Here is a 111,313-nt window from a genome sequence, read left to right as displayed (position 1 = left end):
GTAAGTGCCAAAAATGTGATTGCCGATAGGAGTAAAGGATTCGGTGCTCGTGTCTTCCGGTCTTTTCCTGTTTATCTTATTGTAGTTGTGGTTGAAGGTGATTTTGGCAATTAAAACCGTTTCAGCCCAACGCTTTCTAGTTTCCCGACACTAATCGATATTATTCTTCGATACAGCGTAGTTTTAACAGTCTCCCAGCAGTGTGTCAATGAACCGAAAATATCAGATGTTCGTGGAGTATATACCGCAGCACAGATAGGATGGGACCTAGGCATGTGCCTCCAGTGGTCTGGGAGTTGCAGATGTTGATTACTGGGGGTGGACTATACAAGAAAAATTCAGTGAGGCACAGTTACTTAAATGGAAGTGAGTAGATCTAAGGGTCAGAATGCCATCACGGTTGTAGGTATGTTGTGGGGGCTACCTTGTTGACATGTTACTCACAGTATCAAACTTCATTACAAAAATGTACCTGTCCTATTAATCTGCCTTCGAGCGTCTCCTGGTACGTGAGAATTATGGACAAGTAATTGGAGTTGCGTATATTTACAATAAGAATATAATATTTAAGCTAATAGATTATATCAGTCATTTTCAAAATATGTGCCCAGTTCCTGACAAAAGTGATTCCTTTCAGTTTCATTAATGATCTGTGGAATATACGCGTAAAGATTTTCTTTTGCTGGTTCCTGTAGGTGTATACTTAATCCTCAATAGAAGTAAATTCAGTGTAGGAAAAAGAGAATAGAAATTTATGACACTGCTAACATAAACTTTTATTTAGCAACAAGTATGGCACTAGCAGACTACTTCCTTGAATTTGGATTTTTCTACTTCAGGATGTTCTTCAACGACCTTCCAGATTCGCTCGAGCAGCTCAGCGCTAGGTTTCTTCTCAGTTGTGAAGATTTGAGCCATTTCTGCAACAAATAATATTATTTATTCGATTGGCAGCAATGATTAACCTTCTCATACTATCAATAAAATAAGGATATTTACTTTGTTTGCGGATGTGCTAGATCATCTACAGAGCGGTGGATATAATACAGTCCTTCCGAAAATTATTTTACGTGTTTCTGTCAAAACGTTATCAAAACTGCTAATAAATCCCATGCCAGCAAGCCAGATGACGACGGCATTTTGTCACGATAATTTGGCTGTCGTTAGGTGAATGTTTTAGACTGGTGAATGCTAGTGCTTGTCACTAACTTTATACCAAAAATTAGAGCAGAGAGACATGCGCATAGGAAACGACTATATGAGCGCCCTGCGTTGCTTTTAGCGCCCTCTTCGAATATTTTTCCATCCGTGGCGTATACGCACATGCATAACAGTGATGCTATATGCACGCCCTCTGCTGAAATACGGACTCGTCACTTTTAAGTATGTGCCTGCGAGCCAGAGATGGAGAAATATTGGAAGAGGGCCGTCACTCAACAAATGGCACTTATGTAATGACTGCCTAAGAGCGTACGTCTCCACGCCTATTTTTGGTATAAATACAGGCACTAGCAATCTCCAGCCGAAATGTAGTGGCAAGATGTCGACTTCACTCCGTTGCAAACCAGGAACATCCTGGAATACTTTTTAAGCACAGAAAACTTCAAAATCACGCCAGCTAAGAGATTATTATAAAATTATTCTAAACGTTTCAGAACACCATATAACTTTAGAAAAGTTGAGCAAAACGAACGGAGCTAGGTGGCGCAGGGGCTTGCACCCTGTACTCGCATTCTGGAGGACGATGGTTCAAACTCGCGTCCGGCCCTACAGATTTAGGTTTTCCGTGATTTCCCTGGATCACTTCAGGCAAATGCCGGGATGGTTCCTTTGAAAGGGCACGGCCGATTTCCTTCCCACCCTTCCCTAATCCGATGGGACAGATGACGTCGCTGTTTGGTCCCGTTCCCCAAACCAACCAACCAACAAAACGAGAATGCTGGTCAGGTGTGCCAAAGGACATTAAAACATCATCTTGTCGGAATATTTCAAACACGATCTTCATCTCTATACTTAGGAGTGCCGTATTGTGCATAACCTAAAGCTTCCGAACTTACCTGCACGTGACTGACTCTGCTGTAGGTTTCTCAGTGAAGTGGTATCGGAACATCGGAGTCCGCAGTTTTTCGTTTCATCGGACTAAAATTTGAATTATGCACTAGAAAATCCTGATCACTGCATTGAACATTAGTTGCATAGCGTCAAGCTGCTGTTTAGTAAGAAACTTAAAGCCAGTTACATTATACGCTGTCTTCTTTTGACATGGCAAAAATTACGTATACTAGTGTCTGATGTTGCTGTTCACAGTAAATACTCATGCATTATGGTTCGTCTATAAACGTAGAAATATATCAAATTGAAAGAGAAGGTACCAGGTAAAGATTACAGTTCAGAAAATATGAAATGACGTGTTGATGAATTGGAGTTACGCATAAAACATTATAAAGTACGAACATTTCATAAGACAAAGAATGTAACTTTCAAAAGTATTTTACGTGCATCAGGGCAGAAAGAGGACACGACATAGACGTATTCTGGTCATGAGAAATGAATTTCACCCAGGAACGTGACAATGACTCTGTTTTACTGGCAGTGACAGTCAAACGAAGAAAGACGCCTGACGTACCGCAAAACCTAATCTGAGAACTTGAAGTACTGCCTTACATCGCATAAATTACGAAAATGTTCTTCTCCACACTTAGAGACCATACAGATAAGGATAGGAAAATAATACACAGCTCGCGAAGATGGATACGAGCAGTCATTATTCTCATGTTCCCATCCAGGAATGAAATGGGAAGACACCACAAGTATATGATACAAAAACAGCTACACTACGCCACGGCCTTGAAAGTGATATGCAGAGTGTAGCTGTGGATGAAGATGATATAAATAGAAATAGTACATCTTTTTTCTTACTATATGTGGGAAGATGTCAAGTCTGATGCTGCCTTGTTCATTTGCATATTTATTACTTATCCACAGAACAGTCAACAAATTTGATTCATTCTGTACTACGGTCGAACAATTTTAGGTGTCATTACTCTCATTCGAAGAAAAAGGTAACGATAAAATAACTTATGAAAGTGTTAAGTACAATGTCATATTTCCAATCGCATACATTCATTACTACATCAATTGTTATTACTATCATTACAGTCTGACTAATATATCTATTATTACCTTTTTTCAGCTCATATACTACAGGATGGTTACAATAAAACTCGAACTAGTGTAGACGGGAAACGTTTACCGTAAGGACACAAAACTTTCTGGGAATGACGTTCAGAGTGTGCGCTGTAGATTTGCGTTGTTAAGTAGCGTCAGTGTCATGATTTGCCGTTAGGCGCCTGTACTGGTATCGCGACGTAGATGAAGCACATGCATCGATGCGCATTACAGTTATTGCAGACAGTAAACATGCATCTTGACAAGTCGAGCAGGACTTTGCTCTTAATAGTTAGTTGTTTTATCAAAACAACAGCCGTAGTGCTGCTTCTCTTAGCGAGTATCGACGCACTAAAGGAATACGGAGAGGTCCTTTTTCTGCAACGTGGTTGCAAAACATGATTTGAAAGTTCCAACTAACTGGCAATTTGGGAACTGCTCCCGTTAGAGGTCGCCGACCAACTGCATCACGAATTGTTAAAAATTTACGTTCGCCATGACTGAAGATCCTGGACGAAATATGCGATCTTCAAACAGTGTATGAGATCCATAATGAGATTTTCACTCTGCAGCGGACTAGGCGCTGGTATGAAACTTCCCGGCGGATTAAAACTTTGTGCCGGACCGAGACTCGAACCGAGTTCGAGTTCGAGTCTCGGTCCGGCACAGAGTTTTAATCCTCCAGGAAGTTTCAGTGTATGTGTCACGATAGCTGAAGGTTCCATAGCCCAACTTTCGAAAGGTGCTTCGAACAGTTGTGAAATGACTAATGCAGCCCCAGGCTTTCGCGGATGCAGATGGTTATCACAATGAGCAACGTTTGTAACAAACTTGGTTTGAAAACAATTTACTACTTGTAAATAGTAATGTCAACAAAAAATGCAATAATGAAGGAGATTTTATGATTAATCTGAACTATGCCTCTCTGAGGCATGTTACTGCATCGATTAAAGAAATTGCACTTTGGATTAGTTTCGGTATTTACTGTAACTTTTGATTGAAGTCGAATTAATTTATGCCTAATTTGAATTGAGATGGTCCTAATATCTAACAATAGATACCTCTATATTTAAAGTAATTTCTGTCCTGTATTCTGCCTGCTACTCGCAGCATCTCATTATATTTATTTTCAACGAAATATTTGCCCTAAACGTATACGTCTGACAAATGATGCAGAGCAGCGTGCATATGCAAAGCAACTGGCTTATAGACAGGTAATTGTCGTACCTCGTTTCAGACTTACACATTCTCCAAAGATAACGGCAATGGGCTGACCAAGTTTTGCATATCTCAGTAAGTGTGTAACGTATAGACTCACCATGTCCCAAATAGCAGAAGTGATCAATGAATATGTCCTTGTCTCCGTACACCACGTTGTACTCCCCACTAAACTCTTTGTCCCCTGAAATGACAACCGAGAACAGAATATTAGTACTGAGATCCACTTGAAAACTAATATTAACATATGATTATAACAACAGTTTCTCATACTATTTTACTTTTTACTTAAATCACAATGCATTTCTGTGAAAGTTATTTATGATATACGTGTAAAGTACTTCGGAGAATAATTTTTTCCGGGACAGTATCGAAAGTTGAGCTTGAGACTGACAGAATCATTACACTTTTCCTTTGTCTGCATAACAAGTAAGTTCATCTCTGCAGTGTACGTTACTTGTATCGTCTCTGTTTTTCGATGTAAGTATTTATAGCACTTACAAATGACATGGTTGTTGTATGGTGCGGTTGTGAATACGTAATACTTGAACTTTTTGTATGAAGATCTGAGCAAACTGATACAATATATTAAACTTTCAATATAACTACTCTGGTATGACAATACAGTGAGGCATATCCACATTTGGCTTATCTCAAACTTTGGAGAAACTGCAGTTAGAATAAATCTACTTGCAATACTTATATATGAGGAATGCAAGAGCGAATTCAATAGAAGAGAAGCTCTGGTCTATCACTGTTCATATTTAGTAGCTCCATAGGTCGGGAGTATAACAAGGATACGCTTTAGTAAATAAATTTATAAGTTCTGGTGTAACGTAGGATTATAAACTTTGAGTAATGTCATTAATTGTGAGAAAATTTTGTTTTTCAAGTTCAAGAAGATGTAGTCTGTTTGATTATCGTCTCTTCTCTCCGTGAGTAACAATAAACTTTTTTTGCACTATAAATAATGAGTGTTCATTTCTGCGTTACAACAATCGTTACAGTAGCAACAAATTATATTTTTTGTGTGTAACATTTAACGTATTAAGAATAGCATTTTAACACATACTTACATTTACCCTCGTAAACTTTGATCATTCGATTTCCTTTGAATTCTACTTTAGCTGACACAGGAAAACTGAAAAAAAAGATAATGACGGCATTATCATGTTGCATTTCCATGAAGCCATATTTTTTAAAAGATATGAATGAGCGTATTAGTGTGGTCTCAAAAGCATAGATCCAATACAAAGACATACTAAAAAGTGTAATTTAACAATACATTTACACAAAAGGCATCCGTGCATTCCCAGTGTACATTTAATGAAAGTACATGGCAGTGCGATTACCGGCACTATATAAGGAAACCATATCACAGAGTCGAAGGAAATGGACGGAAAGCAGTAGCTGAGAAGGGAGAGAGAATGGGCTGTACTTTACCCTCCATGTTATCCTATCTGCACCCAGAGCAAAATATTCAGGAAATCAAGGAAAATTTTGAAAGAAAATTGAAGTTGAGGGAGAAGGAATTAAAGGTTTTAAGGTTGCTCATGACACTGTTATTTTGTCAGAGGTGGCAAACATCTTAGAATAGCAAATGAGCGGAAGGAGTTGCGTCTTGAAAAATTAACATCAACAAATGTGGTAGTAGAAAGTAGCCGAATATCAGAAAATACTGGAGGAATTAGATTAGGAAGTGACACGCTACGTAACACATCAGATGATATTTGAGTAGAAAAGTAACTGACGGTATAAAATGCAGAATGTCAGTAATAATAATAGCATCTGTAAAAAGGTAAATAATGTTAACATCCAATTTAAGTATGAGGAAATCTTTTTCGGAGGTATCTGTATGTAGAGCAGCCCAGTATGCAAGTGAACTGTGGACGATAAACACTTCAGTGAAGAAGAGAACAGACGCTTTTGAAATATCGAGCTGCAGAATAGTCCTGAGAGATTAGGTGGTGAGATAAGGTTGGTAATGAAAGGATGCTGAAAGAGAAATATATGGCATAAATAATTTTTTCAAGGACTTTCAAATGCCATAAAATAGTATATCGCTCCATAAAAAAGTACTTGCTTCAATATACCAGCTGGTACAATAGTTAGGATTGTTAAACATGCAGCAGAACTACGCGCCCCTTTGCATACTATCACATACCGCAAACATCGTTTCGATATCTCGAATAGCTGTTTCGGTTACGCGACTCACCCAGTGTAGTAACAAGGGACCCCTTGAGTGCGAGCTCGCAAAGGGCGAATTCGACGACCGACATATTTTCTACCATGCAATCACAGTAATGGCTATTAACGGAAACAAGCGGCGGGACTGGAGGTATGCAATGGTGAGCACAGTATGAAGCTGCGGCATTTGAACTGCTTAGTCAATTCGTAAATCACAACAGTGCTACAGCGCTAGTGGTGTTGATACAAAGCAGAGAAATGGCAACGATAAGCAAGGCAAACATTTAAATATATCTACAACAACAGTTGACGAAGTTGGTATCTCGTGAGGAAGGAATTCAAGAAATTTCTCAGAGTGAGAAAGAAGAGGCACATGAAATATTAGCGAGTCGTTGGAGTATGTGGTGTCATTTACGCTCGATTGTGCGGGCAATGTACACGAGGAGTACAGTAATGATGATCACGTGCTTCACAAGTGAAAGTGGTGTTGAAATAGGTGTCATCCTTGGCGGGCATGGATCCACAGCTCCCTTCTCCTGGGAAATGTAGTAAAGGACAATCGTTGTCCAAGAAGCGGGTACTAAACGTAATTGTGTACATGGAAGATCATCCGCAGCGTCGTAAAAACAATTTACGAACCGATTTCAAGTATTGCATAAGAAAAACTACCGATATTCAAGGAAGCACAGGGCGCACTTGTTGCAAAAACTGCTGTTTGTACGTTTTAAGGACGCTCAATACATTTTAAAGTATTTGTTTGACAGGGACCTACGACGTGATGCAAGTCAAATTGCAAGCGACATAGGTTAAAGTGATTCCAAGGGAAGCAGTGGATGACTTCATAACTTCAAACAGTGCTACAGAATTGGAAGACTTAAGACAACGAAATTTCAAACAAAGAATGACCATCATGACGCACAGCAAACTGCGGAAACAGCCTGAAAATTGGTAGACGAGATCAACAAACTTATCCCATCGAACAGTATGGAATTTGCTTTCAAATCCAACCAATCGAGATTTCAAGAAGAAATGCGTATGAAAGTAACGTTGGAAATCTGAGGTACCAAAAGAGTTCTTTCATGGTCAACTAATGTCAATGCCTTAACATATTCTTTTAAAATTATAATGGCTGATAATCTGCACGTAAATCGGCTCGAAAGTTATTTGCTGTGTGCGAGAAGGTGGATGTTGTGCCCCCAAGATCCATTCTTACGTGCGTGATCTTACAATGGCAATAGGGAATGTTTACGTTCCACAAGCAAGAGTGGCGAAATTGGCCTAAAAGAACTACAACTATGGTATGAGCACCGCTTTTGGCCAATAGCTGGTCAAAATTACTTTTGCTTGATTCATAGTCTGCGTATAAAAATCGTATTCCTTTAGGGCAAACTGTCCCTCCCAACAAGTGTGCGACATTGCATTTCATACCACCTGGAAACACTGGACAAATTCACGTTGTGTATGTTTGTTTCTTCCATGACTATAAATCATATTATCGTACTACCTGTAGCTACGCCTTAAAAGATATCCAGTGCCACTAAAGGCTCCACGACAGACTGTTTTGCATTCGGCTGCGTGTCATCACATTCCATCATTTTTATAACCCCATTACACCAACATGATTCTTTATGCAGGCTTTAAGAGTGGTTACTTAGCTCAACATTCTATATGGTTAGGATCTCCCTAGGAAAAAAAAAGTTCGTATTCGATCTTGATGGTGCGAAGCTTTGTGGTCACTGTGATGCACCATTTTTCATTCGGTGTTCATGGTCAAAGTTAATGGTTTGTTTTGAACATTTTGACGATATTGACGATGCCCTTTTTGTGATCTCTGCACCTCCCGCACACTCATTTTCTAGCTCGCTCCTAAACAGTTGCAAATGAGCCTTACTAACGATTGAACTTGCGATCACACACTGAGGGGGTTTCCTCGTAAGAAATGGTGTAACAGGTGGCGTATTCTGATGGTGCCTCAACCGTGGCGTTGTGACTACTGCGTACTTACTCAGGCTGCCTGGTGAAGCTGCCGTTGATGTTGAGTTCGTACGGATTCTCTCCAGGCGATTGCGTGAGGACGTAGCAGCCCAGCCGCTGGATGTCCGGCGCCTCGTACTGGAACTGCACGTACCGGTCCATCCTCGCCTGCAGAGGAGTCGACCCGTCACAAGGAGTCCACAAACACCCTCACACAGCTTGCAACGGGAGGTCGTTCCTTACAGAACTGTGTTACTTCAACTTCGTTAGACAAATGTTCACATTGCATTCACTTCACTTACATGTTGGAAACTGATTGTTTCTACGAGATGTCTTAATTTGCATTTCTCACCGTTGTCTGCCTTTTATGTGCAAATCATATCTTCTAAATCATTGCTAGATTAATTTAATCCTCAGGTTAAATCCATAAATACCTGACTCCCCCACATGCCAAACTACGAATACACAGGGTGAACCAGAACTCCCACGACAAACTTCAGAAATTGTTAAGGGACACCTTCTGAGTAGTTAGAAATCAGTATCTGGAAAGCAGGGTCTGCGGCTCATTACAAATTTATTGTATTTCTTTTGGTTTCTTGCCCCAGTTAGCTTTGTATCTGTGTTGCACTGAAAATAACGGGCAACAGAATAGTGCACAAAAGTGCAGATGTGTGACGCAGTGAATTCGTTGACTTATGTGACTTCGACTTGACGGGGTATACTTAGCGATCGATGTTATGAACCACACTGTAGCGCACTATGGACGACAATGGATTGGTCCTGTTCCATGGCGTGCTTGGACACCTGAAATGACACGAATTTACTTCTGGGGTCATGTGAAGAGCGTAGTTTACGAGACCCAATTGATATTCGCACGGACTTGGTTTCTAGGATTATCGCAGCCGTGGCAGTAGTACGGCAAACTCCTGGAATTCTTGAGCGTGTAAGATAGTGAGTGGTGCCTCGCCGTACACTCTGCAGTGATTGTACTGGTCGAAATTCTGAACAATAGCTGTAAATGAAGAGTTCTGTATTTGTTACATGCTGTACAGCACACTAACAGGACAGACTGTGGTAAAAGTGCTGCTGCTACGGTCGCAGGTTTGAACCCTGGGTCGGGCATGGATGTGTGTGCTGTCCTTAGATTAGCTAGGTTTAAGTAGTTTCAAGTCTAGGGGACTGATGACCTCAGATGTTAAGTCCCATACTGCTTAGAGCCATTTCGAACCATTTTTTATTGGGAGTGTTTCTGATTGCGACATGATTTATGCGAAGGCAGTCTCAGTGCGAGTAGGGAACAGTAGGAGGCCAGGAGAGTTTAAGGTTTTCGCTTCCGTATAGTTCACTCTTCTAAATTAAGAAGCTGGACCTGTGATGCCTTGCGTTTTGGTTCACTCCACCGCCACCTAATGTGACCCACTGTGAGGTTGGCCTCTACCACACTTTACAAACAAGACTTATTGAAAATATATTTCGCTAGTATTCATATTATACGGCATTTGGACCATTACATTCTTTTTAAGCAATTATGAAGTGTTACATCTAAAAATAATTCATTCGTTTTATCTCAATATTCACCACATCGGTCTACCATTGTGTAAAATTTTTGAGCTTTTTTTCAGTGTATTTTCTCTATCACTGTCAGGAATGTCCATAATGTGAGACGAGGAAATATGTACCAATTGAACAAGGCTTTTATAAATATCGTAGCTGTATAACGCTGTTGAAGGCTTAAAAAGGTCTTTGTAATCAGAAGAGACAAACTCTTTAAAGCCACCTTCTTTGAAAGTTTCAAAAAAAGTTATACTTAAAACATTTGTGAGACGGAACTTCTGGATGTGTAATAGTGAATGTTGAATATTTCGGTCATAAGGCCGGCAGCATGAGGTATGCAACTGTTACTAAATACAGGCTGTCTCATCAAGAACAGTCAATATTCAGACATATGACAGGAACCATCATTCGATGCAAGAAACTCCTAGTAAACACGGGCTCTAAAAGGGACACATGGAGAGATATGAGTACTTTTTCTTCTTCGATAGTATGAAGAAGAACAAAAAGGTGTAGTAAACGTGCCGTCCGAATAGCATACCGTAAGAGCTACAAAAATGGTTCAAATGGCTCTGAGCACTATGGGACTTAACAGCTGAGCTCATCAGTCCCCTAGAACTTTACTTAAAACTAACATCACACACATCCATGCCCGAGGCAGGATTCTAACCTGCGACCGTAGCGGTCGCGCGGTTCCAGACTGAAGCGTCTAGAACCGCTCGGCCACAACGGCCGGCGTAAGAGCTACAAGCAATTGTTGATCTTTGCTAGTGTGAAATACGTCTCTTCATACCATCTCCTCTCAACTGTGTGGAAAGATGCGAGACTGTACAAGAAGAGATTTTTTTCACAATATCGGAGACGAGGAAGTGCTCAGAACTCTGAAGGTATGTATTACTAGACCTTTTTCTTCGAATGATCGTTCTTTAACTGTCCCTGAAAACTGATCGTTCCTCCTACGACACCCTATATAAAAAAAAGTTTACTGCGTCAGTTACGTGTTTATTTTACCAATATGAGTTTAGGTTGCTCACGCCGTGGTCATCAGGCGGAGAACTGTGATAGTGTGTAGCAGAGAGACGACGTTTAACAATAACAGACCAAGTGTAAAGTAGGATACGTTTCGCCGTTGAAGGAAAGTGAAACCTAAAGGATGCTGCCTCCTGTTACTTGTTTCACAACATGTTATGTTTACGCGTTGCTTCACAGAAAGTTGTTACGCTTGTAGTGGGAAAACAAACAAGTGACTGGCGCAGTAAATTGTTTTATTCACATAGTTGTGGGTGGTGTTATTTAGTGGCAGCAGACAAGGAGCAACTCACGGTTGGGATGTTGAGCTGCTCTTCGGAGGCAGGCGGCAGCAAACAGCTGGGTACCCCCACCACGGCGGCCACGCACAGTAACGGCACCAAAGCGAGGAGCGCAGCCATCTGCAGGCAGACAGTAGTCACGCAGAGCAGTTATTCGATGAGTAACGACCGGGCTACTGTGTCATCGCAGTTATTCAATACACAGTGTACGGTGTCTGGTGATTTTGTACGAGGGGCGTTCAGTACGTAATGCAACACTTTGTTTCTCTGAAAACAGGTTAATTTTGTAAACTTTTTTTTTTAAATTACCGTTGCCAGTCACAAACTTTCTTAACTATTGTATTATTTATTTAATTTGCTACATGTTTCGAGGGAATACCTCAACTTCAGGCTAAACGCCAATACAAAAACAATTTCACGATAAGATTATATGATGTTACTTAGTTTTTTCGTAAATTCAGTGGTTATCTTTATGAAAAGACTATGTAACATCAGTATAATCTTATCGCGAAACTGCTTTTGTAATTCCATTTAGCCTGAAGATGAGGTATTCCGTCGAAACATGTAGCAAAATAAATAAATTATACAATAGTTAACAAAGTTTCTGATTGGTAGCCGTAGTTTTAAAAAAAACCTTTACATGTTTCTTGAGACAGTCATGGTCGAAAAATAGTCAAAATGACTTCAAATTCCAGGTTGATTTTCTTTAAGATTCCAATACACCATGGTATTCCTCACTCTTTCGGCTAAAAAAACCATATTCTTCAAAACGATCTCCGTTCAATGCGACGGACTATGCCACCTTACTCGGAGGGTTGTATGCCCCCACTATTGGTCGGCGTTGGAACCGACTTCTTCCTGTACAAATAACCTCCCCGTTAACCATGTACTGCGTCCTTCGTGGAGACAAACAGATGGGAGTCGGGAGGTGTGAGATTCTGAGATCCGGGATGTAGGGTGGATGATGAAGAACAACCCAGTGGAGTTTGTCAGCTCCTGTCGGGTGCGCACTTGCATTTTTGTGGCGAGGAGCACATTGAAATCGTTTTTTCAATGTCGTAAGGGTAGCACAATACCCTTCGGAGTTGATCGTTGCACCGAGAGGGAGAACATCAAACAGAATAGCCCCTTCAGAGTTCCAGAAGACGCTCACCATGATTTTACCGGTTGGCGGTGCAGCTCTGAACTTTTTCATCGGAGGAGGCGCCGTGATTAATTCGCTGGATTGCCGTTTTATTTCCAGCGTGAAGTGATGAACCAATGCGTCATCGCTCTTGACGAAGCTCGACAATAAACTGTCAAAATCAGCCTCATAACGCGCAAGCCTTTGCTCTTTATGGTCTTCTATTAGGCTGCGAGCAACCAGCGGACACATACTTTTGAGTAGGTCAACTTATGTACGAGTGTGTCTACCAACAAAGATGTCCAGTTGAGCAGCGAAGTGTTCGATTGTGATCCGTCGGTCACCTCGAATGAGGCTGTCTGCACGTTCCAATACTGCAAGAGTCGCATCTGTGCGAGGCAGGGCCAGCACGCGGGATATCGTAAAGGTTTGTGCGACCTTGTTGCGATGATGACACACGCCTCGCCCAACGATTCACCGCGCTTTTGTTCACTGCTAAGTCTCCGTAGACGTTCGGTAAGCGCCTATGAATTTCTGTGGTACTCTGGTTTTCCACAAAAAGAAATTCAATCACAGCTCTCTGCCTGGACACACCTCCACTAGGGACGCCATTTTGAAAGCTACCTGTAGCGCCACCACCCAGGGGAACTTTGTAAAGATATAGGGGCTGAAGCGGAATTATTCCATGGTGTCCCACAAAAAATTCCACATTTTTCAACGTAGTTGATCGAGTAACATTTCTTGCATCACTTACTGGACGCCCTTCGGATAGTGTGGTGATAAAATAGGGTGTTACCAGATGTTGTTTGTAGCGAAATTGCGTTACATCGGGAACTGATAAATTTATCTTAAGTGTAAACACAAATTTAGTTTATATACAAGAACTTAAAAGTATAAATGCGGTATACAAAATTGAAACACAGAACGTGAATAGCCATTATTTTCGTTTGTGGTCCAATTTCAAGAATATGTTTATTCTTGAATTTTGAGCAGAAACTAAAATTATTGAACCAGGAGTACAAGTTGTCAGTGGAAGAAACATGACGATATCTCAGATCCAATACACTGTACTTGTTACCTCTTCGCTGTGAAATACGGATTTTTATCGCGATTGTGAAACCTTTAGAGACAAACGAGATGCATCTGCTAGATTGATACCTGAGGCATGAGCACTGTTTCGTCCTTTTTTTTTTCCTCCTCTACTCTCGTCCTCACCCTTACGAGTGATAATATCATTTGAAGCAACTGTGGTTGAAGTTGCTCCAAGGTTTTCAGTGTTGCACATCATTAGAGTCCACCTCAAACCCCCCATAACCTGTATGTATATCACCAATATGGAGTATCGCTAATCATTAATCACAAAAACTTTGTGTTCAACGCTTAGTTAGATTGTGATTATATATACATGTCACCCCATCACACCACATACACGCGTAAGCTTTAAAGGTGTTACATGTGTCGTAGCTCAAATATATCACCTAATATAAGGTGATACTGCAACAGTGGTCACACAAATAGTCAGTAGATGTAGTTATTGATGTAATTAAAACAGAATATATTGAAACGTACCTACTTCACTCCATCGGAGTTTATATGACCTAATAACATTCTTCCTCGCTGTTCGTATCAACTAAGGTGTGACACAAATTTGGATGTAAGCTTTCGAATGAACGCCACAGGTGAAAATAGGACAGACTGATGGTTCGGTATGCTATTGAGGTATTTAGCCAAGTTACCAGCGTCACGACGCTATACAAGAAGTTCTTTAGAAGTACCCTAGGACGCTGACGCATACGTGTGCACTGGCACTCTACTTCAAAGGAGCCAGTTCAGTTACTAATGTTGGCAGTAAGCTTCATCTGGAATATTTCGTTGGCAAAAAACCGGAGATGAAGTTCCGTTCTGGATTAAAGACATCTTCGCAGCGTATCAAAGAGAGAATACATGTCGCGATGTTCATGGTGACAAATCCGTCTGTTGGGAAAACTAGTATCGGCGGCACCCATGAAGCTGTTCGAGTTGAGTACTGCGTTCAGCCTTATAGTTCGTCTAAAATAATCATAAAAAACACAAATACTACACTTAGTAATATCGAAGTATGCAACACTGGACTCGCATTCCGAAGGACGACGGTTTAATCCCGCGTCGGGCCATCCTCATTTGGGTTCTCCGTGATTTCCCTAAATTTCTCCGCAAATGCCGGGATGGTTCCTTTGAAAGGACCTCGCTGCTTGGTCTCTTCCCCCAAACAATCTCCCTCCCCCCCCCCCCCCCCACCTCCATGTATGCAGTAAATAGTAGCAAGTTATCTCACACTTTCACTTGGTCACTCAGGATTTGTATGAGATTGTATGAACATCAGTTTCAATTCACAAGAATTGTACTGGTTCTGGAGACAAAAGGGGAGTTGTTATTCAGACGCCACCTCATCTACAATTTCGTGTTGGTTGATCATAGTAAAATGAACAGCTCAGAGTGGTTTGGCATGTAGTTCATATGTCATGTCTGGAAGTATTGCAGTTGTTATAAGAACATATTAGAGCTTTAGTTTAACTGACCTTTTTTTTGTTATGTCGGCTGACATAGAAACTTGAAGGTACACACACAAAGAACTTAGTGTCGAATAAATACAATAGCCTAAAGACAGCGTTAATTATAAGTTAGTTTTCCCATATTTCGTGAAAACTAACTTATACAGCCAGCTTGCAGAGCAACGGAACAGACTCCGAGCGTTAAGTGAGCTACTGTGTGCTGTAGTGTCATCAAAAGAACACTGTTCGTTCTTAACGGAAGTTGCTTCTCCCATATAGTTCGGGGATATATTATACCACCTCACACTATTTTCTCCCACAAATTATTTATTAGTATCACCTAATGACACTGAAAAAGGGACTCAATAATATTAATAGCATATTTTGCAGCAGGTACGAAAACAAAAATTGGAGTGCGTTGTAGTGATGCTACACAGTTACTTATCATCCGCGTCCACAATTCTTCAGAATATACACTACTTGTCCATAACGCGTGAAAGTTTGTTCGCAGAATTCATGTCGAACACAAGAATTGTATGACCCTCGGTGGCTTAGAGGACAAGAGGTAAAAGTGTAGATGTTCAACATCAGTCATTTCACGAACTTTTTCTGTCCTTTACCACTTACAAAAATATCTGGCAGTGGACTGTACATGTTAAAAATACAACTTTGGCTTGGGATCTACACTCCTGGAAATTGAAATAAGAACACCGTGAATTCATTGTCCCAGGAAGGGGAAACTTTATTGACACATTCCTGGGGTCAGATACATCACATGATCACACTGACAGAACCACAGGCACATAGACACAGGCAACAGAGCATGCACAATGTCGGCACTAGTACAGTGTATATCCACCTTTCGCAGCAATGCAGGCTGCTATTCTCCCATGGAGACGATCGTAGAGATGCTGGATGTAGTCCTGTGGAACGGCTTGCCATGCCATTTCCACCTGGCGCCTCAGTTGGACCAGCGTGCATGCTGGACGTGCAGACCGCGTGAGACGACGCTTCATCCAGTCCCAAACATGCTCAATGGGGGACAGATCCGGAGATCTTGCTGGCCAGGGTAGTTGACTTACACCTTCTAGAGCACGTTGGGTGGCACGGGATACATGCGGACGTGCATTGTCCTGTTGGAACAGCAAGTTCCCTTGCCGGTCTAGGAATGGTAGAACGATGGGTTCGATGACGGTTTGGATGTACCGTGCACTATTCAGTGTCCCCTCGACGATCACCAGTGGTGTACGGCCAGTGTAGGAGATCGCTCCCCACACCATGATGCCGGGTGTTGGCCCTGTGTGCCTCGGTCGTATGCAGTCCTGATTGTGGCGCTCACCTGCACGGCGCCAAACACGCATACGACCATCATTGGCACCAAGGCAGAAGCGACTCTCATCGCTGAAGACGACACGTCTCCATTCGTCCCTCCATTCACGCCTGTCGCGACACCACTGGAGGCGGGCTGCACGATGTTGGGGCGTGAGCGGAAGACGGCCTAACGGTGTGTGAGACCGTAGCCCAGCTTCATGGAGACGGTTGCGAATGGTCCTCGCCGATATCCCAGGAGCAACAGTGTCCCTAATTTGCTGGGAAGTGGCGGTGCGGTCCCCTACGGCACTGCGTAGGATCCTACGGTCTTGGCGTGCATCCGTGCGTCGCTGCGGTCCGGTTCCAGGTCGACGGGCACGTGCACCTTCCGCAGACCACTGGCGACAACATCGATGTACTGTGGAGACCTCACGCCCCACGTGTTGAGCAATTCGGCGGTACGTCCACCCGGCCTCCCGCATGCCCACTATACGCCCTCGCTCAAAGTCCGTCAACTGCACATACGGTTCACGTCCACGCTGTCGCGGCATGCTACCAGTGTTAAAGACTGCGATGGAGCTCCGTATGCCACGGCAAACTGGCTGACACTGACGGCGGCTTTGCACAAATGCTGCGCAGCTAGCGCCATTCGACGGCCAACACCGCGGTTCCTGGTGTGTCCGCTGTGCCGTGCGTGTGATCATTGCTTGTACAGCCCTCTCGCAGTGTCCGGAGCAAGTATGGTGGGTCTGACACACCAGTGTCAATGTGTTCTTTTTTCCATTTCCAGGAGTGTACGTTAAACTGTAGTTTTCTACATAACAGCCTGAGGAAATCAGGCGAGACATCAGAGGAAGGCGGGCATTCCATCTCCAATACTACCTTGGTTAATGAAGATTATGGTGTTGAGCCGGCCGCTGTGGCCCTGCAGTACTAGGCGCTTCAGTCCGGAACCGCGCTGCTGCTAAGGTCGCAGGTTCGAATCCTGCCTCGGGCATGGATATTTGTGATGTCCTTAGGTTCGTTCGGTTTAAGTGCTCAGAGGCGTTTGAACCATTTTTGACTATGGTGTTGATACCAACCTTAGGAGTGAGGAACGACTTTTGTATATACACACAGACACACAGAAAGAACTCTTAAAATAAGTCTATCTGACAAATCGCGTATAGGTGGAAATGCGCTTTCGAGTCCCGCCTGTTCTGGCACACATTTTCACTTGTCACCGTTGAATTAATTTCCGTGCCCAACTGATAACCAGATGCTACCAATAGCGGAGAACAAAACGTAACATTGTGCCAAAATCGTATAGAAATTCTCAAAAATGGCGAATATTTTCCTCAAAACATAAAATTAAGAATGTTATTTGTATGCTCTGATAACATTGATTATCTACTATAGAGTATCTCGATTATATGAAATCGCAGTAAACTGACTAACGGCGAAACCTGAATGTTTGATAATAGACATCAGAAAAGTTATTGTACAGGGTTTAGAGCAGAACTTCTCAACTTTTCTGAGACCATTACCCCCAAGAGTAAACCTGTCTTCGTTAGTACCCACGACCCTCAGCGCGCCCCCACGATCATTAATATTACTGTCTAAATAACCTTTAAAATGAATACCATTTTCTTCGAACACTTGGCATTTTTATAATGAGTAAAGGTAAATGATAGTTAGTTTTTGTTGTTACGTTATATTAAACCACGAACTAATGACTCAGTGGGGCAATTGTTACTGTTTGATTTTAAAAACATTTTTGAATGCATGATGAAGTAATTCTTCTTGTATAATGCGTGCCTATAACTTCTTTTCATGAGAGAAAGCTAACTATCCTCGCTGGACAAGCTGCTTGTCACAAAGTTTGCTTCATCTGCATCAGCCCATTCCTTAGCAACATCTGTTTCATTCATATCCTGCATTAAAATATGTAAATAGTGCTTAGGCTTACTGTTGATTGTTGGTCTCCTTACATCTGAAATGGCAGAAGTTGGAGGACATGAGGCTGTGAACACTTTGTAACTGGCCACTGGCATTTATAATAATAATCCACAATGAATTTTCACTCTGCAGCGGAGTGTGCGCTGATATGAAACTTCATCGCAGATGAAAACTGTGTTCCGGACCGAGACTCCAACTCCGAAGCTTTCGTGGGCAGGTGCTCTACTGATTGAGCTACCCAAGCACGACACGCGACCCGTCCTCACAGCTTTACTTCCGCCGGTACCTCTTCTCCTACCTTCCCAAATTAACAAAATTCCTCCTGCGAACCTTGCAAGACTAGCACTCCTGGAAGGAAGGATATTGCGGAGACATCGCCTAGCCACACCCTGGAGGATGTTTCCAGAATAAATTTTCACTAAGCTGCGATGTGATGATATGATATTTTCAGGGAGATTGAAATTCTGTGGCAGACGGAGACTCGAACTCGGTACCTTTGCCTTTCGCGGGAAAGTGCTCTACCAAGTGAGTATTAACCTGCCAGGAAGTTTCATGTCAGCTCCCTCTCCGCTACAGGGTGAAAAATCATTGTGGAATATCCCCCAGGCTGCCGCTAGGCCGTGTCTCCGCAATATCCTTTCCTCCAGGAGTGCTGGTCTTGCAAGGTTCGCAGGAAATTTTGTAAACTTGTGGTTAGATCTTATGGGACCAAAACGCTTAGGTCATCGGTCCCTAAGATTACACACTACTTAATCTAACTTAAACTAACTAACTGTATGGACAGCACACACACACCCATGCCCGAGGGTGGACTCGAACCTCTGACGGGGGCAGCCTCGCGGACCGTGACAAGTCGCCTGAGACCTCGCGGCTACGCCGCGCGGCAGTTCGCTGGAGAAATACTGTTAAGTTGGGAACGTAGGAGACGAGGTACTGGCAGAAGTAATGCTGTGAGGATGGGTTGCATGTCGTGCGTGGATAGCTCAGCCGGTGGAGTATTTGTTCCCGAAAGCTAAAGGTCCCGAATTTGAGCCTCGCTCCGGCACAGAGTTTTAACCTGCAAGGAACTTTTTATATCAGTGCACACTCCGTTGCAGAGTGAAAATTTATGGTGGACTATTATTATTAGTGCCATTGGTCGGTTACAAAACATTCAATGACTCAAGTCTACCAATTTCTGCCGGTTCAGAAGTTGGTTGGTTGGACCAAACAGCGAGGCACATCGGATTAGGGAAGGAAAGCTGATCTTGTCCTTCCTAATGAACCATACAGGCATTTGCCTGAAGTGATTAAGGGAAATCACGGGAAACCTAAATCAGGATAGCGGGACACGGGTTGTAAGTAGGCTGTTTAGGTTTTTATGTTGGTAATGTCACGTAGCGCTCTATATAAGTAGGCTGTTTAGGTTTTTATGTTGGTAACGCCACGTAGCGCTCTGTATGAAAATCACTGACTGTGCTGTGTGCAGTCTGTGGCTGGTTTGCATTGTAGGAATATTTGCTATTGTAGTGTTGGGCAGTTGGATGTGAACAAAGAGTAGCGCTGCGCAGTTGGAGGTGAGCCGCCAGCAGTGGTGGATGTGGGGACAGAGATGGCAGAATTTTGAGAGCGGACGATCTGGATGTGTGTCCGGCAGAAAGAGTAAATTTGTAATATTGGATATCATGAAGTGATATATATTGACGACTTTTGAATATTATTAAGGTAAATACATTGTTCGTTCTCTAACAAAATCTTTCATTTGCTAACTATGCCTATCAGTAGTTAGTGCCTTCAGTAGTTAGAATCTTTTATTTAGCTGGCAGTAATGGCGCTCGCTGTATTGCAGTAGTTCGAGTAACGAATATTTTTGTGAGGTAAGTGGTTCATGAAAGGTATAGGTTATTGTTAGTCAGGGCCATTCTTTTGTAGGGATTTTTGGAAGTCAGATTGCGTTGCGCTAAAAATATCGTGTGTCAGTTTAGTGTTGATCAGAATAAGTACAGAGAGTAATTTCTGAGTACGTTCAGTTTTGCTCAGCTGTTTGAAAATCAAATAACATAGAGCTTTATCAGCACAATAATTCATTAATTTTTCAAAGGTGATGTTTCGGGGTTTGAACCGTCATCCTTCAGAATGCGAGTCCAGTGTGCTAACCACTGCATAAACTCATTCGGTCCAGTTCAGAAGTAAGAAGACCCAAGTATTGTGTACACATTTTAATGCAGGATGTGAATGAAACAAATGTCGCTAAGGAGAGCGCTGGTGCAGATGAAGTATACTTTGTGACAAGTAGCTCCTATAATATGGACAGTTAGCTTTCTGTTCCGAAAAGATGTTGTAGGTAGCACGCGTAGTATACCGAGAATTACTTCATCATCTTTAAAGGAGTGCTAGTCTTGCAAGGTTCACAGGAGGAATTCTGTGAAGATGGGAAGGTAGGGGGCGAGGTTACGGCAGAAGTGCAGCTGTCAGGAGGGACTGTGCGTCGTGCTTGCGTAGCTCAGTAGGGGCGGTAGTCGGCGTGCGTGGACAGCGGACCCCTGGCGTGTGTTGTGCGCAGCCGTCTGCTGCGCTCCACTCGGCGAGTCAAAGTGCCTGTTGCAGTAGTTAGCTGCGTTATTTGAGGCTCTTGATGGATTCGTATTAGAAGGCGAGATGTATTAGCCTAATAGAAATTTGAAATTTATGTTTAACCGGAAAGTTCAGAGACCGAATTCGTTCGAAATTGAGACATGGCTAGAGAAATTTGCGAAAGTTTCGTTTGAGGAAAATATACGTAGGTATTCTGTGGTGTCACCGCCAGACACCACACTTGCTAGGTGGTAGCCTTTAAATCGGCCGCGGTCCGTTAGTATACTTCGGACCCGCGTGTCGCCACTATCAGTGATTGCAGACCGAGCGCCGCCACACGGCAGGTCTAGAGAGACGGCCTAGCACTCGCCCAGTTGTACAGCCGACTTTGCTAGTGATGGTTCACTGACAAATTACGCTCTCATTTGCCGAGACGATAGTTAGCATAGCCTTCAGCTACGTCATTTGCTACGACCTAGCAAGGCGCCATTATCATTTGCTATTAATCTTGTGATGCATGTACCGTCAGACCGATGTTCACCAATTATGGATTAAAGTTAAGTATTCCAGCAGCTATGTACCTTTTTTGCTAGTCTCAATTACTTATCCTGTTCCAGACCTCACGCCATCATGCGTGAGCTTAAACGCGTGCCTTTCGGCTTTCTCTGATAGTGGCTTGGCTGTCTTGCAAAGTCACAACATATTCACCTTTCAGTTGTGAGCAGCATTGTGCGAGTAAAGCTTAAAAATACAGATCTGTCTCACAAAATTGTAAAATCTAGTGGCGAAACGTTCAAGTATAAACATCATGGGGTTCGCAGGAGAGCTTCTGTAATGTTTGGAAGGTAGGAGACGAGGTACTAGCAGAAGTGAAGCTTTGAGGACGGGACGTGAGTCGTGCTTGGGTAGCTCAGTTGGTAGCCAGCACGGTAGCTCAGCGTGTTCGGTGAGAGGGTAATGTGCCCTCTGTAATAAAAGAACTGAGTCAACAGATCAACAACGAACTTAACTGGATGTCTTACGACGTCCGCCCCGTGCGGATGCAACGAACTAAAGCGAACAAAATTAAAAAAAAAAAAAAAGTTGGTAGAGCGCTTGCCCGCGAAAGGCAAAGGTCCCGAGTTCGAGTCTCGGTCCGGCACACAGTTTTAATCTGCCAGGAAGTTTCATCATGGGGGTAGTATTGGTGACGTTTGTGTTACGCATGTTGGATTAGAAATAAGGACTGTTCGTACCTTTTAAGCTACCTTTTGAAATCGCCGCTGAGCAGATCAATTCAGTGACAGCTCCTTACATAAGAATAATCAGTAATTTTCCAGCAAAATTGGTCTTTTGCTCAAAAGTTTCGAGTCTAGAATGGTTCAGGCAATTGCGAGTAGATTTACACAAGCACATACGTTCGTACGTAAATATTTGCGATTATCGTGCTATTGTAATATATGATGGGAAGTCAAGAACCTGCGCGTTTTTTTTTTTGCGGCGGTACAGGTCATGTGCGCTCATGTAACTCGGAGTGGCCCAGCTAACTGCTGACGTAGCTCTTAGACTCTCGGCCATGTTAACGTTGCTTTTAATTTAAAAGCTTCAGCCACTGGACAAATCCATTAGCGTCACGCTCCTGAATTTACCTAGGATCACGCTGTTGGCAGCAGTGACTGCTCAGTCTGTGTCGCCTGGCCACCAAGAGCTGTTGCATAGCGATTTGATGCACGGATCTAGTTATACGGCTCCTTCGGTGTATAGCGTTTTTACGACTATGACGTGTAGGGCCTCAAGATGGCATCAATGTAATGCCGAAACTGGTAGCACATAAAAAGTTCATAAAATAAATTTCTACGATTGGTAAATTATTGCATCAAGAAAAATTTGCATTCGATATAAAAGTTAAGAAAATGGAGAGAGAATATGGTCCGATAAAAAATATTTCGAACAAGAAATGTACACCTAGAAAAACAATACAAAAACACTATACCACACTTGTACAGCTGGAATATTTATATGGATGTGAATGCCTAACAGTGAACTATAAGCTGTAAAGATGGTGATTCATGAAATAAGGATTATCAGAAAAATAATGAGTGCAATAAAAACTAAAGATGGCTGGAAAATGAGTAGTAGTGAGCAGCTCTACAAAATTGTTGCTAATATTTCAGAGGTATTGTCTAAAAGAAGATTAATCTTTCTTTGAATATCTCTACGGAATGAATCAGAACAGACTAGCGAAACAAACATTTACATATTCATTGAAGAAGGAATCAGTAATAACATTGATTACAGAAATCAGGAAAATAAATAGAAAGAAATTATATAAAAAATCGGAAACAACAAACATGAATATGTTTCAGAATAAAATACTAATGTTAGAACGCTTTCAATGCAGAGGAAATAAAAAATGAGGGTGACCATGAACAGAAGAAAGGAAATGACTACATAGGGAAAAGGAAATTAGTCATGAGAAAATAGGAAAAGCACAACAAGAAAACAACAAGAATGGAAGTTGTTACGTGATTCTAGCTGTCCAATGTAAAAAATTTTAAAAAATTTGTAATACAATGTAAGCCATACAGCAATTTAGTAACCATTACACAGTTATTTTTGTGCTCTCAGTCTGTTTCTTTGTTGTTGCGAAGAGAATAATTAAGCAGTTTCTGGCGTACTGCGGCCACTAAGTACGACTTACACATGGTATTTTCATGATGTATCAAAGCGTATGTGACGTAAATGTCCCAATTTTACTGTCACAGATTCATGGTACAAAGTATGTGTGTAGTGGATGGACTACATGAGCAAAAAGGCAACTCCTATAATTAGTTCAATAGCCCTAGGAAATAGTGACATTTGTAATGATGTTCTAAAAATAATTTAGCTTGAAATGGAATTCAATATTTTTTGTTATACTTCTCCAAAAAATTTAATTTTATCCTTCAGAGCGTAATTACACCACCCCCAATTTGGGAACCACTGGTTTAGAGGATAGCTGTTTACAGAATTCGAGGAAATACTTGTCACCGATAAATCCAGAAATATTAAAGCTCATTGTAAAATCTGGGAGACCAATATTTTGCAAGAGTTCTTCTCTTATGTCCACACAAAAAACGAAAACAAACTTTGAATCTAGTGAAATTATAGTGATTGAATACGGTATGGCTTTGGCAACAAACCTAAATGCATGTATTTTACTCATACGCGTCTAAGTTTGTAACCTTGTACGCTTATGGCAAGTTTGAACAAAATTCTTTTAGGTATTTATGAGCTTCATCGTAGAACACTAACCAACTTCAAAGACGAGGCATCGATCGACTTGGGAACGGTCCTTGTCAGTCGCCCTAGCACCTGCGACCTAATATCGAAAACACTTTATTCTTATCCAAATTCATGTGACATTGCCATCGAAGTAGCTGTCAGATAACATCTACAAGGAAAAATACTTACTGTTAGCGATTCACAGTTGCTGGTCTACGTCTGGCTGTCAGAAGGCGTCGCCACCAATTTATATACCATTAGCAGGGAGAGGGGAGGCAGTTATCCCCTGCCCGAGACCCAATCGTGCTGGGAGAACACTAAACTATCTGTTGATACAACGGCTACAAACGTGCTATAAGCCGCGAACAAGTGATAGGTGTACCTCACATGTATATTTTATATAACGAATAGAAAAGTAAGCACTCATCATTCTAAAGAAAATATCTGTATTAGTGAGTAGTTTTTCGTCTTATGTGAACCAATTGACGAAAATAGCCAGACATCACTATAAAGAAAATAACTGTATTTATCAGTAGTTTTTCGTCTTCATTGATGCAACGTACCAAAATACTAGTTGATCACAACTGAATATATTACATTAGTACTGATATAGAAGTACCAATACCTCGCTGTTGAATTAAAAGTTATATGAAATTTACAGTAAGTATTACAATTTTAATTACAAAATTCATCCTCAGTAGCTTCATCCCCATCCATCCTCTCTTCCCTTGGGGTAAACAACAAAACACATAATCAATAAATATCTAAAAGTTGCTAGTGGGAAGTGGCTTGGCGGGCGTGGTTAAATTACATAAAGGTTTCAAATTTCATTACACACTTTTTCAAATGCAAAATACAACAGCCTGAAAACATGCTACAACATTTTTTTCCTCTGTCAGCCACAATTAAAATCAATTGCCAAACAGCTATTAGACACAATTTCATGTATACACAACATCAACTAAAAGTTAATAGTTTCGATCTTTAACGCTAAAATCTGAAAACATGTAGCTATATAAAATAATTAAGGTCTTTAAAAACTGTAGGCCATGAAACCAGTCTGCAAATGCCAGATATGCTCCGTTGCCTTCACTTTGATCTCCACATAAAAAAATAAATAAATTAATAAATAAAAAAAGTAAAAAAAATTGGCTACTGCCCAAATACTGTCCTGGCTTCAGTGACATTTAGTCTCCTTAATGATCCATACGTAGTTTACGCATTTCAACATTTAGACGGAAGTTCGAAAATGAACTAGAGTTAATACAATGCATTAACATGTAGATCGCAAAGAACTTATCAGTTAAACCCCTGTAACATGACTGCTTACAACTACAACTTCCAGTGCGTCCACACTCCTTTAAAAACAGCTGAAATCGTGCTCAACGGCAAACGTATTCAGCAAACACGGTGGGCGTGACGAAGATATACACATTACAACCATGCAGATTTTACTACTGTCTCTTACGATATGTCCAGAAAGGAAACCAAAAGCTATGAATGACCGGTAGCAGCGAACTCCAAGACCATAATACCTCGTGATCGATAGCAAGGACACATCAAACTTCCAACGACAGTTGCCAGTCTCCGTTGTTCGGAACGGAGTTCACGAGACAGACCTCAGTTAAAGAGAGGAACGTACAGTCTCAGCTCAGTACCTTGTAATTTGTAGCCAGAGAACATACGACATGCCACACAGTCCCCAAGGAACAAGCCACAACAAGCACCGGCTGCCACAACGCGTGAGTCCAGTTACTACTTCCATGAATGGTCTAACCTCTAGCTTCTTCATTTTTACACACTGGCGGCTCTTATCAACTGCGATACAAAAATGTGTTCCTGCCGCACTTGCCGACCTCAAAATCAAGTAGAATAATCCTCAGCAGCAAAATCTCCCCTTCCGCAAACTTACGTCCACAGCCAATAATACAGCCGTTGAGCCCCGCAAGACTTAAACGCTCGCCACTACCGTATGCGAGAGCCGTTCCCGTATGCGGCCCTTGCGTGCTATCAATTCCCCGTAGACGACGTGCTACCCACTTCAGCTCTGACCATATAACCAACAACAGATATGAAAATTGCGGGGGGACAGGGAAAAGGTAATAAATTAATTGAGGAGTGTTTCGCATTAGTTACAGGGTTATTACAAATGATTGAAGCGATTTCACAGATCTACAATATCTTTATTATTTGAGATATTTTCACAATGCTTTGCACACACATACAAAAACTCAAAAAGTTTTTTTTAGCAGTCACAAAAGTTCTATATGTGCCCCTTTAGTGATTCGGCAGGCATCAAGCCGATAATCAAGTTCCTCCCACACTCGGCGCAGCATGTCCTCATCAATGAGTTCGAAAGCATCGTTGATGCGAGCTCGCAGTTCTGGCACGTTTCTTGGTAGAGGAGGTTTAAACACTGAATCTTTCACATAACCCCACAGAAAGAAATCGCATGGGGTTAAGTCGGGAGAGCGTGGAGGCCATGACACGAATTGCTGATCATGATCTCCACCACGACCGATCCATCGGTTTTCCAATCTCCTGTTTAAGAAATGCCGAACATCATGATGGAAGTGCGGTGGAGCACCATCCTGTTGAAAGATGAAGTCGGCGCTGTCGGTCTCCAGTTGTGGCATGAGCCAATTTTCCAGCATGTTTAGATACATGTGTCCAGTAACTTTTTTTTTCGCAGAAGAAAAAGGGGCCGTAAACTTTAAACCGTGAGATTGCACAAAACACGTTAACTTTTGGTGAATTGCGAATTTGCTGCACGAATCCTTGAGGATTCTCTACCGCCCAGATTCGCACATTGTGTTTGTTCACTTCACCATTAAGAAAAAATGTTGCTTCATCACTGAAAACAAGTTTCGCACTGAACGCATCCTCTTCCATGAGCTGTTGCAAGCGCGCCGAAAATTCAAAGCGTTTGACTTTGTCATCGGGTGTCAGGGCTTCTAGCAATTGTAAACGGTAAGGCTTCTGCTTTAGCCTTTTCCGTAAGATTTTCCAAACCGTCGGTTGTGGTACGTTTAGCTCCCTGCTTGCTTTATTCGTCGACTTCCGCGGGCTACGCGTGAAACTTGCCCGAACGCGTTCAACCGTTTCTTCGCTCACTGCAGGCCGACCCGTTGATTTTCCCTTACAGAGGCATCCAGAAGCTTTAAACTGCGCATACCATCGCCGAATGGAGTTAGCAGTTGGTGGTTATTTGTTGAACTTCGTCCTGAAGTGTCGTTGCACTGTTATGACTGACTGATGTGAGTGCATTTCAAGCACGACATACGCTTTCTCGGCTCCTGTCGCCATTTTGTCTCACTGCGCTCTCGAGCGCTCTGGCGGCAGAAACCTGAAAGCGGCTTCAGCCGAACAAAACATTATGAGTTTTTCTACGTATCTGTAGTGTGTCGTGACCATATGTCAATGAATGGAGCTACAGTGAATTTATGAAATCGCTTCAATCATTTGTAATAGCCCTGTACTTAGATTTGAAAATTCCAGTTTCATCACATTATAGGTTTCATTACGTTTGACTGTGAGATATAGTGAAAATAATTTCGCATGTTATTTCAATTTCTCTCAGTTGAATCTATGAAGAGTTTAATTAATGCATAAAAGTGTTGACCCCCTTTCTATTTTGTCAGCAGGAAGAAATTTATCCACTATGTGCAAAAGGCTTCGAGATAAGACACAAGTGTGGAAGGAATATATAGATGTCGGTATAGAGCCTGTTAGATGTAGACGCTAGTGCTGTCTTAAAAAGCGAAGAACCGACTCGGAAAAAGATGTTTGTGTCATATCTATTGAATAGCTCCTGCACTGTTCGTTGAAAAACAAGTGGAGAGATGAGAACATTTTGTAGCAGGCAATAGTGGAAATCGTCACATAACTGACTCATGTAGGGATGTTGCTGTTTTAAACAGACAAGACAACGTTATGTAACCTTGACGGGAGGGAATGTGGAAAGCTCCTCGTCTTAATGATGGCAGTTGAAGGTCGTCTGCCTTCCCACCGAGGACTCTGTCGTGACAAACATCCAACAGTGCCGATAAGTGGAGGAGGTTTCCTACATCCCAAAGACATTCACAGCATTCCTTTGTTCCAGCGGGAACGTCTTCTGACAGCTGGTGATTATAAACAGGCCTTTGTATTCTCTGCATCTGAGGACATCTAAGGAACTGGTCACGCAATGTGTGCAGTTTTATGACAGAAAATGACACAATGAATATATCTTTCTGGGTTACAAGCGTATTAGAGCATACTGATACAATTTTACAATCATAAATTTATTAATGCAATGAGCTTGTTTATCACATGGAAAGGCTGGTGATAATCTAAATTCCAAAGCAGATGTGTGAAAGTATTTTTTTTTAATGAAGGTTTATGTTCCCACTAAGTTTTTACACCTACAGGATCTTTCGAGTGAGGTTTGGATAAAACACCGAAGAAGGTGGCGCAGCGGTTGAGATCCTAGACTAGAAGTGTGAAGAAACTGGAATCCCCAACTAGTCAGTCCTTTGGTTTTGTAACAGCACCAGTCCATCAAAAGGCTAGATGCCACAACGATGTTACCTATTACAAGGATCATTATGCAGTCCGTAGATCGACGCCAAGCTGTGCCGAATGAGGAGCGTGTGCGCCAGTAGCTGCTCTAAGTTTGTTGACAGGCACAATAAAGTTTCTCCCATACCTCCACAGCAGTCATTACACACCAGACCGCTACAGTTTCCTTCAAACATCTTCAGACACTACGCCGGCACTACCCACTAATAAGTAATCCGCAATGAAGAACAGGATCATGGATATGTCCCGTGACATCGAGGTCATTAGTAACAGAGGACAAGCTCGGATTGTTCCAAGGATAGGAACCAACCCGACATTTGACTAGAGCGATTTAGGGAAATCGCGGAAAACCTAGAGCTGAGCCGTTGTCCTCCCGAATACGAGTCCAGCATATTAGCCGCTGCGCCACCTTGTTCGGTATTATGGAAAAGCTTTCAAAAAATAATTCGAGCTATTATCAGTTTCACTCTGCAACGTTGTTCCATCCGCAACTACCTCAAATGGCCCTCTTTCCCGACGAACAATGATATTTATTCCTAAGGCATTGTCATTGGTAATTCTTTCTGTTTTAACATCTTTTCTTTCAGAAAATGTGGAGGATATGAAAGTATTTTAATATTTTCGCCGTTGACAGGATGTTCCACTAAAGGCATACTCAGTTTTGAGTGTCTGTCTGGCGCTACCATGCAGAGACACGCATTCGGAACTTGGGAAAAAATACTATCTACCGAGTGGCGCTTTTATAGAAGGCTGCGAGTGATAGAATGGAGCAGTGTGTGTTTATAGTGAATCTGTTTCACGAAAATCAAATCAAAACACCATCTTTTGAATTCCAAGAATGTCTGAAGTAACTAAATGTGTCTTCTTGTACATCATAGACGTTGTTTTGAAACATTACTATACAACTCAAGTGATTTTACTGGTTGTTACATTATTTGTGTGTAGTGGGACACATATACCCCAGGAAACTTCACAGAATGTAGAAAACATTGGGATGTAGTACGTCAAAACCATCTTCATATTTTATGTCGACAATTGTGTGTGATATATCATGTTTTTCATAGTCAGAAAAATAAACGTTTGTTGGTACTGTTTGTTATTCTATTTTCCGTAATTGCCACATTGATAAATTCATTCTAAAATTAAAAATTTAGCCCCGAAAATCCTAGTTTCACACGAAAACACGAGTCTAGTTAGGTTCATGCGATACATAATTTAATATTTTTGTAGCCGACCTTGTTTTGTACTTTATTTGTATTTACCACAAAGCAAGACAGGTTCTGACCTTCATTTCTCAAATATATACTAAATAAATTTTAACCATGATAAGATTAACACATGCATATGCTAAATATATTTAATACTGTAGGAGCGATGTTTGTAGGGAATGTTGGTCATCAGTCTACATGATTCAACAGTAGGAATAGCGACTAAATGATCAGAGGGGACACCTGTCTTGCATAAAGGTGAAATTGTGTCTTTCCTTCAAGAAACGTTATCAGTGTGACCTGTGAATGTTTGCCTGTGAATGTACAGGAGTACTAACTTGGTTCAAATGGCTCTGAGCACTATGGGACTTAACAGCTGAGGTCATCAGTCCCCTAGAACTTAGAACTACTTAAACCTAATTAACCTAAGGACATCACACACATCTATACCCGAGGCAGGATTCGAACCTGCGACCGTAGCGGTCACGCGGTTCCAGACTGAAGCGCCTAGAACCGCTCGGCCACCGCGGCCGGCGAGTAATAACTCCAACGTGCAGCCATCGATTGGCGATTCGTCCTAGGATACTCCCTAATTTTTGGAACGGCTCCAGTCCCTCTGGTAATGCTTTGTGTCAGCGGAAAAAATCAAGCTGTACCTTGATTCGGATTCCATATTAAACTGCAATTCTCCCTGTAGCAACAAACGCAGTGAGTAGACGCGGTTTTCCATTGTTACCCCGTCAACTGGTGCAAAAAGGCAAGTACATTATTCACTTTCAGAAACTTTCTACTAATCTCGTAATCTGCCATACTGTCTGCAGAATGTTTTTTGTTCAGCAACCAAACAGAAAGAGTGAATGAGGTCAAACTTTCTACACTTAGGCCGTAAAAATATTGTTATTAAGGGATTGAAATTAGTGCAGTAGTAGGTTTCGGCACACCGTTTGCGTTAAACGTAATGGATTTCACGAAGCACAAACAGTTCCGAACAAATGTTCTATTTGGAAAAATTTTCTTCGTTAACGCCCTCACTAGTTTCTGTTTCGGTGTAAGCCGCTAGCAGTTGGAAAATTACCGACCGCTACGCTGCTGTTTTCCCAACTGCCTATCTCGACAGAAGACGAGGCACTTCACTACGTACAGTAATCGCTACTAACCTGTGCAGAGAGTATAGTTGTGGTGTTTACCTTTGTTTTGAGAGCTTAGATTCAGAATATTATAAAGTTACGTGGAAGCACGTGCTTGAACTCGGATTGCCATTAACCACCAGCCTAAAAGCTTAGGTCAGTGTCCAGACATATCACAACGCTTTAAAATTTTAGTCACACTCGTCTCATAATCAGTTAAAATCGAGGGCAGTTCCTCAGCTTCCGCCGTAGTATCACGATATAAAATGCACTCTGCTAAAATATGGCATGCAGAGATTTGCAAGCCATAAACATCACAAAATTGGGGATTCTCTCGCCGTAGTACAAAGCCATGTGTAAGAGGGCCGTGCCCAATTCTAAGAGCTGTGAGGGTCTCTTCATCCCGCCTGAGCAGCCGGCATTGGGCAGGATAGTTGACTTCATCAGCCACAGCTTATTTTCCGTTACCGCCAGCCATTCCTCATCCCGCATCTGCATGACCTTCCTATATAGCACAGAAACGACAGCCTGCAAGGAAATAGGTCACTGTGAAACAATGTGCCCTCTGCAGGCCTCCTTGGTAGCGTGATCGGCCTGTTCATTTCTCGTATCCCCATATGTTCTGGTACTCAGCAGGATGACACCTACTTTCCCTGCCGTTGGAGCACGTATACTTGGTCATATATCAGCTTGGCCAACTTCTCAAATGGGTGCAGATTCTGTAACGATTGTAAGACAGTAAGGGGATCGGAACAGATGAGAAACCGTTTGCCCTGAATACGTTGCATCTGCTCCAGAGCCTTTAGGGTCGCGTGGAGCTCCCCTGAGAAAATGGTATACTTGTCAGTAAGACGAATCCTGCTAACATGGTTGGGGAACGCGACAGAGCAGCCAAGACAATTCTTTTGTTTGGAGCCATCAGTGCACAGTACTGTGAAACCGTGATGCACATCTAAAATGTCAAAAAACACAGATTGGAATTTAAAATCTGGCGTATTATCTTTCTTAACATTGCTCAGTCTGGGGATCTTGAGGAGACAAGGGGGTAACCTGCCCCAACTGCAATGAAAAACATTAATACCGGTCACGTCCATCTCTAAAAAGCAGCCGGCCTTTGTGGCCGAGCGGTTCTAGGCGCTACAGTCTGGAACCGCGCGGCCGGTACGGTCGCAGGTTCGAATCCAGCCCCGGGCATGGATGTGTGTGATGTCCTTAGGTTGGTTAGGGTTGAGTAGTTCTAAGTTCTAGGGGACTGATGACCTCAGAAGTTAAGTCCCATAGTGCTCAGAGCCATTTCAACCATTTTCTAAAAAACAATCACGTGCGCGAATCCCACAGGGCCCTCGTTGCCCGTTGCAACTTACGAAAAAGCATTTCCATTGGAGGCCGGGAAACTGTATGGTATGCTGATGTGTGTGGCGTGGACAGTGTTTTATATTCCTGGTCCGTCTTAAGTATCCATCGCCAGATGTGAAGTGGCAGTTATCTATTCTTTGCACATAGGCTTGGTATTGGGATATCTCTGATTGGCCCCACGGCCAACCGAATCCCTTCAGGGTGTACCACGTCCAACATCCATAAATAAGATGGTCTCACAGAGCCATACACCATATGCCCACAACCACATCTTTAAGTAAGAGGGTCCGGCAAACCCATGTAATGGTTCAAATGACTCCGAGTACTATGGGACTTATCATCTGCGGTCATCAGTCCCATAGAACTTAAATCTACGTGAACCTAACTAACCTAAGGACATCACAGACATGCATGCCCGAGGCAGGATTCGAAGCTGCGACCGTAGCGGTCACGCGGTTCCAGACTGTAGCGTCTAGAACCGCTCGGCCACATCGGCCGGCAAACCAACGTACCGTGCACCCATAATCTACCCGAGATCACACAAATTCCCTGTAAAACTGGGCAGGCAACTCTGGATAAGACATTTTAAAATACTTAAGAGCCTTAAGGGACCGTTTTTTTCAGGTCCTTTAGATGTGGCAACCAGGTAAATTTACAGTCAAATATGAAGCCCAGAAACCTCACTGTGTCTTTAAAATTACGATCTGTGTTAAAATGGAACGAGAAAGGTTAAAAAGTGTGGTGTCACCACAAGGCACCACACTTGCTAGGTTGTAGGCTTCAAATCGGCCGCGGTCCGTCAGTACACATCGGTCCCGCGAGTCGCCACTGTCGACGCTAGCAGACCGAGCGCCGCCACTCGGCTGGTCTTACAAGCTAGCACCTGCGCAGCTCTACAGCCGACTTTAATAGGCGTGGTTAACTTGTTGTAGTTTCAGAGATCTCATTTGCAGAGACGCTAGTTAGCATAGCCTTCTGCTAAGTCAGTAGCTACTACCTAGCCAGGCGTCACATACAGTTTATTAATTGACAATTGATCTATATTTGTGAAGCAATCAGAATTGTATAGAAGTATTCGCAGTTCAGTCTATAACTGCACTTGTAAATATTATTGTACAAAGTCAAGACCGACGTTCACCGCTGGTGCTGAATTAAAGCTAAGTATTTAATTGTATTCTTGTCTACTATTACGGATGATTTACGTTGGGATAAATTTATTTTATTTTTTGTTAGATGTTTCCGTTAAATAGCTGAATAAATTGTAATTAAGAATAATTTAATTAAGCAGAGTACAGAAGATAAAGTCAAAGAGATGTTGATTGGGTGGACATTGTCGTAATGTAACGTCATTGCGTTGTTCGGTTGTTAAAACAAGTCGTTTGTGTTCCGTTCTGCTGTTCGGTCGTGCGCATATCTGAAAGGGATTAATTCGAGGACTAGAATAAACTGTCACATAATAGTTACGATTCGATGTTCCAACAAAAGGGGTTAACGTCAGTGTTAATTTGAATTGTGGGTGACAGGATTAGTTTTGACAGATACTTGAAAACGGACGCAACGAAAGTTGTTCGCATATCATCCTTGAACTTGACTTTTTATTTAATAAATGATTGCGGGCTCATTAAAAGCTGTTATCTCATGATTAGGATCAATCCCTCTTTCCTCCTAGATGGTGATCAATAATTAACATTTACGTCATAAGACAAAGGATTATTAATAAAAGTGATGTTAAATGACAATTACATGTTATTCCGTTAGTGTGGAACAGACTTAATATCTCTGAAATAACATTGATACATAATTTGTGTTAAATACTAAACTGAGATAGGAAGTAAATTGAAATTAGTGAACATTTGATACTGAGACTATAGAAGCAGAAGCGATTAAGGTTTCTCTTCTCTAAAATGGCAAAATAGGTACGAACATTAACTCAATAGTCGACATTATGTATTGCAAAGACATTAGCATTTCATACTTATTTTGACGACGCGCTGTTAAACAAGGGAACATTGAGTCTCTGTACGAGTAATAAATTAAATCTAAAAACATAATTAATAACGATGAACTCCGCTTTAACAAACTGTATTGCGTGTCGTTATCGGGCAATAACTGCTCAACCCTGGAGACGTGTGTGGTGAAATTAGAAGTCGGGCATATAAAACAAACTTAAAAATCCATGCAAAGTACAGTGTAGTCGGCACAACACGACGTGGGCAGTTATACTACTAACTTTCTAATCACCTAAGATGTCCCAGATACATCGCGTCAAGTATAGTTCATTGATCCTCACGTCAGCCTACGTGACCAACGCGTGTAACTATGGCCATACCTCTTGATCAGAATAAGAGTAAAATTACGTGACTCAGCCGGGTCACTCCTTTTCCACGAGGCTCATAGTTCCACCTCATGCACATCAAAAAGAATACACGCAGACTCCTTGAATGAAAACTTAAAATCACCCTTCTGCGCCCATTCATCCAAACGTCGAACAGTTAGTTGCCACTGATATGTTGTCGCTGAAAGGCTTGAAGAAGAGCAAAACACAGAGAGTTAATCCAAAAAACAAAGGACACTGGACTGGACTTTTTCACCAATGACGTAACGCCATTAATACCTATGGCAAAGACTGCCACACTTAAAACACTATCTTGAGGGGCACCACACTCCTTCTCAAACTGATAAGACAGGGCGTGACCGACTCAGTATCGAAAATACTCTGGCGAGAGAAAGGACCGGATAAAATTGGGAAGACATCTACGGAAACCTCATTTGTGAATCTGCTCGAGGATAAGATGCCACCAAGTAGTAATGTAGGCCTTGACGATGTCAAAAAATATACATAGACGGTGACGCCGGTTCAGGTAAGCCTGTTGTATGCCCACCTCCAGGACGGCCAGGTTATCAAAGGTGGAGCCACACTGAAAGTGACTAAGGAGTTGCCTGGATTCTAATTTCCGGGCAAGGCGATGGTGCCAGGTGGCAACCTATATGATCTATGCACTGTGACTGCAACGTCAAATCAATCGCCACTTTGCATTATTCTGTAACTAATAGGAGCAGTAATGACAAGTAGCAGCATGGATGTGAACAAATTTGCGGTTCATCGCGCTATGTTAACAGAGATGAGTAAGGAATGAGCAATGAGAATGTACTGCATTGTGTTAAGCGCAAATAATTTTTTTGGTTAGAGTTTCATGCGGAATTGTACTCAGGGTGCCGGTGGCGGAAAGCCAGCGGTGCGTCAGCCCAAAGGTCCAATTTTACAATCACCAGCACTTCATGAGGTGGTGGTACCGCCAGGGCAGTCTTCAATGACAAGGTTTTGATGCAACGCGACATATAGGTAGCATTTCCGGCAGAATTTTTGGAGAGGCACAAACTTTTGAAGTAGGTTTCTGAAGCAGTGATGTAGAAACATGTAGAAAATGCGGGAGGCTGTAGGGACCTACGGATCTTTTTGGCCTCACCATAAGTGATACGCTTTATTGTTTTTATTTCCTGTACTTTGTGCTCCTCTAGAAAGATTCTGCAGTCCCTCCTCCAAACAGGGTGGTTTCCAGAGCAGTTGTTACATTTGGCAGGTGACGAGCAACCAACTCCTTCATGAGCGACCTTACCACAGCTGCCACACGTCGCTTCTCCTTTACGCTCTGCCATGATAGATGGCATTTAAAACAGCGCATTGGGTTTGGGACATGCGGTCGTACGTTTAGGTGAAGAAAGCCTGCCTTGACGTGCTCTGGAAGTTTGGGCGTGTTGAAGGTAAGAATAAAAGAGTCGGGTTTCACCAGGCCTCCATCCACCATTTTCATAACGTTCTGAACATCAATAATTCCCTCCGGAGAGCAGGCGCTCTTCAGTTCTTCGATAGGAATATCAACTAGATCACTACATCACACAATATCTTTGGCAAAGTTGAAGGCTCTGTGGGACTCTGCCTCGATGGCATATTCCTCCAGCCACTTAGCACTCTGTAAGTTAATAGGTTGTTGCGAACTGCATGTTTCAACCAACAGCGGGCTATTTCGCAACCGCTGTACAGATTTTAGAGTCCTGGCAAAACTTTCTAAGCCTTTCTGGATGTAGAAAGGGAAAACTTTATCAAAATTTCCTTCTACTCTTTTTATTATTAAAAACATATTCTGATTTTCAGCCTGTGTTCTGTTACTCTTTACTGCGTTTTCCTTATTTACTCACGCATCTGGAGGGCTGGCTACCTGAGCCCTCTTACTAGGTTGGGTGTTAATGCCTTCCAGTGGCCCACCATCTGCGCTGGGAGGAGGAAAAGAAAATTTCGGACGATCTATCCTGGTCCCACGAGCAGCTATGGAAATAATGGCCCACTCAGAGACAGCCCCGCGTGCCTGAGTAAGCCTTGTACAACTGTGGTGCGGCAGGTTCCCCAGAGGTTGTCCGCTAACGACTGACGGCTGTTCCACCTCAACTGCCGTGCATCTCATCACCGCGCATTGTACCTTGAGATTATATATATATATATATATATATATATATATATATATATATATAGAGAGAGAGAGAGAGAGAGAGAGAGAGAGAGAGGTTTATTCCATCCTCGCGATCCGGGCGCCAATACAGGGCCTTACGGACAATCAATCTTCCCACGCAATATCAATGAGTGGAGCAGGGTTGGGGGGCTCGGTTAGTGCTATGAAACGTACCCTCCGCCACACGCCATTATGGGGCTTGCGGAGTATGACGTAGATGGAGATGTAGGTAACACTGAGTTCCCAAGAAATTGTAACAGGTAGTCCCATACATCGACACTTCATATTAACTTAGAGATAAGCCTCAATTTTCAGCTGTAGAAAACTTTTAAACATTTCATCACTTACCTGAATTTAAGACTCTCACATGACACAGCACTTGAACTCGTGTACAGAAAGGCTAAATAGGTATTAAAAATACTTGGAGACCAAAAAATTATATACAGACAGGATACGTTTACTCTCACAGTGTCTGTGAGACGGATGATCTGCTCTCCAGAATTCGGCAGAAGAACTGCACTATCAGGTACGACAATTTACCGGAAGGAAACTGCTTTGCTACCAGCGGTTAATTCAAAACTCACATGTAACAGGTTGCCAGCTCTGACCTCAGTATCTACAATGTGAATTAAAAGTCATGCACATGAAAATTAATGTCTCTGTAAATGGGAATTGCGAGTAATTTGTTCAATCAGTCACCACAAGATAGTTACCAACAATAAACGGAGAGAATGTAACGTCTGCAGCATTGAGCAGTTCATTACCTGGTAAGCATCCTGTTTTGTCAAGAGGAACGAACTCCCATTGCTGAACAGTATTTTCACTGTGATTCGTAAGTATTTGTTGTAGACATATTTCGTGGAAGACAGCTAAATGTTGCAGTCGTGAACAGTTTAACAGAACTGAAATTAATTGATCATTCCTGGGAGTGCTGATCAGTTGTAGACAAGAAAAGAGCCAGAAGACCAGCCATTTTCAGTCAGTTCATTTCTCGCTGAAATTGATTCTATGTTGCTGTAGATAGGTAACAGAAATCTCTCTTGTTATCGAGGGATTTAGATTTTTTCGTAACGTGAGATGGTTCCTTTTTGTGCTCTATTGTCTTGCACACTGAAACGATCTCCATGTGTGTCATATTTTCCTGTCAACAGAAATGGGTATGTGCTTCTCAGACGTGTTGGAGGCCTGTGCAATCTCCAAACGAGTCATATTTCATTGTGTTGACACAAATTCTCGTGTGCTTCCTAATGTGGCTGCACCCTCGACCCAGTAATACCAATAACATACCAATGTGCGTTTTGCATTACTCCAGAATAAATATTAACGTATTGTGGAAAATAATATAGAAAACTTTGTGTTTATTTAAAATTTCATACAAAGATAGATTTGCCATAGAAGAGTGCAGCTTAGCCTGTGAGTTTCCTCAATAATGCAAATAAGCGAGCTGTGTGTGTTTTGTACTGAGATAGTGAAATCTTTACCTATTTTGATAAATAACACAGACAATAAACACTGCTTTAGTTTGGTGAATTCTCTGACTTTAAGTTCGTGATCAAAGGTAGAACATTATTTTTTTGGATTCTTGTCCGTCGTTGTCTTTGACATAAGCAAACCAAGCAGCCACCCTATTTATCTAAGAACTTATAAAACTAATGTGTGGCGCTTGGTGCTTTTGGAAGTTGTACTAGCATTATTGTGGTTTAATTGATACACTGCTTTAAATATCTCTCTTAAACACATAATTTTTTAACGATTTGTTGTGCTAAATTGTCGGAAAATATGATGATCGTGGATGAACGTGCTGTACATCTCGGTGCTGTGTGGTAGTGGTGAGTGTTGTACCTTGGGGCACGTATCAGATGTTCGCCCATAGCCAGCCCGGTAACAGGCGTTAAATATATTTTCTTGCTCTGGAAAAATGTAATGTTCACAACTGTAAGAAACCGTTCCAAGGTACAAACTGCTGAAATACCCAGGAACAAATGTCCTATTCAAATTTTAAGGTGCTTTCAATGCTGTATTCAATAGTTATGCGTCATTAATCTACGAGTACTACACACCAATAATCAGTAAGTAAAATGAAATTAAGAAGAAATATTTTCGAAAACCAGTTTCAAGTTAAAAACATATTGATTCAGAAGCTATTTGAGGCCAACAAAAATTTCCATTTTCACCACAGAGAAAATTGTTACACTATTGTAAAAAGAATCAATTAATTTGTAAATACCATGTGCTTCGTTACAGAACACCTTCTTCTCCTTACAAGTGTAGAATGGTGCACGACCGATGAAGTGTGGCTGAATCGTTCACACATTATGATACTAAATTTTAAAATGTACAGTATTTTACTCACCACAGAACTTTGTAACTGAAGAACTAACACCATCCTCCAAGAAATTTTAATTTATTACGCAGAACATAAATATGTAGAAGTCGCAATATTTACAAGCACTGAACAAAATGCCTCTTTAGAGCTATGGCGCTCTCTAGTGGGTATTCTTTCATGAGATTTTAAAATCAGTCACTGGATTGAAACACCGACAGGAAACGCGACGGGTTGCTAGGTACACTATCTTCCAGGCACAAAAATCTCTCCTAGTAGAAAGGAGATACAGTATGAATAATTTTTAACCCCTTCAGGCCCTATGGCTACAATTACGTACATTAAATTACGTTAAGTGATGAGGGCGGAGTGGAAAGTGAAAAGCTGGCGTTGCAGTTTGCTTGTGTGTACGTGTTTAGACGTTTACTTGAATTTTGAGAAACTTTCTCCTTCTTAAAAAAATCAGTGCCAAAGGTCACAGATCGTCGCATAAACCATTGTAAGCATCACATGTTGCACCGGTGCAGAAGAAATTCTCTTGGTTTAGAATATCTAGAAAAAAGCTACAGTTAGTGAGTGTATATAAACGGAAGATAGTAAACTGTTAGCAAACTTGCAAAACGCAAAAATTAAACCGATTTTTTAACTTGCAAAATGAATACTGCTGGAAATCTGACTTCAAGAGAATTTTTATTCCAATGGAAAATTTATACATTTTACGTAAAAATAGTAAAAAAGTGTTTCTCTGATACCAAGATAGCCAGAACGTTAACTCACGGAGAAAATGCATCTAACAGCTTTCATTAAATTTGTCGACAAGGTTATCCATTTGCTTGAGTTTTCAATACGGTAACAGATAAGAATGTATTATGATTTGTTAAATTACAATTTGCCGGCCGAAGTGGCCGTGCGGTTAAAGGCGCTGCAGTCTGAAACCGCAAGACCGCTACGGTCGCAGGTTCGAATCCTGCCTCGGGCATGGATGTTTGTGATGTCCTTAGGTTAGTTAGGTTTAACTAGTTCTAAGTTCTAGGGGACTAATAACCTCAGCAGTTGAGTCCCATAGTGCTCAGAGCCATTAAATTACAATTTATGTTTTCTTCCAGAGCAGAGAAATATGAAAATACCAAAACAGTGTGAAGACTAATTTCTCTGGTTCTATATACTTCTCAGCGCCTGTATTTTGCAACAAGAGTTAAATACAGTGGATAAATTATGAAATCACATTTTTTAACCAGCGGTTATCAAGTAGTGAATCCAACATTTTCTTATCTTAACCTTCGTCGCTTTACTTCCCAGTCATTTACTTTTAACGGTACTTCTACGTTTTCATAAAAGTATACGAAATGATTTCTATAAGCTTCATTTTATGTAGGAACACTCCTAGTCAAGGTAAAAACAATCCAAAAATTCCTTTCTGGGAATTACTTGTACATTCATTTTATTAACTACGGCTAACGCAGATTTCACTTGATTATTTTCAGCTGTATTATTGTTTCTGCCTAGATATGACAGTTTCAGTTATCAAGTGATTACGGTTGAAGTACTTTTGCTGGATTCATTCATTGTGATCCACTTTATTCATCATTCTAAGACAGCCTGACCAGCAAACTCGTCGTCTGTACCATTGAAACATTTTGTTTGTGTATTTTTTTCAAGTGATGTTTTATTGTACCGTATATTTGGGTGTTCTGCTGTCTGAAGCACTGGTTTCCACACTGATCGTCTAGGACGTTTCGCATTTATCCCTTTGGGCCTCCTTCGACAGCTTGATGGACAATGTATAAAGGGTTTCTACTTTACCTTATTCAGTTACATTTTGCAAATATCCCACTAACATTTTCTGTTCCCTTAATTGCCTATGGTGTAGAACTATGTCATGATCTTAATTCGTATTGATTCCTAAGTATACTTCCCATTCAAATACTCAGCAGCTAAATCATTCTCTAACGATCACATAATGTAATTGACATATAGGCCTACTCATGTATGCTGGTCTATTCTTGTCTACCTTCTTTTCTTTTAGGTGTACTTCGTGACAAATAGATAAAATGAGTTTGAGAACTCCACCAGTCTCCACTCTTCCTGGTTTCCATATACTGATTGATATTCTCCTTCAATTCCGCTTTTTTTAACTGTCTACATGCCAGTAGACATGACTTAAGAATACCAGATGTTCGAAGACAGTATGCAGAAGCAGAGACTGAACGAAATCTTGTGGTGTTTCTGCAGTGGTATGGGAAAGATATGTACGTTGAATACGTGGAGTGGGTCACACAATAAAAATGAAATAAGGTAGAGTCAGTTAACTGAATTTGAGGAGATCTGGAGTTCGCCTAAAAGATCGTAGTGACATATGCTGTTGCAGGCGTATTCTGGACGTCGCCATAGTTGACCTTATTTCACATTATATCCCGTTCTCTAACAAAAATGTACCTGTCATCAATCTGTTGCCGTAAGGTTCCTGATATGTGCCGATATTACGAGAAAGTAAACAGAGTTTTGATTATTATCAATATAGTTTTCCAGTTTGTGGGTTGTGACAGTCATTTCGAAACAGCGTATTTCCTATTCCTTGCATAAGCGATGTATTCAGTATTTATTCATTTCTTTTATTTACTGGTGTCAAATAATGAAACTTTCAATATTATTAATAATCTATAAAATAATCTGTGTAACGTATGTGTAAAGATTGGGTTTAGTTGGGTCCTGTACGTGTTCAGTTATCACTCAATAGAAGGAAGCTCATTGGAAGGAAACACAGATTAGAAATCTTAGAAACAGCTTCCTCAAACTTCCATTTGTCAACAAGTAAAGTATTAGCAGATTGCTTCCTTGAATTTGGATTTTTCCACTTCAGGATGTTCGTCAACAACCTTCCAGATTCGTTGGAGCACCTCAGCGCTGGGTTTCTTGTCAGTTGTGAAGATCTGGGCCATTTCTGCAAAAGAAAAGTTATTTATACGTAATGGGAGCTATCCATCTCACATTTCTATAAAACTAAGTACATGTACTTTGCTTGTATATATACTACATTCGCAACAAAGTAGTGAATATAAAACAGTTGATCCGAAACGCAGTTTCACATTTTCTGTCAGAGCGTTATCTACACAGCTAAGAGATCACTAGAGAGTTATTGGAAACTATACAGAACGCCAGAAAACGTTGCTCTACTACAGAATAGTGCAACAACCTAGGAACGCTGCTTAGTTGTGAAAATGGTCTAGTCAGACTATTAGCAAACACGTTCTGCAACTTTATACTCAAAAGCTTAATTGTGTGCAAATCGTAAAGCTTCCGAATTACACCTTCACGTGATTAAGTTGGCCAGTGGTCTTTCAATGAACTGGTATTGGAACATATGAGTCCCCAATTTTTCACTTTTACGGAAGGTGCCTGATTTAGTCTCTGCAGATAAGGGAATTGTCAGAATTCCGATATTTCGCGCCAGAAAATCGTCATTTCTAAAATGAACAAATGTTCCATATTGTCAAGTGGGTATTTGGTGCGTAAATTTAGCAGTAATAGTGTCAGTAACTTTCCATCTGAAACTTCATGGCAGATTAAAACTGTGTGCCGAACCGAGACTCGAACTCGGGACCTTTGCCTGTCGCGGCAAGTGCTCTACCAACTGAGCTACCCAAGCACGACTCAGGACCCGTCTTCAGAGCTTTATTTCCGCCAGTACCTCGTCTCCTACCTTCCAAACTTCACAGAAGCTCTCCTGCGAAACTTGCAGAACTTGCACTCCCGGAAGAAAGGATATTGCAGAGACATGGATCTGTCACAGTTTGGGGGATGTTTTCAGAATGGGATTTTCACTCTGCAGCGGAGTGTGCGTTGAATTTAAACTTCCTGGCAGATTAAAACTGTGTGTCGGGCCGGAACTCGAACCTTTGCCTTTCGTGGGCAAGTGCTCTACCAACTGAGCTACCCAAGCACGACTCAGGACCCGTCGTCACAGCTTTACTTCCGCCAGTACCTCGTCTCCTACCTTCCAAATTCACAGAAGCTCTCCTGCGAAACTTGAAGAACTTGCACTCCCGGAAGAAAGGATATTGCGGAGACATGGCTCTGTCACAGTTTGAGGGATGTTTTCAGAATGGGATTTTCGCTCTGCAGCGGAGTGTGCGTTGATATGAAACTTCCTAGTAGATTAAAACTGCGTGCTGGCCCGAGATCTGAACTCGGAACCTTTGCCTTTCGCGGGCAAGTGCTCTACCAACTAAGCTACCCAAGCACGACTCACGACCCGTCCTTCACAGAAGCTCTCCTGCGAAACTATCTGAAGTAGCATTCCTGGATGAAAGGATATTGCGGAGACATGGTTTTGCCACAACCTGGAGGTGCTTCCAGAGTGAAGAAGAGCTTCTGTGAAATTTGCAAGGTAGGACACGATATACTGATGGAAGTAAAGCTGTGAAGACGGGTCGTGAGTCGGGGGCTAGGGTAGCTCAGTTGGTAGAGCACTTGCTCGCGAAATGCAAAGGTTCCGAGTTCAGATCTCGGTCTGGCGCACAATCTTAATCCGCCAGAACGTTTCATATCAGCGTACACTCCGCTGCAGAGTAAAATTCTCATTCTGGAGCTTTCCATGTAATTACAAATTTCCCATTTGTGGAATATGATGTTGTGGAATAGTGAAAGGACTGTCCTGGATAGTCTGGTCTGGCGTTCTGTGACGAAATTTCATTATGACAAGTAGTTTCTTTCTGGTGTATCGCCCAACCTCTGCTTTGCCAATTACAACAGACATTGTTGTGTAGTGTTTCTGTCAGAACGTATTTTCTGTAAAAAAATTTTGTTGTTGTTATAATGTTCTGTACGAAGTCCTGGATTTGTACATTGATCATTGTATTTTCTAACATTGCATTGCTCCTACGAACAGACGAAAATGTTGAAGATGAGACTCGGTGTGTCTCTTCCATCATGCAGCTTTGTGATGTATGTCTGTATTGGAAACCGTGTGAGGTGTATGGTGTAATGGTTTACAGAGAAGAGGCAAATTTAACAGGAGCAGGAGGTGCATGAGATCCTCTTCTTTACATCCTGACTGAGGTTGCCCCAAATTATTTAGCACAAATGTCAGGACAGTTCGTTTTCATGGGGCATCTCTTTTCCTTACTGGTGTTTGCCCATTCTAAGCTGTTGCTTCGTGCCTGGTGAGCGTCGACGATATGTACATCCTTAATTAGCCCTCTTTCCTTTCTTCTGAAGGGGAGAAGGCAAACAGGGCACAGGATACGTCCTGCACTTCAGTGACGGCTCGCCTGGGCCTAAGAGCCTTGTTGGACTTTGGAGAGGGGCCTGAAGCTTGTTGTCGGTCAGCAGGTAACAGGGATATGCTCGAGCTCCATCCAGCTGTCGTAAGTAGTTACTAGCTATTGGAATATGGAGTGTAATTCGCGTAGAGATGCCACAAGTGACACCTGAGAAATTGCTTTATATTCTCGAATGATTTTAGACGGAATATTTTTTGAAAATATCTGTGTACATCGTCAAAGAGCGAGGAATATTTCTAGGGAACAATTCAACTTCTATGACTCAATCGCCATATGACAGATCAAAAGAAAGAACACGCCTGAAGCGGATGTTTTACGTAAGTCCTTAGGACTGTCAGTTTTCTCTGATTCTTGGCGGTTCTCGTGTGTAGCTTCTGACGTTAAAGAGTACGTCTACAGTGAGAGGTTTCTGATTCAGAGGTGCCAAGGAAGACTTGCTTTGTCGGTCACTCTAGACTTGGTTCGAGACGTCGGTCGGCTCTAAGTTCACGCTAGACCGGTCACAACCAGCGGCTTCCTGCAGTCGCCGACCTCGCTCGCACGCAGCGTGATCGCCGTGCGTGCGCCGACAGACAATGGCAGCGCCTACCAGGTAATTAGTTGCGCTAACGCTCTGTGGGAAAAAACCGTGTGCCATTATTCAGCTCTGCCTCCGCTCCCGCCCAACCCCTACTAATAAATGGACGTAATCCAGAAATGTGAGCTGGAGACTACTACAGACAGCCTGACAGTCACTCGAAGGACGACGTCCGGAAAGCTTCAAGGTCCCGCTTAGGAAACTTCATCTACTGTCTTTCCTGGCAGAAGCTTAAAACATTTTTCAACTTCACACGTTGTGATCACGCTGATAAGGATGGGGAAATAATACATAGCCCGTAAAGAGTCATACCACCAGCCATGAGGAACATGCTTACGTCCGTGAATGAAATGGGAACTAACCTTTATATATGAAACGATGAGAGATACACTCTTCTAAAAGAATTAACATTTATTTGCAATAGATGTTGATAGATATATAGTTATTAACAGAAATTGAATATGTTACTTTGAAATCTTTGCATGTGTAGGAAGATGGCTAATCTTTTGCTCTCTTGCTCTTCTGCATACTTTTTGCGTTTCCCCAGGTCAGTCAACTTCTTCACTAGATTTGATTCCTTCTGAACTCGACCATACATTTTCTAGATACCACTTTTCGCATTAGAAGAAAACGTGGCAACAAAATTACTTAACGAAGTGTTAGTAAAAACGACATTTTATTGCTACGACGTACCCTTTCTCCGTCATCTTCTTCTTCTTCGTTTTGGGCTACTGAGGACCACGGAACTTTTATCTAGTGTTCGGTGAAGATTTTCTTCTCTTCTTCTTTCAGTGCTCCACTTTCTGGTTGTGAGTCAGATTTATCTCGTATGTCTACTGTTACAAGTAGTATGCGAAACCATTTCATACATGCTGGCCGCTGATGAATCGTGTATACGGTTAGAGTTAACCCCCTCAGCGTCAGCTAATGCCTGAAGCCATATAAGAAATAACATCGAGAGGATGGTAGTAGTAATCCATTTTATTACGTAAGTGGACGGCCGAAGTCCCTCAATCCTTCTATGAAAAGAATGGACATACGAAAATCACCATTGTAGCTGTTCTTCAAATTAGACGAATTTCGTGGATATAAAGTAATTACAGTATGCCTTTGCAACATTGCTACATGTGCACTCGTCATCCTCACACTACGAAGAATCTAAAATTCACTCCGCTAAATACATAACTTTAAGCAAAGCTCTTGATGGAAGTTCCATTAATTAAGTTCATTGTTTGTAATTTGATGTATTTCCTATAAAAATTTACGTCAGGCAGACAATGTAGAGCAATCTGCATTTACAAAACAAGTGGACTGTATACAGATAAAAATCAATCTCTATTTGATATTTACACTTGCCCTAAATATAGCGCAAATGGAAAGGCAGAGTTTTTGAGATATCGGAATGCATATAACATGTAGGCTCACCATTTCCCAAATAGCAGAAGTGATCAATGAATATATCCTTGTCTCCGTACACCACATTGTAGTCCCCAGTAAACTCCTTGTCCCCTGAAATGAAAACGGCGAAAAGCATATATGTTTTGTGATATACTTGAAGTCTAATTGTAACACATACTTAGCAATAGCTCATAGTATTATTTTACTTTTTATTTAAATTGGAATTAATTTTTGCGTCAGTTATATTGATACTGACGTGTAAGATATCTTGGAGAAATTTAGAATTTTCGTTGTTTTTCAGAATAACCCGGAAAATAAGTTAGGCATAGATTTGTTCTCTAGACCAAGTATGTTCTCCTTTGCAATGTATTCTGCTTGTATCGTTTCTGTTTCTAATGTCAGTCTTTGTACCGCTGGTGACCAGTTGTTTCCTATGTGGTTGTGAATGAGTAATATTGTAACTTGAGTAATATTGTGGCTTTTAGACTATATGAATACGCGAGGAACCTGGTGAAACATATTATCCTTCACTTTATTATGTGTGATCTAGTATTACGATATCCACGTTTGGCATGTATGAGACTTTGGAGAAACTATACTTGAAATATTTCACGATAGAGCTCCACTGGAGGAATGCAGTAAGAGTGACACTGATAGAATGGAGGCACTGAACTACCATTGTATATATTTAGTAACACCATGTACCGATTTACATTGCAGGGTATTTTTGTAGAACGAAACGTGAAAATTCTGGTGTACTGTAAAAGTTTAGACTTTGTAAAACTTCATAAAGTTCGAGGAAGCTTTGTTGCTGGTATTCGAGAAGATGTAGACTATTTGTATATGTGTAATAACTGACATTTCCCAGCGTAAATAATAATATATGTTTTGATGTTCTTTACGTCTAACTTAAGCGCAAGAGAAACAAAATTTTCCGCGTAATCTTTAATGTAATATGAATAATATTTTAACACATACTTACATTTACCATCATATACCTTTATCATTCGGTTTCCTTTGAATACTGCATTACCTGACACAGGGAAACTGAAAAAAAGGTAAATAAGGCATTATTTTTTCTATTTCAATGAAGCAATACGTATTTGAAAAACATTTAAAATTATTAATGAGAATAGTGCTTTGATCTCTACAGCATTGTTCGGACAGCGAATTTTATCCACAGTGGATGTTGTCGAACTCCGTGACTGTGCCTTTATAGGGTGTAAAAAAAGTTCCCGCTACCAGTCGCAATAAAAGACTGGTTCATTTACTCAAAACACAGTTGTGCGCTCCAAATATACAGACTGAAAATGTTCTTAATTATCGATAAGCGAGTCTGTCACGCGTGAAAGTCTTTGTTGAAGCTGTTCTTAGCCTACTCACATCCAGACTTACAGGATCTTCAAAAAAATGGTTCAAATGGCTCTGAGCACTATGGGACTTAACATCTACGGTCATCAGTCCCCTAGAACTTAGAACTACTTAAACCTAACTAACCTAAGGACATCACACAACACCCAGTCATCACGAGGCAGAGAAAATCCCTGACCCCGCCGGGAATCGAACCCGGGAACCCGGGCGTGGGAAGCGAGAACGCTACCGCACGACCACGAGCTGCGGACGTACAGGAGCTTCACCCTTTGTCATCTTACGTTAAGTTTCCTCACTTTTTCTGCTGCATTTTACGCTATTTCAAATGCTGGAAGGTTATCATTTGAATCTCAGTTCCTGCTCATTCGAGTGAAATTTTTCTCTTCAGTTATTTTTCGTCCTAACCAGCGTGACCACTCCATCTAGCATTTAGTTGTCTACACCTACATCATACTCTGCAATCCACCAAATTGTGTGTGGCGGAGAATACTTCTCGTACTACCACCTGATCCCTCCAATCCTGATCTAATCGCGAAGAAGAGTGATTGCCGCTAAGTCTCTGTATTGGCCCTAATTTCTCGAATTTTCTCTTCGTGGTCATTACGCGAGGGGAGAAAGTAATGTATCGTACGACGATTCCTTGAAAGCGCTTTTTTCGGAATTTCAGTAGTAAAAATTTCCATAAAGAGCAACGCCTCTGTTGTATCGAGTGACAGTGGAGTTCGTTAAGCAACTCGGTAACGGTCTCGCACTGACTTAACAATCCTGCGACGAAAGGAGCCGCACTTCGTTGGATCTTTTGTCAACTGTACCTGGGAAGGATTACATACTGATGAACGATACTCTAGAATCGCTTAAGCAAGCGCCTTACAAGGTACTTTCTTCGTGGGCGAGTTACATTTTCTTAAGGTTCTTTCTATGAATCTGCCTTCCATCTGCTTTTCCTATTATTTGCTTTATGTGGTCGCTCTGGATAGTTAGACCTAGTTATTGTCTACGAGTTCCTTAATTCCAAGTAGGGGATAATGCGATCATTCATTAACAGTGGTTTGTTTGCATTGTAAACAGTGTCATAAGCTACGCTGATGAAAAAAAAAATCGCAATACCAAGAACGGATTTTGCGACTTAAACGAAAGATGGTAGACGTGTTTCTGTATCTGAAGGATGGGGCTGTTCAAATTTCGCGCCAGTGGTAGAAGACTGGCGGTAGTAGCGCAAATCAGGCTTGCTCTAAATAGACACTGTTACAATTATGAGTGTTAATTAGTTTTGAGATCGGACGTGATGAGTTGATGATAGTTAAAAATGTCTTGAAGGAAACAAACCGCAATTATCAATGGAACTTAACATCTGAGGTCATTAGTCCCCTAGAACTTATAACCACTTAAACCCAACTAAACGAAGGACATCACACATGCCCGAGTCAGGATTCGAACCTGCGACCGTGGCGGTCACGCGGTTCCAGACTGAAGCGCCTAGAACAGCTCGGCCACACCGGCCAGCCGGTAGCAAAACAACTATTGAAATGAAATGTAGGCTCTCAGTAACTATACAATCGTTAGTGAAAAAGATAAATTTATTAGTATAGAATTTAAATCTTAGGAAATCTTTTCTGGAAGTATTCATCTGCAGTGTAGTGCCGTGAACGTAAATGAAACATCGACGATAAATAGTCCAGATGAAAAGAGAATAGTTTTTCAAATATGCTGCTACAGAAGAATGCTGAAGATTATATGGGTAGATAAGGTGACTGCCAAAGATATTAGGAAAAAAAAATGTCATGGCACAAATTTTTCAACAGTTTGCAGATGCTGTAAAAAATATTTAAAGCCATTTAAAGTAAATTTACTTGCCTCAATATCGATGTGGTATTCTAGACACAATTATGGAACAAAATCAGGTGGCCCTCTGTGTACTACCATTTGCCAAGACACTCTTTTCGATATTGCGAAATGATTTGTGGTAGTCTAGATTTTTCATAATTATTTCGATACTTACGATTGCTGACGCGCTGCAATGCTGAAAGTTCTTAAATGAAAAAACCTCTTTCGTATTGCTAGAAGAGTCCCACATTTTACAGAAACGATGAAGTAGGTGTCGCGTTTTGGCCGTGCCCCCTGCGTGGCGTGGTGTCCATCGTGCACTTACTCAGGTTGCCTGCTGAAACTGCCGTTGATGTTGATTTCGTACGGATTCTCGCCGGGCGTCTGCGTGAGGGCGAAGCATCCGAGCCTCTGGTAGTCTGGCGCCTCATACTGGAACAGCACGTACCAGTTCTTCCTCTCCTGCGGAGGAACGGAGCCGTCACAAATAGATCTATAGTTCTCAGACACCGTTAGGCTATCCGACGCAAACTTCCATATGTTGTCAACCACGTGGCTGCAACGTGTATGGGTACATCCAGTATATACACTCCTGGAAATTGAAATAAGAACACCGTGAATTCATTGTCCCAGGAAGGGGAAACTTTATCGACACATTCCTGGGGTCAGATACATCACATGATCACACTGACAGAACCACAGGCACATAGACACAGGCAACAGAGCATGCACAATGTCGGCACTAGTACAGTGTATATCCACCTTTCGCAGCAATGCAGGCTGCTATTCTCCCATGGAGACGATCGTAGAGATGCTGGATGTAGTCCTGTGGAACGGCTTGCCATGCCATTTCCACCTGGCGCCTCAGTTGGACCAGCGTTCGTGCTGGACGTGCAGACCGCGTGAGACGACGCTTCATCCAGTCCCAAACATGCTCAATGGGGGACAGATCCGGAGATCTTGCTGGCCAGGGTAGTTGACTTACACCTTCTAGAGCACGTTGGGTGGCACGGGATACATGCGGACGTGCATTGTCCTGTTGGAACAGCAATTTCCCTTGTCAGTCTAGGAATGGTAGAACGATGGGTTCGATGGCGGTTTCGATGTACCGTGCACTATTTAGTGTCCCCTCGACGATCACCAGTGGCGTACAGCCAGTGTAGGAGATCGCTCCCCACACCATGATGCCGGGTGTTGGCCCTGTGTGCCTCGGTCGTATGCAGTCCTGATTGTGGCGCTCACCTGCACGGCGCCAAACACGCATACGACCATCATTGGCACCAAGGCAGAAGCGACTCTCATCGCTGAAGACGACACGTCTCCATTCATCCCTCCATTCACGCCTGTCGCGACACCACTGGAAGCGGGCTGCACGATGTTGGGGCGTGAGCGGAAGACGGCCTAACGGTGTGCGGGACCGTAGCCCAGCTTCATGGAGACGGTTGCGAATGGTCCTCGCCGATACCCCAGGAGCAACAGTGTCCCTAATTTGCTGGGAAGTGGCGGTGCGGTCCCCTACGGCACTGCGTAGGATCCTACGGTCTTGGCGTGCATCCGTGCGTCGCTGCGGTCCGGTCCCAGGTCGACGGGCACGTGCACCTTCCGCCGACCACTGGCGACAACAGCGATGTACTGTGGAGACCTCACGCCCCACGTGTTGAGCAACTCGGCGGTACGTCCACCCGGCCTCCCGCATGCCCACTATACGCCCTCGCTCAAAGTCCGTCAACTGCACATACGGTTCACGTCCACGCTGTCGCGGCATGCTACCAGTGTTAAAGACTGCGATGGAGCTCCGTATGCCACGGCAAACTGGCTGACACTGATGGCGGCGGTGCACAAATGCTGCGCAGCTAGCGCCATTCGACGGCCAACACCGCGGTTCCTGGTGTGTCCGCTGTGCCGTGCGTGTGATCATTGCTTGTACAGCCCTCTCGCAGTGTCCGGAGCAAGTATGGTGGGTCCGACACACCGGTGTCAATGTGTTCTTTTTTCCATTTCCAGGAGTGTATATTCCCGTGCAGGGGGAGACATTTTGACTGAAAGTCGTCTGACCGGGTCGGAGGAAAAATACGACATTGCAGTGCTTGTGTTTTCAGAAGTACGGTGCAATGTTCCTTCGGATATGCGAGCATTGCAGTTGCATCGCATTTCTGAACAACACAGGCACTGAAATATCGTATGGATTACATGAAGTTCATCACACTGTTCGTCCAAGTATAAGGGGCACTCAAATGAAAGTAAGACACATGGAATAAAATAAATAAATTCATTAATCTTTCAAAAGTAGCCGGCAAATGTTAATACAAATATCCCACTGTGGGACAAGAAGGTCATTGCTTCCATAGAAAAAACGTGTGCTGTTGCCCACTGAACCAGTATTGTGTCCTGGCGTGCACCTTTTCGTCTGAAGCAAATCGACGGCCACGAATTCTTCTTCAGGGCTCCAAATATATGGAAATCGCATGGGGAGAGACCAGAGCTGCATGGAGGATGTGTAAGGACTTCTCAGTGGATCTCCTGCAACGTAGGTGAAACAAAATAGGCACCTTATAGGTCCACTCCTATGTAGAAAACACGGTTTTCAAATTGAAATACGTCTTTCTAACTTGCTCTCTTCCACAAACATTCTTAAAGGAATTATTGAAATTTTCCAGCTCGACTGTTTCTGACATGAATTCAATGTATTATATCATACACGATTAGCCACTTTTTGCCTTACAGGCCATTTTCAAGGACACTCCTTTCTCGTGGGGCAGCATCTTGATCATTTTCTTCATGCTGGGTAACACAGCTTTACATTTGTTACAGGACATTTTGATGTTTTCCTTTGTTTCTTGCACAAGATATGAAGGGCTTATTTCAGTAGTGGTTGTTGTTGTTGTTCTTGCTGTAGTCTTCGGTCCTGAGACTGGTTTGATGCAGCTCTCCATGCTACTCTATCCTGTGCGAGCTTATTCATCTCCCAGTATTTACTGCAACCTACTTCCTTCTGAATCTGCTTAGTGTATTCATCTCTTGGTCTCCCTCTACGATTTATACCCTCCACGCTGCCCCCCAGTGTTAAATTTGTGATCCCTTGATGCCTAAGAACATGTCCTACCAACCGGTCCCTTCTTCTTGTCAAGTTGTGCCATAAACTCCTCTTCTCCACAATTCTATTCAATACCTCCTCATTAGTTATGTGATCTACCCATCTAATCTTCAGCATTCTTCTGTAGCACAACATTTCAAAAGCTTCTATTCTCTTCTTGTCCAAACTATTTATCGTCCATGTTTCACTTCCATACATGGCTACACTCCATACAAATGCTTTCACAAACGACTTCCTGACACTTAAATCTACATTCGATGTTAACAAATTTCTCTTCTTCAGAAACGCTTTCTTTGCCATTGCCAGTCTACATTTTATATCCTCTCTACTCCGACCATCATGACTTGTTTTGCTCCCCAAAAAGCAAAACTCCATTACTACTTTACGTGTCTCATTTCCTAATCTAATTCCCTCAGCATCACTCGACTTAATTCGACTACATTCCATTATCCTCGTTTTGCTTTTGTTGATGTTCATCTTCTATCCTCCTTTCAAGACACTGTCGATTCCGTTCAACTGCTCTTCCAAGTCCTTTGCTGTCTCTGGCAGAATTAAAAGGCCATCGGCGAACCTCAAAGTTTTTATTTCTTCTTCCTGGATTTTAATACCTACTCCGAATTTTTCTTTTGTTTCCTTTACTGCTTGCTCAATATACAGATTGAAGAACATCGGGGAGAGGCTACAACCGTGTCTCACTCCCTTCCCAACCACTGCTTTCCTTTCATGTCCCTCGACTCTTATAACTGGCATCTGGTTTCTGTAAAAATTGTAAATAGCCTTTCGCTCCCTATATTTTGCCCCTGCCACCGTCAGACTTTGTAACAGAGTATTCCAGTCAACATTGTGAAAAGCTTTCTCTAAGTCTACAAATGCTAGAAATGTAGGTGTGCCAATCCTTAATCTTTCTTCTATGATAAGTCGTAAGGTCAGTATTACCTCACATGTACCAATATTTCTACGGAATCCAAACCGATCTTCCCCAAGGTCGGCTTCTACCAGTTTTTCCATTCGTCTGTAAAGAATTCGCATTAGTATTTTGCAGCAGTGACATATTAAACTGGTAGTTCGGTAATTTTCGCATCTGTCAATACCTACCTTCTTTGAGATTGGGATTTTTATATTCTTCTTTAAGTCTACATCTACATTTATACTCCGCAAGCCACCCAACGGTGTGTGGCGGAGGGCACTTTACGTGCCACTGTCATTACCTCCCTTTCCTGTTCCAGTCGCGTATGGTTCGCGGGAAGAACGACTGTCAGAAAGCCTCCGTGCGCGCTCTAATCTCTCTAATTTTACATTCGTGATCTCCTCGGGAGGTATAAGTAGGGGGAAGCAATATATTCGATACCTCATCCAGAAACGCACCCTCTCGAAACCTGGCGAGCAATCTACACCGCGATGCAGAGCGCCTCTCTTGCAGAGTCTGCCACTTGAGTTTATTTACCATCTCCGTAACGCTATCACGGTTACCAAAAAACCTGTGACGAAACGCACCGCTGTTCTTTGGATCTTCTCTATCTCCTTCGTCAAACCGATCTGGTACGGATCCCACACTGATGAGCAATACTCAAGTATAGGTCGAACGAGTGTTTTGTAAGCCACCTCCTTTGTTGATGGACTACATTTTCTAAGCACTCTCCCAATGAATCTCAACCTGGTACCCGCCTTACCAACAATTAATTTTATATGATCATTCCACTTCAAATCGTTCCGCACGCATACTCCCAGATATTTTACAGAAGTAACAGCTACCAGTGTTTTTTCCGCTATCATATAATCATACAATAAAGGATCCTTCTACCTATGTATTCGCAATACATTACATTTGTCTATGTTAAGGGACAGTTGCCACTCCCTGCACCAAGTGCCTATCCGCTGCAGATCTTCCTGCATTTCGCTACAATTTTCTAATGCTGCAACTTCTCTGTATACTACAGCATCATCCGCGAAGAGTCGCGTGGAACTTCCGACACTATCTACTAGGTCATTTATATATATTGTGAAAAGCAATGGTCCCATACACACTCCCCTGTGGCACGCAGAGGTTACTTTAACGTCTGTAGACGTCTCTCCATTAATAACAACATGCTGTGTTCTGTTTGCTAAAAACTCTTCAATCCAGCCACACAGCTGGTCTGATATTCCGTAGGCTCTTACTTTGTTTATCAGGCGACAGTGCGGAACTGTATCAAACGCCTTCCGGATGTCGAGAAAAATAGCATCTACCTGGGAGCCTGTATCTAATATTTCTGGGTCTCTTGAACAAATAAAGCGTGTTGGGTCTCACACGATCGCTGTTTCCGGAATCCATGTTGATTCCTACACAGTAGATTCTGGGTTTCCAAAAACGACATGATACTCGAGTAAAAAACATGTTCTAAAATTCTACAACAGATCGACGTCAGAGTTATAGGTCTATAGTTTTGCGTATCTGCTCGACGACCCTTCTTGAAGACTGAGGGTATTTCACCGGTCCCATAGATCTTGCTCCCCAGTGGTAGAGTTTTGTCAGGACTGGCTCTCCCAAGGCTGTCAGTAGTTCTAATGGAATGTTGTCTACTCCCGGGCCTTATTTTGACTCAGGTCTTTCAGTGCTCTGCAAACTCTTCACGCAGTATCGCACCTCCTATTTCATCTTCATCTACATCCTCTTCCATTTACATAATATTGTCCCCAAGTACATCGCCCTTGTAAAGGCCCTCTATATACTCCTTACACCTTTCTGCTTTCCCTTCTTTGCTTAGAACTGGGTTTCCATCTGAGCTCTTGATATTCATACTAGTGGTTCTCTTTTCTCCAAAGGTCTCTTTAATTTTCCTGTAGGCAGTATCTATCTTGCCCCTAGTGCGATAAGCCCTACATCCTTACATTTGTCCGCTAGCCATCCCTGCTTAGCCATTTTGCACTTCCTGTCGATGTTATTTGTGAGATGTTTGTATCCCTTTTTGCCTACTTTATTTACTGCATTTTATATTTTCTTCTTTCATCAATCAATTTCAATATTTCTTCTGTTACCCAAGGATTTCTACTAGCCCTCGTCTTTGTATCTACTTGATCCTCTGCTGCCTTCACTACTTCATCCCTCAGAGCTACCCATTCTTCTTCTACTGTATTTCTTTCCTCCATTCCTGTCAATTGTTCCCTTATGCTCTCCCTGATACTCTGTACAACCTCTGGTCCTTTCAGTTTATCCAGGTCCCATCTCCTTAGATTCCCACCTTTTTGCAGTTTCTTCAGTTTTAATCTACAGTTCATAACCAATAGGTTGTGGTCAGAGTCCACATTTGCCCTGGAAATGTCTTACAATTTAAAACCTGGTTCCTAAATCTCTGTCTTACCATTATATAATCTGTCTGATACCTTCTAGTATCTCCAGGATTTTTCCATGTATACAACCTTCTTTTATGATTCTTGAACCAAGTGTTAGCTATGATTAAGTTATGCTCTGTGCAAAATTCTACCAGACGGCTTCCTCTTCCTTTTCTTACCCCCAATCCATACTCACCTGCTATGTTTCCTTCTCTCCCTTTTCCTACTATCGAATTCCGGTCACCCATGACTATTAAATTTTCGTCTCCCTTCACTATCTGAATAATTTCTTTTATCTCATCATACATTTCATCAATTTCTTCATCATCTGCAGAGCTAGTTGGCATATAAACTTGTGCTACTGTAGTAGGTGTGGGCTTCGTGCCTATCTTGGCCACAATAATGCGTTCACTATGCTGTTTGTAGTAGATTACCCGCACTCCTATTTTTTTATTCATTATTAAACCTACGCCTGCATTACCCCTATTTGATTTTGTATTTATAACCCTGTATTCACCTGACCAAAAGTCTTGTTCCTCCTGCCAGCGAACTTCACTAATTCCCACTATATCTAACTTCAACCTATCCATTTCCCTTTTTAAATTTTCTAACCTACCTGCCCGATTAAGGGATCTGACATTCCACTCTCCGATCCGTAGAATGCCAGTTTTCTTTCTCCTGATAACGACATCCTCTTGAGTAGTCCCCGCCCAGAGATCCGAATGGGGGACTATTTTACCTCCGGAATATTTTACCCAAGAGGACGCCATCATCATTTAACCATACAGTAAAGCTGCATGCCCTCGGGAAAAATTGCGGCTGTAGTTTACCCTTGCTTTCAGCCGTTCGCAGTACCATCACAGCAAGGCCCTTTTGTTTAGTGTTGCAAGGCCCGATCAGTCAATCATCCAGACTGTTGCCCCTGCATCTACTGAAAAGGCTGTTGCCCCTCTTCAGGAACCACACGTTTATCTGGTCTCTCAACAGATACCCCTCCGTTGTGGTTGCACCTACGGTACGGCCATGTGTATCGCTGAGGCACAGCATACAGCAGCTAAAAAAGATAGAAAAATGGCGTAGCCTACTTATGAGATGGACATCTTTCCACATTCCTCTTTTAACGGAGTGTTCGCCAATTTAGGCGCTGGGATTGCAACGTCTGTCTGAACAGCAGATATATACTTTCAAACGAACTACAGTTTCGTTACGTAAGTTTTTCAAGTCTATAGTTAAAACTAGAGGACTGCCCATGTACAATGCTCTCGTAATCAACCGATCTGTCACTGTCTTCCGGTCGTTAGTCAGTTAGTTACATGCTCCATAGATCATCTGAACGATGCTTTTATCAAAATGATGTGGAACGGGTAAGTTTACACGCTATGTATACTTGATTAGTGTTAACATTGATGAACACATTATTATTCCAGTATTGCAAGTACACTTTTTTATTTTTTGTATTTGTTTTTACTAACCACCGGTTTTTAAGTAGACATTCGTCAATGGAATAGAAGGATTATTTCCTGGGAAAATGATTTTAAATTAGATTTAAACTTGCTTCGCTACCTGTGAGTCATTTAATTTTAGTGGACAAATGCTCAATAATTCTTATTGCTGCATATTCAACTTCTTTAACAATGGGTAAAGGTCATTCTGCCCTCTGCTGTTGTGGATACGGACATCATAGTTCTTCTCAAATTGTGATGGATTATTAGCGACGAATTTCAGTAACTAGTGGCTGCATTGCGAGGACCCAGCTAAAAAACCTAGCTCCTTGAAGGGGTTCCAACAAGGCGTCCGTGGATGAACACCACATACTGTGCTTACCCCTCGTCTTTGTGCAGTCAGTGCTTCCTAAGTGATGTGTTATTCCCGAAAATAATTCCGTAAGACTTTACTGAGTGGAAATGTGCAACATAAACCCAACTTCTGATCTTAATCCAGAAACACACCAAATGGTTCTCTCTATGCTTCACACAGCACTACCCTGATAAAAACAGCCCAGTGATGGATTGTATTTAAACTACCAGGCGACATCTAAAAGCAAGATGCTAGTTATTATGGCAGGCCAGTTAATATCATAGTGAATGCTCCACTACGCTTCAGTGACACACACATATGGCCGTTTACAAATCTTTGGAAGAACTGTACGATCTACATGCAATTTTGTGTTTGTTTATCACGACCTGCTTCGGCCCCAAGGCCAATTTCTAGTGAATATATCAGGCGTCCTGGGAAGGCACAGTCATCCTTTTACCTACGATACCAAAGCGCCAAAATTTTCAACCGGCTTCCAAGACGAGAAACCCACAAACCACGCGAGGTGCGTATCGTAACGATTACTTGAAACAATGTAGTTGAAATGCACAGTATCCTTGCATGTTTAAACAGCATGATCATCCAATTGAATGTTCTCTCGTTTACAGTTCACTCCTTGTAGTATAATTGTGAGAAATTATATACTTTGTATCTGCAAGAAAATCACATGCAACAATAGCCCCCATGATATTTAAAGTTGATGCCGGCATTTAGCTTGAATTTTGCAAAGAATATCTGCCTCATTCAATAAAATTCTAATTGGAATTTATATATATTAACTGCTTTCGATAACCCATGTATATTACAAAAATGGGTGTATGTACATATGTATGCGTATGTATGTTCAATATCTCCTGCTGAACCGCTAGGCCGGTTACAACCAAATTAGGTACACATATCCCATACTGTCAGGCAACAATCTATCCATCATAGTTCAGGAGATCACACGTCAAAACTTTGAGATGCGTCAAAAACCAGGGCATCATGCATAACGTTTAAATTTACTTCTTAATTGCTTCTAACCTAATCGCAACGTATTTCACAGACAGTATTCACACATGCCGCTGAATATACCTGCACAAATACATTATTGTAAGACACATAAGCCTAGATATATGACGTCATAAACACGGAGATGCATGAAAAATTTCCACATCAAGCATGGAGTTGTAATACATTCCTTCTTCACTACAAAGACACTCCTGCCTTCAAATTAACTTAAGAAAATCCCTGATACCTGTCAGCGCTTTTGACAGCTTTCAACTGAGAAGCGCAAACGGCTGTAGGCGAAAACAATAGCCGTCTACTCAGCTACGAAGAGACGTTGCCATAGAGGTGTTTACAAATGCGCGTTGTGGACACGCAAAGCAGCTGTGCTTATATATTACTCATATTTCTATGTACGACTGTTTCATAATGCATGGAAATCAACTTTTTTCGATGTTATACGCTACAGTTAATTTTTGGTTTCCGTTTCTAATAGCAATTGACAATACGAATGCACTGACACTACCGTCATTGCAATCTAATAGCAAATAAAATTTCGACTCAACAGTAACACAAAAAATTGACTGTTTGAGACATGGGTGTTCATGGAGTATACCTTACATCAATGTGATACCTGTTCAGTCTAGCATTTTTGATGACCCTTGTAGACCGATAGAGTCAAGTAAAGAAATTATAAGAATTCAGAATTTTGAGTGAAAAGGCATACTTCGAAACATGTCTTTCAGGTAAATGCCTGAATGTCTTTCATCTTCCGATACGTCACATAAAGAATTTCACGCATCTGTCATTTTTCCTTACCGAAAATCATACTATAGAAACGAAATTTACTTGATAAGAAATTAATTATTTGATGTGACTTTGATAATACCAATGAATATTAAATTTGGACTAGATATTGCCCTAGTTAAAGAGGTGTATTTTACAAATGAATAAAACTTCGGAAATGACATCACAGACACGCATACGCAACGCTACGGAAATTGTCAATGCATCTGAAATGATCTACTACTGCTTGTGAGTAACGTAAGGCTGTCACGGGACAGAACAAGACGACGTAAAAGCCTGTGCTCTAAAACTTGCGAAGCAACCTTATGTACTGCAATCCGAAATAGTTACTAAGATAACTTACAATTCGTACGACATGAGTAAGCATTATTGTCGATGTAATAAGTGAACTAAAGGCATAAAATCGTTTCCCTAATTATTCTTACAGCCGGCGTTCATACAAATCCTCGCAGTTAATCAGTACTACCATACTGGAAAATCATTTAGCTGAATTGATGAAAGGAACGAAACAGAAATCAAGATCTGCGACCGTCTCCTAATCTACCAGTTGTTACTGGATCCTACAAACAAAAAGATTTTACAAAGTGCAATCAGATTACAGTTGCAAGTTTCACGTTTTCTCCCAGCACAACAACAGAAAGGCCTGGTCCATAGTGCAGATATGAAAAGCACATAAGAAACGAAACCCTTTGGTAAAATGAATACTGATTTCCTACATTCAGTCAAGAATCGTGCGTAACACACGTAAACAAAATGTAATCTGCCCATCATTGATCGTAACCTCGAGTGTCACACTGTTACTCATTTGATGACACTACCTAAGCAACCACATCGTATCAATACAGATTGCCAGATCTTAAAATAAAGAAACACATTACACTGTATTCTGCGGACGGTGTGTAGGAAATATTATTACAATTCTCAGCACCACTGGACGAATACAAAACCATAAGGTGGCTTTAGTTACCACTCTCCAACCTTCTCAGTGTAATTTAATGCAGACGCGTTCAAAAGCACACCAAATCACACGCAACGAAAATACGTTTTCACTACAAAGTAGCTCAAATGGAATCGCTACCAAGCAGAACGCTTTGCTTCCCCTCAAATCAGCATGATGACCACGCCGTAGCTACAAATACTCAGATGGCACTCTCGCCTCAGAGTTCTCCGGCAGAGAAACAATTCAATCCAGGCAGCAGAAAATAAGCGGCAGTAGATAAATCATCACCGATACAAGAGAAAAAAAAGATGCTCACCAGAAACAGACGCGTTATAACCTTAATATATGGATAATTTTCTTCATGTTGGGTACCACAGCCTTACATTTTGAAGTTTTCCACCTCAGCTGTTTTTGAGAAGAATTCAGGTAACTATATGAAGGGCTTATTTCAATAGTGGTACAAGTCCATATTTCTTCATTCTGAGATACAGAGTCCTATAGTTAAAAGATCTGAGTTGAGATTTGTATATACCAGAAATATATATGTATGTATATATATATATATATATATATATATATATATATATATATATATATATATATATATATATATACTTGATTTATATACTTGAATACATATACTTGAGTATTTCTGGTATCTCAACTGCAGATTTTTCAGTGGTCTTTTAACTTGAGGACTCTGTATCTCACAATCAACAAAAATGGACTTGTAGCACTGGTAACCCCCCCTCCCCCCCGATGAACAAAGAACCTTGCCGTTGGTGGGGAGGCTTGCGTGCCTCAGCGATACAGATGGCCGTACCATAGGTGCAACCGCAACGAAGGGGCATCTGCTGAGACGCCAGACAAACATGTGGTTCCTGAAGAGGGGCAGCAGCCTTTTCAGTAGTTGCAGGGGCAACAGTCTGGATGATTGACTGATATGGCATTGTAACGCTAAACAAAACGACCTTGCTGTGCTGGTACTGTGAATGGCTGAAAGCAAGGGGAAACTACAGCCATAATTTTTCCCGAGGGTATGCAGCTTTACTGTATGGTTAAATGATAATGGCTTCCTCTTGGGTAAAATATTCCGAGGGTAAAATGGTCCCCCATTCCGATCACCGGGTGGGGACTACTCAAGAAGACGTAGTTATCAGGAGAAAGAAACCTGGCGTTCTACGGATCGGAGCGTGGAATGTCAGATCCCTTAATCGGGCAGGTAGGTTAGAAAATTTATAAAGGGAAATGGGTAGGTTGAAGTGAGATATGGTGGGAATTAGAGAAATACGGTGGCAGGTGGAACAAGACTTTTGGTCAGGTGAATACAGGGTTATAAATACAAAATCAAATAGGGATAATGCAGGAGTAGGTATAATAATGAATAAAAGATAGGAGTGCGGGTATGCTACTACCAACAGCATAGTGAACGCATTATTGTGGCCAAGATAGACACGAAGCCCATGCCAACTACAGTAGTACAAGTTTATATGCCAACTAGCTCTGCAGATGATGAAGAAATTGATGAAATGTATGATGCGATAAAAGAAATTTTGCAGGTAGTGAAGGGAGACGAAAATTTAATAGTCATGGGTGACTGGAATTCGATAGTAGGAAAAGGGAGAGAAGGAAACATAGTAGGTGAGTGTGGATTGGGGGTAAGGGATGAAAGAGGAAGCCGTCTCGTAGAATTTTGCACAGAGCATAACTTAATCATAGCTAACACTTGTTTCAAGAATCATAAAAGAAGGTTGTATACATGGAAAAATCCTGGAGATACTAGAAGGTATCAGATAGATTATATAATGGTAAGACAGAGATTTAGGAATCAGGTTATAAATTGTAAGACATTCCCAGGGCAAATGTGGACTCTAACCACAACCTATTGGTTATGAACTGTAGATTAAAACTGAAGAAACTGCAAAAAGGTGGGAATTTAAGGAGATGGGACCTGGATAAACTGAAAGGACCAGAGGTGTACAGAGTTTCAGGGAGAGCATAAGGGAACAATTGACAGGAATAGGGGAAAGAAATACAGTAGAAGAAGAATGGGTAGCTCTGAGGGATGAAGTAGTGAAGGCAGCAGAGGATCAAGTAGGTACAAAGAAGAGGCCTAGTAGAAATCCTTGAGTAACAGAAGAAATATTGAAATTGTGGTGTCACCGCCAGACACCACACTTGCTAGGTGGTAGCTTAAATCGGCCGCGGTCCATTTAGTACATGTCGGACCCGCGTGTCGCCACTGTGTGATCGCAGACCGAGCGCCACCACAAGGCAGGTCTCGAGATACGGAAGAGCACTCGCCCCAGTTGTACGGACGACTTTGCTAGCGACTACACGGACGAAGCATCGCTCATTAGCCGAGCAGATAGTTAGAATAGCCTTCAGCTAAGTTCATGGCTACGACCTAGCAAGGCGCCATTAACCATTTTAAGATAGAGTCTCACTTGTATCATCAAGATATGTCTCATCAAGAACGATGTATACAACAAGGATTAAAAGTTAAGTAGAATAGCAGCTACGTACTTTTCTTGCTACAATTCATTACGTATCCTGTTTCAGACCTCTCTCTAGATTAACGCGTGCCTTTCGGCTACTTCAGTGTGGCATAGCTGTCTTGTTACGCCACAACAGTTGGCGATGAGTCAACAGAAAGTGTCTTGCTCTTTCTAATTGCTTACTTTTACTTGTGTCATGGCTTCGCCAGATGTACTGTCCGAATTTTATCGCTTGCAGAATCAGCAGACGCAGGCGTTATTTGATGCCGTTGGACAGCTCGTCCAGGGTCAACGTGCACTGCAACACGATGCGGCAGCCGCCGCTTCACCACTACCGCAGCCACAACATGCAGTTGCACCGCCGTTTCGCAAGTTTGACCCAACCCAAGAGACATGGACTGAGTGGTCACGCCAGTTTGGATTTCATCTCGCCGCCTACAGAATTCAAGGTAACGAGCGGCAGCCTCATTTATTGGCGTGTGTAGGGGTGCAAACGTACAGTGTGATAGTGAAATTATTTCCCCGACGCGACGTAGCAACTCTGTCCCACGAGGAAATTTTGTCTGCTTTAGATACCTATTTCAAAGACCCGGTCAATGTCGTTGCAAAAAGGTATACTTTCTTTTGTACAAAACGTACAGCCGGTCAAACTAATCGGGAGTGGGTTGCAACTTTGCAAGGCCTTACAAGGGATTGTGCTTTTGAGTGTGAATGTGGACTCCCTTATTCAGATACAATGGTGCGTGATGCAATTCCACAGAACGTTTCTGATGTTCGTATCCGGAGCAAATTTTGAAACTAGTTAATCCCTCCCTTCAGCAAGTGATAGACGTATTGGATAGGCAAGACACACTTGACTTTGCTCAGGAATCATTTGAAACTTCGCCAGCCGTGTGTAACATTAACCGGCCCGCCGGGCGCACTGCGCGGCCCGGTAAACTGCCCTCGCGCACGTCCACGCAGCTGCCGCCATGCTCTAAACCAGGTGTGCTGCGCCAGCATACAAATGCAGTGAAATCATTCCCGTGGTGTGCTACTAGACATTCGCGTGACAATTGCCCGTCACGCCAAGCTATTTGCTTTTTCTGTAATAAGAAAGGACATGTTCAAATTGTTTGCCAGAACAAGCTCAGATCAGACACTCTTAATCATTCCAGGCCCTTTGAATCGTGCTGGAATCGAACCAAGAATACTCTGGCTCGTGAACCTTCCCCCATGGACATTCATGTATTTAATTCCACTGCGTCCAGTGCCACTGTCTCTAACAGTGACTGTGTTCGTCCCCCAAAAAGTGTGCGTCGACGTCGCCGGAAATCACGTCAATTAGCAAGCGATTATGTACCAGTGTCTGTTCAAATTGCACAAAACAGTCGCTCTTGTCGTCAGCAGGACAATAAACTTTTTGTAGATTTGGACTTTAATGGCAAAGTGATCCCATTCCAGCTCGATACCGGAGCTGCAGTTTCATTGCTCAATCACGACACGTACAAACAACTGGGCAAACCTCCGTTGCGTGCCGCAAATGTTCAGTTAAAAAGTTATTCAGGACAGCAGATCCCTGTGTTAGGACAGTGCACTATTCTTGCAACATACAAGGGACACACAAAACTTGTGTCATTTTACGTTCTTCGTTCTTCTACTGCAGTGAACTTGTTTGGTTTAGATTTATTTCAGTTGTTTAACATGTCTATAGTAAATCAGGTCCTATCAGTGACTCAGACTGTGCCTTCAGACAGTGTTTCTCGTCTGTGTGAAGAATTTGCAGACATTTTTGCACCGGGCCTTGGTTGCGCTAAGAACTATGAAGCACATTTGGAACTGAAAGTCAACGCGCAACCGAAATTTTTCAGAGCGCGCAATGTTCCTCACACATTGCGTGATGAGGTCGCAAGAACATTACACGATTTAGAATCACAAGGTGTAATTGAACGTGTGCAAGCTTCTCTCTGGGCCTTACCCTTAGTCATTTTGCCAAAACCTTCTGGAAAACTGAGACTTTGTGTGGACTTCAAGGCAACAGTGAATCCACAACTCGTGATTGCAACTTTTCCCTTTCCCCGCCCGGAAGATCTTTTTGATAAACTGTGCCCGGGTAAATACTTTTCGAAGTTGGACCTAGCAGATGCGTACTTGCAAATCCCGGTGGACGCCGAATCCCAGTGCGTCTTGGTGGTTAACGCGCATCTGGGTTTGTACTGCTTCAAAAGACTGCCGTTCGGGTGTGCATCCGCCCCTGCATTGTTTCAGCAATATTTACAAACTGTTTGTGCGTCGGTCCCTACTGCTGTGAACTATCTGGACGATATTGTGATCTCCGGAAAGACAGCCGACGAGCATTTAGCACACCTACGAACATTATTTCAGGTATTGCGACAAAATGGTCTTCGCTTGCGGAAGGACAAATGTGTGTTTTTTGCTCGGGACTTGCCATATTTGAGACATGTCATCAATGCCCAAGGCATACATCCAAGTCCAGAGCACCTCCGTGCCATACAAGATTTGCTTTCGCCACAGAATGTGAAGCAGCTACAGAGTGTGTTGGGTAAAATGAACTATTATCATCGCTTTCTGCGCAATGCCTCTTCCATTTCAGCTCCGCTTCATAGCTTACGCCGTAAGTGTGTTCCGTTCGTCTGGACGACGGAATGCGAACGCGCCTTTCGTCAGTTGAAATCGGCGTTGCTTTCTAATACTTGCCTTACGCCATTCGATCCCCAGAAACCCCTTTTGTTGATGGTAGATGCATCGGATTTCGGGATCGGTGCTGTGCTTGCGCACAAAGATGGATCGCATGATCGCCCTATTGCCTTTGCGTCCAAATTGCTCTCGTCTGCGCAAAGAAATTATTCCCAGATAGAGAAAGAAGCTTTGGCTCTCGTGTTTGGTGTTACTAAGTTCCATGATTTCTTGTATGGTCGTCACTTTACCATCATCACAGACCACAAACCTTTGACATCGCTTTTTCATCCTAATAATCCTATACCTCCGCGTACAGCGCAGAAATTCATTCGCTGGTCTATTTTCCTCTCGCAGTACCGCTACGATATCTTGTATTGGTCCACTGCTAAGCACGGAAACGCCGATGCGTTGTCCCGTTTGCCTGTTGCTGAGGATAAAGCATTCGATTCTTCCGAACTTGCTTGCATGTTCATTGATTCGGAAACCGATGAAGTGGTCGAATCGTTTCCTATTGATTTTCGTCGTGTAGCTACAGCTACAGCTGCTGACCCGGTCCTTGCTACCGTTTTGCGTTTTGTTGCTACGCAATGGCCTTCGTCAAAGTCTCGGATCGAGGATCCGTTGGTTCGCCAATTTTTTGCTCACAAGGAGAGACTTTTTGTTCGACGTGGTGTTTTGTTGTTGCGTTCTGATAATGATCAGTCCAGAGTCGTGGTCCCACGTTCGTTACAGTCCTCTGTCTTACGGCTTCTTCACCAAGGACATTGGGGTATAGTGCGAACGAAACAGTTTGCTCATCAGCACTGTACTTGGTTCGGAATCGATGCTGCGATTACGAATATGTGTTCTTCTTGCATGGCGTGTGCCGAACAACAATCCGCACCACCGCGGAAAGTCTTTGCATGGCCAAAAGCCACTTCCCCTTGGCAACGCTTGCACATCGATTTTTCTGGTCCATTCTGGAACGCTCAATGGTTGGTTCTGGTGGATGCCTTCAGTAATTTTCCTTTTGTTGTCCGGATGTCTTCAACGACGTCCTCCGCCACCATCCAAGCGTTGTCTGCTACCTTTTGCATTGAAGGTCTTCCGCAGACTATTGTTTCCGACAACGGCCCACAATTCATGTCTGCAGAATTTCAGTCATTCTGCCAGGCCAATGGTATTCAACATCTGACATCCGCGCCGTTTTCGCCTCAGTCAAACGGTGCCGCTGAACGATTGGTCCCGACTTTCAAGGCACAGATGTTGAAGTTGAAAGAGTCGCATTCCTGGGAGGACGCCTTGTTGCTCTTTTTGTCATCGTATCGCTCTTAGCCCCGAGATGGTCGCTCGCTGGCTGAGTTGCTCCACGGTCGTCCTCATCGAACCTTGATGTCTTTGCTGCATCCGCCGCATCAGGTTCCTGTGCAGCGGCAGACTTCTGCTTTTGCTCCAACCGACGTTGTATTCTATCGCAACTATCGAGGTTCACGGCGTTGGCTCGCAGGGCGCATTCTTCGCTGCCTCGGCCGCGCGATGTATTTGGTTTTGGGGGCCTCTGGTGAGGTGCGTCGGCATCTCAATCAGCTGCGCCTCTGTCGTCGCACGGGTTCTGCCGCTCCCCGTCTGCTTTCAGCGACGGTGCCGTCCGGTCAGCGCCCTGGGGACCCATCTACTGGCTCGCCTCATCTCCAGGTGTTACCGACGATGCCTTCCGTTTTGCCCCATGGCAACGCGCCGCCGCAGCCGGCGCCGCCGCCGCCTGTTCTCCCGCCGGCGCCGCCCGCATTCGACGCTTCGCTGCAGCCGCCAAGAGCGTCCCTGGGTCACGCGCCGCCGATCGCTTCCCGTGACCAGCTGTCCTCCGCCATGGAACTCTTGCCCGCTCCGGACCACATGACGTCATCGCGCGTCGGATACCCCGACGCAATGGAGGTCGACCCTTCGGCCCCTCCTGTGTCTTTACGGGGGCATACACCGCATGTTGACGTGCACCCTGGAGTAGGTTTTCAGGCGTTTCCTAGCTCCCCTCGGGCCGAATGGCCGGGTGCGGGTGGCACAGCCTCGCCTGTTGTTCGGCTCCCCACCTCATCGCATACGTCAACATGGGGTCCTCCCCACGGCGGGCGGAAGCCTTATAACACGACCGTTCGCCGATTTGCGGAGGAGGAATGTGGTGTCACCGCCAGACACCACACTTGCTAGGTGGTAGCTTAAATCGGCCGCGGTACATTTAGTACATGTCGGACCCGCGTGTCGCCACTGTGTGATCGCAGACCGAGCGCCACCACAAGGCAGGTCTCGAGATACGGAAGAGCACTCGCCCCAGTTGTACGGACGACTTTGCTAGCGACTACACGGACGAAGCATCGCTCATTAGCCGAGCAGATAGTTAGAATAGCCTTCAGCTAAGTTCATGGCTACGACCTAGCAAGGCGCCATTAACCATTTTAAGATAGAGTCTCACTTGTATCATCAAGAAATGTCTCATCATGAGCGATGTATACAACAAGGATTAAAAGTTAAGTAGAATAGCAGCTACGTACTTTTCTTGCTACAATTCATTACGTATCCTGTTTCAGACCTCTCTCTAGATTAACGCGTGCCTTTCGGCTACTTCAGTGTGGCGTAGCTATCTTGTTACGTCACAACAGAAATTATTTAATGAAAGGAGAAAATATAAAATGCAGTGAATCAAGTAGGCAACAAGGAATACAAACATCAATCAAATGACATCGACAGGAACTGCAAAATGGCTAAGCAGGGATGGATAGAGGATAAATGTAAGGATGTAGAGGCGTTTCGCACTAGGGGCAAGATAGATACTGCCTACAGGAAAATTAAAGAGACATTTGGGGAAAAGTGAGCCACTTGTGTGAATATCAAGAGCTCAGATGGAAACACAGTTCTAAGCAAAGAAGGGAAAGCACAAAGGTGTAAGGAGTACATAGAGGGCCTATACAAGGGCGATGTACTTGTGGACAATATTATGTAAATGGAAGAGGATGTAGATGAAGATGAAATGGGAGGTGCGATACTGCGTGAATCGTTTGACAGAGCACTGAAAGACCTGAGTCGAAACAAGGCCCCGGGAGTAGAACACATTCCATTAGAACTACTGACAGCCTTGGGAGAGCCAGTCCTGGCAAAACTCTACCACTGGGGAGCAAGATGTATGGGACCGGTGAAATACCCTCAGACTTAAAGAAGAATATAATAATTCCAGTCTCAAAGAAAGCAGGTATTGATAGATGTGAAAATTACCGAACTACCAGTTTAATATGTCACTGCTGCAAAATACTAACGCGAATTCCTTACAGACGAAACGAAAAACTGGTAGAAGCCGACCTCGGGGAAGATCAGTTTGGATTCCATAGAAATGTTGGAACACGTGAGGCAATACTGACTTTACGACTTAACTTAGAAGAAAGATTAAGGACTGGCAAACCTACTTTTCTATCATTTGCAGACTTAGAGAAAGCTTTTCACAATGTTGACTGGAATACTCTCTTTCAGATTCTAAAGGCGTCAGGGGTAAAATACAGGGAGCGAAAGGCTATTTACAATTTTTACAGGAACCTGATGGCAGTTAAAAGAGTCGAGGGACATGAAAGGAAAGCAGTGGTTAGGAAGGGAGTGAGACAGGGTTGTAGCCTCTCCCCGATGTTATTCAATCTGTATATTGAGCAAGCAGTAAAGGAAACAAAAGAAAAATTCGGAGTAGGTATTAAAATCCAGGGAGAAGAAGTAAAAACTTTGAGATTCGCCGATGACATTGTAATTCTATCAGAGACAGCAATGGACTTGGAAGAGCAGTTGAGTGGAATGGACAGTGTCTTGAAAGGAGTATTAAGATGAACATCAACAAAAGCAAAACGAGGATAATGGAATGTAGTCAAATTAAGTCGGAGTATGCTCAAGGAATTAGATTAAGAAATGAGACACTTAAAGTAGTAATGGAGTTTTGCTATTTGGGGAGCAAAATAACTGATGATGGTCGAAGTAGAGAAGATATAAAACGTAGACTGGCAATGGCAAGGAAAGCGTTGCTGAAGAAGAGAAATTTGTTAACATCGAATATAGATTTAAGTGTCAGGAAGCCGCTTGTGAAAGTATTTGTATGGATTGTAGCCATGTATGGAAGTGAAACGTAGACGATAAATAGTTTGGACAAGAAGAGAATAGAAGCTTTCGAAATGTGGTGCTACAGAAGAACGCTGAAGATTAGATGTGTAGATCACATAACTAATGAGGAGGTATTGAATAGAATTGGGGAGGAGTTTGTGACAAGAAGAAGGCACCGGTTGGTAGGACATGTTCTGAGGCATCAGGGGATCACAAATTTAACACTGGAGCGCAGCGTGGAGCGTAAAAATCGTAGAGGGAGACCAAGATATGTATACACTAAGCATGAAACATGGACCTTGCCTTTGGTGGGGAGGCTTGTGTGCCTCAGCAATACAGATGGCCGTACCGTAGGTGCAACCACAACGGAGGGGTATCTGTTGAGAGGCCAGACAAACGTGTGGTTCCTGAAGAGGGGCCGCAGCCTTTTCAGTAGTTGCAGGGGCAACAGTCTGGATGATTGATTGATCTGGATAAACTACAGCCGTCATTTTCCCGAGGGTATGCAGCTTTACTGCAAGGTTAAATGATGATGGCGTTCTCTTGGGTAAAATATTCCGGAGGTAAAATGGTCCCCCATTCGGATCACCGGGTGGGGACTACTCAAGAGGACGTAGTTATCACGAGAAAGAAACCTGTCGTTCTACGAATCGGAGCGAGGAATGTCAGATCCCTTAATCGGGCAGGCAGGTTAGATACTTTAAAAAGGGAACTGGATAGGTTGAAGTTAGATTTAGTGGGAATTAGTGAAGATCGGTGGCAGGAGGAGCAAGACTTTTGGTCAGGTGAATACGGGGTTATAAATACAAAATCAAATAGGGGTAATGCCGGAGTAGGTTTAATAATGAATAAAAAATAGGAGTGCGAGTAAGCTACAACCAACAGCATAGTGAGCGCATTATTGTGGCCAAGATAGATACAAAGCCCATGCCTACTACAGTAGTACAAGTTTATATGTCAACTAGCTCTGCAGATGATGAAGAAATTGATGAAATGTATGATGACATGAAAGAAATTATTCAGGTAGTGAAGGGAGACAAAAATTTAATAGTCATGGGTGACTGGAATTCGAGAGTAGGAAAAGGGAGAGAAGGAAACATAGTGGGTGAAAATGGATTGGGGGAGAGAAATGAAAGAGGAAGCCGTCTGGTAGAATTTTGCACAGAGCATAACCTAATCATAGCTAACATTTGGTTCAAGAATCATGAAAGAAGGTTGTATACATGGAATAATCCTGGACATACTAGAAGGTATCAGGTAGATTATATAATGGCATGACAGAGATTTAGGAAGTAGGTTTTAAGTTGTAAGACACATCCAGGGGCAGATGTGGACTCTGACCACAATCTATTGGTTATGAACTGTAGATTAAAACTGAAGAAACTGCAAAACGGTGGCAATTTAAGGAGATGGGATCTGGATAAATTGAAAGAACCAGAGGTTGTACAGAGTTTCAGGGAGAGCATAAGGGAACAATTGACAGGAATGGGGGAAAGAAATACAGTAGAAAAAGAATGGGTAGCTCTGAGGGATGAAGTAGTGAAGGCAGCAGACGATCAAGTAGGTAAAAAGACGAGGGCTAGTAGAAATCCTTGTGTAACAGAAGAAATATTGAATTTAATTGATGAAAGGAGAAAATATAAAAACGCAGTAAATGAAGCAGGCAAAACGGAATACATACGTCTCAAAAATGAGATCGACAGGAAGTGCAAAATGGTTAAGCAGGGATGGCTAGAGGATAAATGTAAGGATGTAGAGGCTTATCTCACTAGGGGTAAGGTAGATATTGCGTACAGGAAAATTAAAGAGACCTTTGGAGAACAGAGAACCACTTGTATGAATATCAAGAGCTCAGATGGAAACCCAGTTCTAAGCAAAGAAGGGAAAGCAGAAAGGTGGAAGGAGTATATAGAGGGTCTATACAAGGGCGATGTATTTGGGGACAGTATTATGGAAATGGAATAGCATGTAGATGAAGATGAAATGGGAGATACGGAACTGAGATAGGCGAAATACCTTCAGACTTCAAGAAGAATATAATAATTCCAATCCCAAAGAAAGCAGGTGTTGACAGATGTGAAAATTACCGAACTATCAGTTTATTAAGTCACAGTTGCAAAATACTAACGCGAATTCTTTACAGACGAATGGAAAAACTGGTAGAAGCCGACCTCGGGGAAGATCAGTTTGGATTCCGCAGAGATGTTGGAACGCGTGAGGCAATACTGACTCTACGACTTATCTTAGAAAATAGATTAAGGAAAGGCAAACCTACATTTCTAGCATTTGTAGACTTAGAGAAAGCTTTTGACAATGTTGACTGGAATACTCTCTTTCAAATTCTAAAGGTGGCAGGGGTAAAATACAGGTAGCGAAAGGCTATTTACAATTTTACAGAAACCAGAAGGCAGTTATAAGAGTCGAGGGACATGAAAGGGAAGCTGTGGTTGGGAAGGGAGTGAAACCGGGTTGTAGCCTGTCCCCGATGTTATTCGATCTGTATATCTCAAATCACTCTCAAACAAATGTTGAAAGCATAATAGTTTGTCACATAAGCTGCACACGAATCAACGCAACAGTTCCACAATCGCACAATTTTCTCTGTGCTCTATCATAACATACGTTTTTAACTTTTTTGAATTTGAGTTCCGTTTTGGAAGTTTTGGCTCCAGAATTCCTTCGTTGTAATATTGTTCATATCCGCTTATTAGTTGTTTTTTTCTGTGAAATGACTGTGTTGTAACAATTTGTCCATTTCATTTGGACTGTTGAGCTCCGTGGCCGTGGATAATGATATTTTACCATAAAAATACAGCGACCAGCCATTTTTTTAATGCGTTTTAGTTATGCCAATATGCATTTCGGGTTTGCACCCATCTTCAGCTGGAAAGATACATGTAATTTGCCAGCTGAAGATCGGTGCAACCCGAAATGCATATTGTCATAAATAAAACGCATTAAAAAAAGTGTCTGGTTGCTGTATTTTTATAGTAAAATGTGGCTATGTTGTATCGCGTCTGCTTTCACTATTCATAACATTTACTTGCGACGGTAATCTATTCACACCACATGACTCATATTCTATAACCAATTAATAGTTTGACAGTTGGCAACACTACAGAGAAAGAACAAACATTTGAATGACCGGACGGACAGTTCATAATTTTGCGAAAATATTGGCTGAAAGGAGTTTTCTACACACTTCGTCCTCTTTGATGTCCAATACTGTGACAACTTTACCAGTGCTCCCCTTCGCTCAATGTACTTCTTCAGCCCGAACCGCTTACAGTTTCTGTTGTGCCTCTTTTTCACAGTTCAGTACACTTTATTCCTGTTTTCATGCTTGATCTGTGTTCAGTTTTTGACAGGCTATCACTTGTCCATCTTACCACTACATCCGAAAGGGTTGCAATTGGGTGTTTCCCTTGTAAGTATGACTTATTAAAACCATGTCTCGGCTCTACTTAACTTACGTGGTATTAGGGTCATTACATTCTTCTTAAGGAATTATGCAGGATTAACTCTAAAAATGACTCAGGTAACCTGAGTAAGGCCAAAACAACAGAAAGCCGGTTTGCAATGGAGTATAAAATAAATAATATTCTAGAACATCAATACTATATATTTCAGTTTTTAATTTGTAGAAGTCAACAAAGTATGTCTGTACTAGGTTTGTAGTTGTGGATGTTGTAGTTTAGTGTCAGTACGCCGTGAGCAGAGACATACATTGCTGGACTGGCAATACCGTGTACAGTTTCAGTGTCGTCACTGAAGTCAACACTTTAAAATCGCAATATGGCGGCGACCGCAAAGGACGAGTAAACAGCTGTTTATTTACTGATAAAATACCCGTAAGAAAATACTACAACTACGTCACCTTTACAGTTTTGACTCAATGGTCAATACATGAGACGTGTTTGGCTGTGATTTTTCGTACTGAAGACCAAAGACACAAGGAAAGGAACGAGTCTCAATGCCAGCGTAACGAGAAACATCTCACATATTTTTGCTTTTGTTCCGTGTGGAGGCCTTAATAATGATATTGTATTTTATGTTATCTGAAATACTGGCATTGTTTAAATAGTTTGTGTAGATCAGTTAGGATTCCGTAGAAATGTTGGAACACGTGAGGTAATACTGACCCTACGACTTATCTTAGAAAATGGATTAAGGAAAGGCAAACCTACGCCTCTAGCATTTGTAGACTTAGAGAAAGCTTTTGAAAATGTTGACTGGAATACTCTCTTTCAAATTCTGAAGGTGGCAGGGGTAAAATACAGGGAGCGAAAGGCTATTTACAATTTGTACAGAAAGCAGATGGCAGTTATAAGAGTCGAGGGACAGGAAAGGGAAGCAGTGGTTGGGAAGGGAGTGAGACACGGTTGTAGCCTCTCCCCGATGTTATTCAATCTGTATTTTGGGCAAGCAGTAAAGGAAACAAAAGAAAAATTCGGAGTAGGTATTAAAATTCATGGAGAAGAAATAAAAACTTTGAGGTTCGCCGATGACATTGTAATTCTGTCAGAGACAGAAAAGGACTTGGAAGAGCAGTTGAACGGAATGGACAGTGTCTTGGAAGGAGGGTAAAGGTGAACATCAACAAAAGCAAAACGAGGATAATGGAATGTAGTCGAATTAAGTCGGGTGATGCTGCGGAATTAGATTAGGAAATGAGACACTGAAAGTAGTAAAGGAGTTTTGCTATTTGGGGAGCAAAATAACTGATGATGGTCGAAGTAGAGAGGATATAAAATGTATACTGGCAATGGTAAGGTAAGCGTTCCTGAAGAAGAGAAATTTGTTAACATCGAGTGTTGACTTAAGTATGAGGAAGTCGTTTGTGAAAGTATTTGTATGGAGTGTAGCCATGTATGGAAGTGACACATGGACGATAAATAGTTTGGACATGAAGAAACTAGAAGCTTTCGAAATGTGGTGCTACAGAAGAATGCCTAAGATTAGATGGGAAGATCATATAACACTAATGAGGAGGTATTGAATAGAATTGGGGAGAAGAGGAGCTTGTGGCACAACTTGACTAGAAGAAGGGATCGGTTGGTAGGACATGTTCTGAGGCACCAAGGGTCACCAATTTACTATTGGAGGGCACCGTGGAGGGTAAAAATCGTAGAGGGAGACCAAGAGATGAATACACTAAGCAGATTCAGAAGGATTTAGGTTGCAGTAGTTACTGGGAGATGAAGCAGCTTGCACAGGATCGAGTAGCATGGAGAGCTGCATCAAACCAGTCTCAGGACTGAAGACAACAACAACAACAACAACAACATATAGAATCAGGAGCTCAATAAATCTAGTATTAGCAGACGCAGCGTAATGATGTGTTTTTAACAAATTTTGATCAACTTTGACTTTCCTTCGAATAGAACGCCATTTACGAAAGTGCGCCTGTAAGTAGAATGCTCTATTTTTCGTTGACAGCAAGTGTCTTTATGCATTTGAGTGTTCAGTCTGCTATAAACCTGTGCGTATTCAGCTTGATGTTTTTCTCATAAAACTATTCTATCATGTATGTGTTAAACTCAAGTAGTACGTAAAAGTTTTCTGAACTGCAGAACTTGTTTACGACGCATCGTAAAGCTTAAGACGTCATTTCGTTGCAGAAAATCGTAGTAGTAGCATAAACAAACTTTTTGACGCTGTCGTTTTACCACACCAAACGTCAGGCTTCAGAAAAGATGTGACTTTACTAGTCTAGTAACGTATGTCTGTCGGGAGAAACTCACCATGGTAAATGGGAGCTGCTCTTCGGAGGCGGGTGGCAGCAAGCAGCTGGGTTCCCCCACCACAGCGGCGACACAAAGTAACGGCATCAACACGAGTAAGGCAGCCATCTGCAGGCAAACAGCAGGCGCACAGCGCAGATATTCACTGACTAACGACCCAACACCAACCACGTGAAAACTGTGTCATTGCAGTTCTTCAGGAAACAGTATATTGTACCTAATGCTTTTATGTATTTTGATTATAAACTTGGCGATTACAGATCGTAGTCGATTACGTATTGCAGTGGAAACTCGATTAACCGTCATCTTCGGGACCGTGGTCGTGACGGTTCAAATGGGTCTAAGCACTATGCGACTTAACTTCTGAGGTCATCAGTCGCCTAAAACTTAGAACTAATTAAACCTAACTAACCTAAGGACATCACACACATCCATGCCCGAGGCAGGATTCGAACCTGCGACCGTAGCGGTCGCGCGGTTCCAGGCTGAAGCGCCTAGAACCGCTCGGCCACCCCGGCCGGCTGGTCGTGACGGTTGAGCGAATAGACGGATAACAGAAACACTGTATTCCTCCAAAACATAACCTCAATCAATTATTTTATGTACAGACACATATCACTCTCACAGTAATATAATAATATTACGGAGCGAAAACAAATTAAACACGATTGTAATAGCAAATAAAACTATTTATTATATGATAACAACATCCGTACAGTAGCTACAAAAGTTGCAAAATACGTAATGTACAGTACTGTACTGTACTATAAACTTACAGGTGAAATAGTTTATCTAGCTTGGAAATAGTCAGTCAATTTCTTCTGCCTTTTTGATGTTCGAGCTTTCACCGCGGCAATATTTCGTATTTTTCGGAGCAGTAGTGCCTGCGTTGCGTTAGCCTCTTTTTGACTTTCAAACCATTCTATACACTTGGACAGCATTGTTTCGGCCTCTGAATGGTTAATACACTCCTGGAAATGGAAAAAAGAACACATTGACACCGGTGTGTCAGACCCACCATACTTGCTCCGGACACTGCGAGAGGGCTGTACAAGCAATGATCACACGCACGGCACAGCGGACACACCAGGAACCGCGGTGTTGGCCGTCGAATGGCGCTAGCTGCGCAGCATTTGTGCACCGCCGCCGTCAGTGTCAGCCAGTTTGCCGTGGCATACGGAGCTCCATCGCAGTCTTTAACACTGGTAGCATGCCGCGACAGCGTGGACGTGAACCGTATGTGCAGTTGACGGACTTTGAGCGAGGGCGTATAGTGGGCATGCGGGAGGCCGGGTGGACGTACCGCCGAATTGCTCAACACGTGGGGCGTGAGGTCTCCACAGTACATCGATGTTGTCGCCAGTGGTCGGCGGAAGGTGCACGTGCCCGTCGACCTGGGACCGGACCGCAGCGACGCACGGATGCACGGCAAGACCGTAGGATCCTACGCAGTGCCGTAGGGGACCGCACCGCCACTTCCCAGCAAATTAGGGACGCTGTTGCTCCTGGGGTATCGGCGAGGACCATTCGCAACCGTCTCCATAAAGCTGGGCTACGGTCCCGCACACCGTTAGGCCGTCTTCCGCTCACGCCCCAACATCGTGCAGCCCGCCTCCAGTGGTGTCGCGACAGGCGTGAATGGAGGGACGAATGGAGACGTGTCGTCTTCAGCGATGAGAGTCGCTTCTGCCTTGGTGCCAATGATGGTCGTATGCGTGTTTGGCGCCGTGCAGGTGAGCGCCACAATCAGGACTGCATACGACCGAGGCACACAGGGCCAACACCCGGCATCATGGTGTGGGGAGCGATCTCCTACACTGGCCGTACACCACTGGTGATCGTCGAGGGGACACTGAATAGTGCACGGTACATCCAAACCGTCATCGAACCCATCGTTCTACCATTCCTAGACCGGCAAGGGAACTTGCTGTTCCAACAGGACAATGCACGTCCGCATGTATCCCGTGCCACCCAACGTGCTCTAGAAGGTGTAAGTCAACTACTCTGGCCAGCAAGATCTCCGGATCTGTCCCCCACTGAGTATGTTTGGGACTGGATGAAGCGTCGTCTCACGCGGTCTGCACGTCCAGCACGAACGCTGGTCCAACTGAGGCGCCAGGTGGAAATGGCATGGCAAGCCGTTCCACAGGACTACATCCAGCATCTCTACGATCGTCTCCATGGGAGAATAGCAGCCTGCATTGCTGCGAAAGGTGGATATACACTGTACTAGTGCCGACATTGTGCATGCTCTGTTGCCTGTGTCTATGTGCCTGTGGTTCTGTCAGTGTGATCATGTGATGTATCTGACCCCAGGAATGTGTCAATAAAGTTTCCCCTTCCTGGGACAATGAATTCACGGTGTTCTTATTTCAATTTCCAGGAGTGTAGTTTGTTTTTCTTCATGGTTTGAACACTCGTCTTCATCAGCCCCTTCTTCTTCTTCTCTGGTGGCACATACGCTGCCAACAATTTCATCACTCCCTGATCCATGGGCTGTATAAGTGAAGTTGTGTTTGCTGGAAGGAAGAGACAAGTTATGTTGCCGTCATCACTCTTCATTTCACAAGTAGGGTGCGTTGAGGCATTATTTAATAGCAACAGCGCTTTCTGTGGCAACTTTTTTTCAGCCAAATGTGCTCTAACTTGAGGTACAAATTATTTGTGAAACCAGCCAGAAAAAATTGATTGATCCATCCAAGCACTCTTCTGGGCGTAGTACTGTGCAATTGTGCAGGGAGAGCATTCAAATTCAAATTCTTGAATGCACGAGGTTTCCTTCATTTCCCAATCACAAGTAGGGGTAGCCTATGATTGCCGGTCGCATTTGCGCAAACCATAGCAGTGATGCGATCTTTTTGTACTTTGAAACACGGAGCAGCTTTTTCAGAGAGTGATGTTATTGTCTTTTGTGGTAAAGCCTTCCAATGAAGCCCCGTTTCATCACAATTGTAAACTTGCTCCCTAACAAGATTCAATTCAGCCGTTTTTTCTTTAAATTGTTCCCGGAACTCAGCAATTACAGAGCTATCCGCGCTGAGTTTTTCTCCACTGATATCAAGTTGGCGAATGCCATGTCGAAATTTAAACTTGTCGAGCCATCCGATACTTGCCTTAAAAGACGAGTCACCATCAAGTTTGTTGTTCATTTCAACAGCCTTGGCCATTATTATAGGCCCTGAAAGTGGAATCCCCTGACTTCTTGCTTGTATAAACCATCGGTACATTGCAGTGTCCAATTTATCACATTTTGCAGGTTTCATTGTGTTTCTTGTTCGCACATCTCCATCCATGCTCTGCATTGTTGACACATGTTGTTCTATTTTATGAGCATCACGTTTTATATCGTTAACTGTTGTTCTTCCAATACCATAAATCAGCGCTACACTTGTCGCAGTTTCGCCCTTTCTTAAGAGTTTTATAATTTCAAGTTTTTGATTAAGTCCTAAAACAACACGTTTACGTTTTTCAGACATTTTATCAAGTCACTGTATCACACAAACCTGCACTAAATACGGTAGTGTAAAATATTAGTCAATAAAACTTATTCAAGTGCAAAACACGTAACAGCCCGCGAGATACACTGCGACAATTACAGTCTTCTCACCACAACTGGAAACCGATCCAGTGGTGACTATTGACTCACAAGTGAGACAAAGACAAGAAAAGGGAGAGATGTGTTAGCACGTCAACTGAAGGTCATATTTTATGTACCATTCTACGGCGGGCGGGCACATTCACTTCCCACTAAAATGGAGTAAATAAACAAAGCGAACGCGTCACTGCACCTTAGAGCATTCTGTTATTACAGTATTATTATGCTGTTACGGCAGTGACGGTTAACAGAAATTGACGGTTTAAAGAGTGACGGTTAATCGAGTTTATACTGTTTATAGGGAAACGAATAAATTAGTCGAAAGTGTAAATGAAGTCCCATGCTTCCTGACAGAGCGTATGGGAACGATGCGGGAGACCTGCACCGCTGTACTATGCTAGGTCCTAACGGAGGAGGTTTGCCGTTGCCTTCCTCCGAGCGTAATGGGGATGAATGATGATGACGAAGACGACACAACAACACCCAGTCATCTCGGGGCAGGTGAAAATCCCTGACCAAAAATGCGTAACAGCAGTAGGTATACAAATTATAAAATGAAATGACCTACTCATTCATTGTAATACTAAACCTGAACTGATAAAGTATTTTAGTTCCTGCTGCAAATTCAAGTCGCATTTATTTTTGTATTTGGAGGAGAATCTAAAATTGTTGAAGGAGCAACATAAACTTGTTGGTGGAAGAAACAAAGGGACATCTCAAATCCATTACACAATACTTTTTATCTTACCACTGTGAATCATTGATTGTTATCCTGACTCGAGATCCAACGGGTAACTGAAGTCATTTTAAAATAATCATGATCAACCTGAATGACTGATACGCTAAATATCAGAACTATTTTCTCCTCCCTTTCCTCCTCCACTTTCGCCCTCACTCTTACGAGTGTTAGCGACGTCCCAGTACCATTTGAACTCACTTTGGTTGAAGTTGCTCCAAACTTTGTAGCTTTGCACGTCGTTACTTCCAACCACCTACAGTCCATTTCCTCCAAGACTGTCACTAATCTCGATTATCATTGATCTGATGGTGACCACAAAAACTCTGGATTCAGCACTTAGTTCGGTTTTGACTACTTGTACAGTCGTGGACAAAACGAGCGGGACCCCTCGCTTTTTCGTTATGCTGATCAGCACAGCTTTAAAGTCTGCTACACAGCATAACAGTCAAGGCGACGAAGTGCTACCAACATACTATGCACAGGCGTGAAATTGAAAAACTATCCGAAATTTGTCAGACTGTTTTCAATCATGCGTAAGACTATATTAATACTGATTAGGGTGTTAACATCAACACCCATATATAAGATATAAATGAAAAAAGAAACACTAATTAGTATGAACTGCACTAATAAAAATAAATTTCAGCTTATCGAGATAACATAAGTGTTTTAGTAAGACAAAGTACCCCAGATCGTTACGAATTAGCAAAATATTATGCGCGTCCTGCCGCGAAATGGTCTGTGTCAACGTTCCGACCGGTCATACTGGATTACCGTTGCTGACCTACCATGAAAGTGTGCAAATTTAGCAATGCGTGAAGATTCATAACGAAATTCAGTTAAAAATCATTCAGTTCCACACTTAAGTCAATTCAGTCATTGACAGAAGCGGAAAAAGTAGACAGTAACAAGTGTGAAATTCTACAAGACTTTCTTATCGACGTCCACAGGGCGCCGGTACAGAATAAAGGTAGCAATAAAACGTATTAGCGGCGCGAGAATTTCTTAAAATTCCTTTACTGATAGTCTCCCTGCCTCCATCGAGATTAGAACCGAAAACAAAGCAGACCTCCCTTGCACTAGCAAACACCTTTCACTACACTAGCAGACAACCCAGGCAAACAGCCCTCTATTATTACCCCAGACGTGAATAAGCCGGCAATTTCGCAATGAAAATGGCAAAATGATCTGCAGTTTCTGTTACAGAGAGCTTGCTGGGCTCAAAAACATGAATTGTCTACCTTCATGTCACCGCTTATGTGACAATCATTCGGGGTGTTTATCGAAATAACATAAACTGTTAATAGCGAGTAAATTTAGTAGGATAATTCTGCACCACCCCAGGAAATAAACGGCGACGTAGCTGCCAAACGTATTCTACAATCTTTCGAATACTCCATTAGACGTGCCACAGCCAGAAAACGTTCATTAGCCGAAGTGTTCCTTAAGGCATCTAGCAATGGGAATGCTCGCACATCTAAAACGCGGTGGTATTAATAGTGGGATCTGAATTACCACTTGCATAGGCAAATGGATTTTATTTGCATTCTTGTAAACGTGATTTGGATCGAAAGCGTAGCTAAGGTTAATATGCTGATGTATCGATTGCAACTGGAACATTTCGAATAAAGAGCAAGGGAAGTTATTATGCGGCCCTCATCTTCAGTAACTATCTTCGTTGTTAGGACTTCGTCACGTAAATCGGTAAAAATGGAACGCTACTAGTCTCACTTTCTTGAACGTCTATCTGTCTACCCAACCCTTAAAACCCGTTTACCTCTAGCACGGGTGGACATAATAAGCGGAAATGTATCACACTTCGTGCAGTATACGGTCCCTTGGTGGTGTAAAAAAGTGAGATATGTCAACGCAATCAAAAGATACGGTCGTTTATATAAAGAACGTTTACGAGAAAGGTCAAAAAATGGCTCTAAGAACTATACCACCAAACTGCTTAGGTCATCAGTCTCCTAGATCTAGAACTACTTCAACCTACCTAACCTAACACACATCCATGGCCGGGGATGGATTCGAACTGACGGCGCAAGAAGCCGCGCAGTCCGCGATATGACGCCGTTGAGGGCACGGCTAACCAGCGCCGGCAAGCTGTTAATATCATCTGGTGTTACTGAAAAGTTATTCACTTCTGGTGAATGATTTTCTGCGCAGTTCATTTAAGAAAAAATAACTAAAATATATTTGATGTTACGGAAGAGGAACGACGCCTAATTCATTTCCCCTTGTCTTTATTCACGATGTTATATTCGCAATCTGAGCATACGTACTATCCATAACCACGCTTTAGATCCAACTCATAGTCACAGATATGCGAAATACAGCACATTGGTTTATACTTGAGGTGTTTCGTTTCCCACGAAGTGGTGCAGACGATGCTGTGGCATCTTCGAAGCGCGAGTTTCACCAGTGGTACCTCAGCTTATCAGCTGAGCGAACTAGCGTAGTATGTTGGTAGCACTTCGTCGCCTTGCCTGTTGTACTGTGTAGCAGACTTTAAAGCAGTGCGGATCAGCATAACGAAAAGGCGAGGGGTCTCGTTCGTTTTGTCCACGACTGTACATGTGAACGCTTCACACTAAGGTATAAACTCTAAGAGTGCTATATGTTTCTTAGCCGAGATATACCACATATCACTGTATATACACTCCTGGAAATTGAAATAAGAACACCGTGAACTCATTGTCCCAGGAAGGGGAAACTTTATTGACACATTCCTGGGGTCAGATACATCACATGATCACACTGACAGAACCACAGGCACATAGACACAGGCAACAGAGCATGCACAATGCCGGCACTAGTACAGTGTATATCCACCTTTCGCAGCAATGCAGGCTGCTATTCTCCCATGGAGACGATCGTAGAGATGCTGGATGTAGTCCTGTGGAACGGCTTGCCATGCCATTTCCACCTGGCGCCTCAGTTGGACTAGCGTTCGTGCTGGACGTGCAGACCGCGTGAGACGACGCTTCATCCAGTCCCAAACATGCTCAATGGGGGACAGATCCGGAGATCTTGCTGGCCAGGGTAGTTGACTTACACCTTCTAGAGCACGTTGGGTGGCACGGGATACATGCGGACGTGCATTGTCCTGTTGGAACAGCAAGTTCCCTTGCCGGTCTAGGAATGGTAGAATGATGGGTTCGATGACGGTTTGGATGTACCGTGCACTATTCAGTGTCCCCTCGACGATCACCAGTAGTGTACGGCCAGTGTAGGAGATCGCTCCCCACACCATGATGCCGGGTGTTGGCCCTGTGTGCCTCTGTCGTATGCAGTCCTGATTGTGGCGCTCACCTGCACAGCGCCAAACACGCATACGACCATCATTGGCACCAAGGCAGAAGCGACTCTCATCGCTGAAGACGACACGTCTCCATTCGTCCCTCCATTCACGCCTGTCGCGACACCACTGGAGGCGGGCTGCACGATGTTGGGGCGTGAGCGGAAGACGGCCTAACGGTGTGCGGGACCGTAGCCCTGTTTCATGGAGACGGTTGCGAATGGTCCTCGCCGATACCCCAGGAGCAACAGTGTCCCTAATTTGCTGGGTAGTGGCGGTGCGGTCCCCTACGGCACTGCGTAGGATCCTACGGTCTTGGCGTGCATCCGTGCGTCGCTGCGGTCCGGTCCCAGGTCGACGGGCACGTGCACCTTCCGCCGACCACTGGCGACAACATCGATGTACTGTGGAGACCTCACGCCCCACGTGTTGAGCAATTCGGCGGTACGTCCACCCGGCCTCCCGCATGCCCACTATACGCCCTCGCTCAAAGTCCGTCAACTGCACATACGGTTCACGTCCACGCTGTCGCGGCATGCTACCAGTGTTAAAGACTGCGATGGAGCTCCGTATGCCACGGCAAACTGGCTGACACTGACGGCGGCGGTGCACAAATGCTGCGCAGCTAGCGCTATTCGACGGCCAACACCGCGGTTCCTGGTGTGTCCGCTGTGCCGTGCGTGTGATCATTGCTTGTACAGCCCTCTCGCAGTGTCCGGAGCAAGTATGGTGGGTCTGACACACCGGTGTCAATGTGTTCTTTTTTTTTCATTTCCAGGAGTGTATATATACAGTGATAGTGAATGATGTAATGAAAACCTTTAATGTTGTAATTAATGTCGCAAATATTGAAATGTACCTAGTACACTAAATCACTGTTTATATGATTCGATGATATTTTTTCCTTCATATTTAGTTCAACTACGAAGTAAACCAAAATTGAAAGTATACATTCGAACGAACGCCATAAAAATTTTATCCTAATACCAGGTGGAAATAGGTTGGAATGGGAAATAGTTTGACACCTAATTAAAGTAGTTTAGTCCAATTTCTCATATAATAGAATCACAACACTATAGTAGATAATAGTTTTAAGGTGCAGAGCTTAAGAGGCTGTCTAGGATGATGACGCATACTTGTGCAAAGGCACTCCACTGAAGCAGCGAGTTTCACTAAGCACTAAGCTTCAAGCTGAACATTCGTTGCCAAAGAGAGGGCAGGTGAGGTTTCTAATCAGCAGACATTAGCACAAAGTATGGGTTAAGGCCCTTTTGCAATGTGTCAGGGAAAGAGTGCATGTGGCAAAATAGATGGTGATCCATCAGGCTGATCGGAAACATAGAATTGGAGAACTGTCGATACTGTTAGAGTGAACTTAGCTGTGTACAGCACCGGCTTCCGCCTTACAATTTGTTTAAAAATCATGACCAAAAACATGAATATTACCTCTTAGTAATACCAAAAGCACCGGTTAATGGTAGTGTGCAATGGTTAATGGTAGCAAGTGCGGATCGCACTGTCAACCAATCACTCACGAATTAAATGAGACTCTACGACCGTCAGCTTCAGGTATCAAGAGCTGTGCTATTTTCGGAGACTATCGGGGACTCGTCGATGAAATACCGTCTCTTGCACACTTCCGCGTTGGTTGATCGTAACCGAAAGAGCAACGCGGAATGGTTTCACCTTTGTACTTCAGTCATAGCGCCAGCTCTGAAAGCAGTGTAAATACGATAGGATGCTAACAGAACTTTATTGTATATGATATTTTGTTATGTAATCGTGAGCAAGTTAATCTTGAAAGGAAACACGCAAAGGACGAGGTGCCGAATAAATACAGCATTGTAAAGAAAAGTGTTCGCCATATGTGTGGTAGTTTGCCCGCATTCCAACCAAAATTATCTCTTCCATATGGCCAGCTTCCGAAGCAACTGAGCAGACGCCGAGCGGTGGGCAAGCGATTGTTTGCTGTAGTGACTTCACTAGTGGCTATATTACACAATCCCTCAACATTTTCTCTTTCTAATTATGTCTTAGGCTTTCCTCGTGACCCTGAAAAAGAGAATAACAACAACCTCCAGATTATTAGTAGCAAATCTTGTAGTAAGCGCGGAAGCAGAAGGCGTGGAGCTTTGATAGAGTACCTACTCAGTTACGTATGATCTGAGAACACAATTCTTCAACATAAACGTTACCTCTCTATTACGCCTGAAAGTTTGTTCGTAAAAATTCGTGAAGAGCTGAAGAGTCGTGGCCTAGGGGATAAGTGGCATATATTCAGGTTTTAATCCTTGGACAGTTCATGAACTTTTTCGGTAATTTACGGCTTCCACGAACCTCTGCCAATGATCTGTATACGCGAAAAATGTAACTGCTCCATGGCTGGGAGTCTACGCTTGACTGTAGGTTTCCGCATAACAGCCTGGGTAAACAAAGTTAAACGTCGTAGAAAGGCAGGGGCATTCCATCGCCATCAGGAGTGTTGAAATGTGTGTGAATTCCTAAGGGACAAAACTGCTGAGGTCATTTGTACCTAGACTTAAACTAATTTATGCTAAGAACAACACACACAACCATGCCCGAGGGAGGATTCGGACCTCCGGCGGGAGCGGCGGTGCAATCCGTGATATGGCGCTTTAAACCGCGCGGTCACACCGTGCAGCACGTCAACCGAAGCATTTCTGTTCTGTGTGTCGTGTCTGTTCTTTCGGAGATGTCCGAATCATGTAATAGTACCATATTATCACACATATTGTAATATACACGCTTTGACGGTATTTCATGACATTTTCAGCAGGATGCACGCTAGGTCGCCATGTTGCGGGGATAATGTTAATGATGGTAGGAATTACAATGGTGGACAGCAAAGTACTGTGCAACAAGTGTGGAATTTGGTTTGGAGGGAAGCGTGCTCGGATAGCCGAAGCAGTTGAGGCGACCGTTCGCACAATGTGGGAAATCAGGGTTCGAGTCCGAGTCCCACACAAATGTTCGCTTGTCGGAGCTGAATTATCACTGTGCCCTGATGTAGCTGACGTCTGAATTTCCCCTTCGCCACAAATATGAACAAGACTAATGGCAACTACAGTGCTCAGGGCAACCTTCGGACTGAAGGAAGAATTTTATGTAACAATTATTGTAAAGGAGCTTATAATAGAATTCATTGACACGGTAAAATTGACAATACTCCACCGAGCAATAATCTCTAGCCTTATTACAAGACAGTAGTGGCTCCAACATTCGCACTACTGAATCTTGTACATTTAACTCATTATACATTGACAGAAGCGGAACACTTAGACCCGGCAGCACCCAACTGCCTGTGGGAAACGTTGATTTACGTTTCATCCTCATGCGTGCTTATTTTCAATACAGAAAAACGCTGTTCCAACACAGGAAGAATGATGTGAGTACTTGGATGGCTGCTGAATGTGCCTAACGATACTGGCAATCTACAGGCGGAGACTGCAACACAGCATGCTCAGAGAACGTGGTCGTGCAGCTAGTCACCATCTTCCGGGTCCACAGCTCGTGGTCGTGCGGTAGCGTTCTCGCTTCCCGCGCCCGGGTTCCCGGGTTCGATTCCCGACGTTGTCAGGGATTTTCTCTGCCTCGTGATGACTGGGTGTTGTGTGATGTCCTTAGGTTAGTTAGGTTTAAGTAGTTCTAAGTTCTAGGGGACTGATGACCATAGATGTTAAGTCCCATAGTGCTCAGAGCCATTTGAACCATCTTCCGAACTTTGAGAAAGAATCATAGGCGTGAGAGTCACGGGAGAATCCCACTGCCAGATCACACAGAAAGCTGGTTGTAATGCAACGACTGCATAAGGAGTGTCATGGGCCCTTCCACAAGGACCGCACCACAAGTTCGGAGGACTGTTCGACTGGCTCTGACGAGCTAATGGACGAAACCACCGAAATCCTGGACGAGTTTTCTGACAGAGTGTCACCACGAACCTTTGGGAAAAAAATTGGTGGAAGCTGGGTGAAGATGTCGATTTGCCGTTGCAAATTTACTGCTGATCCCATACCTAAGACAACAGAGACTAGCATTGTGCAAAGTCACGGGTAACTGAGCCCTAGAGTGGCATTTTGCGTTGCCTCGCCTCTGTTTGTGATGGTCATATCGACGACGTCTTATCTGCAGATGACTTGGTGAATGGTCAAAGGAAGTAGTGTTTCTGTAGGTCCACACGCCTTAATCTCATGGAACCATTGTGTGTGGGGTTACTGGATACGACAACAGGACTGATTTGATACCATTGTAGAATGCATGCTGAATGATCGTAATGGTAAATTCTAATGTCACATCCTATGTTGAATGCTGTATTCCAGCAGCATAAAACAACACCCAGCACTGCTGTACATCCTAGAAATGCCATGAGAAATTTGCAGTTTCATTGTCTGACTGGCTCGGTCCTTTGATTCGACTAGATGCGACTAGAAGCTGTATTATGCTGACCTCCAGCCAGCAGACTGCTTGAGCAGATTTAGTATATGTTTCACTCTTGTCAAGAATTTCTCGAGACGCCATTTGGAGGCTGTTCGTTCTCACAACGAATACAAGAGTGTATTATAGCCTGTGGGGGTGCTACCTCCTAGTGATGTTAAGTATGGAAATCAGTTCTAGATAAAATTTAAAGAGGACGAGTTACTCTCTCACCTATTTTTCACATATGGAAAATTATTAAAGATTTTGTAACAATCTGATGCACCTTGAACGAGACTAGAAAGTTAACAGCCTGAGCAGATGCTGATGGAGCCTGGTAGGGAACAAAAAGGTTGAGGTATTTTTATGGTTCCTACTTCATAGAAACGGCATATTGGGAGTTGAAGTCAATTGGCGGCAAGCCTACCCCTTAGTAAATATTGCTGAACAGGCCCACAGCCTTACACTGCAGACACAGCAGCACCTCTTTGAAATAGGTCTCCAGCAGAACAATGCAGTGATACCTGCTGTGGCGTCAGCAGTACCTGGGCTGAGGGCTACGGTCTGAAGAAATGTGCCAACACAGTGGAGTTGTAAACTGGGCATTGTGTGCAGAGCCACACGCAATAAAAATTTTGTGTTCACCAAAAGTGCAGATAGGCCTATGAACCACTTCCATTGGCCACCTTGGTTGTATAAGAAAAATCAATCAATAATTTGTTTAGCATACTTTATGTCTATTTTGAAGAAAAATAAATGTTGTTACAAAACTAAAATTATGCCATTACAATCAACCACTTATATAGTCCCGCTAGGATTGCCTTTCAAAATCAAGCCGAATTCATGCATATTGTAAAAGTGGACTTGTGCAAATATGTATGTTCTATACCTCCAGCTAAACCACAGGCTCGATTTCAACCAAACATGGTACACACGTCACTTACTATTTGTAAAGCAACAGTGTGGCACTAAGAACCACCTATCACCTGGGAGGGGTAGGGGCGAGTGTGAAACAGAAGTCATTCTATATTCATCCAGTATTTGTGAATGAGAGCATTGTGTTAAACCCTTAGAGACTTTTTTCATTGACGCATCTCACGTAATGAAAGAAAAAACACTCATCACTTACTACTTTGTCGCTGTTCCTGCAGTAATACTGCTGCATCAGGCTTGACCTTTAATTTATTACCTCTTTACTGCTTTGTAACACATTTTGCAGAGATTATTCATATATAACACAGAATGTACCGGGAAAAATGACATGTAGTGCATGATGTATGTCGTCATAAACACTGAGATACATGAAAAACTGCCGCATCATGCATGGAATTTTAATTTATTACTTCTTTACTAGAAACACTGTTAGCAACACATTTCTCAGCCAGTATCCACATACAGTACTGGGTGTACCTGCAAAATTATATTATTGCACGACACACAGATCAGAAGACATGCCATCATAAGCATTGAACTATGTGAAAACGCAAGTACAGGATGCTATTCGCTACAGATACAGGTGACATACACGTGTAAATATGTAAGAAATACGTTAAACATACGTGAAATATATGTGACATGTGTATACAAGGACAAAACGATGGGTAAAAAGCTGCTGGCTCAATTTCAACAAAATTTGGTGCACACATAACTTACTATCGGGAAATAAATATTGTGGGGATATGATACAGTAATCTCCAACTGGTGGGAGTGATAAAGTGAAGAGAGAAGGGGGAGGAGAAGATGGGAAAACAGAGAGGGAAAGGACGAGCTGGTCACAGAGGGTAGAAGGACATGGGTAGAGAGGGGAGGAAGGGATGGTCAGAAAGGGAAGAGAAGGAACTGATAGAGAAATGAAAGACGAGGAGATGGACAGAAACAGGAGAAAATGGACAAAGAGAGGGGGAGGAAGAGATGGACAGATGCAGTAGGGTAGGAGGAGATGGACAGAGAGGGGGAGGACAAAATCAACAGAGGCAGGAAAGTGAAGGAGAGGACGGAGACAGAAGGACGAGGATGTGGGCAGAGAGACTGCAGGAGCAAGGAGACAGTGAGATGAGGAGATGGACAGACAAAGGGAAGAGGAGGAGATGGACAGAGAGTGGGGAGAGGAGGAGATGAACGGAGAAATGATATAGGTGATGGTGAGAGAGAGGAGGGATGATGTGATTGGCCATGAGAGGTGAGTTAACGGACACAGGGGAGGGATTGAGGAAGGAGATGGAAAATGAGAGGGGAAGTTGGATGGAATTACGGAGGTGAAAAGGAAGACTGAGGGGAAAGGAAGGAACTGGAGTAGAGGGAGAAGTAGGTGGACAGTGAGGGAAAGAGAAGGCGAACAGAGAATGGAGGAGCAGATAGATAGAGAGAGGAGGCAGGAGCTGATGAATAGAGAAAGGGGGGGGGAGCCAATGGACAGAGAGAAGTGCAGGAAGAGATGGACAGAGAGAAAGGAGTGGACACAGAGAGGGGGAGGAGAAGATGGACAGACGGGACAGGAGGAGATGGAGAGAGAAGGAGAGGGGAGATGGACTAATACAAGACAAGAATCAATACATGACCAGGTAATGCCAGGTGCTCAGCTGGTAATATTGTTTACATGTTGAACATCTCCACATAGTTGGATGAAGACCTGACTGGTGCTACGAGTTCGAAAAGGAGGAATGTAGGAACATCGTTGTTTCCAGTCAACAAAGAGCCTGTTATTGGACAAGGAGAAAAATTGTCTTTTCGAAATTCACATTGACGGCTACAGTCTTAACTACTTACGGAAATCACGGATAACATAGACAGGGATTTGAACGCGTTGCTGCCTCTGTATCACAAGGTCCCGGGTTCGATGTCTGGCCGTGTTGGGGATTTTCTCTGCCCGGGGACTGGGTGTTTGTGTTGTCCTCACCATTTCATGATCACGATCGTCATTCGCGTCAGTAGACTGTGTAAACAAACTGGACTGTGTAAAAATTGGAACTTTCTACGGGAGCTATAGACCGCGCAGTTGAGCGCCCCACGAACCAAACGTCATCACCATCATCAGGGATTTGAAGCCCACTCCTTTGGAAAGCAAGTATAGCGTCTTAATCACGGCATCACCTGGCTGTGACATACTTGCGGTAGCTGAGTATGAGGTACCAAATGGCAATTAACTGTGGCCATTGATATATCACATAGTGTGTCCTTTTGCTGCAACGTTCCACCGTAAGCACAATTTCTTTTATACAACATAAAAGTTAGCTGTTTACCAATGGTGTAAGAACACTGTCGATTGCTGTACGGCCTAGTGCTGCAGTGGTTCAAATAGCCTCTGAATTCATACTACCAAGAGAAGAAAATATCCCTATCACAATTTATTCATACGTAAGGCATCCATGATCATTATTAGCTTTCATAAATGAGATGTGCAAGGGCCCGTTTAAACCTTACGGTAAGGAAACAGTTTATTACTTCGTATTTTTCAAAATACTGCCTGCGAAGAGGTAAAGTTCTTGAAAAACGACGCACGATATGCCACGAAAAACAATTATTTAGTGATATACGTTAACTCTATAGCGCCTAGCGTTTAAGTAAGGAAAATCTCTTTTTCTTAGACAGGATTAACTCTAGGCTACAAGACACAACTTAATTAGTCATAGTTTCTCAAATATGTTGAACATTGTCTCTCTGATTTAAAGAAATTTAAATGCACACAAATCGGGTTTCTCTTGTACACTCGATAAAATAAAATTCCAATTAAAATGACTAAAGGAACAGCTTGAATATTTAATAACAAAATTAGAGTTATTGCACTAGTTGGAAGGGTTAGCTACTTGCAGAATTCCAAGAACTACTTCTGACCGTAAATCCAAAAACAATGAAGCTTATGGTAGAGTATCAGAAAGAAATGTTTGGAAGCAGTTCTGCACTTGATGTCTAAGGAAGAAACTAAACACAATCTTTGAATCTGGTGACATTCTAATGCCGGAATACGATATGTCACACGGAAGGAAGTTACTCGCAGAGAACTTACTCATACCTGTATAAGTTCGTAATTTTCAACGACCAGTATTAATTTGAATAATAACCTTTTGGTAGGACGTTTCATTACAAAACATTAAAACAACTTCAAAACAGACCTGTCGACCCACTTGGCCACGGTGATCGTCAGTTTACTTAACAATCGCAGTCTGATACCAAAAAACGTTTTATTGAGATTCATATTCACATGGCGTTGCCAACGAAATAACGGTCAGCTCACAACTACGAGACAAAAAAAACTTACTGTTAGCGATTCACAGTTGCCGATCCACCTCTGGCTGCCACGAATCGTCGGAACCCATTTATATGTCAGCAGTAAGTAGGGAGGCGGTTCTCCCTGTCGAGTTACGAGGACGCTAAATTGCTTATTAGTATCCTCTGCTACAAACGGGTTGCAGCCGTTTGAAAAAGTTATACATGTACCATACTGTCTATTTTATTTTACATACTATATGCCTTATAAGACATGTTTTTCATCACTTTTTTTTTATTTGATTGGAGGAATTAACCAAAATATCAGTTGACTTCGACCGAAGGTATTATATCCAGTTTATAGAGTAGCTTTACAGAGCATAATATCAAAAAGTTTCCGGTATGCCAATCAGAAAAAATCGCCGTGAGCATTGTGGAAATTGTCACACCCATGCTTCTGATTGAGTGTACTCATTTGGTAAAAACACCGTGCCCTGCTGCGTGAAGAAGTCCTTAACTGCCTGCTGCACATTCTCCTACGACAGGAATGGTCGACCTTTCAAGGCCTCTTTTTAGGGACCGAAGGTGTTATAATCGCGTTGGAAAAGATCAGGACTATAGGGTTTGTGGTACAGTGTCTCCCACCTGATCCGGCCCACCTTCTTCGTACCTTCTGGCCTCCTAGACCGACCGCCGTCCCGTGTCGAAGCGTGACCAACAGGGAACTAGGAGCTCCATTCCACAACACTGGTTTTCGACAGACATGCTGTCCCAAACACATTTTCCATTTTCTATCCGATCTCTACCGGTGTTTATCCTTCGGAGCCAAGGAAGGAATAGCAGCACGTTGGTTCTGTTTGGACGCATTTGGTAATAGTGTCGCCGTAGTCCGTATTTCAGCGTTTACTACACGTTTGTCGGAAGGCCAAGAACGCCACACTAATCCCTTGCATTTATGTCAGTGCTTATACAGAGTGTTACAAAAAGGTACGGCCAAACTTTCAGAAAACATTCCTCACACACAAATAAAGAAAAGATGTTATGTGGACATGTGTCCGGAAACGCTTCATTTCCATGTTAGAGCTTATTTTAGTTTCGTCAGTATGTACGGTACTTCCTCGATTCACCGCCATGATTTCATACGGGATACCCTACCTGTGCTGTTAGAACATGTGCCTTTACAAGTACGACACAACATGTGGTTCGTGCACGATGGAGCTCCTGCACATTTCAGTCAAAGTGTTCGTACGCTTCTCAACAACACATTCGGTGACCGATGGATTGGTAGAGGCGGACCAACTCCATGGCCTCCACGCTCTCCTGACCTCAACCCTCTTGACTTTCATTTATGGGGGCATTTGAAAGCTCTTGTCTACGCAACCCCGGTACCAAATGTATAGACTCTTCGTGCTCGTATTGTGGACGGCTGTGATACAATACGCCATTCACTAGGTCTGCATCAGCGCATCAGGCATTCCATGCGACGGAGGGCGGATGCATGTATCCTCGCTAACGAAGGACATTTTGAACATTTCCTGTAACAAAGTGTTTGAAGTCACGCTGGTACGTTCTGTTGCTGTGTGTTTCCATTCCATGATTAATGTGATTTGAAGAGGAGTAATAAAATGAGCTCTAACATGGAAAGTAAGCGTTTCTGGACACATGTCCACATAACATATTTTCTTTCTTTGTGTGTGAGGAATGTTTCCTGAAAGTTTGGCCGTACCTTTTTGTAACTCCCTGTATACCCGTATCGGCATCGCGCTACGTTACTTATACGCAGCAACAATATCCTCAAACGGAAACTTTTTGATAACCTATTCTCGACGTAACAATTATTTTGCTGTGAAAATAACGATTACATAGATGTATCAGAAAAATTTCAATTTTAATTATGTAGATAAAATGTTCACGTAGTTAGTTTCTGACGAGTTACTTAGGATCCAAAATTTCAAATTCATTCTATTACAGTTTTCTTTATGGTTGGCTTCATGATGAAACGTAAGTAATATTTCATATTTAAATCTCGAGCTGTCCAATTTATCTATAGCTAAAATCGAAGTAGAAACATCGAATTCATTCTGTCTAATAAGCGTGATGCAATTTTTCACTCTATATTTTACCATTATTTTAAGCGTTTGTAACTTGATCACGGGTTTACGATTCAGTATACGAGCGCGCAATCTTTTCGTGTTTTAGTAAGGTTGCATTGCTATGATTCATGTTCATGGTTATAGTTTCACAGTAATTGTGAATAGTACCGGACTGTGAATTTACTTTCAGCCTCTCATGCGTTACTCAAAATTATGTTTTGTCTTCCAAGGCAATAAAATGGTGCTAAACGTCTATTGTAATACGCGCCTGCTTTCACATCGCACATGCTATCAGCCTTATTCGATTAACATGTTACTGACGTCCACAGCATACAAACGAGTAACCAGTTTTTAATAATATGATTCTGTACATGCGAAACACACCATAAAACGATAAAGGTGTGGAAATAATACATTAAAGAAACAGTCGGTAGTGAGCTTGTTAGATCTAGACACCATTGCGGATCTTACCGAGCGTAGAACCTATTCCAGAAAAAGAAAAACTGCACCTATTGAAACTGTTTCTATTGAAAAGTACCTGCATTGTTGGCTGGAAGGTGAGAAGAGGGGCAAGTACATAATAGTGCAGGCAGTAGCGTAAGTTATTGCATAAATGACCCATGTAGGGAAACTGCTTTAAGTACGGCTGCTCGTGACCGTAACGTGAGAGAATGTGGAAAGCTTCTCGCCTTAATGATAGCAGATGGAGACCGAATGTCTTTCCACAAACATCCCGGCAGCGCAGATAAGACGAGACGATTTTCTACATCTCAACGACATTTAGAGCCGTCCTTTATTCCAGCAGGAACGTCTCTTGACAACTGGTGAATACAAAGACATGTTCATAAATCGACGCGCTGGTTTTCTTTGTATCAGAGAACTTCTAAAAACTGCTGACGTAATGTGTCAAGTTACATGAGTGCAAATGTCTCGATGAATATAGCTATCTGTTTCACCAGAATATTAGAGCATACTGATACAAACATATAATCATCAATTTTCAAATGCAATGATATTATTTGGCAGACAGAAAGGTGTAAGAAACTAAAGCTGATGATAAACTGATTTTTGTGCATGGTGCACTAGATGTCGACTTTTAAGAAGTGAAGGTTAATGTTCCATCACGGTTACTGCATACACTTTCGAGTGTAGTTTTCATACATCAAAAAAATGTTAGCATCATCCCGGTTCCCAGAACGTTGACTGTGGATATTGTGTCCACAGTCCCTTTGACTGTTCAGAGATTTCACTAAACCGGCACAAAGGTGTAAACAACCATGCATGAGCAACGCCTATTAGAAGGAGAGGTCCGACAGCCGATCAGTTCCAGTCATTCCACCAGAAAGCAGGTATGTGCCTGGAGGGGTCCGACAGCCGATCAGTTCCAGTCATTCCACCAGAAAGCAGGTATGTGCCTAGAGTCGTCTGTAGTTCAACCATGCCTAGATGGTCAATACCGCGGCTCGATCGCGTCCGCTTTGTTACTTTGTGCCAGGAAGGGCTCTCAACAAGGGAAGTGTCCAGGCGTCTCGGAGTGAACCAAAGCGATACTGTTCGGACACGGAGGAGATACAGAAATACAGGAACAGTCGATGAGATGCCTCGCTCAGGCCGCCCAAGGTCTACTACTGCAGTGGATGACCGCTACCTACCGATTATGGCTCGGAGGAACCCTGACAGCAACGCCACCATGTTGAATAATGCTTTCGTGCAGCCACAGTACGTCGTGTTACGACTCAAACTGTGCGCGATAGGCTGCATGACTTTCAACGTTCATAGCGAGGTCCCTTTTTGCAACCATGACTCCATGCAGCGCGGTGCAGATGCTCCCAACAACATGCCGAAGGGACCACTCTGGACTGGCATCAACTTCTGTTTACCGATGTGTCTCGCATATGCCTTCAACCAGACCATCGTCGGAGACGTGTTTGGAGGCAACGTAGTCAGTCTGAACGCCTTAGATTCACTGTCCAGCGAGTGCAGCAAGGTGGAGGTTCCCTAATGTTTTGGGGTGGCATTATGTGGGGCCGACGTACGACGCTGGTGGTCATGGAAGGCGCCGTAACGGCTGTACGACACGTGAATGCCATCCTCCGACCGATATCGGTAGGATACTGGATAGGCATTCGTCTTCATGGACGACAGTTCGCGCCCCCATCGTGCACATCTTGTGCATGAGTTCCTTCAGGTTAACGACATCGCTCGACTAAGAGTGGCCAGCATGTTCTCCAGACATGAACCCTATCGAACATGCCTGAAATAGATTGAAAATTGCTACTTATGGACGACGTGACCTACGAACCACTCCAAAGTATCTACGCCGAATCGCCGCTGAGGAGTGGGACAATCTGGACCTACCGTGTCTTGATGAACTTGTGGATAATATGCCACTACGAATATAGGGATTCATCAATGCAAGAGTACGTGCTACTGGATAATGAGGTACCGGTGTGTACAGAAATCTGTACCACCACCTCTGAAGGTCTCGCTGTATGGTGTTACAAAATGCAATGTGTGGTTTTCATGAGCAATAAAATGGGTGGAAATTATGTTTATGTTGATGTCTATTCCAATTTTCTGTACATGTTCCGGAACTCTCGGAACCGTGGCCATCAAAACTTTTATTGTTGTGAGTTGATAACACACCACACACAGAGGATCAGTGGTTGAGGTTCTGGACTAGAGGTCTACAGAAACTCATATTCCAACCTAGTGAGTCGTTAAATTTTGTAACAACATGAGTCTAGTTCAGGCTCGACGCCATAAAGAGGTGGCCTAGTACGACCCCCACGCCGTGGTCCAGGCATCGACGCCAGACTGGGCCACATGACGTCGTCTCGTACCTGTAGCTGATGTAAGTTTGTTGGAACAGTAAAGAGTTTTTGCTAGCGCTTGTCTGCCTTCCTGTAGCCAACTTACTCTGCCGACGGCCTCCTGTATCCCGTAACAGATAGGACAACCGAGCGCCATGCGAACAAACCCGAAGAAAGGCTCTTCCACTTATTCGTAGCAGTCATTGCACACTACGCCGCTAAATTTCCATCAGACTACTTCAGACATACACCTGGAGTATACACTTAATAAAAAAAAAGGAAGATGAAGGTTAGGGTTTAACGTCCCGCCGACACGTAAATAATTAAATTCGAAGCACGTGCTTATAGTGTTTCAAGTACGGGGAAATCGCCTGTGCCCATTCTAAGGAACAATTCCGACATAGTCCTCGACCGAGTGAGGGAAATCTCTGACCCGAAGTTGAACTGTCATCCTCCAAAACACGATACAAATGTGCTATCCACAATGCCACCTCCCTTGGTAGCATGGGAAAGCGTTCTCTATTGGTGAAGAACTTTACACATAAGAAAACATAATTTGATAGTTCTTACTACACTCCTGGAAATGGAAAAAAGAACACATTGACACCGGTGTGTCAGACCCACCATACTTGCTCCGGACACTGCGAGAGGGCTGTACAAGCAATGATCACACGCACGGCACAGCGGACACACCAGGAACCGCGGTGTTGGCCGTCGAATGGCGCTAGCTGCGCAGCATTTGTGCACCGCCGCCGTCAGTGTCAGCCAGTTTGCCGTGGCATACGGAGCTCCATCGCAGTCTTTAACACTGGTAGCATGCCGCGACAGCGTGGACGTGAACCGTATGTGCAGTTGACGGACTTTGAGCGAGGGCGTATAGTGGGCATGCGGGAGGCCGGGTGGACGTACCGCCGAATTGCTCAACACGTGGGGCGTGAGGTCTCCACAGTACATCGATGTTGTCGCCAGTGGTCGGCGGAAGGTGCACGTGCCCGTCGACCTGGGACCGGACCGCAGCGACGCACGGATGCACGCCAAGACCATAGGATCCTACGCAGTGCCGTAGGGGACCGCACCGCCACTTCCCAGCAAATTAGGGACACTGTTGCTCCTGGGGTATCGGCGAGGACCATTCGCAACCGTCTCCATGAAGCTGGGCTATGGTCCCGCACACCGTTAGGCCGTCTTCCGCTCACGCCCCAACATCGTGCAGCCCGCCTCCAGTGGTGTCGCGACAGGCGTGAATGGAGGGACGAATGGAGAAGTGTCGTCTTCAGCGATGAGAGTCGCTTCTGCCTTGGTGCCAATGATGGTCGTATGCGTGTTTGGCGCCGTGCAGGTGAGCGCCACAATCAGGACTGCATACGACCGAGGCACACAGGGCCAACACCCGGCATCATGGTGTGGGGAGCGATCTCCTACACTGGCCGTACACCACTGGTGATCGTCGAGGGGACACTGACTAGTGCACGGTACATCCAAACCGTCATCGAACCCATCGTTCTACCATTCCTAGACCGGCAAGGGAACTTGCTGTTCCAACAGGACAATGCACGTCCGCATGTATCCCGTGCCACCCAACGTGCTCTAGAAGGTGTAAGTCAACTACCCTGGCCAGCAAGATCTCCGGATCTGTCCCCCATTGAGCATGTTTGGGACTGGATGAAGCGTCGTCTCACGCGGTCTGCACGTCCAGCACGAACGCTGGTCCAACTGAGGCGCCAGGTGGAAATGGCATGGCAAGCCGTTCCACAGGACTACATCCAGCATCTCTACGATCGTCTCCATGGGAGAATAGCAGCCTGCATTGCTGCGAAAGATGGGTATACACTGTACTAGTGCCGACATTGTGCATGCGCTGTTGCCTGTGTCTATGTGCCTGTGGTTCTGTCAGTGAGATCATGTGATGTATTTGACCCCAGGAATGTGTCAATAAAGTTTCCCCTTCCTGGGACAATGAATTCACGGTGTTCTTATTTCAATTTCCAGGAGTGTATATTCCATCGTTCCTTTCAGCAAATGTGGAGGACATAAAAGTGTTTTTAACATGCTAGTACTCAAGAACCGACAAAAAGGAAATCTTCTAACGGCGCGGGCATTGTACGTTCGGCCTTACGAGCGATATATTTCATTATGCTACACAGAGACAACGTTGTGGGCACGAAATTTATCGGGGATATTCGTCATTAATCTACATGTTACTATTCTAGAAATTCTTATTCGACAGATACAGTATGATCGACCAATGCGTGAACGGCGGTTCGCCCTGTAGTACTTTCTATTAGTAGAACGACTTCTGTGTCTGGTAATGCTTTGTGTAAGAGAAAAACTCGAAATTTACCATGATTCAGAGTCCACATTAAACTGCAGTTCTCGCTGTAAGTGAGTCAGTGACCTGACATACGAAGGCGGGGTTCTATAAACAGGTGCAGAAAGGCAAGTAAATTACTCAGATTCAGGATTTCCAACTAAGATCACAGTCCGCCGTACTGTCCCCAGAACTGGCCTTTCCTCAGCATCAAAGTGGAAATCGTGAACTAAGGCATTGCTGTTACTCTTCTTCCATTAAAAATGTCGTTATTAAGAGGTGCAGCTGAATGCAGGAAGTATATAGCACACTTTTGCTTGAACGGTAACAGATTTCATGAAATAATTTCTTAATATCTCAGACTACTGGTGTTTCCAACAACTTAATTCGATATGTAAGATATATATAGGGTTCGCCGTGATATTTGTAGCACAATCTTTGAGTACTAACCAAAGTTGTGGTCCCAGATTAGAGCTCAGAACTGCTAAGAATCTGAATGAAAATCGTCAGCAATGGCGACCTAAGACTTCTCTTATAGGCTATATTCTCATTCTGACGAAAATTTTATCGAAAAGGGCGTAGGAGCGGATAGAGATACCGGGCGCCTTCTTAATCTTTGCAGCAGGAAACTGCCAATAAAAGGAAAAAAAACAGCAATGAAGAAAGACGTGAGGATACAGAAGGCGATGGAAAGCAATGCATTAAAAACATACATTGTGTGTCAATAGGAAATGTGACTTGCAACTTAAAAATGTCATGATGGTCTCTAATGGCAAAAGATTTTGGATTAGTTCCGCCGTTGGGATTCCCGGACTGGACTGCCAAGTATGAGGAGACCACACGAAAATCATTGGAAAACCGCCAAAGGTCGCTAACGGACGGTTATTTGAATTCCAGACACTTGAATACGGTAGGAAAGCTAGAATAGGCCTACCTAAGAAAATGTGGTGCAAATGGTTCAAATGGCTCTGAACACTATGGGACTTAACTTCTGAGGTCATCAGTCCCCTAGAACTTAGAACTACTTACACCTAACTAGCCTAAGGACATCACACACATCCATGCCCGAGGCAGGATTCGAACGTGCGACCGTAGCGGTCGCGTAGTTCCAGGCTGCAGCGCCTAGAACCGCTCGGCCACACCGGCCGGCAGCAAATGTGGAAAAGCTCTATGTAGAGCAGGAGACAATGAAGTGAAATGGAAAGAAGATAAGGATTTCTGCTCAGGATCATATAGGGTAATATCAACATCAGAAGAAAATGGTGTTATTCTCGTGTGAGTAGGATTTGTTACGAATAGCAGAATAGGCCAGAGAATAAGTTACTATGGAATGTTCAGTGATGGGATTATTCTGAAGTGATTCAACATACCAAGGCCATCTACATCTACATCGTACTCCGCAAGCCACCAAATGGTGTCTAGCGAAGGCTACTTTCGGTACCACTATCTGATCACTCCTACCCTGTTCCACTCGCGAATTGTACGTGGGAAGGATGATTGTCGGTAAACCTGTGCATTGGCTCTAATTTCTCGAGTTTCCTCCTCGTAGTCAGTATGCGAGTTGTATGTGGGGAGAAGTAATATGCTGTCAAACTTCTGCTGAAAAGTGCTGTCCAGAAATTTCAATAGTAACTGTCTCCGTCATCCACAACGCGTCTCTTGTACCGTCTGCCAGTGGAGTTTGTTTAGCATCTCCGTTTTGCCAGCTAAACGATCCCGTGGCGAAATGCGCCGCTCTTCGTTGGATCTTCTCTATCACCTCTATCAGTCCTGCCTGATAGGGATCACAGATAGATAAACAATACTTAACAATCGGGTGAACAAGCACCTTATAAGCCACTTCTTTCGTGGATGAGTTACATTTCCTTAAGATTCTTCCGATGAATCATAGTCTGGGGTCTGCTTTTTCCACTGCCTGTTTTATATGGGCATTCCACTTAAAGTCGCTCTGTATAGTTACGCCGAGATATTTTAGGGCAGACGCTGTCTCCAGCTGTTTGTCATCAATAGCGTACCCGTACAGTAGTGGACATTTTTTTTCCTATGTATGCGCAATGTGTTACATTTATTTACGTTCAGGGTCAACTGCCAGAGCCTGCACCAATCATCAATTCTCTGCAGGTCGTTCTGCAAATTCTTACTATCTTCTGGCGTTGCTACTTTGGTATAAACATCTGCATCATCAGCGAATAGCCTTAAAGAGCATCCGACGCCTTCTGCTAGATCATTTATATATACTGTGAACAGCAACGGTCCTATCACACTTCCCTGTGGTACACCGGATATTACTTTACATCTGTCGATTTTGTTCCGTTAAGAGCGACGTGTTTAGTTCTATCTGGATGAAAGTCTTGAATCTAATCGCAAGTCTGCTCCGATATTCCGTAAACTCGTATTTTTTTCATTAAACGGCAATGCGGGACGGTGTCAAATGCCATAATTCAATCAAGGAACACGGCATCAACCTGAGCGCCCTTGTTCACTGTGCTGTGGATCTCATGGAGGAACAGAGCGGGCTGAGTTTCGCAGGATCTCTGTTTGTGGAGTCCATGTTGATTTTAATAGAGAATATGTTCGTTTTCCAAAAACCATAATAATTCTTGAGCGTAAAACATGTTCCATAATTGTACAACAGATTGACGTCAACGATGTAAGTCTATAATTGGGTGGATCTGTCCTACGGCCTTTGTTAAAAACGGAAATGGCCTGCGGTTTTTTCTCCAGTCGTTAGGTATCTTTCGTTGCTCAAGCGATCTACGATAAATTGCTGCTAGAAGGGGAGCAAGTTCTTTCGCATAATATACAATCTGTGGGATCCTACCAACTCATCTCTTATAGTGTGCCTAGGAACTTTTTACTGGGATAGCTAGAGAACATACAAGCACACTCATATTAGTGTAGTTTATTACAGTAATTGAGTTTGTATTTACAACGAGTTGTCTCAAGCAATTGGTGACATGCAGATAATCAAAGTCCTTCACAATATACAATGTGAATGCAAGTATTGAGTATGGATCACAAGTCGACTTTTCTAGTGCTCTGTTCTAGTCCGGCTGTATCGGTGCGGCCGCAGCTAGGCGTCGCGTCGCTTTTATTCTCTTCGTGTAGGTGGCGCTCCTGTGGTGGTGACGCCCTAGCCAGCGTGCTATTGGCTGACGTGGTCTCACAGGGTCTCTAGGGTTTTAACTCAGGTCGGTTGACAACGTCTAATTTTGAAAATCATTGAATGCTTTTCTCATTGATCTCCTTACGCTCATTTTCTCTTCGTTCAGCTTTTGTTTGTCAGCTTGAATCTGAGATGAAGTGTTCTTTGTTTACGTAGCACTTTCCTAACATGTCTATTAAGCCGTGGTGGATCTTTCCCATCCCTTAAAACCTTAATCCGAACATACTTGAACGATGCGTTTGAATTTTTTCCATTTCTTCTTCGTACTCATTTACGAACATTTGATGCTGACTGCTGAGGTCTTCTGAAATTTGTATCCTGTCACCCTTGCTGAGCAAATATATCTTCCTGCCTTTCTTAACATTCCTTGTAGGACCCGCCGCTATAGATGCTGTCACCGCCTTATGATTACTGATACCTTTCTCTACGTTAACTGATTCGATAAGTTAACATCTGTTTGTTGCCAGGAGTTACCGTCTCGAGTCGTTTCTCTAACTATCCGCTCAAGTTAATTTTCGGACAAGACATCCAAGACAATGCCACACGAATACCTGTATCTGGCACCAGTTTTGATGGCATAACACTCCCAACTTGGTAAGTTGAAGTTACCCCCTCTTACAACGGCACGATCAGGAAAGTTACTAATGATATTCTGCAGATACTGACCCACGTGGTCTGTAGAAGCATCCCATCACCATTTTTGGCGGTTCTTTGATACTCACTTTTATCCAGATTAATTAATATTCGAAATCCGTGATAACCCCTCTAGATTTTGTCGAATTTTTTACTGCAATAAACAAGCCGCCATGATTAGCGACAAACCTATCCTCACGATAAAGATTCCAATCTGACCTTAGCATTTCGTTGTCAATGACGACTGGTTTCAACCAGCTTTCTATTCCTAATACTACCTGTGCATTATAATTTTCAGTAAGCGGTACTGATTCTGCGACGTTTCCCTGGATTCTCCTGCAGTTTACTAAAATCATACTAATCTTTTCTATCTATGATCTGCGCGGAATAAGATTCTCTGATATCACTGTATCTGATTTAACAGGAAAATCTTCTTTGCTCCCAAGGGTGGGGTTCTCTAACCTAAAAAAGCCCCATGTGCACGCCACACGTACTGCGATACCCTAGTAGCGGCTCCCTGCGTGTAGTGCGCGCCTGACCTATTGAGGGGAACCCTACAGTTCTGCACCGATAGCGGGAGGTCGAGAAATTAGTTTCCGACACCGTCACTGAGTCATCTGAGCATCTGGCGTAGAGCTTCCACTCTGCTCCAAACCAGAGGAACGCGATCAACCCTGGGTATGATGCTGCAAATAGAAAGCTTAGCCTGCACCCCGCGTGAGTTACTAGTTGCCTTCACCAAATCAGCCAGCCGCCGAAAGGAGCCGAGGATGGCCTCAGAGGCCAAGCGGCTGGCGTCATTCGTGCCGACATGTGCCACTATATGCTGCCGGTTGCAATCAGTGCGGTCGATAGCCTCGGGCAGGGCCTCCTCCACATCACAGATGAGCCGTCCCGGCAAACATATGGAATGCATCCTGGAATTCTTTGACGCCTTGCCTGCTGTCTCCCTGAGGGGCTCCATCACCAGTCTAACATTGGAGCTCCCAATGATAAGCATACCTACCCTCTGTATTTGTCCCGACTTGACAGGAAAATCGACCGCTGGCCCAACAGAAGAGGCATCCCGTGCCGGCTCTGAGTTATCATCAACACTGGGTAGCACCTTGTGCCTATTGCTAAGACATAGGGGCCAGCCGCATGGCCTGCTCCTTCTTTCGCCTTCCGTCCAGTGACACGCGAACCCACCCCTGTCTGCCACGGACTGGTTTGATGTTGCTTATCAGAAGCCGCAGCGACATGTGGGTCACCAGGGGATTCCAGTGGCGCCAAGAGTGTCGCAGGTCTCGTCACTGGCGCCCCGACCTCACATCAACTTTGAGCACTCACTACAAGTTTGTCGATGGTAACCAACGCAGCTTACAGCTGTTTTCGAACAGCAGACAAATCTCCTTGTGTTCGCTCACAACAAGCACAGTCCTTAGCCATATCGTACTGTGTATAAAATAGATATAAGGTCTCAAGTGGCGCTAGTGAGTTTGAAATGTATACAAAATATACCAAAGTAGAGTAAAGTAACACTAAAAGTTGCTGTGCAGATTTCTCACTGTACTCTGAGACCGCAAGCTGTTAAACAGAAATAAGTTTCTCTACTGCAGTTGATGTATTTACAGATACCTGTTATTAGAAATCCTCTTTACCGAAAAGCTACGACACGAGATAAATATTAAAACTAGAATGCACTGATCTAAACTCTATGCTGTCTACTAGCACAAAATTGAAACTTTGTGGCGTGACGAAGTTTCTGGCGACGGGAAGATTTACATTAGGAAGCCGCCTTACACACAGATATTCACAAGATTTACAGAAAATTACTATTAATTTGTGATTCTTGAGTTTCTCCCGGCGTATTTGATAGTCAAAATATCCACGGGTGTACTGCCGGTCTACAGTGTCCAACGGGCAGAATATTTCGGCGATCATACACGTCGCCATCATCAGGTGAACTGACGGACTGAGCTCCTGTGAACGTGCCGGCCCAGTTCCCCCTGAGCAGCCATAACGTACGGATCTCCGTGCCGGCACGTTCACAGGAGCTCAGTCCGTCAGTTCACCTGATGATGGCGACATGTATGATCGCCGAAATATTGTGCCCGTTGGACACTGTAGACCGGCAGTACACCCGTGGATATTTTGATTACTATTAATTTTCTAACCGCTAGCCTACACAGCAAAAAACACACACATATAGATCACTTCTTTGCAGAAGCACGTGAAAAAAACAGAAACTAAATTATTTACTGTTTATCAGACAAGTGCTGCTGCTCTGCTGTGCGTCCTCTCGGCTCGGCGGCTGCCGCTACATTGAGTAGTCTACGGTCACTTACTCAACTGAGTCACGCGACGGGTGACGTGGCGGTCTCGCGGCGGGAAAATTTACACAAGGAAGCCGCTCTGCACAAGGATATTCACAAGCCTTACGCAATAACCAAAACCTACGATTAATTTTCTAACCACTAGTCTACACGGTAACATGCACACGTATAGTTCACTTCTTTGCAGAAGCACGTGAGGAAAAAAAAACAAACGAAGACTAAATTAATTTACTGTTTAGTAAGGGAGATTAAAATCTGATGATCATCGTGGCTTGGAAAACTCTTGCAGGGAAAGAGAAAGAGCTGCGATACGATGTGGGCTGTCTAGTAGAAATGAAAAAAGGAGAAGGACTAACCGATGTCTGCAACAAATCTCAACAAGTAATAGCAATCACACTTTTCTAAAGTCACAGTAAATGGCGTCATACCTGGAAATGGTCGAGAGACTGGGGAAGATACCAGCTGGATTACATCATGGTGAGGAGGAGATTATAAAATGAGATGTTGGACTGTAGGGAGTATCCACTAGCAGACGTAAAAGCATTCGCAACATAGTAATGAAGAGACTCATAAGGAAGAACCAGTGTGTAAAGATACGAGATATTTAAGTATTCAGGAACGATTATGTGCGTTTTCAAATCTGAAATTTGTAGCCTGTGCCTTCAATGACCGTAGAAACTTAGAAGAAATTTCACATACCTATTTCATCTTGTTTAATCACAAGCCTCCAAACACTCTGTTAATTTTTTTGCTCTATTGTTGGATCCTCTATGTTTTCCAAGTCGATGCCTATTTGTTCTCCTGTCGAGTCAGAACGCAGTTCACCTAGCAGAAGCTCTCACTGTATTTCCTCCTATCAGTCCTCCGCTTAGGAATGGAAATAATCTTTCCTTTCTAATTTTGACGCATTTGGTTTTAATCATTATACTTGTTATAACTGTCATTCCCGTTACCATCTCATTTTCGATTTCTTCACAATTTGCGTCAGACATCTCGCTTTAGCTTCCCTGGTCTTACTGCGCAATTCATTGCTGAGTTACTTATACCGTTGTGTACCGTCCTTTTTCTCGTGAGTATATACATCTGTCAAAGTCACACAATTAGATATATTAAAATCTCCGTCTTTCACTACAGTGTTTTACCTCTGCGTTTTCCTCTAGTGCCACGCAAATTATTAAGTATTGCCTTAACACCAAGTCCTAATGTTCCTTCCTACCCTGTTCAGTTTAATTAACCTGACTGTGGTCATGTGTACCTACTCGATAGATAAGGCATCACTTTCTAAGATTTTTAAACCAAGGTCATGGGAAAGAGTACCAATGATCGCCAAAATGGCAAAAAGGACGATTTCAATTTGAAGCAAATAGTTACGATTATTCTTGGATTTGCGTAAGATCCGTTTACCCTGGCGCTGATGAAATCACGGAAGAGTAAAATTTACTATCGTTAGATTTCAAAAAGTTTCAGATCACCTAAGCCAACGGTTAACAGAATAACAAATTAATCTCTGACTGCAGTAATAATGGTGCTGCGACTTCTCACTGTAACTCATACTCTCATGAATTCTGGTAGATCAATTCCGTTTCTAAATTACGAGGTGTGGCTAGAAAAAAACCGGACTAGTACTGGTGAAACAATAAAACGAATGCAGTAAGGCTGAAAGTCGCGTGGCCTGTCACGTGACTCTCGCTCCGCCTACTGCTCGAGTTTCATCTGCCTCCTGCACTCAGTCTGCCCGTGGCGTTTTGTCTGTGCGTCGGAAAATGTTGAGTGTACAGAAGAACAGCGTGTTAACATCAAATTTTGTTTCAAACTAGGAAAATCTGCAAGTGAAACGTTTGTAATGTTACAACAAGTGTACGGCGATGATTGTTTATCGCGAACACAAGTGTTTGAGTGGTTTAAACGATTTAAAGATGCCCGCGAAGACACCAGTGATGACACTCGCACTGGCAGACCATTGTCAGCAAAAAATGATGCAAACATTGAAAAAATCGGTAAACTTGTTCGACAAGATCGCCGTTTAACAATCAGAGCCGTGTCTGAGTTAACAGGAGTTGACAAGGAAAGTGTTAGGCAGATTCTTCATGAAAGTTTCAACATGAACAAAGTGTGTTCAAAAATGGTTCCAAAGTGTCTCACAATTGAACAGAAGGAACGCCGAAGAATGATTTGTTCTGACATCCTGGAAAACATTGAAAGTGATCCCACCTTCTTACAAAATGTTATTACTTGCGATGAATCGTGGTTTTTTTACTTACGATCCCGAAACTAAACGCCAATCGATGCATTGGAAAACTCCTGGTTCTCCACGACAAAAAAAAGCACGAATGTCAAAATCGAAATTCAAGGAAACGATGATTGTTTTTTTTTTGACATCAAAGAGATTGTGCACGTTGATTGGGTACCAGAGGGACAAACAGTGAATCAGCATTACTACATTAACGTCCTGGCTACCCTACGTGAGCGAGTACGGAGAAAACGGAACGATTTGTGGAGAAAAAAGTCATGGATCCTTCACCAAGACAATGCCCCAGCTCACAGTGCGTTGTCAGTGAAGACGTTTTTGGCAAAACACAACATTCCCATCTTAGATCATCCACCCTACTCACCTGATTTGGCCCCCTGTGACTTTTTTCTTTTCCCTAAAGTCAAGTCAGCTTTGAAAGGAACCAGATTTGAGAATGTTGAAGCAGTAAAAGAAAAAGCGACGGAAGTAATGTATGAAATTACCGAAAATGATCTGCAGCATTGCTATGAACAGTGGAAAATTCGTATGGAGCGGTGTAGAGACCGAGGAGGAGAGTACATTGAAGGAGATAACATGAAATTGTAAATAATTGTAAATAAATGTTTTTTCCAGCATCAGTCCGGTTTTTTTCTAGCCGCACCTCGTACCTAATATTTTTCTCATTACTCATTCATTGACATATTAGTACCTCTAAGCAAGACGCCACTAATCGCAAAAGTTGAATATACTGTCGTGACTATAAGCAAAATAAATTAAGCAGCTTAATTTCATAAACATGATATTATTCAGATTAGTCATATAGCACTCATTTCAGTACCTTTTACAAACTTTAACTTAAAAACTTGAATTAATGTTATTCTTACTCCAGTGTGGATTGAGGGATTAACTGCTTGGAAAGAATACCAATGTTCAAACTGAAATCAGTTTAATTTTTTTTCTGGGCATGATAATATATATCATCCATTTTTCACTCGTCATTCATAGATCGGAAGTCGGAATAAACGACAATATTACTTGGATCCTGTACCAGGTAATTGTTACTTGCAAAAATGATCACGTCTGTCCACATTTACATACCACGCAAATTAATGCATGGGCTCTCACTCGAATGAGGCCCCGCGAACATGTACAGTAATTCCGCTGAAATTGCAGCACGTAATCTGTGACGCTTGACGCACTAATACTGCACTCTGCAACGTCGTTTGACGGTACGACGTGTTCCCGCGCGTCGCTGTGGCTGGTGTTCAGTGTTCAGTAACAATGTATCGCTATTCTGTCGAAGAGCGCGTTTTTGTTTTACTAAGACACGTCAGCGAATGTTTGTTGAACGGTTTGATGACCACCATATACCGTCCAAATGGTGCACACAAAAGTTGTTGAACGAAATGGAGAGCAGTGAAACGGTGTTGGATCTTCACTGCGGAGGACGGCCGCAATTATCGGAAGAAATAGTCACTCACATGAGACGACGATTGTTGGTCTCTCCTGCCGAGTCTGTTCGACGTTTATCTCAGGAATGTGGAATGTCAACGGAGCACATGTCATAGAGTTGCGAAGAAAGCCGGCATGTATCCATATAGGTTTACTGTTGTTCAGGAAATGAATGTCAGTGACAAAGAAAAAGGCATTACGTTTTGTCATTGGTTTCAGCAATTTATTGCTCAGAGGCCAGAAATATTGTAGTACACGTGGTTCAGTGATAACGCGTAGTTCCACCTGTCTTTTGAGGCTGTGTACTAACGATTAAACAGCGATCGCTTGGCCATTGCTAGCACCACAAGTGTTAGCTTCCTGGAAAATATGTGAACTCTTAGCTTACACGTTTGTGGTGTATTGAAAATATACAAGCACTGGTCGAGCAACCCCTACTTTCACAAATATGCTGTGTGAAATATGACAGCGTCGCATCATCAGACAATTTTTCATTGACTTTATGATAAGTGCGGTTTACATCGAAATGTTTCAGTAATTTGTGAACCAGTTGGACGATGAAGAACTTACCCTCGGCCGGCACCAACAGGATGGAACCACATGCCACGGTTTCGAATGAGCATGGCTAAGGTCGAATCATTTCAGAACGATTTCGAAACGATTGTGGCCACGAAGGTCACCTGATTTAACGCCACCTGACTTCTTCCTTTGGGTGGCCTGAAAGGCAAGGTCTACAGGAATAAATCATACTACTTGGAAGATTTACGATAGAACATCATCAGTGAAATCTAGGCAGTGACACCAGAGGTTCTGGCTGCAACATTCGAGAACCTGCAGCATTGTGTTCAACTGTGTTTACAAGTCGAGGGTGGTCACTTCCAGTACCTTTTGTGGTTCACTGTTACTTATCCATGAACAAGATATCACGTGTTCGTTTCATTTCCTGATTTTATTACAAAGCCTTTAAGTGTAATTAAAGCAGATGTTTGATTGTGAGGCTTCTTTCGAGTTGGACACTCTGAATAGTTATCATTATCATGCGAAACACTTGCGAGGTTTTTACACTGCTGAAAGTGTGTAGTGTTTTTACCATGCAGTTTTACTGCTGCAGACCTCGGTCATAAGAGTGTTCCATTTGTGCACACTGTGATATCTGTCTTCGGGAAGCTAATGCTTGTGGTGCTAATGTTGGTCTAGCGATCGCTGTTACAAGACAGTCAATAGCCGCAGTACTGTGTCCACGTAAGTAACCTGCACTGTTGCTCTAAACGCATATAACTCGTTGCTCTTATCTTTGTCACGCAAGAGCTTTCCATCCTCTCTCTTTCTGTGGCCCTCCCTCCCACCCTTCCTACTCCCCTCTGCAGCACTCCAGACTCTCGACGGCAACTACTCGATATCTTCCACACAATTTTAGAAAGTAAAACATTCTACTCTCCGTTTTCACTCTGTTTCATGATTCACGTAATATTTAGTCCCTGGCAATACTAATGTTGCTGCTGCATAGCTTTAAAATTGTTCTCATATTTCACGTATTTTTGTAGTTATGAACATAAACACTGTCAATATGCACTTCAAAATAATTGAACAACATTCATTTTCGTCGGTCACACTGACTAAAAACACAACTATGCATGCGATAAACAGTACATCAGCGTCGATAACTGTGTTGTAGCGTCAAACTGTCATCCTGTTCATGCTTCCAGTTATACTGATTTACTCGTCTTTTCTTCGTATAACATTTCCAAAGGCTCAATATAGATATAGTATGGGTCAGTTAAGTGAAACGGAAAGGAGACAAGGATTTCTCGTCAGAAGAGTATAGGGTAATATCAAATGCTGCAGAAAATGGTATAACGGGTGCAGGATTCATTATGAATAGGAAGGTAGGGCAGAGAGTGTGTTACTGTGAACAGTTAAGTGATAGGGTTATTCTTGTCAGAATCGACAGCGAACCAACACCGACAACGATAGTTCTGGTATTCATGCCGATGTCGCAAGCTGAAGATGAAGACACAGAGAAAATATGTAAGGATATTGAAAGGGTAATAGAATACGCAAAGGGAGATGAGAATCCAGTAATCACGAGGGACTGGAATGCAGTTGTAGGGGAAGGAGTAGAAGCAAAGGTTACAGGAAGATATGGGCGTCAAACAAGGAATGAGAGAGGAGAAAGACTAATTGAGTTCTGTAACAAATTTCAGCTAGTAATAGCGAGTACCCTGTTCAAGAATCACAAGAAGAGGAGGTATACTTGGAAAATGCCGGGTGATCCGGAAAGATTTCGGTTAGATTACATCATGGTCAGGCAGTGATTCCGAAATCAGGATTCTAAGACGTACCCACGAGCAAACATAGCCTCAGATCACGATGTAGTAGTGATGAAGAATAGTCTGAAGTCTAAGAGGTTAGTCAGGTA

General features: G+C 43.0%; 2 protein-coding genes across 2 annotated transcripts; both read right to left on the bottom strand.

The window, feature by feature from the left end:
• Positions 1–798: 798 nt before the first annotated feature.
• LOC126412891 (uncharacterized) lies at positions 799–11,528 on the bottom strand. The gene is made up of 5 exons (XM_050082780.1): positions 11,421–11,528; positions 8,579–8,715; positions 5,463–5,527; positions 4,487–4,570; positions 799–920 (listed from the first exon to the last, which is right to left on the bottom strand). Exons 1-5 carry the CDS (start codon positions 11,526–11,528, stop codon positions 799–801), a joined length of 516 nt encoding a protein of 171 aa, XP_049938737.1.
• A 29,094-nt stretch (positions 11,529–40,622) lies between these two features.
• Positions 40,623–105,238, bottom strand: LOC126412469 (uncharacterized). Its single transcript, XM_050082080.1, has 6 exons — positions 105,139–105,238; positions 75,616–75,723; positions 49,964–50,100; positions 47,426–47,490; positions 46,471–46,554; positions 40,623–42,127 (listed from the first exon to the last, which is right to left on the bottom strand). The coding sequence occupies exons 2-6, from the start codon at positions 75,721–75,723 to the stop codon at positions 42,006–42,008; spliced, it is 516 nt and encodes a 171-aa protein (XP_049938037.1). The 5' UTR covers positions 105,139–105,238; the 3' UTR covers positions 40,623–42,005.
• Between the last annotated feature and the right edge of the window lie 6,075 nt (positions 105,239–111,313).

Source organism: Schistocerca serialis, chromosome 7 (assembly GCF_023864345.2).
Source record: "Schistocerca serialis cubense isolate TAMUIC-IGC-003099 chromosome 7, iqSchSeri2.2, whole genome shotgun sequence".
Lineage (NCBI taxonomy): Eukaryota > Metazoa > Arthropoda > Insecta > Orthoptera > Acrididae > Schistocerca > Schistocerca serialis.
This window is presented reverse-complemented; position numbering and strand designations above follow the sequence as displayed.

Bases quoted from the DNA above. Each gene is read 5' to 3' on its own strand.
- LOC126412469 (XM_050082080.1), bottom strand. From the start codon at position 75,723: ATGGCTGCCTTACTCGTGTTGATGCCGTTACTTTGTGTCGCCGCTGTG. The intron at 47,491-49,963 runs GTAAGTGCACGA...CCTTTTTTTCAG, and splicing joins AGTTTCAGCAGGCAACCTGA to TTTCCCTGTGTCAGGTAATG. The intron at 46,555-47,425 runs GTAAGTATGTGT...TTTTCATTTCAG, and splicing joins AAAGGTATATGATGGTAAAT to GGGACAAGGAGTTTACTGGG.
- LOC126412891 (XM_050082780.1), bottom strand. From the start codon at position 11,528: ATGGCTGCGCTCCTCGCTTTGGTGCCGTTACTGTGCGTGGCCGCCGTG. The intron at 4,571-5,462 runs GTAAGTATGTGT...TTGTCATTTCAG, and splicing joins CAAAGTTTACGAGGGTAAAT to GGGACAAAGAGTTTAGTGGG. The intron at 921-4,486 runs GTGAGTCTATAC...TATTTGTTGCAG, and splicing joins CTTCTGCTATTTGGGACATG to AAATGGCTCAAATCTTCACA.